We start from the raw sequence: 144179 nt of genomic DNA, 5'->3' as shown, positions 1-144179 counted from the left end.
ATTTACTGATTTAGGGTGTGTTTGGCAAACCTATTTGAGAAGATTAAAGTGTGTTGGAGTTCTTTAAACACTATTTTAATTGATTTGAACTACTTGTATCTTGGTGACAACAATTTAAGACTCAGCTTAAGGTTCTAGATGTTTCCAATAACAATTTGTCAGGAAAGGTTCCAACATTTTCACCTGAAGTCTTGTTCGTTGGAAATGGTAATTCTTTGCTTGATGATCACCTTTCTCAAACAAATGGAACAACTTCAACTACTTCATCTTCACCACCATGGCTCGCATGGCTTGTAGGTACTCTACATTTAAATTTCTACTAAGTTCTTTATATTTATTTTTAAGGGTAAAGTATTATTTTGGTCTTTATCTTTTGGATTAAATTTTAATTTAGTTTCTAACGTTTTGAACGTCACTCCTAAAAACTTTTATACATTTTATTTTAATCACAAAAAAATTTTGAACAAATTTAATATTGTCTTACTATTAAATTTGGTACAAATAATTTATATATTAAAGAGTCATTCAATAACATTCAATTTTAGCATATAAATAAAATTGATTCGCCAATAATCACTAATATAAAAAAAAATTGCTTTTGAAGCGTTAATAATTGACGCTTCTTAATTTTAATATTGGATTTATATATAGTAGTGTTTTTAACAATGTATAAAATTTGGTGTATTTTTTTTATATGGAAATCACAAATTTGACCCTTCAATTTGTAATGTTTAATTTTTTTTAATTTTTAAAATACAAAATCGACTCTTCAGTTTGTGAACTTACACAAATCTCTCCGATTTGTGAATTTTAATTTTCTTTTATTTTTAAAACAAAACTGACCCTCTGAATTGTGAACTTACACAAAATAGACCCTTTAATTTGTGAACTTACACAAATCTAACCTTCCAATTTGGGAACTTTAATTTTTTAAAATTTTTAAAACACAAATAGGATCCTCCTATTGGTGATTACCTCCATACAAAATTAAAATATACCATTTTTTTCATAACTAAGTATAATACAACAATAATTTCTATATAAAAAAATCAGTCTAATAATTGATTGTTATGACTTGGAATTTTGTAAAAAAGAAAATTGAAGAGAAAAAATATTACAAAAAATTTTGGTTATATTTTTCTAACACATGTGATAGTAATACGGCTAGAACTTAAAAAGGGGTTGAATTCAGAAGAGAAATTCCTGTAGCAGTTTTTTGTGGAAGCAAATTATGCAGAAAATTTTTTGCATTTTGTCTCTAACACGAGAACAGAACAAAGAAGGAAAAAAGATAATCAAGCCAGCATGTATCCTGGTTCTTCTTGTGCCATGAAATCTATATCCAGTCTTCACCATAATCATGGTAAAATTTTTACTATAATCAAATTGATTACATACACCAATACCAATAAATTACAACCTAATTCATCTAGTATTAATCACTAAACTTCTATCCAAACCTAGCCATCACCAAGTGTTATCCCAACTGAGGAAGGAAAATTAATCCTAGTTCAACAAAATCAATTACATAAAAACTTTCTTTGATTTTTTTAATGCATCTCTCTTATCTCTTTTCTCTCGTAACTTTTTCATTTTTTTAACTCACTAAAATATGCAGTTTTTCGTTATAAAAAGATAAACATTAGATAGTCATAACACTGAAATTTTAAATAAAGCACAAAGTTAAAAGAAATATTTCAGCTCAAGTGTATGAGATGATGTTAAGTATTACTCTATTTTTCTTGCTTTCAATTGATGTTATGAGGTCGGCTTTATAGTGTAAAGCTTATTTTGCAAATTCCATCGCTATCTCTTTAATTTTCTTGTTAATTTTGCCCTTTGTAGTTGTCATTCTTGACATGCACTTTTTCATTTTTTTTCACTATTTTTGTTGTCCTTGGAGTTACTCCACTGTCTGTGCTGTTGTTGGAGCTGCTGCCTTTTTTGGCATGCATATCCTTTCTATTTTGCGCCATTACAACTACTACCTATAGCTTTGCAATTTTATTTTGCTCTACCCATCTTTGCTAATGATCTTTGGCATTTTGATTTTGTGTTGTTCTTATGTCTTTGTTGTCTCTTTTTTTTTTTTTTTCTAACTTTGCCAACTATTCTATTTTCTTTTTCTTTCTTTTGCAAATGCAGAACCTTCTTTTTCTTTTATCTTGGTTCTAATTCTTGTTCTTTAAATGTAATGGAGCTGATATTCATGACTTTTGGCATTGTGTAAGTTTGCTGAAGCAACATGTATTGGGCTGAGAGATGAAGTGTTGGCCTTGCACCACTAACACTAACACACACATAAAATTAAATTTGGATTTTTAATCTAATAAATATTTGTCATCATATTTATATACCCAAAATCAATTCTGATAATCGTAAGAGGTGTTTTAGTTTACTACAGAAGATGACATGGAAGAAAACAAGCACCTTTCCTGACCACAATGTGGAACATTTCATAAAAAGTTATCGTTCCATGACTCTAAAGCGCTATAGTTATGGCGAACTAAAAGGAATAATAAATTCATTTAATGAGAAATTAAGACAAGAGAGAGAGGAATATGGTATTGTGTATAAAGCAAGATTGGTTGATGATCGTCACGTGATAGTGAAGGTACTAAAAGAATTGAAAGGAAGAGAAGTGAAGTTGTAAATGAAGTTATCACTATTGGTAGAACGACTCGTGTGAATATTGTTTTATTTTTAGAATTTTGTTATGAAACACTCAGTTACAAATTTATGTTTAATGGCTCTTTGGATAAATCCATTTATAAAAAAATATCTTCTGCTGATGTGTGTGATTTGGATTATTGGAGTACATTGTATAGAATCACAATTAGTATTGTTTAAGGATTAAAATATTTACATCGAAAATGTAATACAAGAATTTTACATCTTGATATCAAACTTCAAGATATCTTTTTAGATAAAAAATTTGTTCAAAAAATTATTGACTTTGGACTGGTCAAAATATGTAAAAAAAAAAATGAAAGTGTCATATATATCTATGTTGGGAGCAAAAGAAATTCCAGAATTTATTGCACTAGAAGTATTTAGTAGAAGATATGGTGGAGTTTTTCACAAATTAGATGTATATAATTGTGATATGTTAATTTTAGAAGTAGTTAGTAGAAGAAAAAACTATGATAGTATAAAACATTGCATACTAGTGAAATGTATTTTTCAGATTGGATCTATAAGAACATAGAGCAACGTAATATTCTTGAAAGATGTTTGTCCAGCACAGAGGAAAAAAATGACATGATAATGAAGATTACTTTGGTAAGTTTATAGTGTATTTAAATAGATCCAAAGAATCGACCATCTAAAAATAAAGTAGTAATAGAGATGTTAGAAAGACCACTTGAATAAATACCATCCATATTCTCCAAAACCTATCTTGTATTCTCCTAAAAGGCTTCCCATACGGTTTGAAGATATGTCTAGTAGTTCAGAGGAATCAAATTCACTAGCCGCAAAGAATAATGGTTCCATTAAATAAAACATACTGAGTTCACTTGAGATACAATGCAAAGTGAATGTGATTCTCATGTAAATTATATCTTCTTGTTGAGCAATGAACACTACTTAATTAGAATGTGTTATGTTTTTGTAAATTCTGAGAAAGTATATGCGATAATAGATCTTTAGTATTGTTAGTAACTTTGGATTGAAGAAATTAGCCGTTACCTTAGATATAATTTTATGATCTCTAAGCTAAAAAAAATTGTTACAAAAGAGCTTCCAATTCTGTTTTGCCATGATGCATTCCATTTCATAAAAGTAATAGACCTAAATGCTAAATAACATCTTTTGCAAAAAAATTATTGTATTTAATCCTTGGATTATATAAGAAATTATGAGGGTAAAAACTTATCTAGAATTATGTAGTGAAGAAATAATGCTAAGTTATAGATTGTGATAGTTTCAATAATTGTGATAAGCTGATCTGACAATACACAAATACTGAAATAAAGAAATGAAAATTATGTTTTTTTCTCTCATTTAGAATAATTGAAAATATAAAAAAATTTGTATCTTTGATCATATTCTATCATGAATTATATTATGTATATACAAAAAATTAGACACTAATCAATCATATTAGAATATAAAATATATATTAAAAATATATAAAATAAGACATATAAATATACACAAATACAGAATGTATTTTTTTTTTTTTAAACATATAATAGTTTTGTTCTACCATATATACCTATCTCAAAATCTAAATAAATATATTTCTGTGATTGTATTTGTGTCATATTTCAACTATCAAACACAACTTTATGGACTATAAATGACAATAGGACTTCTAACATAGTAAACTGAGTTTTTCCATATAAGGGACCCAGAGATAATTTTCATACTTGCCATAGATTTAGCTTTCACCATTAATATGAAGTTCTTCTTCTGCATGGTATGAGAAAACATGAGGCTGGTTGGTTTCACTGTAATTTCAACTCCCTTTGGTGACTTGATAGTGGCATTATAGATTGTTGGACCAAGACCTACATTTGTCACTGTTCTTTTGAAAACTCCAATTGTCGTGTCTTTATTTGATTTCAAGATGAGTTGCATGGTGGGGTAGTTGATGGCATCATGGCCAATAGCACCAGGAAGCAAATAAGAAGAGCAATTCACAGGAGAACCAAGTAACACTGATAATGTGGCACCACTGTAACCTTCATGGCACAGGAATTGGATGTAACCAAAGTGATCCATGTCATAGATTAAACCAGGTGTTAGAGCTCTTGTCGGGTTTAGTTGGCCAGAACCATAAGCAAATTCTGCTTCATTGTTCATTTTCTTGCTCATTGGTTTGGCTTTAGACAAAGATTATGAAAATGTTAGTCATGTCAAAAGATATGATGTTATGATTTATGGATTTTAATTTGTGCTAATTTTTCATGTTAAGCAAATGGTTAAAACAACTATGCTAGTGCACACAAGCTTGTTTAGTTTTCTTTTTCCTTATCTAGAAACACTGGAAATGGATACAGAAAGTAAAAATGGAGAACTAAACAAACATTAACGGGGTACGTTTGATTTGTATTTGTATTTTTAGTATTTTTTTTTAGAATTTTACAAAAAAAAATAATAAAATTCTGTTTTCTGTTTTTACATCCTATTTTTCCTTATTTCTTCACAAAATTTTAAAAACAAAGAGCACTAAAAATGAAAACAAAAAATGAAAACTCAAACTAAACTCTCAGTGAATTTTCATTTTCATGTTTCGTATTGTTAAGGATCAAGATCAAGAAGCTACAGAATTTGGTTAATTATGTGTAGCTGAGTCAATAACTAAAATTCTGTTACAAAATTCAGTTACACAATATGTCTCTATGCATCTATAAATAGCAATGTCTTGTACATAAAGAAGTTAGTTCAATACATGATAGTTAATTATGATTTCCTCTCAATTCACTTCTCCTTTCTGCATTCTACAATTTTATTTTCTGCATCATCAACCTTACTACTTATCAGAAATCTTTTCACCTATTGTAAAGATTTTTTGAAGGAAATAATAAAAACAATAGAAAGGAGTGTTCTCATTTTTTGCTTTCACTTCCTTTTTCCACAAAATTCTAAAACTATGAAGCCTAGAAATGAAAACTGAGACAAAAAACCTCACCTGTGGTAATAATGGCAGATCTAATTGCAGCAGGAGTCCAATCTGGATGAAATGACTTCACATATGCTGCTACTCCAGCAACATGAGGACAAGCCATGGAAGTTCCTGACAATAGATTAAATTTTGAAAATTGTGTGTCCCCTTTCAACCCAGTGATTGACCTCCTAAGTGTATAAGATGCCAAGATGTTAATGCCAGGTGCTGCAATATCAGGCTGCACAAATGTATTATAAAAATAAAAAACAAAACAAAAAACTCAGTTAATTAGGTACCAAAGTTAAGGTTAAATTAGATATACAACTAACTGTGTAAGGTTGAAAACTTGCATCCATTTTGTACCTTAAGAATATGTTGAGACCCTGGATTTGGACCTCTAGATGAGAATGAAGCAGCAAATGGAGCTGGCTTTCTAATTTCATGGGTCTTGTATATCACTGCTGATGGTGATCTTAGTTGAACATGAAATTCAGGTCAACTTGAATCTTTTAGATAACTTGGTTGAAAATTTTATAGTGAACTACACTTTCTTTAATATTTGGTAATATAATATACAGCGCATGCACTCTTTGATTTATCATATTTATATTAGCCTCTTCTTTGATTCAGTATTACATTTTACAAAATACGAGGGTGTGAAGAGATTATACTATCATATTTTAGAAGGAGAATTCTCTGGTGCCTAAAATAGGTAAAGAGTGGTTATTAAAAATTTAAACAGGGTTTGTTTTATACCTTGTGGAATGTATATAACTAGTGATAGTATCACCTAAGCTCATATTCACAATGGTAGCAGGAGCCATGAAAACTTGAGCAACATCAAGATATCTTTGTCTTTCAATTATGGCACCAATGCCCCCAATTTCTTTCACAATTGCTTCAGTGCCATATGTTCCTAATTTGCAATAAACAAGCTTTCCCTTCACCTTATTTGGATCTAAGGAACCTCCAAAGCAGTATCTATATCAATGCATTAATTAAAATCTTCTTTGCTATCATATCATTGAACAAACATAATTGATAAGAACAAAAGCAAAAGCTACCTAGCATATTCCTTGGCTTCAGAGTTCAGAGCAGCATCGCCGCCATTGATGAGAGGATATTGTTTCTGTTTTGGATTGAAACTGCTCACTCCTATTCCCTGCATAACCTCCATGATTGGGGTTTCACACATGATGAATTCATGACCAAATCTTCTCAAGATTCAATAACAGAATGCATGTCATATTGTTTATTATTTACCATTTGATCATACAAATTGGTTTGTAAAGTAAAATAGTAATATTCACATAACACATGATTTAGTCTTTCATTTAACTAAACCCTGATCAAATTAGAGGTGAACTTAGGTGAATCATTCTATCATGCTATAAGTTGCATACATGCCACAAGTTATGTGCAGCATCCAAGCCACATTGAAATTTTTAAAAACTAGATAAAAAATTCTAAAATACTGATCAGAAAATAATATATACAATTAATAACCAAAATACTCTTCTTTTTCTTTTTCTTTTTCTTATTTCAAGAATATTTAGAAGGCATAAGAAATAAACTTACAGAAACATTCTTTCCACTCCCCAATATCACAGTGCTCCTAAAAGCCCTGTCAATGCCACTAGCTGCAACTGTAACAATCCACGGTGCAGTATTCGTCACGGTGGCCATATCCGGGCCATCATTTCCAGCGGAGGCCACTGTGAGTATCCCTTTACTAACGGCGAAAAACGAGCCAATGGATATAACATCAACCACATAGCTAGGATCACCTCCACCAATGGAAATTGAAATGATATCCACACCATCATGTATGGCAGCATCAAATGCAGCAAGTATGTCCATGTCTGCACATCCACTGGATGTCCAGCAGACCTTGTAAATGGCCAGCCGGGCCGAGGGGACTGCGCCGCGGGCTGTCCCGTTAGCCAGGCCGAAGAGGCTTGCCTCTGGGACCAGGGTGCCTGCTGCTGTTGATGCAGTGTGAGTGCCATGGCCAAGAACATCTACGGGAGATAGTATGTCTGATGGATCAGAGGTTCCATCCGCTTTGAAGTATTTTGCTCCTATGATCTTGCTTCATGTTTTGCCAACCATGAAAGGAATACAAAAGTTAGAACTTTAACTCCATAACATGGAAAAGAAGGACTCATTTTTTTCTTGTACCAATGCTGCGTTTGTTTACAGGAAGTATAGAGACACAAAATAGTGTTTAATAGATGAGACATGGACAAAAATATTGTATTAAAAAATATTGAATTAATATATTTTGTGTTTATCCTAACAGAAAGGATAAGACATATAATTTTTTTTTTGTCGTTATTCTTGTTAATTTTTTATAATTATATTTTTTATTATTATATTTTTTTTCAAATTTTTTGATAAACAAATAAAAATAAAAATAAATTAAATTTTTATAGTTTGTTCTAATTTATTATTAAACAGAATACAAAAACATAAAATTATGTGTCTCTATCTTTTTGTATTGTGTTCTCAATTTTTTATTTTATTCTGATCTTAGAAACAAACACAACTCTCATGACTCTGACTTTGTGTCCATAAGATGAACTTTTGATTTTTTTTTTCTTTTTTGATAAAACCATAAGTATTTTATTAAAGTGATAACTCACACCAAGATGAATAGAGTTTTATTCATATAAAGATGCAGCCTTAGAGATTGACACCTCTCATGTTAAGGTTTAACTAAAAACCGGTTTATTTCTAAGGAATAATTCAGTTATATAATATATATAAAAAAAAAAACAATTGGTTTGGTTTCATTTAGATAATACATGTGAATTTGCATTTTTATGTAAAAATAATTTTTAACTATCTTCATGTGAGTTTTTACTATTTTTTATTAGATGTAATTTTATTCGAGTATTTAAAATTTTATAGGATGACTCTTAACTCTTTTTTAGTATATATATGAGGAGATGAGATGAGATGATTGCACTTTTATTTAGGCTGAGTTTGGATAACTAATTTAATTAAGTTTCTTTTTGATAAAATAATTTAAACAATAAATGATTCTATTAAAAGTAACTTATAAATAAGTTATTTTGTGTTTGAATTTTTAACTCTAAAAGTGCTTATTTTATAAAAATATGATAAAAAGTAGAAGTATTATGAGAGATGTCATTTTTTTTAACTTCTCTATAAGCTCCTAAATAGCTTCTTAGAAAGTTGCAATTTGATTTTAAAAATTACACCAGACATTAATACTATTACTTTTCATAAGTCAAAAGTTAAAAAAAATTACTTCTAGAGTTTTTCAAAGGGACCCTTAGTCTAGTTCAATGTATAACTTAGAAACTGATATTATTATGGCTTAGTTATGTGTTATAACAAAAGGGCAGGATCCGACTATGATGTATGAAGTATAATGTATACCTATACTTGACAATAGTTGTTTATCACTTGACAATCGTAATACAAATTTGTAGGATAATCCCTTTAGCCCTTTACCCCTTCTTCAAGGAAATAGTTTTCATGTCAATCATCACGTATTAATAACAGTGTCTTGTGTATAGTAGGCAACACATTTATAGTAATAATTATTTGAAACAAATGTTACCCCAATATGAAAAATGTTTTGGTGCACCACATTTATCTATGCCTTACCGTACAACTACACCGGATTACATTTTTAATTGAAAATTAAAAAAATTGTTTAAGGAAAAACAATATGATAATTAGCTGATATGACAAGCTTTAATCTTTTATGAACTTTGCATGTTGTATAACTATTGCTGCATATTATTGTTTTATTCTCTGATTGTATTAATACTCTATGAATTTTATTAGAAAATTAATTTTTTTAGATAATATCAATCAATTTTTTTTAATTTTTTTATTTTAAATTTTAGATCATAAATTTTAAAATTTCAATACTAAATTCTAAATTTTAAATTCTAAATATTAAAATCTATAAAAAAAATTGAGTTTTTCAATTGAAAAAATTACTAATATTGACTAATTAAAAGTTTATTTTCCATAATTATTCATTTGGTTGATGAGAGTGAATAAATTCAATGTAAAAAAATACAATAACACAGAAATGAAATTTACTTATTGCATCCTGAGAAATTAGCAAAAGGGCCACAACTCCCTTTCCATTTTGCTGGTGGAGGACCTAATCCATCATCCTTGAAGCTTTGAGACTCAGGAGTGATCCCTACCTCACCAATATGCAGACACATTATAATTTCCATTTAAATTATAAAGTAGCATTTTACATCAGATAAAATCTCACATTAAGTACATAAAAGAAAAAATGTAAAGAAAATATAAATAGGAAGAGAGCTAGTAGGATGCACCTGTGTCCAAAACACCAACAACAATGTCACTCTCAAATTGCAATCTTCTCTTGGAAGCTATTGGAAAACCAATGAAGTTCCATGATCTTGTTGTGTGTAGCTTGCGGTACTGATTTCGAAATACCAACAAAACTTCATCCATTTCTACATGAAACATTTTATGAAAAAAAGGGGTTAAAATTTCGAAAATTTCGAGTTCGAGCCTCTCCTGATGTACTAAAAGAAAGTAACAGGATACATATTTAATAAACCAAAGAAATTAAAAAGGGATGAGCTAGTGTAAATTGTTCTATACCAGATAACTTCTTGGCTTCATTCTCTGATAGTTTTGCAGCAAATGCATTGAAGCTATTTGTGTAGCTATAAACCATGGATTCTTGGGCTTCAAGATAGCTAAATAAACACAAATCAAAATCACAATGACTATTTACTCAAAGTGAAATAATAAATAAAAAGAAAGAAGTTGGTTTGGGAAGATGGATGCAATAGAGAAATGATTTTTTGAACATTCATATTCTTATACTCTGTTGATATCCATTCTATTATCCTTTGCTTTTAGTATGGCTCTATTTTTGTCACTCAAATTTGGTAAAAATTTTAAAATTATTCCTAAATTTTATTTTATTTTAATTTTGTCTCAAAAGTTTTCAATTTGTATCAAATATACTCCTAGCGGCTAATTTTTCAAAAAGTTTAGGACCAATTCAACGACAATTTCATAAGAATAACCTTCGACACAAGCAAATCAAGCATAATTTTCATATATTTTTGTTGGATTAGTCTTAAGTTTTTTGAAAATTTAGCTGTCGAAAGTATATTTGATGCTAATCGAAAATTTTTGGAATGAAATTTAAACAAAATAAAACATAGGAGTATTTTTTGTGATGATGAGCTTTCAGTATTTTACCTTCCCTTCACAGAAGTTAGAACATTTAAATGTGTCTCAAGTATAATGTCACTATTCAAAGTATGATGAGCTCCCAAGAAAACAATGTAAAAGTCCTGCATACAAGTTCAATGGTGATGATCAAGATTAAACTAACATGTTGTAACCTATGCTCAAACATGAAACTAAAGAAGTATATCTTGCAAACAGTAAGTAGAAATGCAGAAGAAATCCAATGCCTTTCTCTCGACGCCATTCACCGAAGCGCTGCTAAGCAGTATCAGCACCAGTTGAAGCCTCCGGAGAAGATTAAAGGATCCAGTATGTCTCTGTAAAATCATATTTGGAAGTGAAACTAAAATGGCTTGAGAAGGTATAGAGTCTCTAAGCAGAAGCCTATATATAGCATAGAAATTTAGCAAAAGAAAGGTTTGGATCACTCAATAATTAATTAAAAGTTTTATAAGCTTAAGCTTGTGAGAAAAACTATTGCATAATTGCTTCTTCAGGCTGAATTTCTTTTAACGTTTCTCATTTTGTTTTGTGTAAGTTGCTATCCCTATTTCCCTATTTCTTTCTCAATAAAAACTCAATTGATGTTATGATATCTACAGGGGGCTCATGGTGGCTTTGTGGTACATGAAGATTAATTACCCATCATGTTATTTATTGATTTCTGCTATTTTTGCTTTGAAGTTGGAAAATGTCATTAGCTGTTATTGTTAAGAAGGAAATTCATGCAGAAATATCTTAGTTCTCTGTCTTTAGGGCTTGAGAGTTAAGACTAGTGGGAAAAATTGATATTAGTCATTTTGATGCTAATTTCTTATATATTTATTATTGAATTTATCATTTATTTTAGAATAAATGACCATTTCTATCTATAAAAGATGAAAATACTAACATATGTACTCACATTAGATCGAAACTAAACTTGTGCCCACGCAAGATGCCCTCCGTGTGACAAAAGTATCCTACCTAGCACTCCAACCCTCTAAAGATAAGGTACTTTTGAGCATCTTTCGTGGGTACAAATTTAGTTTCAATTTAATGTGAGTACCAGCGTTTTCATCTTTCATTGGTACAAATGGTCATTTATTCTTTATTTTATAAATAAAAAAAAAAACTATTTAGTAACTTTCTCTTTATTAAGATTCATTCACAAAAAAGTTTAATGGGAAAAGCAATTTTTTTTCTTTTTAATTTCAAAGAATAAAATAAATTTTTTTTATAATTCATTTATCAAACGACTAATTTAACGGAAATTAAACTAGTCTGAAAAAATTTAATAAAATTTAATATGAAAAAATCATGCGTTTATATGTCCAAAAATAATCTTTTCAATAAGGCAAAAAGCATTTTTCAGTGAGGATCGAAAAGCACGAGTTAGCAATAATAGGATTAACAAGTTTTTGTTTTTTTTTTTTTTTGGTGTAAGGATTAAAAAGTTTTCCGTTTTCATCGAAATTGATTTTCGCCCCGAACAAATTTTTGCTGCCGTTCATATCTTCGTATAACACCATTTTGATGGGCTTTTTGTAAGACACCATTTTGCATCCATTTAAAAAATTAAAGGCGATCAAATAAATCAAATTAATTAGCATGTGAAAGTTAAAATAAAATAAAAACTACGACCAAATTGATAGTTATTATCTTGAGAAAACAATATTTAAATAGGTTTAATCATTCTATTAATTCTTATAATTTTATTAAATTAAATTTATATTTTTTACTTTTAATTGAATTTTTAAATTAGAGTAAAGTATCATTTTTGTCCTCAACGTTTGGAGTAAGTCCTATTTGTGACCCTAACGTTTAAATCGTCCTATTTGTATCCTTAACGTTTATAAAAGTGATTCAATGTTATTCTACTATCAATTATACTAACAAATCATATTATATTTTTCAATTATTCTCACTTGAATGTATTTATTCACAATTAGGTCTCACTTGGATGTGGTCGATTTTAATATTATACCCACTATTTGTGTTTAGATTCAATTATGTCCCTAAAAAAGTGAATTATGTAAATGTTGTAGGAATTAGTTTCAACATTTGATGAGCTATTTTTCGGAGTAGATCATCGATTCTATCCCAAATATTTGTATTCTAACTTCAAGAATAGATTTTTAAAACTCAAACTAAAGCGCTCATGATGTATTATTGACGGCAGGATAACATTGAATCACTTTTACAAACGTTAGGGATACAAATAGGACAATTTAAATGTTAGGGACACAAATAAGATTTACCCCAAACGTTGGGGACAAAAACGATACTTTACTCTTTTAAATTATTTTAAACTTTTTAATTATGTTTTAATTATAACAAAAATATTTAAGTTAATAAAATATTTTGTTTTTAAATTGAAGATACCATCAATAATTGTTAAATTCTTAAATATGACTCTTTATTTTTTTTAGAATAATAAAATAATTTTTTTGTTTATTTTTCTCTCTCTTTCACACACATTCTACTTCTTACTACACTCTCTTTTTCGATCACCCTTTCAAGTTTCAACACTCTTACACTACTCTATCTATCTTGATTGCGTCATTCCAAAAGACATGGCATATTATGTACTTTGTAAGGAAAAATTTAAAACTATTCATCGTTTCTTTTTTTTCTTGTAAATTGGCATGGCAGATAGGGAGATCAATTTTGAAGCAGTGAAACTTGTAGTAGGTATGACTAGGTCAAGTTGATTATTTATAAATTCGACTCTCTAGATGTAGTTTTTAGCTGTTTAAAATTTTACTATTGCAAGCTCAAGTGAAGATGGTAATCTAATTTTGAATATTCAAAAAATGTTCTTTTTGGTACAAAAGAAATGGATTTTTTTACATTTCAACTGCCAATAGTTTCGATTACAAGAAGGCAATACAGGTAAGATAGTACAAGGATAGTCGAAAGACAGTTACTTCCTTTTCTTAAGCATCAAGGCTAATATTCGACCTTTAGGATGAATAGAGAACATGAGTGCTAATTTAAGGAGTAAGCTAAAGAAAACGTTGAACTTGAAAACCAAAGAAAACGTAGGTGTCAAAACTTGAGAGACATGATTCTTCATGGTTAAGGCAAGGTCATGACTGAGAAAAAGGAAGAAATAAGATTGTAACACCCTACCACATTGAGCTTTACGCTTAAGTCGTAAAACAGAGGTGGTGGTATTACGACCTCTAAAATAAAATATGTACATGTAATAGCAGAAAGATTGTAATATACTAGGAGTCTTGAAGAATATGGGAAATAAAAATCGCGAAATAAAAGCACAACGCTCAAGAAATGAGTTAACTTGCGTGCTAAGAACGCTATAATCATCAAACATAAGATTATAAAAGTACGAATAGAGTGCCAAAGATACAAAATAACAAGCTCCTAACTCAGCCCGCGAAGTCAAGACTGGCCGGAGAATATTTACACATATAATATATATATATATATCCAAAACTCAAATGTACATAAACAAAATCCTGCCTCTCCATAAACCTCTAAGAGGATCAAAAAGAATAATTTATGCGGAGAGAAAGCTAAGTACATATATATACATCACTGCACAACAAAATAACCCAATAACCACTTCGCCTCAGGGGTCCAGACACCTAATGAGATGCCTCTCGACCTGTATCTGAAAAATAACAACATAGTATGAAATGAGAACCAGAGGTTCTCAGTCCACACACATAAGATATAAGGTCCTGGGAATGCCAGAGGCAATCCTAGAACGCCGACACTCAGATTATAGAGCTTAAAGTATTAAACAGAAGCCATAACATGTGGTTTTCTAAGAGTATCTAAGTCTAAATTAACTTAACCTTAAATCTAAGTCACATACTACCATTCCTCCATACCTCCATCCCGTCAGCAGTTCACAGACAGATAAACAGATAAAGGCAAGTACAAGAAGGTTACAAATATAGCAGGTAACAATTATACATTTAGCATGGCAAATACATTTGGGGACACCCAGTTAATGCACAAGCAAGAAATTCAAGTAATATGCATATGATGCATGCCTGTCCTATGGCTAATGAGACTCATTTGTCGGTTATCCAGCCAACCCGACAAGTCCGGAAACCTTAGAGTGTCCCTCGACGTGCATCCCCAAGAGTCTATGCATAGTTTTTTTTTTCTCAAATAATCAATATTGCTCAATGGGGTTAACATTCCCGAAAATTTATAAGTTCCCGGTCACCCTTATGTCGTAGGGTCAACAGAGTATCGAGTTTTCAACCTGGTACACGTGGTGGCAAGCCACGGTACTTTACCCAGGGAATCTCGTATCTCAGATCATTTAATCATTCAAGCCAAGTATCATACATAATTATTCATTTGATTATCAAGTCAAGTATCATACATGATCATCCGTAACATCTCATAGCCATTTCATCACTTTTCAGCTTTACTTCATCTCCAAGTTAACCCAATTTCCTAACTCCATCCGAATATCAGGTTAAATACTATTATCAATGATTAAGGAATGAAAATAGAGGTTTAGAAGTTTGAAATACAGTTTAAAATGTTGAAAATCATGTTCCCTGAAATAGGGGCCACGTGTATCCGTGGCTCACGCATACGCGTGGGATTATACAAATGCAGCTCGCGCGCGTGCGTCCCCTTGTCACGCGTACGCGTAGGTGGGTACCTCATGTCACGCGTACGCGTGGACGTACGTTTTTTCAAAAACAACAGCAGTTCAACCAGAGAGTTGCAAATCACTTATATTTCATCCAAACTTCCGACGTGCATAACTCAGTCATTTTAAATCGTTTTCCTTCCGTTCTTCGAATGGCATAAACTTCATGAACCCAATATTTATTTAAAACAGGTTGAAATCAATTTGGGATTCCGGAAGCTAAGTTATAGCCGGCCTAAGTTCAGCCCAAAATCAAAATTTTGCAAACTCTTTAAACCTTACTCTCATCCAAAGTTTCCATTCCATTCACTATCAACCAGTCAGTACCAGCACAATTTCCAGCAACAACACTCAACCATGATTCTTTCCAAATTAACATAATAATAATCACCATCCACAATCAATCACTAATTATCCAACAAACACCAACCAAATATATTCATCAACAAATTGCTAAACATTAAACATACACCTGCATTTTAACTTATCATATGGTCATCTAGCCTAAGTTTTAACAGAACATTATATATTAAATGCAAGAAACCTAAACCATACCTTAGCCGATTTCCATGTAACGATCAAGGAAATTTAATTAAAATCAAACATAGCCCCAAAACCTCAACTACACAGCTTCCTCCAAGTTCCGGTATTTACAATTTCAAGCTCCAATTATTTATTCACAACCTAATACACATTCATAGCACATACATACCCAATTTAATACTCAAAGCTCAAATTCAATGAAATTAAAATAGAATTATCGTATCCTCACTTTACCCAAGCTTCACATAAGCAAGAGTGAACGTTTTCCTCAAGCTAATTGGATCCTAAAACATCAAAAAGCAAAGAAATTCAATACACGTACCATATTTTCAAGAATTGGGGGAAAGGAGTGGCTGGGAGTGATTAGTGGATTACCAATAAAATTATTCCGGTAGCAACGTAGAGCTCGACGCGATGGTCGCGTGGCCACAAACGGTGCAGCGATCAGAGCTCGAACGGAGAAGTTACGGCGGGTTGAAATTCACCGTAGGGTTCGGCGTTTCTTTCTTTCCTCTCCCCTGTTGTTCTTAAACACTGCCAAAATGGGGAGAAGAAGGACGTGGGCTTACTTAAAGGGCTGGCCTGGTTGGGACCACGGCTCGGTTTGGGCCCGGTTCAACCGGTTTGGCCTGTTCGGTCCAATCTTGGACCAATTTCTTCGAAATTAGTGTCAAAATTCTTGTTTCGATGAGCTCTATCCTAATTAAATATTATAGTCACATTTCTAATATTCCTTATTAAAAACTAATTTATTGACTAATTATTTACTAATTTAATGGGGTTTACACCCTATCACTTAGCAAAGAATTTTGCCCTCAAAATTCAAATTCAGTTACCTGAAAAAAGATGTGGGTAGTCCTTCCGCATATCTGATTCGAGTTTCCAAGTGTGTTCTTTGATACCAGATCGACTCCAAGCTACCATTACCAGTGATACTTCTTTTTTGCATAATCGTTTAGCGCTAGTGTCATCAACTCTCACCGGAATTACTGGGAGTGTTAGATCTTCTCTCACTTGGATTGGTTCCGGTTCCAGAACATGACTCGTGTCATGAGTATACTTCCAAAGTTGTGATACATGAAACACGTCGTGCAAGTTCGAAAGATACGGCGGTAAAGCAATTCTATAGGCTACCGGCCCAATTCTTTTCAAGATTTCAAACAGTCCAATATAACAGGGATTCAGTTTTTTAGTCTTAATAGCTCTTCCCACTCCAGTGGTTGGTGTAACCTTCAAAAAGACATGCTCTCCTTCTTCAAATTCTAAAGGCTTTCGCCTTTGATCAACATAGCTCTTCTGACAGCTTTAGGCTATAAGCATTCAGTTACGAATCTTCTTTATCTGCTCAGTAGTTTCAACTATCATCTCAGGTCCTAATAAACTTCTTTCTCCAGATTTATACCAACATAGCGAAGATTGATATTTCCTGCCATATAAAGCCTCATACGGAGCTATTTCGATACTTGCATGGTAGCTATTATTATAAGCAAACTCCACTAATGGCATATATCGATCCCAGCTCGCCGGCTGGTCCAAAACATAAGCCCTTAGCATATCCTCCAAGGTCTGGATGGTTCTCTCTGACTGACCATCTGTCTGAGGGTGATATGCAGTACTCAAACTCAACTGAGTCCCAAATGTGCACTGAAAGGCTCCTCAGAACCTTGATGTGAAACGAGGATATCTGTCAGATATAATAGTAGAAGGCACGCCGTGCAACCTGACAATTTCTTTGATGTACATTCGAGCCAATTCTTCCATTGTGCAACTTATTCGAATAGGAAAAAAGTGAGCTGATTTTGTCAGTCGATCCACAACTACCCAAATAGCATCACAAGCAGACCGGGTTCTAGGCAAACTTATCACAAAATACATTGCGATACTCTCCCATTTCCATTGTGGAATCTCTAAAGGCTGAAGGGTTCCTGATGGTTTTTAATGCTCAATCTTAACCTTCTGACACATTAAACATTTAGATACATGCAATGCCACATCATTCTTCATCCCTGGCCACCAGAACATCGCTTTCAGATCCTGATACATTTTGATGCTTCCTAGATGAATTGAAAACCCGCTCTTATGAGCTTCCTTCAAGATACTTTGTCGCAGGTCTCCGATATCTGGCACAACGATCCGATTCTTGAACCTCCACAAACCATCCTGACCTTCTGACACTCTCCACTATTTTTCCTGTTCAACTGCTGGTAATACCTTACGTAACGCTTCACCATCTTGATGAGCCTTCAGAAGTTCTGATTTAAAATCACTTGAGATCTACAACTGACTCAAACACAGAATTCCAGATTCTTCTCTAACTCCCAGGTTCAAACCTTGAAATGCCTTTAGTAACCCTTCTTCTCGCAACATCATCCAAGCTGCATATAAAGACTTCTGACTCAAGGCATCCGTCACAACATTTGCTTTTCCAGGATGGTAATTCAATTCGAAATCATAATCTTTTAGAAGCTCCATCCACCTCCTTTGATGCATATTCAACTCTTTCTGCTCAAAAGATACTTTAAACTCTTATGGTATGAGAAAACATGAAACTTAACGCCATAGAGATAGTGCCTCCAGATCTTTAGAGCAAACACAACAACAGCAAGTTCCAAATCATGTGTCGGATAGTTCATCTAATGCGGCCTTAATTGCCGTGAGGCGTATGCTACAACATTCCGGTGCAGCATCAGAACGTACCCTAAACCCTTTAATGATGCATCACAGTATACTTCAAACGGTTCACTTGGTTCAGGCAATACCAACACGGGCGCAGTAGTCAACCTGTGCTTCAATGCTTGAAAGCTCTCTTCGCATCCCGGAGTCCAGACAAAAGGCGTATCCTTCCTAGTCAACTTAGTTAAAGGTAAGGCGAGGTGTGAAAATCCCTTAATGAATCTGCGATAATACCCTGCCAGACCTAGAAAACTCCTGATCTCTATCACTGAAGTTGGTTGCTCCCAATTCATCATTGCTTCCACCTTAGCAGGATCCACAGCTATTCCCTGCTTACTCACCACGTGACCAAGAAACTTCACCTCACTCTTCCAAAACTCGCATTTAGATAACTTAGCATATAACTTTCTGTCCCTCAGAATTTGCAGCACAATTCGCAAGTGATAAGCATGCTCCTTTTCAGTCTTAGAGTAAACAAGAATATCATCAATGAAGACAATAACAAACTTGTCCAGGTACGGCCAGAAGATTCTGTTCATATAATCCATGAATACTGCCAGAGCATTAGTTAACCCGAAAGACATCAGCGTATACTCATAATGACCATAACGTGTCTTGAAAGTAGTTTTCGGAATATCTTCATCTCTAACCCTTATCTGATGATATCCGGATCGCAAATCAATCTTAGAAAACACACCTGCACCCTGTAACTGATCCATTAGGTCGTTGATTCTAGGAAACGGATATTTATTCTTCACAGTGATCTTATTCAATTGACGATAATTGACACACAAGCGCATACTTCCGTCCTTCTTCTTTACCAGTAACACTGGCACTCCCCACGGAGAAACACTTGGTCGAATAAAATGCTTACCTAACAGATCTTCCAGCTGAGCTTTCAGTTCAGCCATCTCTAAAGGTGACATCCTGTAAGGATTAATTGAAATCGGACGGGCTCAAGGAACCAACTCAATTGCAAATTCAATTTCTCGGTTAGGTAGAAATTCATTAATATCATCCGGAAATACATCTGGAAATTCACATACAACCAGAATTTGCTCTAAACTCTTATCATCACCTGATGCTCCCGCAGTTAATAACATAATACCCTAACATTCAGTTCCAAAACAATTTACTATCATAGAGTTCAAATAGTAATTATTCACTACAACCGGCGCTTCTGACCCTTCCGGCATAAACTGTACTAATTTCTTAGAACAATCAAGCAAAACATGATTCTTGGATAACCAATCCAATCCCAAAATGAGATCAAGACCAGTCATCAATAAACAAATCAAATCATGCACAAACTCACGCTGTTGTATTCGAAATGGAACTTGTGGACATCCTAACCTAGTCACTATAGCTTCATGAGCAGCATTATGCACTTTCAAATCATAACCTAAGACCACCATTCTCAATCCTAACTCATTAGCCTTTTCAAATGCAATAAATGAATGAGTTTCTCCTGAGTCAAATAAAGCATTTAAGATTTTACTAGCTATTTCACAATTACCTCTAATCAGTGTCTCAGATTCCTCAGCACCTAATGCAGAAGTGGTGTACACTCTCCTCGGCTACTGTACCCTACCAGTCTCATACTTCTTCTTCTCTAGACAATTATTGGCCATATGCCCGGGCTGTCCACAAAAATAGCATACGCCAAGTCCTAATCTGCACGGAACTCCAGGATGATACTTTTCGCACCTCTGACAGTTCAAATCCTGCTGTGGCTACTTTCCAAACCTTCTTCCCTGATTAACATTTGTATTCGGCCATTTGTAATTACCCTGGTGCTGAGTCTGCTGCGGAACAAAGCCTCTACGCTTGAAATTCCAACCTCTCGGAGCAAAGTTCCTCCCTGAAGGCCTCTGAAAAGGCACCCTCAAACTTCCTTTCTCTACTGCTGCCTTTCTCACACATTCCTCAACCACCCTACTCTTATTCACCAATTCAAAAAATACTCTGATCTCCATTGGGGCAACGAAGCTCAAAATATCGCTCCGAAGACCTCCCTCATATTTAATACACTTCCATTCAACAAAATCTTTAGGCGCACCTTGACAGATACGAGAAAAGCAACATAACTCCTCAAACCTGCTAGTATACGCAGTAACAGTCATCTGTCCCTGCTTTAACTGCATCAATTCAAGTTTCTTGGCATTTATGGCTAAGTTAGGAAAGTATTTCTTATAGAATTCTATCCGAAAAACCTCCCAAGGAATCGTAGTGCCATCTGGCTGCAGGATACATCGTGTTCCCTGCCACCAATACTGAGCCTCACCTTGCAATTAATAATTTTCAAATTCAACCCATTGCTCTTCAGGAACCTGTTGGGCCTGTAATGCCCGTTCCATAGCCTGAATCCAGTTATCTGCATCGATGGGATTTGAGGTTCTCCTAAAGGTCGGAGGGTGAACTTTCAGAAATGTAGCAAGTGTCATAGGACCGTCCTCATCATTATTGTTTCGGTGATTACCCTGGTTTATCTGATTACCCAGTGCCTCGGCTGTCGCCTGCATAGCTGCAGTCATATTTTCCAAGGTAGCTATAAAGTCTACTGGATCATTTCCTGTCGGGTCAGAAGTAACGGTGCCTATCCTACCTCTACCTCGCCCGCGACTGCGTCCGCGAGTCGACATCTGGTCCCTATACACACCAAACAAGTGATATTAAGTTAATCAATCTCAATATCACAGGTCTAATACTTTAAGTTCCAAATGCATGCTCACAAACGTTTATGCCATATATATCAGTCAGATATCCTAATAGCACATAAACACATATACAGAGAATGCACAGAAGCACAATCAGTCCGTCTTTCAGACACTATAGGAACGAACTGCTCTGATACCATAATGTAACACCCTACCACAATGAGCTTTACGCTTAAGTCGTAAAACAGAGGTGGTGTGGTATTAAGACCTCTAAAATAAAATGTGTACATGTAATAGCAGAAAGATTGTAATAGGAGCCTTGAAGAATAGGGAAAATAAAAATTGCGAAATAAAAGTGTAACGCTCAAGAAACGAGTTAACTTGTGTTCATACCTTGGGTCGAGCTATCCGACCTGGGATGATCAACGATAAAGCGACCGACCTCTTCAGGTCAAGCAGACCGACTTCTTCTTAAAGAACTCGGCCGAGTCAACAAGAGAGCCCAATAAAGGGCCCAGGTAGAGGAACACGACTCAAATCCTAAGGCAGCCCAAGCCTATAGAGATAAAGGCGGTTCCGTTGAAGATATGCTGACCTCAACTCAAAAGATAAAGATAAGATAAGATAACTAACTTATCTTATCCAAAAGGTCACACCTCACCATTATAAATACACTGTAGCACCCAGGTATAACTCATACTCTGATTCTACAAAAACCTGCTTAATACTCGTGCTAACTTAAGCATCGGAGTCTCTTGCAGGTACCCCCCACCCTTCGGTGATAGAGGATCAGCAGCACATTCAATCCAAACAAGTCGGACGCACCAGCTCCGGCCGCCATTCACCAGCCAGACACATCGGTTCCGACCAGCACAGAAGATCTCGTCCGAGATCGACCTACAGTTTCAGGTAACCCTCGGAACATTGGCGCCGTTGCCAGGGAACCAGGAAGTCATCCTATCACCATGGCGGACAACCATGACAACGACCATGATTCAGATCTAGAAAATAGAACGCCACACAAAAATGCGGACACCCCACCAAAAGACACCCCGGAATCCAACGGGGACAAAAATTCAGCAAATCCGGGAGCAATAGAAGCACTTCAATATCGCTTGAAGCAACTTGAAAAAGAAACCCAACAACAACGAGAGATCGGAAAGGATCTACAAAGAGAGGTACGGCGACGTCAAGAATTGGAAGAAAAATTACTGCAATTAGAAGCCGATCTCAAATTAAAAACCCCTCAAATCACTCCCGAGGAAAGCTCACGCAAAGAACAGGATCCATTCACCAGGGAGATCATGAAAACCAAGATTCCAAAGGACTTCAAACTACCGGATATGACTTTATATGACGGCACCACAGATCCTAGCCATCATCTCAGCAATTTCAGAAGCAGAATGTACCTTACCACCGCCTCAGATGCCATTCGCTGTAAAGCTTTTCCAACAACCCTCACGAAGACGGCAATCAGATGGTTCGACAACTTACCTCCAAAGTCCATCTCGAACTTCGACGACCTGGCCAAAAAGTTCCTAGCCAGATTCTCCATCCAGAAAGATAAGGCCAAGCACTCCCCCAGTCTACTAGGGATCAAGCAAGGAGATCGGGAGAGCCTCCGCAACTACATGGAAAGATTCAATAAAACATGCATAGACATACAAAGTTTACCCACAGAGGCCGCCATCGTGGGACTCATCAACGGCCTACGAGAAGGACTTTTCAGCCAATCTATATCAAAAAAGTACCCGACCTCCTTGGATGAAGTACAGGAACGAGCAGAAAAATACATCAATATAGAAAAAAACGCCCGGTTGGGAGAAACCTCAAAATCTGGAACCTTCTACCGGGATAAAGACTAAGAATCCAGAAATAAAGAAGATCGACAAGGGGAGAAAATAAAAAAATACCATAATTACACTCCTCTCAGGGTATCCTTGGTCGACGTATACAAAGAAGTCTGCCATACAGAGAAAATTCCCCCGGCGCGACCGCTCAAAGGCAAAAGGGGAGGGGGAAACCGGAAGGAATATTGTGAATACCATCGAGTCCGAGGGCACTCCACCAACGAGTGCTTTGACTTAAAGAATATCATAGAAAAATTGGTGAGAGAAGGAAAATTAGATCGATTTCTGGCCACCCGAGATGATGACCAAAGAAAGAAGCGAAGGGACGAAGATGACGGACGAACTGAACGATCACCTCGGACACCAGAAAGACACGTCCACATGATACACGGTGGGTTCGCAGGAGGTGGGATCTCCAAATCATCTCGCAAAAGATATCTCAAAGAAGTATATCATGTCGAAGAAAAGGAGGAAACACTCGACATCCCAGCGATAACATTCACTAAAGAGGATGCATCCGGCATCATCTCGGGACACGATGATCCCATGGTCATCACTGTCATACTGGCAAACGCCAATCTACATCGCACATTAGTGGACCAAGGGAGTTCTGCCGACATCTTATTCAAAACAGCCTTCGACAAACTCGGCTTAGACGAAAAGGAGCTTAGGGAATACCCGAACAGCCTGTTCGGATTAGGAGATACCCCAGTACAACCACTGGGATACGTATCGCTACACACAACCTTTGGAAAGGGGAACCAATCTCGGACCCTTAAAATAGACTACATTATGGTCGACGTAAGTTTAGCCTACAATGCACTAATAGGTCGGACAACACTCAATCAACTCGGCGCAATAGTCTCAACCCCATATCTATGCATGAAATTCCCAACCACAGAAGGGATAGCCACGATAAAAGCAGATCAAAAGATGGCACGCCGCTGTTATAACGAAAGTCTAAACCTTAGAGGAAGGGGAGAGGAGTTTCATACAATTGAACTAGGCGGAGTCCAGCAACGAGAAGAACTCCGTCCGCAGCCAGAAGGCGAGATAGAGAAGATTCAAATCGGAGACACCTCGGACAAAACAACCAATATTGGCACGACCCTAAGAGGAGACTCAAAAGAATTATTGGTACAATTCTTATGAGATAATGTCGATCTCTTCGCATTGAAAGCCGCAGACATGCCAGGCATAGACCCTAAGCTAATGTGCCACAAGTTGGCGGTCTACCCAGGATCTCGGCCAGTTCAGCAAAGACAAAGGAAACTCGGGCCAGAACGATCCAAAGCTGTGGAAGAACAAGTACAGGCACTACTAGAGGCAGGATTCATAAGAGAAGTCAAGTACCCACTATGGCTAGCCAACGTTGTCTTGGTGAAAAAATCAAATGGGAAGTGGCGAATGTGCACCGATTACACAGATCTCAACAAAGCTTGCCCAAAAGATCCATACCCACTCTCAAGCATCGACGCTCTGGTAGATGCTTCCTCCGGATACAGATACCTCTCGTTTATGGACGCATACTCGGGATACAACCAAATCCCCATGTATCCGCTAGATCAAGAAAAGACCTCGTTCTTAACACCAAAGGCAAACTACTGCTATATCGTGATGCCTTTCGGTCTCAAGAACGCAGGAGCTACTTATCAAAGGCTAATGAATAAAGTCTTCTCAGGTCACATCGGAAAAATTATGGAAGTTTATGTGGACGACATGTTGATAAAGACACAAAGCGAAGATACATTATTATCCGACCTGGCTCAAGTGTTTGACACCATAAGGAAGCACAACATGCGACTCAATCCCGCAAAATGCACCTTCGCAGTAGAAGCAGGCAAATTTTTAGGTTTCATGCTCACACAAAGGGGAATTGAAGTAAATCCAAACAAATGTCAAGCCATACTCAAAATGAAGAGCCCAACCTGCGTCAAAGAAGTACAACAACTCAACGGGAGATTGGCCGCCTTATCCCGATTCTTAGCAGGAGCTGCGATAAGATCTCTCCCCTTCTATGCTACTTTAAGAAAGGAAAAACAGTTCGAATGGATGACAGAATGCGAGCAAGCCTTCCAAGACTTCAAGGAGTTCTTAGGACGGCCACCTATCCTATCTCGACCACGAAAAGGAGAGCCGCTCATACTATATCTCGCAGTAGGGAGCCGGGCAATAGCCTCAACACTAGTCAGAGAAGACAAACATGGGCAACAACCCGTCTACTTCATTAGCAAGGCACTACAGGGATCCGAGCTGAACTACCAGAAAATAGAAAAATTTGCCTATACTCTTATCCTAACATCTCGATGACTCCGCCCGTACTTCCAGGCTCACACCATTAAGGTTCGAACTAATCAGCCCATAAAAGGAATATTGCAAAAAACAGATCTAGCAGGAAAAATTCTACAATGGGCAGTCGAGTTATCAGAGTTCGACCTCCAATATGAAGCTCGGACGGCCATCAAATCACAGTATCTGGCCGACTTTATCGCAGAATTCATAGACGCCTTAGAAACTCCCACAGAATGGAATCTTTGCGTGGACGGTTCTTCAAATAAAACTGGAAGCGGCGCAGGCGTGATAATAGAAAGCAACCAAGGAACCCAAGTTGAGCTCTCCCTCAAGTTCGGGTTCCCGGCCTCAAACAACCAGGCAGAATATGAAGCATTATTAGCTGGTTTGAAGCTGGCTAAAGAGGTCGGAGCTCAAAAACTCAACATTTACAGCGATTCACAAGTGGTCACATCACAAATAACAGGGAGCTACCAAGCCAAAGATCCCACCATGAAAAGGTATTTGGGTAAAACCAAGGAACAGCTCGGACAAATTGGGAAGTACAAGATCTGCCACATACCCCGCGAACAAAATGCCCGAGCTGATGCACTCTCAAAACTAGCCAGCACCAAACCAGGGGGCAACAATAGAAGCCTCATCCAAGAAATGTTGTAGAACCCGTCAATCTCGGAAGAGGAAAAAGTCCTGACTATAACAAGTCAGGACCAAGGATGGATAACCCCCATAATCAACTACCTCAAAACAGGAACGCTCCCCACAGAAGAAAAGGAGGCAAAGAGGTTAAAAAGGGAGGCACAGTACTACACCATCATAAACAACATCCTGTACAAAAGAGGAATCTCAACACCTTTACTAAAATGCGTACCGACCTCCAACATAAGGGAAGTGCTAGAAGAAATACACGGCGGCATTTGTGGGAATCATCTCGGAGCACGAGCTCTCGCCAAAAAGGTACTCCGGGCGGGATTTTATTGGCCAACTCTACAGAAAGAAGCTACAGAATTTGTAAAGACATGTCCACCATGTCAGAAACATGCCAACTTCCACATCGCCCCGCCAGAAGAGCTCATCAGCGTGACCTCGCCTTGGCCATTTGCAAAATGGGGACTTGATCTTCTCGGCCCCTTCCCGCAGGGATCAGGACAAGTTAAATTCCTCATAGTAGGGGTAGATTACTTTACAAAGTGGATCGAGGCAGAGCCCCTAGCCAATGCCACCGCTCAAAGAAGCCAGAAATTCTTATATAGAAACATTGTCACGAGGTTCGGGGTTCCATATTCAATAACAACAGACAATGGCACTCAATTCACAGATACAGGCTTCAGAAAACTAGTAGCCGACTTGAATATAAAGCACCAGTACACCTCCGTTGAACACCCACAAGCCAATGGACAGGCCGAAGCCGCTAACAAAGTTATACTAGCCGGATTAAAACGGAGATTACAAGATGCAAAGGGAGCCTGGGCAGAAGAGCTTCCACAGGTCCTATGGGCATATCGAACAACGCCACATTCCACCACGAAGGAATCTCCCTTCCGATTAGCATACGGAATAGAGGCGATGATCCCAGTAGAGATTGAGGAAGGGTCGCCTAGAGTAATTCACTACAATGAGGAAGCAAACTCCCAACTTCAGAGAGAAGAGCTCGACTTGTTACCCGAAATCCAGGAAAGAGCTCGGATCAGGGAAGAAGCTCTAAAGCGCCGAATGGCTTCTAGATATAATCAAAAGGTAGTGCCGAGAAGTTTTGCAGAGAATGATCTCATCCTAATCCGAAATGATATCGGAACAACTTGACCAGGAGAAGGAAAGCTGGCAGCAAACTGGAAAAGACCCTACCGAGTTGTAGAAGTACTTGGAAAGGGCTACTACAGACTGTCTGAACTCGATGGACGAGAGCTTCCCAGGTCATGGCACGCCTGCAACCTAAGAAGGTACTACAGTTAAAAGAGATAAAAGACCTCATCATTTGATGCACTCTTTTTCCTGAAAAGGTTTTTTAATGAGGCACCAAGTTGAGACTCAGACAATCCCATATGTATATATTTGCACTTTTCCTTTAAATAAAATATATTTTAGATATTCTACAAAGATCTTAAGACGCATTAATCTGAAGCATTCATCGTCTGATTATAAAGCAACAGATCGGCAGAAAGTGAAAAACAATTTCACTGCACGATCATGATAAAGACAACCGTCCGACAAAGGTGAAAACGCGATTCACCCAAAGGACGATCTAGAGATGACAACCACTTTCTACAAATCGGCAAAGATGAACACAGAATAATGTAAGAAGTTATCGAAAGTGATCTAAAAAAGAACCTGACGAGGTCTTACGGATCGCTAAAATAATAACTTAAAGACTGATCGAACATTAAGAAGTCGAACCAAGTCAAACCAAGTTATAAGTAAACCCTGGAAAGAGGTCTGGCCAACCCTATTAAAGAGGATTACTTTAACTTAGAAGGGCCCGACATAACAAAGTCAGCCCAAAACAAAAAGTTATAAAAGTAGTCCCTGAAAGAGATCTGACAAAGATCCAAGAAAGAAGACTACAAAAAATAACTTAAAGGAGACCGACATAACCAAGTCGGACTCCTACCACTAAAAAGTTATAAAAGTAGTCCCTGAAAGAGATCTGACAAAGATCCAAGAAAGAGGACTACAAAAAATAACTTAAAGGAGACCGACATAACCAAGTCGGACTCCTACCACTAAAAAGTTATCAAAGTAGTCCCTGAAAGAGATCTGACAAAGATCCAAGAAAGAGGACTACAAAAAATAACTTAAAGGAGACCGACATAACCAAGTCGGACTCCTACCACTAAAAAGTTATCAAAGTAGTCCCTGAAAGAGATCTGATAAAGATCCAAGAAAGAGGACTACAAAAAATAACTTAAAGGAGACCGACATAACCAAGTCGGACTCCTACCACTAAAAAGTTATCAAAGTAGTCCCTGAAAGAGATCTGACAAAGATCCAAGAAAGAGGACTACAAAAAATAACTTAAAGGAGACTGACATAACCAATTCGGACTCCTACCACTAAAAAGTTATCAAAGTAGTCCCTGAAAGAGATCTGACAAAGATCCAAGAAAGAGGACTACAAAAAATAACTTAAAGGAGACCGACATAACCAAGTCGGACTCCTACCACTAAAAAGTTATCAAAGTAGTCCCTGAAAGAGATCTGACAAAGATCCAAGAAAGAGGACTACAAAAAATAACTTAAAGGAGACCGACATAACCAAGTCGGACTCCTACTACTAAAAGGTTATAAAAGCAATCCCTGAAAGAGACCTGACAAAGGTCCAAGAAAGAGGATTACAAAAATAACCTAGAAAGAGATCGACCTAACGAAGTCGACCTCCTACAAACAAGTTATAAAAATAATTCCCGAAAGAGACCGGACAAAAGTCCAAAAAGGAGGATTACAGAAATAACTTAAAAGGGGACCAGCGCAAAAGAACCACCGAAAAACAAGTTGGACCCATAAGTCACAACCTCAAAGGATCCAAGCTACAAACAATAAAACAATCTGAGGAGGTCGAGATGCAAGATTTCAAACATCAGTAGAAAAAATGCCAAGTCAAAAAGCTACTTCTTTTTACTCTACAAAAAGAAGTTATAAGGCCCGGAAGGCCACCAAAACCTGCCATAAAGAGATAGCGAGCTACCTTTTGTTCGTCAAAATTAAAAGTTGCTAAACAAGCAACTTGAAAATGTCAGCACTTAAATAAAAAGTTTTAAAAGCCCACAAGCCGGGCCAACTACACATCTAGAAAGAGATCAGCAAACATCAGGAGCCTTCTTGGCAGCATCAGGACAAGGAGAAGGAGGACGAGTCTGGATCGGCACAGCGTCCACAGTTTCATCCTCCCGATTCAGAATCTGGCAATCCGAGTCAGGCGCAGTAGGAGGAACTGAAGAGGTCGACACTTTGGCAGAGGACGCAGGGGGAACAACCTCATCATCACCATCCTCATCATCAGAAACAATCTTGCCATCCCTGACAACGTTGTCCAGGCTAAAAGAGATGAGATCGGCCTCGGGAGCAATGACCTGAACTTGCTCCCTCAAGTTCTCATAAGCAGCAGTCACGCTGCCAACGAGATGACTTTGGAGTTCAGAATAATCTTCCCGGACACTGTCAAGCTCCCCCCTCAGGCGTATCACCTCCCGATAAGATGCAACGTAACTCTCCTTATGCATCATGGCTGCGTCCTCAGCCAACCTCAAAGAAGCCGCCAGTGATTGAGAACTTGCCTCCTCGTTCTTCAAGTCCTTCTCCAGCTTGGCTACCTTTGTCTCAAGTTCCTCCTTCAACTCCTTCATCCGATCAAACTCTTGTTTCGCCTCCTCCATAAACGCTTTAGTGGCGTGGAGAGGGAGATTCTGAGCAGTCCGATATATGGCAGCCGCCATATACGCCATCTTCACGTGATTTCGAGCCATAAATTCCAAGTGACGGAGGATGGACACATCGTCCATAGAGAGAGCACCATAGGGACCGATTTGCTTATCCACAAATTCAATGGCATTAAAATCAGGAGCATCGAGGTCAAAGGGCTCAGCAGTCTTTTGTTTTTTATTGGGAGGAGCAACAGAGGGAGCAGCAGAAGTAGGGTGAGGATTCACCAAACGGACTCGGGGTGTAGGGATCACCTTCTTCACCCCGGGAGAACTCGGCACTGATGGCTTCTCGCGCACTTAGGAGGACCCCTCCCCAGCCGCTTTGGCCGCAACATTTCTGGCAGCAGTCGCCCTCTGCGCCCTCTTAAAAGCTTTCATGGATTCACTATTCTTCATTGCCTCTGCAAATAAAATAGAAAATTCAGCTACAAGTCGGAAAGACAGCTACAAGCAACATAAACAAGACAATAAAAGAAACACAAGATACCGAGTTCAGTTTGAAGAAGAGAAGGATTGGTTAGAAATTTCTTTGTATCAAGATGGGGAGATTGACCCCAGCGTTCTTCCAAAATAGTCACAAAGGCTCGCTCAGCCTCATCCAACATTTCCCACGAATACCTGGAGACCCTCACGTCTTTTTGCCATTCCAAGGAAAAAGCAGGTTCGTCATTCTCATCCAGAAAAATGGCCGAGCTCCTTCAACAGCTCGGACCTTGAAAAAGTAGTTTTTAAAATCACGGAATGACTCGTCAAACATGGAAAAAACCTTCTTTCCCTGGGTAGAACGAAAGGAGACCCAAGCTGACTTCTTTTTTATCACACCGGGCTTAGTCAAGACAAACAGATAGAAAAAGAGAGATTGGGAAGCAGGAATACCAAAACCATTGCACAACAATTGGAAAATTTTAATAAAACCCCAGGAATTGGGGTGAAGTTGAGAAGGGGCAACATTACAAGACCATAATAGGTCGGTTTCAAATTGGATAAAAGGAAGGGTGATACCCAGTTGACCAAAGAAAAAATCATAAGCATAAAAGAAGGGGCGACCATCAACAACCCGAGTTGAAAAGCAGACTCTCTCGTCAGAAGAGGGAGGGACAAGTTCATAGTTCTTCTCATCACCAGAATTACTACAAACACTATGAAACTGCCTAAGCTGAGCACAAAATTCAGAATCAACCAGCGAGACACACATGAGAACCATGGAGTCCACCCAATCGGCCATACCCGCGGGAACCTGGGAAGGCATCTCTACAACGTTATTTCGGGAAGACATAAGGTCAACTAAATCCTACAAAAAGAAAAGAAGAATGGATTACTTAAAAACATCTCGGACATTGGGCAAAACATCTCGACGGGCGGATAAATAAAAAAGGGAAAACCCCAAGACTCAAGACAAAAAGTCTTGGGGCATCCCTTGGAGGCAGTAAACAAGCAAGGTCTTTAAGTTATTTCTACAGCCTACATCCCGGCACTCATCAAAATAAAATCCAGAAAGAAAATAAAGGAAGCAAAAATGCAAAAGGTCCACCCCTCTACAGTTTATCAGGAAAAGCATTGCTCCTACAGTTTATCAGCGGAAAGCACTATTTCTACAGTTTATCAGAAATTCCAAAAAGGGCCAAGCGAAAAAACAGCAAAGACGCAACCTTTTTTTAGAATCAAACAAAGTCATCATTTCAAAGCTTCAAATACAAAAGCATTCACAAACATGCAAAGTTCTAAAAATATCAAGCAACAGATGGAGAAACTACAAGACACACAGTGATCAACAAAAAAGACAGAAAGATCCAAACTTTCTCAAAACAGACACAAAAATGGTGTAGAGGAAGGAAGGAAGAAGAGTCAAACCTGCGAAATGAGAGAAAACTGCGAAGAAAAGCAGGGAAGCAGAAGGTAAAAGCCAGAATCACCCCTTCTCCCACGAAAAAGCAAAGTGACAAAGCAACGTCGCTAGGCTAAAACGCGCAACTGCAAACTCCTGGTAGAAGCTTCAGAAAAATAAAAAAAGTTGAAAGCGAGAGAGTGAAAGAAGAAATATGAAGAAGTTACGAAAAGGGTGAAGGAGAGAAACCGTTTCTTGAGTACAAAATTCAAAAATAGAGAAGTTAGGGAAACGGGGCAATTAAATGTCAATTAAATGCGGATATTAAAACCGCTTGCATTCCCAAAAAAGCACTAATACAAAAGCGCGCGCTTGTAGAGGAAAACGTTCTACATTCAAAAGCTGCTACAAAAAGAAGTCGACAAGATGCTTGAGTTCGGCTTCACTACGAGAAGGACCAAGGATTCGACCTCGACAGAGAAGACCGAGCTCAAGCAGGGGCAGTATTCATACCTTGGGTCGAGCTATCCGACCTGGGATGATCAACGATAAAGCGACCGACCTCTTCAGGTCAAGCGGACCGACTTCTTCTTAAAGAACTCGACCGAGTCAACAAGAGAGCCCAATAAAGGGCCCAGGTAGAGGAACACGACTCAAATCCTAAGGCAGCCCAAGCCTATAGAGATAAAGGCGGTTTCGTTGAAGATATGCTGACCTCAACTCAAAAGATAAAGATAAGATAAGATAACTAACTTATCTTATCCAAAAGGTCACACCTCACCATTATAAATACACTGGAGCACCCAGGTATAACTCATACTCTGATTCTACAAAAACCTGCTTAATACCCGTGCTAACTTAAGCATCGGAGTCTCTTGCAGGTACCCCCCACCCTTCGGTGATAGAGGATCAGCAGCACGTTCAATCCAAACAAGTCGGACGCACCAGCTCCGGCCGCCATTCACCAGCCGGATACATCGGTTCCGAACAGCACAGAAGATCTCGTCCGAGATCGACCTACAGTTTCAGGTAACCCTCGGAACAACTTGCGTGCTAAGAATATAAAAGTAGGAATAGAGTGCCAAAGATACAAAATAATAAGCTCCTAACTCAGCACGCGAAGTCAAGACTGGCCAAAGAATATTTACACATATATATATACATATCCAAAACTCAAATGTACATAAACAAAATCCTGCCTTTCCATAAACCTCTAAGAGGATAAAAAAGAATAAGTTATCCGGAGAAAAAGCTAAGTACATATATATACATCACTGCACAACAAAATAACCCAATAACCACTTCGCCTCAGGGGTCCAAATGCCTAACGAGATGCCTCTCGACCTGCATCTGAAAAGTAACAACATAGTATGGAATGAGAACCGGAGGTTCTCAGTATGGTAAAGGTGCCACACACATAAGATATAAGGTCCTGGGAATGTCAGAGGCAATCCTAGAACGCCGACACTCAGATTATAGAGCTTAAAATATTAAACAGAAGCCATAACAGGTGGTTTTCTAAGAGTATCTAAGTCTAACTCAACTTAACCTTAAATCTAAGTCCCATACTATCATTCCTCCATACCTCCATCTCCGTCAGCAGTTCACAGACAGATAAACAGATAAAGGCAAGCACAAGAAGGTTACAAATACAGCAGATAACAATTATACATTTAGCATGGCAAATACACTTAGGCACACCCAGTTAATGCACAAGCAAGCAATTCAAGTAATATGCATATGATGCATGCCTATCCTATAGCTGATGAGACTCATATGTCGATTATCCAGCCAACCCAAAAAGTCTGAAAACCTTAGATTGTCCCTCGACGTGCATCCCCAAGAGTCTATGCATAGCTTTTTTTCTCAAATAATCAATATTGCTCAACGGGGTTAACATTTTCGGAAATTTATAAGTGCCCGGTCACCCTTACGTCGTAGGGTCAACAGAGTATCGAGTTTTCAACCTGGTACATGTGGTGGCAAGCCACGGTACTTTACCCAGGAAATCTCGTATCTCAGATCATTTAATCATTCAAGCCAAGTATCATACATAATCATTCATCTGATTATCAAGTTAAGTATCATACATGATCATCCGTAACATTTCATAGCCATTTCATCACTTTTCAGCTTTACTTCATCTCCAAGTTAACCCCATTTCCTAACTCCATCCGAATATTAGGTTAAATACTGTTATTAATGACTAAAGGAATGAAAATAGAGGTTTAAAAGTTTGAAATACAGTTTAAAACATTGAAAATCATGTTTGCTGAAATAGGGGCCACGCGTACGCGTAGGTGGGTACCTCATGTCATGCGTACGCATAGGGCTACTCGCGTCGCGCAACCAAAATTTTCGTTCCACGCGTACGCGTTTGCCATGTGTACGAGTAGAGGTACGTTTTTTCAAAAACAACAATAGTTCAACCAGAGAGCTGCAACCCATGAAAATTCAGCTGCATAATCACTTATATTTCATCCAAACTTCCAACGGGCATAACTCAGTCGTTTTAAATCGTTTTCCTTCCGTTCTTCGAATGGAATAAACTTCATGAACCGAATTTTCATTTAAAACATGTTGAAATCAATTTGGGATTCCGGAAGCCAATTTATAGCCAGCCGAATTTCAGCCCAAAACCAAAATTTTGCAAACTCTTTAAACCTTACTCTCATCCAAAGTTTCCATTTCATTCACTATCAACCTATCAGTACTAGCACAATTTCCAGCAATAACACTCAACCATGATTCTTTCCAAATTAACATAATAGCAATCACCATCCATAATCAATCACTAATTATCCAACAAACACCAACCAAATATATTCATCAACAAATTGCTAAACATTAAACATACACCTGCATTCTAACTTATCATATGGTCATCTAGCCTAAGTTTTCACAAAACATTATATATTAAATGCAAGAAACCTAAACCATACCGTAGCCGATTTTCACGTAACGATCAAGGTAATTTAATTAAAATCAAACACAGCCCTAAAACCTCAACTACACAGCTTCCTTCAAGTTCCGGTATTCACAATTTCAAGCTCTAATTATTTATTCACAACCTAATACACATTCATAGCACATACATACCCAATTTAATACTCAAAGCTCAAATTCAATGAAATTAAAATAGAATTATCGTATCCTCACCTTACCCAAGCTTCACATAAGCAAGAGTGAACGTTTTTCTTAAGCTAATTGGATCCTAAAACATCAAAAAGCAAAGAAATTCAATACCCGTACCATACTTTCAAGAATTGGGGGAAAGGAGTGGCTGGGAATGATTAGTGGCTTAACAATGAAATTGTTTTAGTAGAAACGTAGAGCTCGACGCGATGGTCGCGTGGCCACAAACGGTGTGGCGATCGGAGCTCGGACGGAGAAGTTACGGCGGGTTGAAATTCACCGTAGGGTTCGGCGTTTCTTTCTTTCCTCTCCCCTGTTGTTCTTCAACGCTGCCAAAATGGGGAGAAGAAGGATGTGGGTTTACTTAAAGGGCTGGCCCGGTTGGGCCCACGACCCGGTTTGGATCCGGTTCAACCGGTTCGGCCTGTTCGGTCTAATTTTGGAACGATTTCTTCGAAATTAGTGTCAAAATTCTCGTTTCGATGAGCTCTATCCTAATTTAATATTATATTTTCATTTCTAATCTTCCTTATTAAAAACTAATTTATTGACTAATTATTTACTAATTTAACGGGGTTTACAAAGATAGTTGACAAACATGCTCCATTTGCATCTATAGTCTATAAATAGTAGAAATTCAGAAGAAATGAGAAACTTCAATTACTAGATCACCACATAAGATCACAAAATTTACGGTAGAAAGGAGTGGCTGGGAGTGATTAGTGGTTTACCAATGAAATTGTTCCGGTAGAAACGTAGAGCTCGACGCGATGGTTGCGTGGCGGCATACGGTGTGGCGATCGGAGCTCGGACGGAGAAGTTACAGCGAGTTGAAATTCACCGTAGGGTTCAGCGTTTCTTTCTTTCCTCTCCCCTGTTGTTCTTCAACACTGCCAAAATGGGGAGAAGAAGGACGTGGGTTTACTTAAAGGGCTGGCCCGGTTTGGACCCGGTTCAACCGGTTCGGCATGTTCGGTCTAATTTTGTACCGATTTCTTCGAAATTAGTGTCAAAATTCTCGTTTCGATGAGCTCTATCCTAATTTAATATTATATTCACATTTTTAATCTTCCTTATTAAAAACTAATTTATTGACTAGTTATTTACTAATTTAACGGGGTTTACAAAGATAGTTGACAAACATGCTCCATTTGCGTCTATGGTCTATAAATAGTAGAAATTCAGAAGAAATGAGAAACTTCAATTACTAGATCACCACATAAGCTCACAAAATTTACGGCAGAAAGGAGTGGCTGGGAGTGATTAGTGGTTTACCAAAGAAATTGTTCCGGTAGAAACGTAGAACTCGACGCGATGGTCGCGTGGCCGCATACGGTGTGGCGATCGGAGCTCGGACGGAGAAGTTACAGCGAGTTGAAATTCACCGTAGGGTTCGGCGTTTCTTTCTTTCCTCTCCCCTGTTGTTCTTCAACGCTGCCAAAATGGGGAGAAGAAGGACGTGGATTTACTTAAAGGGCTAGCCCGGTTGGGCCCACGGTCCGGTTTGGACCCGGTTCAACTGGTTCGGCCCGTTCGGTCTAATTTTGGACCGATTTTTTTGAAATTAGTGCTAAAATTCTCGTTTCGATGAACTCTATCCTAATTTAATATTATATTCGCATTTCTAATTTTCCTTATTAAAAACTAATTTATTGACTAATTATTTATTAATTTAACGGGGTTTACAAAGATAGTTGACAAACATGCTCCATTTGCGTCTATGGTCTATAAATAGTAGAAATTTAGAAGAAATGAGGAACTTGAATTAACAATACTAGATCGCCACATAAGCTCACAAAATTTCTAGTCCCAACGACACAACGAAAAAATGGAGTGTAAGTGCATGTGAGTATTATAAATCAACATTTAATTTGCTTCCTTTTGTTTATTTTTTTTGGTGTCTTTCCTTTTGTTTATTTGATTCATTTTCTTGTATTTTTTTTATTTTGCTTTGATCAATATTTTTACACTTTTATTGTCGTCTTCATTTATTTTTTTCTCTAATGTTTGTTTTCATAAATTTACCACTAGTAATTTTGACGTAAATTGCTTTGACATCATAATTAAGTAATTTTTGGATCGAACTCACTCTTTTTTCAGAGGAGTCGTATTTGCTCCCTGATACTTGAGATCTTGATACAAATTCGATTCGACATACTGTCGAAATATACCAAAAATCGAGTGAAATAGTTCTTATTTGATTGGCTGGTTAAGTTTCATCTGATTTTGTGGGAAGTAAATGTAATTGTTGATAGAAAGCATTAGTGTTTTAGATAACCATGAATATGTAGAATGAGATCACAGAGGTCTTTAGATTATTAGACGATATTTGCTAGCTCTTTGAGCTGTATTTTGTTTTTGGCTTTTACTCTGCAATTATACTAAAATCAATCCAACAAAAAGATTAAAAAAATTCAGATAAAAAATATATATTTTTTTGCGTGTATTTCTTTAGTATTTATAAGACATGATTTTTCAGAGTTAATAAAAATGTTAATTTTACTGAAATCATTGCTTTTTTATATAAATGTTCACAATTTACTGAATTTAGAGGTAATGTGGATCGAAAAAAATAACTTATTATTTAGCATATTTAAATACGTATATAAAGTTATGGTTGATTTTTCTTTTTCTTATTGGACAATTTTTAGATTCTAAGCAATTAAACACCAATTGAAAAATATGGGTTTAATTATTTTTCATGAAGATGATACTTATGGTATATTTATGCATTGCATCCATGCCAAAGACATTTATTGTAGTTATATTGTTAGAATTGGCTAAAAAAAAGGTCATATAATGACTATTTGGAAGAGAAATAAGTTAGACAAAATAATTATTAGAGTATAAATGTATGATTAAGGGTCCTGATTGAAAAAGTGGAACTGCTTGGCGTTGCATATTTAAATTCATTAAAGCTCGATTCGCATCATTATGCTCGATAAAAAGAATGAACGAAGCTCTAATAGAAAAATATTGAAAGGAAAAATACTTCGGAGATGAATTTCTTCCCATGCAATAGTCAGAAATTATTGACAATATTGTGCTAGGACAATTTGTTCCTCCCAAATACTTCAATTCAGTACTAAAGAATTTTTTGTAGCTACCATATAGTATTTAAAAATTATTTTTTTTGAATTTTTGACTTGTGAAAAGTAATAATATTAATATCTGATGTAATTTTTAAAATTAAATCGTAATTTTTTAAAAAACTATTTAAGTATTTACAGAGAAATTAAAAAAAATAATTTCTCTCATAAATTATAATAAAAAAAATTTTTTCACATTTTTTAAAATTAAAAAATTAAATACAAAATAATTTATTTATAAATTATTTTTAATATAAGTATTTATTATTTAAGTTATTTTTTAAAAAAAATTAATTAAACTATTTATTCATTGAATCTAAAAATACCATCTGTTTTTTGTTATTACCGTAAAAAAAATATTAGAATGAAAAAAAAATACAGAATAAGTATAATAATAAATTTAATATTTTATAAATATTTTTTAATATTTATTAATAATAAAGCTCTATTTAAAAAATTAAAATAATTTAAAATTTAATTTAAAAAATTATAAAAATATAATTATAAATTTAATAAAATTATAGGTTAATTAAACCATCCATGAGTCACAAATGTATAATGAAGTTTCTAAAATTCCCATAAACCACACAGGACAGGAGACATCTAAATGCACCTTAAACCCTAATGTCCTTCCTTACACCCTTCCTCGCCCGCCAAAAAAATTTCCCCATTGCCACGCTCCTCACGCGCCACCTCTCTTCCGCCACCACCAGAACCACCACCTCCAAACTCCACGAGCGCTACACATTCACTCCACCACCTTCTCTCTCCCCCGAATCCCAAAACGATGATATTCCAACGAAACCAAACAAGAAAAAACCAAAACCAAGGTACCGTCCGCCTTCGTCTCTGGACCGAAACGGACGCAAACCGGTTCGTTCTGACCTGCCGTTCGATTTCCGGTTCAGCTACACGGAGAGCAGTGCGAAGGTGAGGCCTATCGGGCTTAGGGGGCCCAAGTACTCGCCATTTGGGCCTGGAAGGGTGGACCGGGCCTGGACCGGGGTTTGTGCGCCTGCGGTGGACCCGAAGGTAGAGTTGTTGGAGGCAAAAGAAGAGCCGAAGATGGAGCACCAGAGGAAGAAGAGGAGAGGTTGGGTTCAAGGGGAACCTCTCTCCACTGCTGAGAGGAAAGCGCTGGTTTTGCAGGGTGAAAGGGGAAAAACCAAGAGGCAAATCAATCTAGGTATGAAAAATTAGGGTTTTCTTAGTTGTAGAAAATTGGTTCCCTTTGCCTGTATGTTCTAAGATTATGAAATTAGGATACTTTGTTGGCTTTTTCCTTCCAAAATAAATAATGCTGAGGATGACTTATTTTGATGATATTTTCTATGAAAATTTGTCTAAGTGTTGGATACTTTGAGGACTACCTTTATGTTACATTGAAAATTTATCCTACATTTTGTATCCTCAATTTGAATTTTGAATTTTGAGGCGGTAGCTGAGTTAGTATACAGGTCATATTAACTTATGAAGGATGATGGTATTTATGTGTTGACTGCTTTTGTGGTAATGGTTTAAAACTATATAATTGGGATACTTTGAAGTCTGTCTTACAACTATTACTATATGAGGATGAATTTTTTACTGAGATTTTGGTGAAATCGTATGAGAATTGGAAAATGTAAGGGCTAACTTATGTTATATAGAATAGAGGGAAGGTTAATGTTAAATTGTTGAATGGTTTGTCTGGTGATTATAAAATTTTTAAAGTTTTGCTTAACAAAACAGGATGTCTGGTGGTCCTTCTGTTACTAGCTTCTTTGGAAGTTTTTGGTGGTATTGAGAATTTGATAATTGAATAAGCCCATGGATATAGAGAGCAATTTACTTTCCAATTATTGTGGAAATGTATTACACATATTGCCAAACTAGTAATCTGAGGAGGTAAATTTTTACATCTGCTAACATATATATTATATTGCAAATGTACTAAACTCTGTGAAATGCTTCTTTCTAACATATATTTAAATTGAAACTCTAATCCAGCTTTTGGGATATTTGACCTTGCCTGTGACCTAATGCTCTTAGAGAACTGCTACATAAATTTAGAAAACAATTTTTTTTTTAAATTTACTATATGTTCTTTAATGATTACTCTTTATATATTTATTTTTATTGACCATGAACTCTGTTTTGGTCACAGGTAGGGATGGCTTAACCCACAACATGCTGGATGTTATTCATAAGCATTGGAAATATTCTGAAGTGGTTAGGATCAAATGCATGGGCGTTCCAACTGTTGACATGAAAAATGTTTGCACCCAGCTTGAGGTTCGTACCTTTCTATACCCTTCTGTGTTCATAAAACTACCTAGCCTTCTGAAGTGAATTTTTCTATTATGGTCTGTTTAATATGTGTGGACCTATGCTGGTTGAACCATAGTTGAATACTTGGATTATGTGTCACTCTATGTTTAAAAGCTACTTGGTTATGCAAGCATAAGCAATTCTCTTGCACTTGTCACAGGACAAAACATATGGAAAGGTCATTTCCAGGCATGGGGGTACAATTATATTATACAGAGGCAGGAACTATAATCCCAATCACAGGCCAGTAATTCCTCTCATGCTGTGGAAACCCCAAGAACCTGTCTATCCTAGACTGATTAAGACAACAATTGAGGGTCTTAGTATTGAGGAAACTAAAGAAATGAGGAAGAGAGGACTAGCCGTTCCCGTGTTAACAAAACTTGGTATGCTTGCTATATTTTCTAATTCCAGTTTTATTTATGCTTTCTGCAAAGGTTATTGACTCTGAATTGAATTGCAGCCAAAAATGGTTATTATGCATATTTGGTGCCAATGGTCAGAGATGCTTTCCTCTCAAGTGAATTGGTTCGGATAGACTGCACGGGTCTTGAGAGGAGTGATTACAAGAAAATCGGCTGCAAACTCCGGGTAAAGATGATTTTGTTATTTTATTCTTTCTTTTCTAATTAGATTATTGTTGTAATTAGCTTTACAGTGCTTTATCTGTGTTCTAGTTATTATCATAGGTTGCATAGCTTAAAAGTGGACCCTAACAGATGAACTTAAATGTTCATTGCGTTTGTTTGGGTTTTGAAAAGCAGAACCAACGTTCAAATATGATTGTGTACAGGGATGAATTCGGGATTTGAGTAACACGGGTATTGTATTAATTTAGTAAGATCACACGGGTTGAACTCTTGAAATATTTTTATTTTGTTCAGTTGGTTCAATTCAAAAGGGAAACATGTTCTCTTAGGCCCATGATACTTTTAAGCATTTTTTGTGTGTGGATTAGCCCACATCTTTAAAAGCAATGTAAATATTAAAACACTTCCTCAATTAGACAATATATCTGTGACATAATTTATAACATTTTTCTAAAAATATTATACCATATACATGTATATATCAGTGCTTATAAAAATTCTAGGGGGACCTTGCCCCCCTGGGCCACCCTTTGTATTCGTCTGTGATTTTGTCCCTGTAGTAAAAATTTATTTGTTCCTTAAAATTTATTAATGCAGGACCTGGTCCCTTGTATTCTGGTGACTTTTGATAAAGAACAGATTGTAGTTTGGAGGGGGAAGGATTATAAGCCCCCAGAGGATGGATACTTCTTTAAAGATAAAGAGTCGTTCGATGATTATGATGATCATTTGGATGCTGGTGTAGGGTAACGTGTTGAGCTTCATTACAGCAGCTTAGGAGACTAAACACACCATGGTTGGCTGTGTGATAATGAGGTATAATCTTGCATGGTATAAGTTGCAGCCATGAATCAGAAGTTCCTTTAAGATTGGATTATTTCTTTTTTGTTTTATTGCAGTAAAAGAGAGAGGGACACTTTTAAGAATGATGTACTTACTGCCAAGGTTGATGCTGCTCTTTGGATATGAACAATTCATCCCCAAAAACTGTTCTTTAACCATGTCTCATTTTGTGGCCTTAAAAGTGGAGAAGAAGCATTCTGAAAGATGTAAATCTGTTAAATTATATATACAAGCTAATTCCTGAACTGGAGATGGTGTAGATAGGATTCTCACATTTTTTTTGATATTCAAACTGTACCCTCAGTATTTCTAGAAAAAACCGATTGAATTTTGATGTCTTCAGTGTATCTTTTCACAAAATCAAGTTTCTCCATTAGCATAGCCAAAGCTTGTTACGGTTTCAGAGCTGTCTTTTGTGATGTTCTAAAGAACAAGATCAGCCTCATACAGAGGTCAGGTGGAAACTGACTTTGTAGTCAGAATAGTCCAATACAAAGATTAGTCACCAAATTAGGGATTTGATAAAATATGTTAGCGGTATAGTTTAGATTAAGGTAAAAAATATTGGTGATAGTACACCATGGTTCTCTTATGGATATCTTTTCTTTGTTTATCAGAAGCTATTATGATGTGCTAACATGTGTTCAATCGGTGACCGTTGGCTTGGTGTTACGTATAAATACTATTGGATTGGATATCATGGCTTATGTCATTGAATTATTAATGTAAAGTAGGTTATGTTTATGCATTTCATCTGAAGTTTACCCCTTGAGTCTTGTGAATAGATAATTGAACAGCTATTCTTTTCTAGTTTCTAGAGTAATCTTACTTTAGACAACATGATGCTGTTAGTGACTTCACCGGCAAATGAATGAGATTTCGGGACTTCGTAGTCAAAACTCAAAACGCCCAACACAACTTGAGCCAACAGTTAAACGTGACACATGGTTAGGTTACATTACATGCGTTTTAATTTTTTTATCCTACTATGGTGGGAGATTTGTATGGAAGGCATTGGTCCACATAACCCATATCCTCTCGGAAATCAAGCAATTAAATATTCGATTGAATGTGAAATGTCCCCACTGTCATGCTCTGACTTCGACTGGTCCCAGTTTCAGATTACATTCTCTTATTTTTGTAGTTACTAGTCTATTTATTCCATTTAACTAATTTCATAAGATATATTTTATTTTGTCAAAAGATTTATTAAGAATCAAATTTATAAGTAGTAAAGGAGGATATTTAAAAGTAGTAAAGGAGGATATTTTCATGTTACTTGTAAAGATAATTATCAGCTTAATTACTATTTTGGTTTTTATAATTTGGGTCGAAAATTTTATTTATGAATAAAGCTCGCAAAATATTTTATCAAGTCTAACCAAATTGTTATAACAACTTTCAAATTATCCGCTCCTTTTTTGTTTTCTTTTCCTTCTTCTCTTCATCTTTTTTCTTCTTTTTTTTCCAAATTCGTGCAGGTTTTTCTTCTTCCCTTCTTCTCTTCCTTCTTCTCCTCTTCTTTTTTTTTCTTCTTCCAAATTCGCATACGCAGATTCTTCTTCTTTGTTATCGTCATCACCAATAATATCAATATTTTGGGAACGTCTTTATTAGTTCTGATTTTTTCTGCTGTCATCATTAAAAAATTTTGGTTCATTTCTTAATTTATTTCGGTTCATTTGTATGTTACTTGATGCTGCTAATAAGTATTGACCAAATTTTTTATTCCTTAAGTAATTTTGATGTATTTTTGTTAATGATTGAGTATATTTTTAGCAAAAAAGAATGAAATTATTTATTATCATTTTATTCAATTGTATTAGATTTCATTCTATTCCATTCAATTTGTCTTGAAAGCCATTCCAACAATTGGGACAAATTATTCATCGACAATACACCTGGACTACAAATGAACCGAAAATATTATTAAAGTGAAATCATTGAATAATACCAAATGAACCGAACATTTGTCCATTAAATAAATTCGAATTCAAAAATACCTGCGTCTAGAATGAACCGAAAATATTATCAAAGCGAAACCATTGTATAATACTACATGAACTGAATATTGCCCATTATATAAATTCAAATTCAATTCAAAATATTGGTTTTTGTTAGCAAAATGTTGATGTTATTGGTGATTACAATAACGAAAGAAAAAGAAACAAGAAGAAAAAATTTCTCAAAATTTCTTATCAAGTTCTTTTCTTGTCTTGTTCATCTAATCAAATAAAGAAGAAGAAACACATAATGCTGTAAAATCACTTGATGGATTTGGATGTGTTTTTGTCTGTGCTTGTTTTGAAACGAGTTTACATTTTGAATTTAATTTTCGGTTCATTTTTAATATAATTTCGGTTCATTCCTGTTCTACACAATTCAAAATTCTTCCTCCTCACCTTCTACTGCTTTTTCACTAGGAAGAGAAGGAGAAAAAGAAAAAAAAAATACAGCAGCAACAACAACAAAAGAATAACAATAAGGAGAAAACACGTGAAGAAGAAGGAACGCGAAAAAGAATGAGGAGGAGGAGAAGGAGGAACGCGAAGAAGAAGAAGACGCTCCGTGCATAAACGAGCGTAGAAAAGAAGCGCGTGTAATCACGCTCTTTTAATGAAAGTGGTTGGGCTTATTTGGATGAACTTGGATTAAAAAATACTTAGATGTGTAGCACTCTTGTTTATATATTTCCAACCTTTTTTTGTATTCGAACTCGTCTTTAAAATTCAACTTGATTTTAAAATCATCATTTTTACCTAAATATTAAAAATTTAAAAAAAAATAAGAGAAGCATATTCTGGAAAGAGAGAGAGAAGCACGGTAAAGAGGAAGGTGGCGACGATGCCGGCTAGGGAGATATCGCGCACTGTCATTGCCGTTTTGACTCCTGCACCAGCATATCCATGAGCTTTGTCGTGTTGCGCCTTGCGCTTCTGTTTCTGTTTCCGAGAGCCACGTCGCAGTTTCTGTTTCTCAACAAACTTTGTTGCCCTGCTCCTTGCTCGCTTGCCGTTGCTCATCTCTGCTCGCCGCTGTTCATCACTGTTCACCCCTACTCCTCGCATGTTCGCTGCTGCTATTCCATAGGGTTCCAATGATATTTTTTAAATTTTGTTGATTTTTTTATATTTGAAATACAGATTTGTTGATTCTTTGATATTGGTTTTTACTTCTATTACTTGTTTATTATATCGTGTTTTCTTGCTGCCTTGATACTATGTCTTGTTGCTACTGCTGGTGTTTCTTATTTATTCATTCTGCTTCTGTTTTAAAACTTTTATTACTACTGCTGGTATTTCTTGTTGGATGGAGAAAAAGAAAAAGAAGAAAAGAAACGGAATATTTTGGTGAAAAAAGATTGTTAGAGAATGGTATTCTAGTTCGAGAGACCATTTTAAAACCAAGTTGAATCTTATGTACAAATTTAAATGCAGAAAAAGATTAGGAACGAATAAAAGTTTTCGTCTAAACCATAAGGACCAAAATCATATTTAACCTTAATTATCATAGTATGAAAAAATTGGATTATAATGATAATAATAATAATAATAATAATAATAATAATAATAATAATAATAATAATAATAAATAGAAGGGACACCATTGAGAAACCAAAACAACTACTTTATTAAATAGATAAATCAACCATAATCAAAATTTTCAGAAAAATGGTAACATATTTAGCTAAATATAAAAAATAATTAAATTACTATTTTAAGTTAGTAATTAAATCTTATAACCAAAAGTGATTCTCCTTTTGGAGTCGTGTTAAAGAATTTTATGTGTTTTGTTGAATCATCGAGAACAAAAAAATAATCTTCAAGAAGTTTTTTATTTATTTGACATCATTTTTAGTTTTTTACATATTAGCATGATACACACTACGTATTTGGGAAAAAAAAAATTGTGGTTTTAGTCTTCTACATATTCTTTTGCAAAAATATTTGAAGTCCATTTGTAAAAACAAAATTATTCCACGTGTACACCAAATCTTCAAACCGGTAAGTACTAACAGCGTTACAGTACATATTTGCATATTCCATAAAAAAAAAACAGCTTCTTCTTCTTCTTCCGTCTCCTCAACACACCAAACCTTCAAAGCGTACTCTCATAATGGCGGAAAACGGCATCACCGACCCTCTACTCCCTCCATCTTCCTCCTCTGACCACATAATCCTCAACCTCTCCGAATCCCAACGGCCTAGCGATTCCCCCAACCCCTTTCAGTTCATCGGATGCTCCGAACCCCCAAGCGTTCCTCCTGCTTCAACCGTAGACCCCTTCCGAAACGGCACACAGAACGTGGAGGGAGTGTACGAGTGGGTGAAAATCGTTGCATGCTTGCCTTTGGCGCTGGTTCGAGTGGTTGTGTTCGGAGCGTGCTTGATGGTAGGGTACTTGGCAACGAAGTTTGCGCTTTGGGGGTGGAAGGACAAGGAGAACCCTATGCCCACGTGGCGCTCTAGGGTTATGTGGGTTACCAGAGTCTGCGCTCGCCTCATTCTCTTCTCTTTCGGGTAACACAAACAGTAACAACTCTCTATCTCTCTCTCTCTCTCTCTCTCTCTCTCTTTCTTTTCAATTTCAAGTAGTATTTATAGGACTCTTTGGCTGTACCTGTATGCGTTCTGGTTATATTTTATTTATTTTTCAAATATTATATTTATTTTATTTTTCGTGTTTTTTGTTTTGTTTTGTTTTTATTGTTTTTGGTGGAAATGTCAAACTGCGAAGCTAAGTTCAGATAGAATCCGGTGCAATAGAGATGATATGTTCGCAACTTATTTTTATTTTTGTTTTTTAGTTATCCAATATACTAATATTATATTTTAGTCCTGATATCGACTATCGAGGGTTCGAGGCTGAATTTGGATCCATCTAGATTGAGAAAGTTGGTAAAGTGATAAATCGAGAATCACTGTTGAATTTGTAACTTCCATCGTATACGAGCCCAAAATCTTAATTCAATGGTAATTAAATATTTACTTTCTCACCTTACAAATATCCTCACTTTAGAGGATGTTGAATTGTTAATCCTATTAGTCTAGTGAGCATTGTGGAATTTCGGGGCATTTCATTTCTTTTCTTTTTTTTTTTTAAATTTGTGTGATCTGGTTTTTGTCTCATTTTGTTTGTTTTTTTCTTTTTTTATTTATTTATAATTTTTTATGATTTTGTGAAGATGTTAAACTATATTTTTGCTGGTTCTGAAATCAGAATACAAAATGAGGGGGGAAAAGGAAAGAAAGAAAGAAAAAACTGATAGGCTTTAACTAATTGACCAATATAAATTAAATAATAATGTGTGTGTGTGTGTGTGTGTTTTGGGGTTTCTCTAATTTATAATATTGGATGCCTTTTAAATATGTATTGCTATTGTATCATGTGCATTTCTGGTTATATGTATCTCTTAAGTGAGAGAATTATCAACATGATAAACTTCTGCCATGCTTTTTAGTGTTTGCTTGATTAAGTTAGTTTGTGTTTGAAATAATAACCTGTAATAAAAAAAATTTAAGACATAGCTCTTGAAAATGGTTTTCCCCCCTAAAATTTAAGGTGAAAAAAAAACGTACTTAGGGTGTTCGAACTAAGCTAGTGTATATATGATTGTAGATGATCTCATAATAACTGTTGAACCAATTTGATCATAGTCTCAGTGAAACCACTACTGGAGACCTTGCTTATGCTGTGTTGACTTTTAGTTTAAAGGAGATGGTAATTTATTGGTAGGGTTTGTCCATTTTGGCCTTAAGCTTAATTTGGTGCTGAAGTGGTGGCTTTCTTTGTGTTTGTTGTCTCCTTCGGTTTATTGCAGGTATCAATGGATAAAACGAAGGGGAAAACCTGCTCCAAGGGAAATTGCTCCGATAATTGTATCTAATCATGTATCTTATATTGAACCTATTTTCTACTTCTATGAATTATTTCCCACCATTGTGGCATCTGAGTCTCATGACTCCATACCTTGTGTTGGCACCATTATTAGAGCAATGCAGGTAGTTTGGCTTCTGCTTTACATCTTAATTAGCATGCTCAGTTAAGAAAATAATAAAATACATACATACATTACCATTTTCTTTCTCTTTGACTCATTATTTGGTTAGGTCATATATGTCAACAGATTCTCACCATCATCAAGGAGGGAGGCTGTCAATGAAATTAAGGTAAAAAATGTTTCTGTTAGTTTTCCCATCATTATTTGATTATTTTGTCTTAAGCTGTCTTTGTTCTTTCATTGTTGATATGGTTGTCAAGGAGTTTTGGGTTTACCTACCATTCCATACCCTGTTCCTTCTATGTTTTAGACAATTTTTTTTGCATTATTTTTGTTCAGGTGTTTCACAACATTTGTTGTCATGTGTGTCATGCCCCTAACTTTTCACCAGACCTCTGCAAAAGTTTCTTGAAAAATGTTTGATTTAAGTTTGAGAATCATATGATTTAGCAGGAGACTGATAAGACCTACTTACAGAGATTTATGTAAACATGATCCATGACAGTATACTACAGCATTGAATCCATGTAGCTAACTCCTCCTAACGGGATAATACTTCGTTGTTGTTATTGTAGCAATAAGAGTATAAGACTTACAGATTCATTTTTCTTTTGAGTATTGGCCTCTATTAGGATTGATATAAGCAATATAGTTTAAGTTTTAACATGCAACACAAATAATGCTTGAGAATGTAAATAATATGTGAAAATTGAGCAATAATTGGCCATAACCTTGGAACCTGAGTTTCTTGGAAATCACTCATGATTAAGATTGTGCAACAGAGTAGAAAGATTAAGCTGGCATATCATATGGATGGATAAGACTGAATAGTCGTTATTTGTTGCACTTGCACACGAGTTTTGTTCATGTAATTTATGATGTTATCAATCTATAAGCTATTTGATACAGAAATCTGCTTTCGAGGATCTGAATAACAGAGAAGGGCTTCCTGCAATGGATATCCCCGAGTACTATTATTTCCTGAGGGAACCACGACAAATGGCAGGTGCCTTATTTCCTTCCAGCTTGGTGCTTTTATCCCCGGCTACCCAATTCAGCCTATAATTGTTCGATATCCCCATGTGCACTTCGATCAATCTTGGTAAGCAATTACTTTTTGAAGATGCTGGCATTTCTGTGATTTTGAAAAAATCTCTTCTTCTCTTATATATTGTGACCTGCATATTTACTTTCATAGGGGTAGTATCTCTTTGGGAAAGCTCATGTTCAGGATGTTCACTCAGTTTCACAATTTCTTTGAGGTAACAATCTCCATATGTATTATCTTGACAGGGTTAGTGCCTAGCTTCGTATGGAAACTTATTGTTCCCAGAGTAATTTACAACTTTAGCCTTGAATTGAACAGGTAGAATATCTTCCTGTCGTTTATCCCCGGGACGATAAATTGGAAAGTGCTGCACATTATGCTGAAAGGGTGAGTCTTCTAATTTTTTATTTCTGCTATCGAATATTTTCAGAAGGTTTTCACACTTTTATCATTCTATGTTTTATCTTGATCATCCTAGTAATTGTGACAATTAAGATGTGAATAAATGCAGACTGGCCATGCTATGGCAAGTGCACTGAATGTTGTCAACACCGGACATTCGTATGGAGACCTAATGCTTCATGTGAAAGCTCAAGAAGCAAAACAGGCATGCATTCTTCATTCCTGGTTAAACTTATATCTTCAACCTAAATGCTTACCTGCTTTAAGGATTTTAGAATTTGATGCAGGGATCAAGCATTTGATAGGTCTGCATTTATCTATTATTTTCACTCGGAAATAACATTAATTCTGGTTTAGCATAGCTTGTTATTTTCCCATTTATTACACTTGATTTTTTTTCTTGTCAATAATCAACTCTTCTACAAATATGACTATAGACAGCAAATGAACTAATATCTGAACAATTCGTGACTAAGGAAGAGTGTTCTGCATTCAGTCTTCAATCATACTGTACAATCAATACAACTATACATGATAAAGAAATAATGTCCAAATAAATGAAAAAAAAAAAAATTCAACACCACCACCCAATAATATCCTCATCCACAAGTGTATTTGAAAATGTAATCTCAAGCATTGTTTTTCATCCATTTATCAGAGCAAGATTTGTATAAATTTGTACAGAACTCTCGTTGGCCAACTTCTATTGCTTTTCAACTTCCAATAATATGGGTGCTTCCTACTGAGAATACTTATTTTCGTAACAACTTTAAGGAATGAGAGTTTGAGTACCTAATTATTAATATGGAATACGGTTGTCTTAGATGTCAGTAGTGTGTTAAATATTTACCTCTCATTGGTTGTGTACCTCTGCTGAAATTTTGATGTCACCTTTTAGTGCATTAATATTTTCTTATGCATTTTGCAAGCTGACATTGTGTTGAACTGATGCTTTACTTTACCTGTTATGTATTGTGTTGCGGGGATAAAAGAAGAAATTCATTAAGATGAAGAGAACGAATGACAGAGAGTAAAGAGGATAAAGAATCCTCCTAATCAATAAAGCAAGATTTAAAACAAAAAGATTTTTTTTCCCTAAAAAATAAGACATGTAAAAAAGAACTTTACTTACTGTGCAACTTTGCAGCCTATTCATTGACATTTTAGCATATATATTTTGGCAGGATAACCCCTCAAGTTATATGGTCGAAATGTCAAGAGTAGAGAAAGTAAGTTCCTACAGACAAATTTGTATGAAATATGTATGGAAATATGCACTGTTATTTCAAGGCTGTCTTCCTGTTTTCATATTTTTGGACATGGCCTGTTATTGTCTCCTTTTATTAGGCCCTTGGAAATAGCCCTTTTAGTGAAAATAAAGCTCTTATTTTAAGTATGATTTCTCTTCTAAAAGGTTTATATTACTAACAATATCAATACTGGAAGAAAGAATGAAGAGCATTGTTTTTACTTTCAGTTATTTAAGTTGAGCAGCACGGAAGCCTTGGATTTTCTGAATAGATTCCTTTCTATGAATCCTGATCCCAGGTAATAATGAATCACATTGCTGTAACTTAATGGAAAACCTTTCTTGCTCGGCTACATGGGGAAGCAAAACTATAACTTATTTGATATTTGTAATATGTTAGTAAGCAATTGATGTCTAGTTATTCCAGAATCATATTTATTTCAACTATTATTATGAAAAGAAAAAGAAAAAGAAAAGTGCTATATACCAATGATGATGATCAATGCTAAATTTTTCGTTTTTTTCTCATTTCATTTGTCTTCTCTTACATCTTGCACAAATCTCTTACCCTCTCTGCCAAGAGCATTATGAGGAGGAGGATATCAGGCTAACATTATTGAAGTTCCTATAGTGAAATGAAATAGTTCCTTACTATTTAATGAGGATACATGAGTGAAAGTTTACTTGTGATTTTTACTCATGCCTATGGTTTTTGGTAATATTTCGTTGGAACTAATGGAATTCTCCATATCCTGGTTGGCAGTGGTCGTGTTCAATATCATAACTTCTTGAGAGGTTTAAAACTTAAGGCATGCCCTGTGTCTGAGAAGGTTAGTTCCCACCTCTGTATTATATACTCTTCTTTCTGTTGCCAAAGCCTGGATTCTCAAGTGATCGTTTCCCTTTTTTATGTCACGTTGAATTGATTTAATAATTTATTACAGATATTTGCATTCCCTTTTTTATGTCACGTTGAATTGATTTAATAATTTATTACAGATATTTGCATTCCTTGATGTCGAAACGAGTGGCGCAATTACATTTAGACAGGTTACTCTTTGCATTTATCCTTGTTTCTGTGCTCTACTTAAGATTAGATGTCCAATTACAAAAGTTATGCCCTTGTCAATTCATATTAACCTAAGTTTTATGTTGTGTGCCTCAGTTCTTGTTTGGATCCGCCCATGTCATGAAGCAGCCAGGGTTCCATCATTCCTGCGAATCGGCCTTTTCTAGTTGTGGCGGTGCAGTAAAGGACTACATCATAGAAAAAGAAGTATTATGCTCTTTCATAGTCTTATTTGCTTTTACTTATGGAATTGACCAACTCTACTAACTTGCACCTTTTTCTTTTTTATAAAATCAGTTGCGAGATTTTATCCGACCTGCTATCCCCGGATGGAAAGACGATGAGGTAACTTGTGTAGCAAACCTCTTTACACTCGGTTTGTTTTCTGTCACGATGCTCTTGGTTCGTATGTCGATTAATGTTAACCGGTTTACTTGTAGGTCCATGAGCTGCTTGTGTTATTTGATCATGATAATGATGGCAGAATTGGTAAGGATGATTTTCTTTCATGTCTTAGAAGAAATCCTCTCCTCATAGCATTCTTTAATCCTCACCAACTGCACCACCACACAGACATTGGAGGTAGTGAGAACCTTCAGATATTGTAATGTGTGGTATGTCACATGAAATTAGAGGCTACAACTTATTGTATTCTTTTTTTTTTTTTTTTTGGGGGTACACAAGTTCATGTATACTTACTCTTCCTTTTTAGGTGCTGTACAAAATAAAGCCAACCTATGAGAAAATGAGGATAGAATGCAGACTCTTTAATTTCTTTTTGAGTCGTCTTTAATTTCTTATTGTCAAAACACCTTCCCATGGTTTTGATAATTGGACTGAATTGGAGCCGGTCAGAAATCGGAAAAAAAAAATCGGCTAAAAGATTAGTTAATCGGTCGAAAAAAAAAGATCGGCTAAAAAAATTAGTTAATCAGTTGAAATTGGTGCGAGCGATTTCTGATCGATTAGTCGATTTAAAATAATAAATCACAAAAGAAAGGACTTCTCTTAAAATATATATATATATATATTTATAATATGTTGTTTTTAGTCCTATGGTTAAGTTTATCCATGGCTTTTTTTAGCACGAATGTCTCTGCAAGGTGCCATGACCAAATATTGTGTTATACATTTTTCAATGATGATCCAATCTTATCCCGGATATTAAAAAGCACATAAGAGGTGAGGAGTTTTTCATATTTATAAATACCAGTATATTCTTAAAGCTGGTTTCTTTTCCCGAGGGTCCAGAGTTACTCGATAAAGCAACCTTCAAAGGATAATTTAGTTCCACTTGATACGAGATGCTTAGGATATTCCTAGAATCGCCTAATAAAATAAGAATTTTAAATGTTTTTAGAACACCGATATTTTAATATTTTAATTATTAATTTTAATTATAAAAATTATATAATATATATTAATTGAAATCAATTGTTAAAACACTATTGTTTTAAGAATATTTAAAATTTTTCAAATAATATAAGAGTAACTAGCAAAAGTTATCATGTTTAATATTTTATACTCACAGTTTATAAACTTTAGCGGAGATCTTTTGGGGTAAGATTTTTATATATTTAGAGTCCAAAAATCATCCATCCAAAAGAGCAATTTCAACTTTAAAGGATGAATGGGTAAAGTTTTTATCTTTCAAAAATTGTTTATCAAAACTAGATTTTGAAAGACAGATTTTTAGAGGCTGTGGCACCTAAATCAAATTAAAAATAGTTTTTAATAAGTACAAATAACAATAATTATATTTGATAAAATAGTTTTAAAAATGTAAATAGATCATAATAGATATAATAATAATAATAATAATAATAATAATAATAATAATAATAATAATAATTTTGATAAGCATACTTTATTTTTAAAAATAACCTATTTAGATTCTTTAAAAAAAATTCAACTTTAAAAATTACAAGCTCAAACACATTAATTTATCAAATATAAAATGAAATATTTTTGCTTTTTTAAAAAGAACAAACTCTTCTTCGTAAAACTTTATTAAACCAAGGCTAAGCATGTAATAATATGGATAACAACAATTAAGAAAATGGGTGTTACAGTTACCTGGAAAAAAAAATGAAAATGGGAAATTCAATTAAAAGTACTTGATGATAAATTAATCAAATTGAGAAGTGAGGGTGAATTTAAATTAAGGTTCTGATAAAATTTTTTCCCACAATATCACAATATAAGTGATTTGTAAATTTAGTTTTTATCATGAGTAATATTCAGGGTCAAATTTTTTTAGCTAAGCCCAGTCAACATTTTTAAAATTATTTTGTTTATCTTAAATTTTAAATTCTAAATTATATATCCTTAACTATAAATTTTAAATTTTTCAAAAAAATTAAAAAAATTTCAATAAAAAATATTAGCTCATGTTGACTAACTAAATATTTATTCCATGTATTTTTTCTTTTATCAACATTATTCCCGCGCTTTGTGCAGAATACATATTTCAAGAAAAAGTATAGAGAATCGATTTTTAGTTAGCAAATATTAGCCAACTTTAATGTCTAGGTTATGATTTAGGTTTTAGAATTGAAAATAAACAAAATAATTTTAAAAAAGTTAGTTGATATTAGATAAAAAGAAGTCTGTTATCTAACATTACTCATATTTTAATTAATAATCTTGAATTCAAGTTCTATATATAAAGTAATCAATCCTTAAAAAAATGATTTTACTAACTTATGCCCTAAGGGTATATTTTAAAAGCTCCATAAAAGAAAAATGGTTGACGGAAAATTCATTTTTCTTATATTGTCAATGCATTGAATACAATACACTACAAAAAAAATTACAGAATATCATTTAATTTAGTGTTGGATGTTATTGGCAGATTTATTGACAGATTTAATTTTTTGACGGTAAATCCGATTGTAATATTTGGAGGGAAAAAAATTGGTGCGATCATTATATCTGAGTATCCGCCGGTAAAACTCAATGAATGGAACACTTCGTTTTTGTCACGCGCAATATCTGACGATAAATCTGGCGGTAAAGCTCAATTAATAGAACGTTGCATTTTGGACACATTCAATGTATTATCGTCGAATTTATCCACTGGTAAATTTGTCTTAAATTAGAATCGTGCGTCCTCTCTCTCTCTCTCTCTCTCTCTCTCTCTCTCTCTCTCTCTCTCTCTCTCTCTCTCTCTCTCTCTCTCTCTCTCTCTCCGGTAGCTCCCTTTGTCAGCGCCAGTGCCACCAACAGCCTCCAAAGATTTCATGAACTCCTTATTTTGTGTTGGTCTCTCTGTCGCTGCCGTTTTCATCACTCCTACCGTTGTACCGTTGCTGTCGCCCACGCTACTATCGCTACTCAATGTATCACCGGAGCTCTCTCTTTTCTCTCTCTAGGTAGATTGTCCTCTTCCCTCTCCCTGTCTGTGCTGCCACTACGCCAGAAAAGTCTTTTGTGCCATTACTATCTCCGAGTAACTCACTCACTAGTTAATTTAGAGAAGTTAAACCTTAAACCCTAATTTATGATATATGCCTATGTTTCTGTTTTATTTTGATTTTGTTTTATTTTTATTGGATTTTAAGATTTGTTCTGATGTTATTTTTTTTTTTATTCTAATTTTGATTTTATGATTTATTATGGGTTCATTATTTTATTTTAATTTTAAAATTACTGATTTCTGAATTCATTATTTTTTTATAATTTTTTTTATTTGTTCTTACTTTTTTTTCTGATTTTATTATTTTTGTTTGTTCTTAATTTTTTATTGAAATTTTTTGTTATGTTTTCGTTTTGTAAGTTTGAGTTTAAAAAATAGTACAAAAAAGAGCATCTAAATAACAAATCTGTTGTAGTTGTAGGTGTTTATTTATATGGAATCTTGTTCAATACTTATTTTAAAAAAAAATTGAATTAGTTTTTAAATTACTTTTAACTTATTTAAATTTTAACTTCTTTTGTCATTGCAGCTTCAAAACAATTAGGTTAACAAGATTGGTGGTGACAAATAAAAATTAATTACTTGGTTTTTGCTGTTATTTTCATAATTATTTTTATTGGTCTATTGAAACTTAAAATTCAATATCACACATTTGTTATCTCCCCTTTTACTTTCTCTCTAATTTTTTGCTTATTCTTTGTTTATTTTCTTGATTGATTATGCCTATAAAGTTAATGTTCAATTATTCATATCTTATTTTTAAAAAAAATTAAAATCCCATACAAAATAAAAATTCAGAAAGTATAATGATACCAAATATGGATAGGACAAATATTCTCTGTAAATTTTATATTTTATTTTCAATTCTTTCAAAATCTTAATGCTTGAGAAAAGTAAACAAATTTATATGTTAATTTGGCTGATAATAAATGAAATTTTAATTTGGATTAAGTTTACTAAGTCAACTGCATAGACTATTAAAAGTAATAAGATATGAAATATGAATTATCTTTTATTGTACATAAAAAAATTTTTAATTGGTTTTAATTTTTTTATAAGTGTACAAATAATATTTTAAGACAAATTTTTAGTCATAATATACATATATACTTAATTTTTCTTTTTGTTTATAGAATATGAAAGTTATTATCCTATAATGTAGTTAGTTATTATATTTTTTTTTACTTTAATTTTATCTTTTTTACTTATTTAATTAGTTAGTATTAATTATATACGACACTGTGTTAACACGCTTGCGTGTTGAATTTACTCACAAATATACAAAACACTCCAATTATTAATATTAGACAAATATATCATTATCCTTTTTATATAAAAAATAAATTTCGTACTAATGATTGATTTAAGACATCCAACATATATACAGGTGTTATGCGTGTTATGCATATACGAATTTTTTTATATAATAAGTAAAGTGGTGTAATCCAAATAAATTATAATTTGAGTATATATTACCGAGATATGGGATATTATTTTAGATTTAATAAAATTGTAAGTAACATTTGAAATTAAATCACTAGTAATGATTTTATATATTGTTGCAAAGAATTATCCCATATTACTGTTGAATTCAAGATCAACGGTTAGGAGATAGCTAGCACAAGTCGTTAGTTCTGATTTATAAAAAGAAGACACATTTTTCATGAAACTTTCTCTCTTTGTACTTTTTCATCTCACTTTATGATTCATAATTTTATACTCGTTCATCCATCATCATTATTATTATTTAAAAAAAAGTATTTATGTCCATAAATTATAATTCAAATAAAATGACATATATAGTCTTTTTAGATTTATTTAGAGATTACGAATTCAAATTTTCGTATTTTTGGTATTAAAAAAATATATTTATAAAATTATTGTTGTTGTTAATGTACATTGAAAACAAAAATGCTTACAATAAAAAAGTAAAATGATAACATTAAAATATTATTATCATTATTAATATTAATGATGTTATATGATGGAAACAACCATATACTGTAGAGATATTATTATTATTATTATTATTATTATCACTACAAGGGAACCGGAAAATAGCGGCGGTTCTTGGAGTGATTTGCGGCGGTTTTAAACCGCCGCGAAACGGGATTCCAGCGGTTCGTTAAGCGTCGCTTATTAGGGGGTGGTTATATGATTTTGCGGCGGTTCTCAGGAACCGCTGGCACAACCGCCGCAAAATCCAAGATTAGCGTCGCAATGTTTAGCGGGGGTTTAAAATCGCCGCGATCTGGAAATCTGTAGTCGACACGAAATGTTCGGCGGTTTCAAACCGCCGCCGTTTAATGGCCACGGTTTAAAGACTAATGCATTTACCGGCGGTTTGAAAACGTCGCGGTTTAACGGCCAATCTTTTTTTGAAATGTAATTGGCCCGCTATCTCCTAACCCGAATTTTCAAATTCCTAACGGCTAGTTCGCAACCGCCACTATTTTTCAGTTATATGGCCGCAAAAATACTGTTCTGTACACTGGCAATCACGCTTTTTTTTTATTTCAATGTACATTTTTTTTCGGTTTTTTGTAATTATTCTTAATATTAGTAAGTTAAATTATTTAAAATCCCGAAAAATAAATTGCAGGGTAAACGACAATAGCAAAACCATTAACTTAATTAATATAATTATCCGAATATCAACAAAGTGTACTCCTTACTAAGAATTGCATAATCAACAAAATAAAAGTGTATATCTGAAAGAAGAAAAGGTTCCACAATCCTAAGAACTACTTTCTAATCTGTCCCTCCAACGCACTCATCCATGTGGCGACGTCTGATGGCAGCTCCCTACCTTGCCCTTGAAGTAGACATATCAAAGCACTCTCCATTGCCTGCATCCTGACCTTCCCAGCTGCTACTTCATCCTCCACTGCCTGTCTTTTGGTCTTTTCGGCTGCTACTTCATCCTCCACTGCCTTCCTTTTCAATTTTTCTGCTGCCAACTCTGCTTGCAGTTCAAGCAGCACCCTTTGGGTCTCCTCCCTTTCAAAACTATTGCTCGGCTGATGGGAATTCATACCAAAGACTTGACTAGAAGTCGGTCCCAACCCCATGCCACGCACCCTACCCGGGCGCTCTTTTCCGAGAGCTTGAGCAAGCGAATCATTCTGGGATAACAGTCTAGAAGATTCATCGCCTTGCTCAATAGCCTCAATTCTTTCCTACACACATAGATAAGCAATTAAGAGCATTTATTAGCTAGTCGCTAACCGCACAGACTTCCAATAAAATTTAAAAAACTAAAAACACATTACTTACTCCAATAGCGCGAGCCGCATCATGGATATAGGAGCCATCATCTCTTTTGTGCGTTAAGAGATACAACTCTCCTCTACTAACTCTCCTCCTTTGTCATTCCGACTGTACCAATAATGACGACAAAGTGAATAAGGTAGAGGAACAGATAATTCTAAAACATTCTCAAAATTAGATTACCTCTTCTTCTCCGAGCCTTGCCAAGCTTTTTGATCCGCCGATGTGGGTGTAAAGCTGCTTTGATCGATTCTCGGCATTTTTTTTACACTTCTCCTGTCATGCCATCAAATTAAGAGTTACTAGACACTAGTTCTAACGAACTAAATGTAACATAAATAGACTTTGTCTGATATGAAACTAAAACTATATTACCTGTGTCTCTTCGCTATTGCGATAATCGAGAAACTTTCTCCAATGTTCCGCAGTAATTCCATCTGGGCGGTTTTCAATATTTGCTGCAAGTGAAAGTTCTGCGTCATAGTAGTGATGGTATAATCTGCTTCTCGTTTCCTTCCAAGCCCTTCTCAGCATCTTGAATATTACAGACTTTATAATTCCTCTACTATCTTCTTCAAAATGGAACATTTCCTGAAACATTAGAATTAAGCTGTGAGTAGTGTTCAAAGTATGAGTTTGGAATGGTACGAAGAAATAAAAATAACATTTTACCTTTACTATTTCATTATAGACCTTCTCCCTGGTGCGAACCTTTCTCCAGTCCCTCTCGCCGATTGGGAATTTGGTGTAGTCAGATCCTAGCAGTCCCATAATGCCGCTCAGTAAACCTGCTTCATCCCCAACTGGTTGCAGTGCACTGTTAAACCTGAGTACAACCTTTCTTTCGTTAGGTGGCTTCATAGCTTCCTTCACACTCAGTTTGACCTGTTTGATTGTGCCATCGGATTCTGTAAAAAATATTAATTATTAGTTAGCTACCATTGGAGTCAAGCTGCGAATAAATTATAGAAAAAATGGGACAATAAAAAGTAGAATTAAATAAGTTCTCTTATACCAATTGTCTTAACATCCCAAAATTCTGTGGTCTTGCGTCCCTTGCGCTTCTGAGCATCCTGTGCAGCTAAAAGGTTATCAACATGTTGGTCAAAAGAATCTACCTCATCTGCCTCGGCGTCCGGCCCCGAGTTTTCAACATCATTCATGGAAGCCTGTGGAGCAGGCAGTGGTTCGGTTCGGGGTGGACGAAAGGGGCGTAAAGACGAGGATGTGGGGGCACTACTGCCACTGGGCGGCGGAATTGGGCAGTCCGCTCTCTGCGAAGTTGAAGCCGCATGACCTCCCACTTGAGGCTGCTGACATGCTGTGTCTACATGGGCTTTCTTCGTGAAACGACTTACCCGAGATATCTTTCCCAACTGCATTCGAATTATAACGAAGTAATAACAATTAATGTGTACATAATAATATAAATTAACATGCAAAAAGGACACCGGCATACCCCAGTTACATGAGTACATGAGTACATGAGTTGAGATTAGCATGTTAACAAAGAAATCAAATATGTGGGGCATAAAAAAATTGATATATTCACAATTTATTCAATTATTTATGTTAAATATAATTAATCATGTATCATTTTTATTAACCCGAATATAACAATTAATATGTACATCATAATATAAATTATCAGAGGTCCCAACTGCATTCGAAAAATACGAGAGTACATGAGTTTGTCAATTAAAAGAGTATATTAACAAGGAAATCAAATATGTTAGACATAAAACTAATATTGACGTACTTCCAATTTCTCTATAATGCCTAGAACCATAAGAATGTGGTGTACTATTGGAATAGAATTGCAAAAAAGTCTAACTATTAGATTAGTACACATAAAATTCGGGTTCTTCCAAACGTACTCAAAATAGTACAATAATACTACTCAATTTAAAATAGAAAATAGCACTTCAATGTGGAATTGCAGCAAATTCTTGAAGAAGCTTAATTAATTAATCATATTAAAAGAAAATAAATCTAACTAGACATTGCAACGTATGAATGTAAAAGGGACACTTATTCGCATGGTGCAGGGCGGCTCTTCATTAATGAGAGAAATTATGAAAAACTAATAACGGGGGTGAGAGGGAATCAGAAAGGATATCATTAGCCAAGACGAGAGTAAGATTATGCTGTTTCTTTAATTTTGTTTTTGGTGCCTAAACGTCTCTCATTACTTGACACTTATTAATTAATTAGTAATTAGTAATCCTAATATATAAGCAGAGTATTTGTTAATTAAATATATAATATAATAAATGTACGTCGTAGATAACTATTATTATTAGGATCAGCAATAGCATGCTTAAAACGAAGATAATGACAGATTAAAAAAAGAGAACTTTGAATTGAAGGTGAGTTAGAGCATGGAAGGATGCGGTTGGAGAATGAAATTAGTAGTATGTTAGAGCATAATAATATCCAGGATTAATCGTGCTTACCTCCAGCGGGATGACTGGTTTGAGGGTAAGAGAGGAACCACCGGGGATCGGACAGCGAGGGAAGGGCCTCCAGGACGCTGGCACACCGCAGAGACGGACGTGGAGGAGAGGTACTGGACGAAGCAAGCTCCAATAAGGATTATTGGTATTAGGAAAAAAATAAGGATTTAAGGAGCGGTGGCTTATCTAATTTAAAATTTAAGTTTGTATTTTTCGGTTTTTTGTATCTTTTTTAAAAGTATTAGTAGGTATTGAAGAAAAAATTACAATTAAAAAATAAATACTTAACGATTATATTAGTTTGTTATATATATATTTATAAACAAATATTTATGTTAATTTTATTCTCCGAGCTCGTTAGGTCTATTTTTTTAATTTTATAATAGACGCTAATAGTTTTTGTTTACTCTCTTCAATTCATACATTAATATCAAATGTTGTTTTGTTTACTCTCTTCAATTCATACATTAATATTATCATTTGCATATCGCTACTAATAAAATATTCAGTATATATGACTTATTTGTTTATATATCATACCGATAGATTAATTAATTCCATAAACTGGAATAATATATATGCTTTTTATAAATTTATATTTTATTCTTCATCGTTCCTATTATGAAATTAATTTTTTTTAAAATTTAAATTAATAAAAAAAATAATATAAATAGTTATATTTTTAACACTCATTTTCAAACAAATGCCTTTTTTAGATTTATTTAATTTTTCATAGTTTTTTCGTTTTTTATTTGTTTTATGTTATTTTTTATTTTTAAAATTTATTAAAGATCGAATTCTAAATTTTTTAGATATAAAATTCTAATATCATATCATAATATTATTTCTTTCAAAATTTAAACTAATAAAAAAAACATAAATACTTAACGAACAAATTATTGTGTTCTGTATATATTAATTTTTAAGAAGTATTCGAGACTATTTTGGTTACATATTTGAAGTAATCTATTGTGTTCTTCTTCTCTCTTTTTTTTACTTTTATATTTATTAATCATGAGTAGTGTAAACTTGAGCAGATGATGAAGTAAGTGAATTGATAAGAAAGGCCTATTAGCTATTTCAAGAAGCTATTCAAATCGAGCTTTTTACTTTTGCTGATTATAATATTCTGACTAATAAAACTAAGAAATTGATAAATGTTCCACGTATTGGAGTCAATGATTCTCCAGCTTTCAAGAAAATCATTGATGAATTATATGTGTCTTTGGAATCACCGTTCGTATATAAAAAATGTTTACTATCAAATAATTAAACATTTTTAAATAACTCTATGCTCATTTAATATTTTAATTTCCCCTGCTTCATATATTATTATTATTTCATTTATGTTTATTCAGTGAGATGAAGGAGAAAGGAGGCAGACATATACCGTTGATTATATTGATTCAATCAAAATGTTTATCAAAATTAAATAAAATATTGTTAACAATATAACTATTCTGTTGTCTTTTTCTACAAGTTAAAAATTTTGGAAAAAAAATTTTATGACATGATATCAAAACTCCATATCTAAAAGGTCTAGAATTTGATCACTGGTAAATTTCAAAGTGAAAAACATAAATTAGATAAAAAATAAAATAAGATAAACAATAAAATAAAAAAATAAATTTATGCATGCAAAACTTAAATAAATCTAATGTTAGATATATAGTAATTTAAGATTAATCTATTCCAAATTCATTATCATTTCATCGAATTCAATAGGCAAATGAATAATCACAAATAGTCACTTTGTTCAGTTCAGTCCTAATATTTTGTGAGATAAGGCAGACTAATAATAAAGAGAGCAGTCAGCAAATATCATTTTCCTCTGGAGTTTTATTGAGGTCAAAGGTTACGATGGAAGGTTGGTGTCCTTTAGAGACAACCTCATCAGAACTATCTGGCGCAACGTCATCTTCAAGCATTGAATCTTGAACCACCTCACCAGTCTCTTCCGAAACTTCTAGAGTCTTTTCCCGAGACAAACCTGACGGATACACCAAAAGCAAACAAGTTATTAGAAGTCACAAATTTTACAAAAAACAAAGCACAAAATAGCGCCATGTTATAAACTGCTGGTTTGGCTTACGTTCCCATAGTTTCGTAAGACGTCTTTCTATAAGAGTGAATTCCTCCCGAGACGCCGTTTCAAGTTCAACTTGCAGACTATTCTGATATCGTGCCTGCATAAGAACATGCCAAAATCAGCCAGACCAATCAGAAATATATATCAGTAATGGACATGCTTGACAAATTTGAATTGACATGGTCGTATATATCAGAAATATAGGTCAGAAATATATACCAAGCTGTTCCTCCATTTCTTTCTTTCTTTCTTTAAATAATATCACTGAAAGTCATACTTAGGCGCGTTCAAGGAAAAGACATGGTATAATACTAGAGTGGTGATTTCTTAGTCGTCACATCAAACCAAATGATGAACTAATTAATTAGTCCTTTGAAACTAACTAACAATTTCTAAATTATAAGAGAGGCTCAATCTATGACGTCAAAGTATTTTAACTAAAAACACTAAACAAACAAAATTTTCTTAGCGCGAATAAACAATCACAAAGTAATTGTACCTAACAAGTAACAAACATGTTTAGTAACTCAATCATGAAGTCGTCACAATCAAATGGGAAAATGATGGGAAGGAAGATGGTAAACACCTCCCCCTCAAAAGTAACAAACTGCCTCCTCCATTCTTTAATTGGAAGAAGAAACAACAAACAAAAACAGAAACCTGAATTCAAGGCACACCCATAATCACATAGACAGCATGTTCAAAAGTTTGAGAATTTTTTTCTTAGGAGGAAAATAAATATACTTATCAATATACAAAAATGCATAAAGAATTATTATTGTAATCTTACAAACTATAGGGTTTTAGGATTGAGTTAACTAGATGCACTCAATTAAGAGTTGTTGTTAATAATCAATAATATGATGATGTAACCAGCATCCCCAACAGAGCCACAAGTCTTCATCCCAATTTCATTCACAACCCCATTATTCTTCCTAACTCATCGGACAAAATTATTTTAATTCCACTCACACTCTTTGCTTCTCTTCTCATTCAATTACTCCCTTATTATTATTTTTATTTATTTTCCTTAAATCATACAATCACGTGTTAAAAAGATTAAAAACGGTACCTGCACCTCCTCTAGTATTTGTTGCGAAAGGTGCAGGTTCGTGCTAGTCACGAACCCGAAGCCGAATTTCTTGCGGTACTCTGGTAGGTATTGAAGCAATCCCTGCAATGTCCATTTTTTCAGATATGTTAGCCCCTTTCGAAGGTGCCTTTTAATTAAAGACAATAAACATCTAGATTTGCTATGGCGGGTTGAAATAAAGCCAAGCAGCCTTTAGGCTAGCAGACACATGGCAACTTACCATCCTAATATCCCCACGCGCAAAAGTAATAGCATCTGATAAGTGCCTGTGTGCTGAGAATGTGTCCAGCCATGACTGAATGGGCAACGTGTTGAACCACAGGTTTCTTGCGAATGACCTTGCGTGCTCTAGTGAAGAGAACGGGGAGGCCTCGATCATCGCATTGCAAAACAAGACGCTAGAGGCACAAAGAAAGAGGTCCCTCTCTTCCAATTTCCCTGGAAAAAAAGATCATGTCAGTCAATATATAGTGTCAATTACAATCTAGTAACATCTTACTTGGTTAAATAAATTGAGCAATACATATGTTTAAAAAATCACATTCTCCAGGTAAATTAATTATAAATAAATAGGAATATACATCAGGTGTATCCAAGTTCTAAGAACCTATTACATGCTAGATGCTAATTAATATTTATGCGATCTTATAACCCTCAACAGTGATATACACTATAAAAATAGCGCCCATGTCCAGAATTAGTCTCCGAAGACATCTATATATATGCAGCCTCGTCGCAGTTATCGATGGCATCAGTGGTTGGTTCCTCCAAATCGTCGTCCCGTCTCAATGACAAACCTTCGACGTCAAACTCAGCCAACCCAGTCAGAATCGGTTGGGGAGAAAATTCGAAGTTACACTGTCCTATATCTTCACCCATTTCAAACATGTCCCTTGGGTTTACATGGATTACCACACTCCATTCTTTATCAGCGTCATCCTCGACATAGTACACTAGGCGAGCCTCGGATGCAAGAATATACGGTTCATCATCTTCTCGATCACCGGTATGAATTGGATGAGAGAAGTTAATCAATGTGTGTCCCAAAGAGTCCTTTTTCATACCTCTGCCAGATGTGGTGTTTGCCCAGATACATCTAAACAAGACGACTGTGAATTGACCACTGTAATTTAACTCAATGATGTCCAATAGTTTTCCGTAATACGAGATGCTACCAACGGCAACATTACTATCGCGCTTGCTTGCGTAACTCCTAGTGTCAGAAGTGACATACACCCCACTATTTTGAGTTTTCAACCCTTCCTCTCTCGATAGGGTTCTGAACTTAAATCCATTTACGTTGTAGGATGTATATCGGCTAACTTGAACATTGGGCCCACATGCAAGCCACTGCAATTTGTTTGAAAGCATGCTGCTTCCCAATGTAACCTGGAAGTGAACAAATTGACTATTCATTATCTTGGGATACGAATAACATGACACCATTTATTAATATGTATGTGTATAAATGAAAAAACATTTCACCTTACGCTTGAACCAATCGGAAAATTCTCTGTGCACAACACTGTCTATGTGAGACTCTGACCTTGTCCTACTTCGTAACTTTCTCTTTGTGATCGCCCTAAACTCACTACAAACGTCACAAAAATGTCACGTCAGGTTCTCCAACTGTAGAAAATCATACGAAGTAGATACTTTCAAATGCACTTACTCAAGATATTTTTCCACGGACAGGCAATTGACCAATACGTGACGGTGAGCTTGTAATTTTTCAGCTGGTGTGAGGGTGTAAAAAGAAGCAGCCCCGACCGCCTTTCCAACCTCTGGGAACATGGTTGCACTCTCATCAGGCATGACTTCACGCGGTCGATCATCAACACGGGATGGTCGATTAATCCTACTCTCGACATTATCTAAGTACCTTGAACAGAATACGAGAATTTCCTCGGATAAGTATCCCTCTGCAATTGAGCTCTCTGGTTGTGATTTGTTACGCACGTACTGCTTGAGGCGGCATAGGTACTTTTGGGAATATAACACGTGTCATAAGCACTAATTAATGGCAAAAATTAATAATTTTGTTTGATAATTACCGTTCAATTGGGTACATCCACCGATAATGCACTGGGCCACCGAGACGCACCTCCTCGACCAGATGCACTGTCAAGTGAACCATCACTGTGAAGAAAGAAGGAGGGAAAATCGTCTCCATGCGACACAGAGTATGAACCACGTGACTCTAAAGGAGAGGAAGTTGTTAAGGGTCTATGGATTTGCTGCATAATCGACGAAAAAAGGATGACAAATCCGCCAGGACAGAAGACACCTGGAGAGGCAATACATTCCTTAACGCGATTGGAAGTAGATATTCCATTAGAATGTGACAGTCGTGGCTTTTCAGCCCCGACAACTTACGCTGTCGTAAATCCACGCAGCGGGAAATGTTGCTAGCGTATCCATCTGGAAAGACTATGTTCTTGATAGTCCGTAGAAAGAGCTCCTTCTGTGGATTGGTCATAGTAAAGATGGCAGATGGGTACTTTCCATCTTCCCGTGGCCACAAATCATGCTTGATTCCCATCGACTGGAGGTCTCTTCGAGCTTTAATGTGGTCTTTAGACTTACCTTTCTCGTTCATTATGGTGAATACTATGTTGTCACAGACATTCTTCTCTATGTGCATGACATCAAGGTTGTGACGCAATTCATTGTTCTCCCAATATGGCAGCTCAAAGAATATACTCCTCTTCTTCCAAGGAGTCTCTATTTGCATGGGAGTTTGCTGTCCGCGTGTCCTTTTCCCCGTAACCGATTGCACCTTGCCAAATTGGACATGCACACCCTCTAACTGCCCGAGAATGTCTCTACCAGAGACTCTAATAGGCGGACCTCTATCCTCTAACTTTCCATCAAAGGAGTACCGGTCTTTTCTGTATTTGTGGTCATGATTCAGAAAGCGACGATGACCCATGAAATACCATTTCTGGCTGTGTGTAAGGCGTTTACTTTCAGCATCTAAATTGCACGCAGGACAAGCTCTCCCACCGTACGTGTTCCACCCAGATAAGTTCCCCAAGCCTGGAAAATCACTGATTGTCCACATCAACGCAGCTTGCATCTTGAAGGTGTTTTTCTCGACTGCATCATAAGTTTCAACACCCCTCCATAATTGCTTTAACTCATTGATTAACGGCTCTAGGTACACGTCTATGTCATTTCCAGGCATTTTAGGACCAGCAATAATCATAGAGAGTATGAACGAAGTGGGTTTCATGCAAATCCAAGACGGCATGTTATACGGGATAAGAACCACTGGCCAAATTGAGTACTTCGAGCTCATGTTCCCAAAAGGGTTAAAGCCATCGCTGGCTAATGCTAGGCGAACACTATGCGGATCACGAGAGAAGTCGGGATATCGTACGTCAAATGACTTCCATGCCTCGGCGTCCCTTGGATGCTTATACATACCATCAGAGTTAGGACCTCTCTTATGCCACAGCATGTCAACGGCTGTCTTACTAGACATATATAACCTCTGCAGTCGTGGAATAAGGGGAAAGTAACGAAAAATCTTCGCCGCTTGTGGTTTGCCATTCTTCTTGACAACCATCTTGATCCTCACCCTAGAGTTCTTCTTAGTCTTATGCTTCCATCTCGATGTCCCACACTGCTTGCATTTGGTCAGCTCTTGGTCATTGCCCTGGTATAGCATGCAGTCATTTGGACATGCATCTATCTTCTTGTACTCGAGACCGAGTCTTCTTATGACTTTTTTGGCATCGTGCACAGTGGATGGAATCCGGGCATGCTCAAACGCGTCCGCGAGCAACTCCAATATCATTCCGAAGGCCTTATCGCTCACTCCGCACATGGACTTAATGTGATAGAGCCTCACCAAGAAAGATAACTTAGAGAACTTTGAACATCCTGGGTATAACTCCTGCTCCCCGTCTTCGAGTAGGCACTGAAAGTTGCGGGACTCTCGACTAGGTTCATTGTATAAGTTAGGCAACTCATCCATAGCGCCGCCGCCCGGTTCATTCTCCGAGTCTTCTTCGGGACCGGAAAGTCCTGAGAAGTTGAATGCATCGTGGACCATATCAAGCATCGGGGCATTGAAATGTTGTTCAGATTGATCTTCTTGTCCGTCGGAAGAGGGCTCGACCCCGCGTCTCTCACCGTGATGGATCCAAAATGTATAAGTAGACGGGAAAGGGTTGATCACCAAGTGATCGAACGCATCCTCTCTATTTTGTAAGAGGCGGAAACCACACTTCGGACATGGACAACGTATCATCCCATCAAATGATGCATTGGCAAATGCAAAATCTAGGAATCCGGTCAAACCGTCCCTATATTCTGCACCAACTCGTGACTTTGAAATCCAGCTCTTATCTATATCTAGTTTGATGAAAAAATTGGAACGACGACAAATCGTAAAATAAAGGTAGACCACGAGAAAAAAGTAAGTAATTAACACTTGATATAGAATGGGTGATTGACTGTTAAACCGAATAATAAAACACGCATTTAATAGCATATAGGATAATACACAGGCACGAGAAATGTAGGAGAAATTTGCTTACTCATTGAAAAATGCTGCACTTTCAAAAAAAATTACTGGAAGAAAGAAACTCTGGGTCCGATGGCAAATATTTGAAATGGAAAATAAAATTCCTTCCTTAAAAACAAAAAAAGAAAAAGAGGAATATTATATTAATCTGAGAAATGAAAAATATATACGTATATATAACTTGTAATAAATTAATCTTTGACCTACTGGAGGAGATTAAAAAAAAAAGGGGCTAGTTATTTTTCGTACCCACTATATATCTATGTGTCAATAAGCTAAGATGGGCAGGAAAACTTTTTTTTTTACGTGTAATTTCATCAATCAAGCACCAAAGTACACACCAAAATGCATAGTTTTAGTATCAAATATACTGCTACACTACTATTGTATATATCTACTAGTATACTTGCATTTTTAACCTATTTCTGACACAAATGGATAATGATATTTGGACAAGCTTTTAGGTTTTTCAACTAAACATACCTACTTCCCATGATATTATACTGATGGAGTCTACTTTGCAACATTTGAATAATAATGCAGAAATGAAAATTACAATTTTTCCCTAACTGATGACGCTTATTATGTTAGCTTAGACTATTAATTGTTTAACAGTTCACCCACAGATATACGTTATATATTTTTCACTACAAGTTATAAAAGAATGAGATATTATTATACTATTAAAATATAATGTATGAGTTGGAGAAGTCACTAATATAGAAATGGAAAGGGGTAAATCAAAACGGTAAAAGTGATGACATGGAGGATAGTTTTATGCTTGAAAACACTCAAAATGAAAGTATCAAACTGCTCCATTAATTGTATCACATAAGAACACTATATATAGAATAAAAGAAATGAATAGTATTCAAAAAACTGAATCTACTTGATTTTGGCATTCAATTAACAAAAGAAACAACTCACTCGGATTGCTAGCAGCCAAAAAATATAAAATACATTTCACGTTCAAATCTGATGCAAAATAAAAAAATAAAAGGTGCATTTTTTTTGGGTGGTAGCTACCACATTGATAAAAAATAAGTAAATCAAGGATCAAAGGGTTTACTTTAAGTCTTCTTTAATCACGCGGAAACCAGAGATCAAAAGTAAATTTTTAGTTTGCAATGTCATGCCTACATTTACAAGACCATTTTAATTTGGAAAACACAATCGGTGATTGAGCAAGCAAGAATTCAATTTTTCTTCTTCTTAATAGACTATTTCTGAATCAAGCTCTTCTAAAAAAACCAAGGTTGATAAAATAAAAAAAAAATAAGACTCCAATTACAAATTAAATAATGTGTAAGCTTTTACTTTTCACTTTATCTATCTTCTCAATTTATAAATCTTTCTCCTGCAAATATAAAATGCAAATTCTGCCAATTGCAGTGAAGTAGTTGCGCAATGACTTAAAAATCTAAGGACACATCAACCAGCCAAAATTATAAGATGGAACTGCAAACCATAAGTATCAGATTACAAGAAACAACTACAAATATCTGAAGGAATGGATAGAAACAAAGGAACATCTTACTTTTGAGATACTTTGTGGTATTTGGAAATGTCTTCAATAGCTGAAACATTTTCAGGAAAAAGATAGATAGATAAGAGTCAATGTATTGTACACAGTAGCTAATCTTTCAAAAGTAGTAAACCAATATAAAAAAAGAAGGTATTTTAATAGGCGAACATCCGGTATTTTCTTTTCTTCTACAAAGGATACAGATACCTCTGCATGGCATATAATAAACTCTACAGCCCCAGCACCTAAGTCATATCCGTGTGTCAAAAACAATGGTCATTATAATTAGAGAAAGTATTAGGATGCCACATATATCCATCCTTGAACCTTAAGCCTGATATAGAACCTAAACAACTTGTAACTGATTATCAATATCTGTACAATTGGATGTTCTTTAATGCAGAGTTTCAATTTTTCTGCATGATGTTAAATTTCAAATGTCTTCATTGTTTTGAAAGATAAGTTACCACATTTTATGTGACAGGTTTCGGTGCATGCTTAATAATTACAAAATTTTCAAACACAATGTAGCTTTATTCATAATCAGCAAATTCGCAAAAGAATCTGAGGAGTACAAAATGCGAATACATAATTAAAGGATGAATAGAAACGAGAAATACAACAGGCCTTTCACATTCAACTTGTAACAACTAACAGTAATGGAAGTATGGAACCAAATCTACTATTCACTATAACACTCTCCGAGACAAAATATAGTGTCATTTTACAGATACTAATCACCCATTCAACAAAATCCCGATGCCTAGCCTAAGGGGAAAAAATGCAAAAAAAAAAAAACAAAAATAATACAACATGATCCTCCAATTCAACTAAAAACAAAATATATCAAATAAAAATATAAAGATGAATACTTAATACATTCCCCAAAAGACTTTGTGCAAGACAAATTGATTCTACTCTATTGATAATACCTGTCACAGCTGCAGGTACAGGAATACACCCCAAGTAAATTATTCCAGAGCTCCGATATACCCGCTCGTCAGAGAACCTGATTCAATGCAAACAAATTAAGTTCAGAGAAAGTCAGAATTTAACTCCGAGAATTAGAGGAAACATTGAACAATGGTAACCAAGATATTTATAGGCTGATGAGAGATCGTGAGATTAAAACCATGGAAAATAAACATTCATAACAGATTCTGGAAAAGATGTTACTAAGCTGGTAAATGATCTAGTAAAGAAACAGATTCTTGAAAAAATGTCCCCTGGTTTTTCAGTTTATCATCCAATAAAGCTTGTTAGAGAGCCAGCAAGGCCACTGCCTTGTGGTGGAGAGCTTTCACTTGGAGAGTTGTTGCAGTACAAATCACAAATGGTCTTAGAGTTGTTATGCTCATTTGGGATGACAGAACTTCACATGACAAGTTCCTTATCAAAACTGTAATTGCTCATTCATTCATTAATTCATTTCTGTTCAAGTGCAAGATGGGTTCTAAAGCTGATCTTGTTCATTGCAGGATGGAGTGATGCAAACTCATGATGAGTCTCTTGGTTCAGGTTGTGTGAACCCTCTTTACTCATCATCAGAAGTGTGTGCTTGTTGACTCACAAGGTGCAGGGAATAATAGGAAAATATCTTTGGAACCATGGTTGTTATTCAATCAAACTATTTCATAATCCTACATTTCAAGTTAGTGCTCACTTTGAATCTTTGGAACCCTGGTTTTTATTCAATCAAACTATTTCATAAAACATTTCAACTCTCGAAAATGGTTTTATCTTTAATGTATTAATAAGGTTCTTAAATGTGAAAAAGACTCAGAAATTATTTTAAAAGAATTCATAACCTCTCCAATTTGTTCAAATTTTACAAATATATATACAAATCCATGAAAAATTCTGCCTCGCTTTTTCTTATCCTTATACCAAAGACAGCCTTGACTTTCAGTTTGAGAAGATAACAATGCAATCATGAAGTGACAAAACAATAAATAAAATTAAAATACTTAGTACATACATATATAAACCTGCTCCAAACCAAATATAAAAGTTTGATTATGCAGAAAGAGCAATGAACTCACCAGAAGCCCTCGCCACACAAATTCAACTTTGACCCAGAAAAGCTTGAGTAATATAAATGGAAAAAATTAAAGGATTGTAAAATAAATTCAGATAGACAGTGCATGGGTCTTGATATGAAAGAAAGCAATCACAGGTTCCACGCAAAGCAAGCAGGTTTTTCAGCATTTAACAAGTAAATCAACTAACTCCTAAAAACACATCAAGACTCAGGGGTTCAGATATTGGGGAAAAATTCAATCTGAGTGTTAAATTGAAGAAAAATTTGGCCAAAATTAATCAAAATACGTTGTTCAGACCAAAATTAATAAAGCATAAAGATTAATTTGATGCTCGAATAGTTTTCTCAAGAGCCCCGAAACGTAAATTGGGACGAGGGAGAGGAACTTACCACTGAGAGGGGAGTCTATTGCAATCGGCAACGCGAAGCACCGCCAAAGGGGAGAAGGCTGCCAAGGATGACACAGGGACGGATGGATTGGGATGACGCCGACGACTTCACACGCATGCACAGCAGAAGGAGAAGACTCCGACGACCCCTTCTACTTCACCTTCATGCACGGGAGCTACACGGATGAGGGAGGAGCCTGGTGACCAGAACAACGATGGAGCGGACTCGGTTGGATCTGACAGAGGGAAGGGTAAGGACGGCAGGGAAGGAGCCTTGTTGATTGCTATACCTTGGCTCTGACGAAGGGTTCTCGCGCCAAATACTTGAAGGTTATGGCGAGAAATCAATTTGCTCTGGTTATTTTAGCGAGGCAAAATCCCCTTCCCCCCAATGTCATCTGCAGCGGTGAGGGCCCAATACCGCCTCGGTTCAGTTTATTTGGAGCGGGGGAGTATTCACGCAGCAGGAATCGCAACAAAATAGAGCAATCTGGAGCGGTTGGGGAGAACGGCCGGCAATTTGGGCCGGCAATAAGGTTATTGGATGCGGACCTTCAAACCGCATGACGAACGGCAGCAGCTCCCTCGAACAGCAGCGCTCTGGAAAAGGGGCTGGTGTTTTAGCGCAGGTAACACCCGGTTCTCTTGTAGTGTATTATTATTATTATTATTATAGAATAAGTTATTAGAACTAATTATTAAACTTTTTAGGATCGGATAATCTTTATATTAGTTGTTTTATTATATGTTACTAACATATGGATTAGTTGTTTAATTTTTTTTAAATATTGTAACAATAAAATCCATAGTATTGATTTATTTTTGGCAAAAATTCTCTCATAAAATCGACAGCGTGAATCTCTAACTAAAACATTTGTCTTTGTTGTTAGGTACTAGATAAATGACACAGCAAAATATAAAGATAAAAAATTAGAAATTTGTATAAAATATAAAAATAATTGAATAACTTTCTTTGAGAATTATAACTTCTATCTATCACAAGGAGACTACAATAACACTCTCTCTTGACAAAAAGAGAACACACTTCTCTCTATATATAGAAGAAAACTACTCAAAGAAATATTATGTTATTCTATCTGGATGACTTGATTGAAATGAATTAAAAAAAAATTCAATTTATAAGTGAGTCTCTTCAATATGAACCATCCGTTAATTAGAGGTATATAATTCTTCTCTTTTTCAACCATTAAAATTCTAAGATTATAAACTAAGATTATTTATTACCTTTCATTTTATTTAGTTATTATTTATTTATATATTTTCTAAAATTAGCTTTACTATTTTTTCACATTTGTTTGAATTGTTAGTTCTAATTTTAGATATTTTGTTCATACTTAAAATCGTTAGTGATGATTTTTTATAACAGTAATTTTCATCATATCTAGATATTACTCTAAATTACATAATAAAAAATATTGAGAATTAATATTAATGGTATACAATATATACAATAAATTAAAAAAAAGAGATAAAATTATAATTAAAAATTAGATTATTAATTAATTATTTAATTTTAAATTTTAAAATTTAAAAAATTAGGATTAGTATTTAAACACATTCACACTACGTATAGTTATTTCTAATCATACCGTAACCTTTAATACACGTTCAAAACTCACCGTCATCTTCTCCGATCCTCGCCGGCCATACCGATGCCGCCGCATCCTCCTATCGACACCGTCCTCACCTCTGCCAGTCAGCCCGACGCGCCTCGCCCTCTGACGCTCCACCTAATGTTGCTGCCGCTTTTTCGCGCGCCTCTCTTCCGAACCGGCTTCACTTTCTCCCATTCCTTAAAGCCTCTTCTCACCGATAATACCATTATGTTCTTTTTCTTCTTAGGATCCAAGCATGGTTAGCTTCTTTCAAATTTGAGTCCTATGCTTCACAACAGTGCCGCTTTCGTCATGCCTAGTCCTTCTAAACTATGTTTCACCACAATAGTTGTTTCTTCTGTTTATTCATCTTCTTCTTCTATTTTAATGGTCAATTTAGGATGATCATTTCAGTAGGTATGCAGATGGTTATTTTAATTTTTATATAGATGATTATTTTGATTGGATTGGGTTTAGTTATATATAATTAAAATATGTTAGATGTTCAATTTATTAGATATGCGAATAATTATTTTTATCCTTAAGTAGATGGTTATTTTTACTAAGGGTGAGTGACGTGTGGCAAGTTAAGTAACAACGATTAGTAAAAATTTGAAATAACTAACTCAATTTTTAAAAAATTTAAAATTTAAAATTTGATATGAAATAATTGAATGATAATTTTTAAATTTATTATTTATTTTTATTAGACTAAATAACTAATATATTGTACACATTGTCAAAATTTTTCATTAGCTCCCAACGAAATTCTTACCTAATATACGCTTAATACACAATAATATAATATAAAAAAAATAGCCATACATGTGCTTCTGCAAATGCATGTGGTGTATTTTTGCATTGGTTTTTAACAGTATCAAACACACAATAAATGAAAAATAAAGCAGCAACATATATGATTGAATTGAGCATACGACAACAAAATACATTTATTATAGGTTAGCATTATTATTGTGGTTGAAGGTTGCTCTAATAAAACACAAACGACAATACTACTAGAGTGTTGTGAGTACCAAAAATTGAAAATACATACATAATAAACAAGAAATATAATGAGAACTTGAAGCACATGCTGACAAATCTGTTTTAACTAAAGAAATGTGGGGTTAAAAATTTATTTTTAGACATAAAAAGTATTTTGTAATTATTATTTTTATTTGAGTAAATTACTAAAATTGCAAATAAAAAATAAAAATACTAAAAAATTTAAAAATGACAAAATAATCAATCTTTTAAAATTTCATATTTATTTATGGTTAGAAATATAATTATTTATATATTTTTTATTTATATAATTTTTTTTAAAAAGTGATTACATAATATAATATATCAAAATTTTTATGATCTAAAAATTTATTATGTAAAATAATTTCATTAAAAATGAAAAAGAGACGCGCTTGCGTACATCTGACCTGGATTTATTACTAGATGTTTAATTTTCTGTTTGATTAGATGTTTTTTTCCCCTTATAGGCCACCCGGCCCATTTTTCTTGTTATTATTATTTGATAATTCTAGAAGAATTATAAAATTAGGAGCTAACTCAAATTTCGAATGTATAATTTTTAAACTTTTAAACATGTAAAATTTTTGTTAATCGATTATTCATTGAATTTTATTGTTTTCTTAAGAAAATCGATATTTATTAACAACCGAAGTAAATGTACCTAACCGAAAGAATGTTGTTATTAGTTATCACACCAAAATACTTGGACATTTTTAAATGAAAAATATTAGAAAATTATTAGAATTTATTAAATTAAAATAAATTATTAATATTATAAAAATTATTAGTTTTTGTTATTAATTAATTATTAATATTAATATTTAAAAATATGAAATAAAATATATAATTAAATTATTAAACTAAAAATATTAAATTAAAAAATTAAATTAATAATTAAATAATAATAAATTTTAATGACTCATAATATTTATATTTTCAAATTTCAACCACATAGTGTCGTATTCTCTTGTTTCCATTTTCGATGGTTAAGATGTTTTCATATTTTTAGCCATTTAGGAATCAACAAGTACAGGTTTTTAGGTAAGCTTATCAATAATAAGCAATAACTATAATTAATACTTCATAGTGATAATTAATAATTAATAATAATAATAATAATAACAAGGAGAGGAGTAGGGTACCATTGAAAAAAGAATTTATACAAAATTTATTGAAATATAAAAGGTTATTATGACATGTAGCTGCGTTTTCGAGTTCTTATTGGCTAGTGAGGTACGTGATTGTACGGACGAGGTTGATGTGTTTCTAAAATTGTACTATTCCCTCAATTTTTAACTTAAGTTGCTGTGTCCCACACTTCAACTGCAATCCCACTTTCTCTCTCATCCAATGCTTTCAATTCAATTTTCTTTCTTTTCCTAAAGTAGTGTCCATGATAATCGTATGCATATAATAATAATAATAATAATATTTTATTCAAGTTTCTGTGTCCATTCATTTTTTCCACACCAGTCTTTTCAAAGGCTAGATAAATAAATAAAACAGATATCTTTGTTATGTTCAATTTAAGACTTGAGAGTGTGTACATATATTCATTTTGTCAACTTTATAATTTATAGTTAATATTTAAAAAAATTATTAGAGATATAATTATTTATATTATTTTTTATTAATTTAAATTTTTAAATAAATAATTTTATGAAATGATATCAAAATTTTATATTAAAAAATTTAGAGTTTAATTTTTACAACTTTAAAATAAAAAAAAACATAAGATAAATAAAAAATTATACAAAAGAATAAACAATTTCAAAAGAAATTTTTATTTAAAAAATATTAAAAATATAATTATTTATATTACCTCTTTTTATCGACTTAAATTTTTAAGAGGAGTGATTTTGTAAATTGTAACACTTTTTAATCTTAAATTCAATTGTGACTAATTTTTTTAATAATATAATTTTAATATGCAATATATACTTATTATCATAATAAAAATAAAATATATAATCAAAATTTTCTTGAAACTAATAATAAAATATAAATTAGTACACTATATTTCTTTAGAAGATTAATTGTCACAAAGAAAAATAAAATCCTCTAAAAGTTGAAAGATGAAATACTTTTTTGAAAATGATGATTTTACTAGTATCATTTTGTTTTATCTGTAATTTAAAATAATATTTTCATATATTTCTCATTCATTGAATTCAATATCATTGTATATATACCCAATTTAACAAAGAAAGATTTCTTTATTCGGGTAAGCAATAGACTTGGTTTTTACCAAAACAAGAAAAAGATGAGGTTTCAATTTCTCTATTATCCCAAAAGAAAATCATTTGTTTCTTAAAATGGTGGGGCTGTTGGAACCTTACATGGGAACAGTTGGATCAATAAGGAAACTTTGGTCCCTCTCTCTCTCTCTCTCTCTTCAGTTTTTGCTCTCTTTTGGGTGCTTCCCTTTCTTCTCTTTTTTCCTTTCTTTTATTTATTCTCCAATCTCTTTTCTTTCATCATAACAAGGCTTTATTCTTTTTATCTTCATTAGTAGTGGTCAAAAGGATTTCTGGGATTTTGCCAATTTGGTGTAACAAAATATCACTCCCACCCTCCCCTTTTCTTTTACACAAACACAGAAGCAAAAAAAGAAAAAAAAAAAAAACTTCATCACTTCTTGGCTTATTTGAGCAACTACTCTGCTTATTGGATTATTTCCTGAGGTTGTTTTTTCTACCTGGTAAGAATCAATCTATCATTAGGATAAGGAAGGAAAGAAAAAAAATACTTATCTTTTGGGTGTTTGTGTTTCTTGGTGTTTAGATCCTTCTTTGTGGAACACTATTTTTACTACTGTGCTAAGAATTGTGTTCCTCTCCGTACAAATCTACATATCTGAGGTCTGAACTCTTTCAAGTTTTTATTTTTTATTTTTAAATAATTTTCTTTTCTTCTTCTTCTTCTTTAGAGTTTAGATATTCTTTCATTTCTAACATTTTGTATTATTATTATTATTTTTTTTTGGGTATTAGTTAATGCTAGTAATATATACCCTTTGATAAAACTGTTGAGTGATATATTGATTTTAATGAATCTGTTGGTGATAATTTTTCATGTGAAACAGGCTTTAGATCTTCTTCAACTCCTGCTGCTAGCTACTTTATTTTAAAAATTTCAAGTTTTAATATTTGCTGGGAAAGAGAAAAGAGGGCTGATTTCTATTTTCTACTTGGTGAGTAATTAACTCCTACTACTCTTTCTCTGATGATCCATGTTCTAATTCAACAGAACTTAATTAGCATTTGTGAATTTTATATATTATTAAAATCAATACACATTAAAATCAGTTATTAAAATTAATATTAAAATAAAATACATGTTAAAATGTAAAAATAATACATATATTTATATATAAATATATTTATGGTTAATTTTGGTGTACAAATAGTATTACTGTGAGAGAAGGATTGAATTGCATTGAAGTGGTGAGAAGAAGGAAGATGGTGAGAGGAAAGACTCAGATGAGGCGCATAGAGAACGCAACAAGCAGGCAAGTAACATTCTCAAAGAGGCGTAACGGTCTGCTTAAGAAGGCCTTTGAGCTTTCTGTTCTTTGTGATGCCGAGGTTGCTCTCATCATCTTCTCTCCAAGAGGCAAGCTTTATGAATTTTCTAGCTCCAGGTATATACTTATTTCTTGCCTTCATTTTATTTCATTTTCTCTGTGTTCTTGTTATTGCATATGTTACTCTTCATAGTATGTATTTATGTAATTAATTAAGTATATGTGCTTGTTGTGTGTTGTGTATATAGTAGGTTTTCATCACTATGTATAACATGCTCAATAATGTTGGCTATAGGAGAATTGGTTTTATGAGAAATGGATGGATCACTCATATTCATCATGATTTCATATTCTTGTAAAAAAGATAAAAACGATGTAGTAGGTTGTACTTATATATTAGATTAGAAATTGACATATATCTTTTCACTTTATAAGTGTAGGTTGTACTTATATACATTCTATCTTAAGTTAGTAAGGTGATAAGACAAAGAATAAATAATAGTATATATGTTATCCTATCAATAGTACTACGGATATTGAAGTATTGAACAAGTTATGAGTTCTATTTGATGTTGTGTTTTTTCTTTCATTACTTTTGGAGGCTACAACAGCGGGAGTTGTTGAGTTTAGATTGAAAATTTCTCTATTGTTTGTTTACATTTATGGTTCTATTATGAGTTTAACAACTGACTCAAGGAAACCTTTGAATGATTGTTGACTACTATTACATTATGTTTGAGAACATGTGCAGTAGTGAAATGAAATGACTATGTCACTGTGAAATAAGGAAAATTACTTAAAATCTAATACATGATTATATATCATATTTATTAGGCACATGCATATATATGCCCTTGGCTTTTAATTTGGATTTCAGTAGTATCATTTTGTTTAAAACTTATTATGAACTGTTGCATTTTATTGGTTGACTATGCAAGTGCCTGTAAAGTGAGTGTTTTAGATTTAAGTAATGTTAGAAAATCAATGTTTTTCAGTTAGCATCAGCTCATTTTTTAAAAATTATTTTATTTATTTTAATCTTAAATTCTAAAGTATAAATCTAAACCCTAAAATTTGACTAACTAAAGTTAGTTCCTTATACTTTCTTTCTAGATTTTAGTGGCAGCTCTTTAAATCATAATATAGACAGTATAATAATAAGCTAAGTTATTAAACCCTTTAAGAGGCTGTGCAATAAGCTAAGTAATTAATTAATTTGTCTTGTTTTAATAACTAAACCATAAACATAATAGTATAGAAAAATTTCTAAGTGTACTGCTATACTAATAGTTCAGTAATTTTTAAAAATTATATATAATACATATAATTAAAATCAACAATCAAAATTTACTGAAACACCAATATACCAATATACTTTCAAGCTTTCCAATAGTATAATACCGCCACTTTCTCTACCTAACATTAGAAAAGGGGAAAAATTCTCTGAAAGGAATTGTACTTGTTTCCATAAGTAAATGGCAAAGCTAAGAGAAAGCAATGAGGTATTGGTCAATGTTGTTGTATCATATCATATCATATGTACTAATCATACTGACATCTATAGTTCATGAGAGAGACACAATATATCATAAACCCATCCATGACATAATTAATAACCATGTTATTTCTAAATTGTCATTATTAATAATAATAAACATCTCATCACAAGAATGTTAGACATATTTAAAACAGGAAATTAAAGATACTTAATTGGATGATTTATTTTTTGTGTATTTATTTTGAATGTACTAGTTCTCTTATTATCAAAGGTTATTATGTTTATCTTATAGTGGTAATTAAGTAATGAATTTAAAGTGCATATATAGAAGAGAAGAGTTTTTATTTTATTTTATTTTTGTGCTAAATATCTATTAAATGAGGCATTTCTTGTTATCAAAATGCCTTGTTATTCCTACCTACCATATGTTTTGACCAATAAATATATTATTATTTCTCGGTTCAAGAAATATGTACAAGATTCTATTTATGTCTAAAGTCTAAACAAAGTGAGTAAACTTGTTCAAGTGATACAATTTGCCAAAAGAAAATTAAAAATATGGATATCATGTTCTTTCTGTAGGGAGCTTGTGATGTTCCATGAAATAGTGTGCAATTTTTCAGTGATGTGCTACATTTTTCAATACAACTAATTAAGATGCACACAAACCTTGTCCCAAGATGTTAGTACAATGCCATTAATATTTATTATTATTAATACTATTATTAGTACTTTTGTATCATATATAATGGATGTCCTTACATTAAAAAATTTTCCAATCAACTTGTGTAGTACAGTACATGGGTGTGATTAATATAACCAAGAACATAATTTGAAAACCTTATCTGTCTAAAAGAGATGCATGTGCTTTCTTTTTATTCCTTTCTTTTTTGAGAAATGTTGTGGATCAAGTTGGTACAGATTAAAGGTTATGTTCTCTAGAATTGATGCATATGACAGTATTTGGAGAAAAAAAAAATGGTAAAGTACGATGTATACAGTGAAGACCATGACTTGTTTTTTTTTTTTTCTTAAAGTTTGCTACCTTTTATGAATCAAAATATCAAATATATGTGCTTATTGTTTAGTGCTATTATGAAACTACTTCTTTTAAAAGTCTAAGTTGATAGAAAAAAATAATATGAATATTTATATCTCTATACTCTTTCAAATAAGAGCTTTTTCTGGATTTACTTAAATTCTACATTTTTTTTTATTTTTTTGTTATTCTTTTTCTTTTAGAATTTATCAAGGATGATGAAACTTTAGATTTTTTAACATAAAACTCTAATACCATGCATTACATATATCATTTCTTTCAAAAGTTTAAGCTAATGAGAGAAGACAATGTGAATAGTTATATCTCTAACAAGAGTCTCTTTAAGATTTGCTTATTTTTGCATAGGCTTTCTTTTTCTTTTTTTATTTATCTTATATTATTTTTTTATTTTTGAGAATATAACTATTCATATTGCCCTTTTTCTATCAGTTTAAACGTTTGAAAAAAGTGGTATAATGATAAAACTTTCTTCAAAATTTTGTCATGTATCAGAGATTAATAAACGTTTTCAAATTTTGCAATATATATACACATATTACTTTAATACTTTTAGGAGATTTGTTTTTATTATTATGATTATTACTATTAAGAAAATGAGATATTCTGTTGATATAACTAAAAAGTTTATTATGTCTACATTGCTATGCAGATTTGGTGACAATATACATAGTTTAGGCTTGAGTTTAATTATTCTAGAATATAGAGTAAATGATTCACAACTTTAGTTCAAATTTAGCTAATTAGTTCATATGGAATCAAATAAGTTTACTCAAGTGACAAGAACTTGGTAGTTAACTTAAATTCTGTTATTCAAGAAGTGAAATACTTTGACAAGTATCTTGGGTCTGTTATTTGAGTCATGCATCCGTAGATGTCGATTCTTGCAAATTTTACACTTACATGTGTTTAGTAGTTGAGATCATAAAACTCATGCAGTCACAATCTGACTCTTTTACATACAAGGAAGCATGGTAAACAAAGAAAGAAGAATAAACTACTATTTCTTCTATCAAAGTTAAAATGCTGACGTATCTAATCATAAATGAATGAAATTAGTTTTCTATTCACAAAAAAATAGACTCTATATGACAAATTTACTTAAACATTAATTTTATTCATGGATAAATTTATCAATGTTATAAAAATTTATGGATATAAATAGTAATTTACATATCTTTCATAAATATAAAACTAACTTTGTTCATTCATAAATATATTTATCAGCATTCTAAACTTATGTGAATAAAAATAATAGTTTAGTAGAAAGAATTTAGTTAATAAAATCTCACCTTTCTAACATGATTAAGAGAAAACCAAACTAAAATTATTAGAAGTGAATTGGTTTTTTGGTTTTTGTTGAAAAACAAGAAATGTCATATAGTAAACCTTATATATATAAATAAATAAATAAACAATGTTCAAGAAAAAAATACAGTGGCAAAATAGACATGATTCAACCTCATTTGTATATATGCAATTGCTTTAGTCTCATCTTAATTAGAAGCAAGAGTATGTAAACTATCTTTTAGGACTGAATAGAATATTAAAGAGACTGTCAAAATTATACTCAATATATGAGTAATTATATTATACTGGAAAAAATACAAAAAGATTTTGAACAATAGATTAATAATAATAGCTGCCTACAATCTTATCAGCTAATCTGTTAATCTTATCATTGGTGCATTTAAAAGAGCTAATATCTAGAATAACATTGAGTACTTTTTGAAAGTAATACGTCCAAATATCCTTCTTTATGATTGTTTATTTACTTATTATTGTTTAACAATACAGCATGCAAGAGACAATTGAACGCTATCGCAGACATACACGGAATGCTCAAACAACACCTAGATCAAATGAACAAAATACGCAGGTTTATTATTATTATTATTCTTATTCTTATAGTTAGTTATACAAGGAAGACAATTATTTTTTTTATTAAATAAGAAAGACAATTATGATACTAGTCAAAAGTACTCTTCATTATTTCCTTGCATCCTATTATATAAATCACGGTTATATATAGAACCCTAATTTTGTATTTACCCCTTTTTTCATTCATTAACAAGAAAAATTTTGGTTTGCATGATTTGCATTTGTCTTATTTTTATCTTTATTTGTATTTCTTAATACCGGTAAACAACCTTAAATTGTTGATAATATATTTTTGAGACAGAAATCAGAACTACAAACTATCTGCAAATAATATGAATAGCTGAGCACTGACCATAGTGAGACAGTGGTAAATAATAAACAATTTGATAATAAATACAATGCTATAGATATTTACTTAAATACACAAATTATTTATTACTCTACTAATTATATGTCTGACCTTGTAATCAATATTTTACTTAGTAGAAATAAATATTTATTAAATCTTCTTAAAAATTATTTAATCTATAATTAAATTGTATTTATTAATTCATATCATTGAACTAATACTCTTGTATTATTATTTCAGCTCATTCTATCACTCACTATTTTCCAAAAAAATCATCTTTATTTATAATGTATGGAAATTAATTAGTGTCACATAGTCCACTGGATATATTTTTTTGTTTCTGTTTATAATTATAATGAATAACTAACTATCTCATGATATAAATATTAGTGATAATTGGTTAATTTGAGTTCCATATTATTAAATGGAATTACTGTTTATTTTATGGGTGTACAACAGCATTTGAAGCAAGAAACGGCAAGTTTGATGAAGAAGATTGAGATTCTTGAAGCTTCAAAACGGTTTAAGATCTTGAATTATCTTTATTCAATCTTTTTAACTTCGGACATTTGCATTTCATACTGAATTATGTTCATCATAGCTAAAGAATACAATGTTTTTATATTTTTCTTTCTCTTTCAGAAAATTGGTGGGAGAAGGTTTGGGATCGTGTACCTTAGAAGAGTTGCAGCAAATAGAACAACAATTGGAAAAGAGTGTAATCAGTGTTAGAGCTAGAAAGGTGCTCAAAATACATAAAAAATATTATTGATGATTAAGTTTTTTAATTTAATTTAATTTAATTTCTATATACAGTTAGCTTAAAATTCTTGTTACCTTGATATATCCAATTAAATGTTGCAATGTAGATAAATAACATCATTTGTATTACATAACAATACTGACTGGTTCATCTATCTATACATGAGACTTTTGCATTAGAAATTGAAAGTCCTTTTTAGATTACTCAAATACTAACCAAAATTTTTTATAATTTTTCAGACTCAGGTTTACAAGGAACAAATTGACCAACTAAAGGAAAAGGTAATAAATTTATATGTATTTGCAAGGTTATTGAACTTAAATCCATGCATATATAGTCGGATTTTGTAATACATTAATGTGATAAAAAACTGAACTTCCAAACTAAATTGGTAGCACTTAATTTCTATTTTCCAAACTTTACATACTTTTCTTCAAGAGATTTAAGACCCAAATTAAAATGGTATACATGTATCTCATCATAAAAAATGGTTTAGTTTATTCTCATTCCTTTCTTTAATTTTATTTTATTTTTTATAATTATTTTAAGAAATTACATTGTCTTCCATTATAGTTGTTACATACAAAATTTTTGAAAATTTAAGTTAGGTGTAATATAGGTATGAAAAAGATAATTACATAATATCACTTAATCTCAAAACAAAGTCCATTTATTCATCAAGTTCACATAATTTTCTAGTGTGTAATAAGAATTATTCTATTCTTTAAGATTGTATATGGTATTTACTTCTACGCATTATTACGAGTACATGATACATGTTAAAACAAAAAATGCTACAAGGTTTTAGTTATGATTTCTAAACTTAGATATACAAAAGAAAAGATTTGAATTTTGTCACAGTTTTCTTCGTACCTTTTTAATCTTTATGGATATTTGCTGGATCTTTATTGGATTGACGTATGTTTGTCTTACATAACAAAGAGTGATCTAATGTGTTTGCAATGATAACTCAGGAAAAAGCTCTAATTGCTGAAAATATCAAGCTTTCAGAACAGGTGAAATTACCTATAGTTACTTCTATATCAAGTCATTGTTTATTTTGCATATATTTGCTATAGAATTTTGTTTTAAATTAAAAAAATTAGAAAAGTTAAAAAAAATTACAATTGAATTTATAACTTATATTGTGTATAAGTTTCAATATTAAAAAAAAAATTGAACTTTTTCTGTCTGAAATTGATATGCATGTGCAGTATGGCATTCAAGCACCACAGGCAATTCTAAAGGATCAAAAAGAAAATGAACAATCCTACCCAGAAAGTAGTAGTCCAAGTTCAGATGTGGAGACTGAATTATTCATTGGACTACATAGGTCTAGTTGAGATAAACAAAAATTAACCTTCCATCATCAGTATGACCTATGCAAATGTATAAATAAGAGGAAGTCCTATTATCTTATTTTATGCACGAGTAATCTCATATCAGATATGTTATCAGTATTCCTATAGAGATCAATAATAATACTGGCATCCGAATAGGTTAATTCAGTCAGTAGTAAAACTTAAAATTATGTTTAGGTACTACTAATAGTAGTTTTATGCTTAGAGTTTAATAAAGGCTTTTTCCTGATTCTTTAGTCTTTATTTTATTATTACCAGAAATTTCATATGATGTGTCTGTTCACTTGTAATTAATTTCATATGATGGTTTGGTAAAACTTTTTGAAGAGGTGTTTGTGTTTTTTAAAAGTAGAAGCTCTTCATTTTGTGTTTGGATAAATCAAAAAGATCATGTGCCTGTACTTGTAATTTTTAAAAGATTGCAGTACTTTTAAAAACAATTAAGGTGGAGCATTTTAAAATTAGCTTGTGTTTTTCAAATTTTAAAAGTCTAATATAACTTCATATATTGACTAATTTTCAAATTTAACTTTTAAATTTATGTCTTTTATAATATTTTTAAATTTTAGAAGTTATTTTACCAAACGTAATTGTTGTTGCTTGAATTTATTAAAAGTTATTTTTAATTTAATTTACCAAATATAAATGCTACATTTTTAAAAAACGAGTAATGCTAGGTAGATAAAAAAAACAGTCAGAAGTTGCCTTATTTAGCATTAATTAATTATCGTAACAATTAATGAATACTAAATAAGGTAAGTTATAGCCTTTTTGGCTGATTTTATTTGGTTACCAAATATTTCTGTTAAAAATTTATCTTTTAAAAACTAGTTTTTATAAACTACTTTTAAAAAGTAAAAGTTTTTTCAAATTAAACCTAAGTCTACATTACATTTAAGTATTTAACTCACTTAGTGTCTCCCTTGTTATGGTTATTATTTTATATTGGATAACTATAGTTATACAATAGTATTAAATATATAATCATTATGTTTTTATCTATTAGTTTAAATTTTTGAAATAGATAACTTTATGATATGTTAAAAAAAATAGAAAAAAATAAAAATGTGAGAGTATATAACTATATATATTCTAATTAATGATAATAGATCTAGTGATAAAAAGTAAAATATCTATTTACTGAGTAAAATATATTTATTTTAATAATTAATACTAAACTTAGATTAACAATTCCATTTATGCCGTGACATGTATCTGTTCTTAAATGGGGGATAGCCGGTAGCCACCCTCTTGAAAACAATAATAATAGAAGAAAAAATTGTTTTCTTAAATATCTCCAAAAATATAAATAGGCAAACCCACAAGTTCAAATCAAGATGTGGCTGAGTAGTGAAAAAGGAAGAGAAAAATTTATTGCTATCCTCTAAACTACTAAAAATTTAATACTCATGTTCTTACTTTGCTGGAAAAAGTTTAGAAGAACATGCATGTTATATCCATATTTTTTTCAGAACAAGTCTTAGTTTGGTGGCAAGAATTGAATCTTTGATGATTTTGGGCTGCACATAGTATAGTTTGATAAAAATGATAATAATTAATACAAGTTCTTCTTTAATTTCTATGCTCATTAATTAAAATGGGAGCAGAAGTCTAATGACAGCATCTTTTGTTGGGAGTGAAGGTATGGCCTCTCTCCTTGTCATTGTGACAGCAGCACTTGCATTTGCAAATGCAAGAGCTTCCCTCAACTTTCTCTCATCCTGTAACAAATAATCTTGTTTAGCAGAGGATTAATTCAACATTATTATTCAACTCACATTATATGCCTTCAAATTTTTTTTTTTTTGGTGACTATATGCCTTCAATTTGATAATGAATAAGTTCTATAATTGGAATGACCGAATGAGTATTGTTATGTCAATATGGTATAAACTCTAATAAATAGGTAATCTATCAACTCAAAATACATTATTAATTATATTTAAAAAATATTTCTCAACTATATATAATTTAAATGTTTAATTATTCTGTTGGTCCTTTAAATTTTATCAAATTTTTAATTAAATTTTTATATTTTTTCCTTTTAATTGGGTCTCTATACAGCTTTTAATTTTATAATTAGATCTTTAATAGTGTAAAAAATCTTAGAGTTAACTGAATATTTCTTTGTAAATTGAAGGTATTCATAATTAAAAATCTAATTAGATCTTTGACCGTATATATTTTGGGAGAAATATTCTGTTAATTTTAACGTTTTTGATATGAAAAAGGACTTAATTACAAAATTAAAAGTAGTGTAAGAACTCAGTTGAAAAGAGAAAAAAAAATATAAAGATCTAATTGAAAATTTGGTGAAACTATAGAGACTAACAGAATTATTAAACCTAATTTAAATAGAAAAAAAAAACTTACATATTTGAAAATATTTCAAACATACAAATTTTAAAAGCTTATAAGTCCTAAAATATGAGAAGACTATGTCATTTGAGTTATAGTTTATTGGCGAATAATTCACATATTAAAATAGACATAACATTGTTTGAAATTTAAGGTTAAATAGATGTGGAAAAGTAAATGTTGACCTTATAAATATATTTGCGTGCAGAAAGAATGCTCAATAATCCAGCCAGAAAAGCATCATCTGCGCCATCTGTGTCAACTACTTCCACTTCAAACCCACGAACCCAACCTTTATAGTCCTGCATGTTCATGCACACTTACATTTAATTTGAACATCAATAATTTGACCCTTAATTTTGAAATGCCTTTGAAGGACTAATTCAAAAGTATTTCCGACTATTTTTCAAGAATCAAGAATGGCAATGTTCATTTGCATAAATATATGTAATGAATTGAAGGATCAAAAGTAGAATAATCAAATTTATCTACAATAGTATAATAAAAATCTTTTAAGATGTCAAATTGGTAGCAAATTTTGTGTGTATGCATAATATAATTGATGTAGAATATATGCTAACATATAAAATACATATTAAAAATATACAAAAAAATTTAATATATATATATATATATATATTATTTTATACACTTTAAATATATATTTATATTTTAATATATATTTTTTTTATAGTAACTAATGTTTATAATTAATTTTTAATATACAACATAATTGTGTTACACACACTTATATATAATAATAATAATAATTGAATTGATAACTAATTTTTTATATATACATAATAACTTTAAAAAATATTAGAGGATAATAATTTTTATTAGTATTAGTTAACATCTTATTTATATACTATTAAGATGAGGATTTAGATTTTAAAATATTAAAATTTAGTATTTAAAATTTAAAATATTAATTAAAAAATAAAAATAATAAATTTTATTAATTATGTAACATTGTTTATATTTTTTTTTTTACTAAAGATAGGAGATTCGAACCCATAACCTCTTAATTGAATATAAGGAGACTATGTCATTTGAACTATAACTCATTAGCTAACATTGTTTGTATCTTGAAAAACCTAAATTGATTGGATTCATCAGGAAGACTTAATTAGACAAAAATTTAACTAGTTATTTGGTTATTTCTTTCGGTAAAAATGAATTTCTGGTTGATAATACTTTTTGAAAAAACATATGGATTTCTGATTTTTCAGAAATAATAATTTTGTTAGCCACATGCATAAATTTTGATTCTCTATTTATTGGTGTAATTAATTACCCGAGTGTAGTATCTACAGCCACGTGGTCCTTCAGTGACAAGCAGAAGCTTGAGATGAGGGTGGAAGAGTTTGTTCATAATAACTTGGTCATCGTAAGGGTCATCACCTTCACTCAAGAACCGAACTTCTTCCGAATTTAGCTGTCCTCGCCAAAAATAAAAAACCACGTTAATCTTATGAAAAATATTATTTATATAAAAATATCATTGTTATCAACTAATTGTATATTTAAATTATTTTTTAAATAACAAAATAAAAATTAATGCATGGTTAATTATTAAAAAATACTAATATTAAAGTAATATTTATTATAGTTGCAAGATTGTAATCTTATTAGAAAGATATGCTCTTTCGTTGTTATTGTCTAGAAAAACATGCTCTTCTTTTTATTTCATCATTTTTTTTAATTCGTATAAAATGTAAAGTATTTTATTTTGATTATTGTCCTGGTGATGTAGCTAGCTGAATGGCACAATAAAATGTATCAATATTTAATATAAAGGTAAAATTTAACAGAAAAACTTATTGGAGGAACTATGATCAAATATTTAAATGTTTAAAGTATAATAATAAATTTTTTAATTTTTGACAAAATACATTAAAATAATATTTAATCAAATATCTTTTAGAATATTCTTAAAATATCCTTTAAAATACATATGAAAAAAAAAAACCCTTGTAATAATCCATCAATTATAAGCATTCCAAAGAAAATGATGTAGAGAAAATTGGGATTTTTTTTAATTTAAATTAAATAAATATATAAATTACGAAAATATATATTTTTATGAAATAATTATATAAATACATAACCATACACATTTCAAATGCTGAGAGATAAGATAAAAAATAGCATATCTCAACATCTGAAATTTTATTCTGTGACCAGACGATGCGCGTAACATAAGTGCACTCGAAATATGTTTTACTTAGGAGATTGGGTACTAAATATTCGAAATACATTTTAATTTAGAAGAAAATCTTAATATTCCAAATACGTTAAATTCAGAAACGAGTTACCCAAGATACGTGAACATGTTTAATCTGAACCTTAGCGTTTGAGATATATATGATTAAATATTTACATAATTACTTCATATTTTATGTATTTTTGTAATTTATATATTTATTTAATTTAAATAAAAAATTCAGATTTGTGCATCTTAGCCCGACATAGAGAAAATTCTGTGGGTCCCACCTTAACACTCCGCCAACTTTAATTTATCCAAACTAAAAGAATTATAGTCTTTTTGTGCTTTTGTCTTTGTTTCCGAGTGGGATGACTTTGTGTGTTTTATTGTGCTGAAATTATTCTCTTTTTTATGAGAGTTGCATAAGTTAGAACAGTGGAAAGTTAAATCCCAAATAAATTAAATAAAGTAAAATTATACTTGAATATCATTTTTGACATTAAATTTCTCATCCAGAAGAAAAAAACAATGTGAGGTACGTCAAGAATTAACATTGGAAAGAATATTTTTATATTTTTTCCACGGAGCCAGATGTGTATTATCTGTGTATATATATATGTGTTACATCTTAAGAAGATTACAAGACAAAAGTAAAATCAACATAAAATTAAATTTTAAATTTAAATAGAGAAATAATAAGTTATCAACTAACATTTCCAATTAGTAATATTGCTATGTCATTTTTCTTTGATTATAAGCATAGAATTATAGTTAAAAAATTATCACATAAGTAAAAAATATCAAGAAATAACATAATATTTACCACACTAATACCTGAAAAATATACTATTAGAAATACAATAATTATTATCGAATTTTACCTTTGGATTTGGTTGCAAAATTCGACAGTAACAAATGTATTTCTAGTGGTGTGATCGATGTCTATATAAAAATTATGTTGGAAGATATAAGTTTATCTTAATTAATTTACTTGTTAGTTATAATTAAGCACATAAACATATTATTTACCTTAATAATGTCAGCGAAGTTCCAAATATTGAAGATGCCTTCTCTAGCTGCCTGTGAAGATGGCCATATTGGCAATGTCAAATTTGGGGCATAAGAAAGGAGACAGCCACACATTTTGGCCAAATTCATTGCTGCAAGGTGTGATGACTTTGAAGGCTCCATCACTAAGCTAAATGAACTGTAATGAAATATTGTTGCCTGCATCATTATGCAATAAATATTTCATAAATTCATAAGTTTGGTTCATCTCATATATGATGAAATTTGCTGTCTATACTATTTGATGTAAACACTCATCATAATAAAGTTCATCAAATAGCATTGTACACGTATGTTGATCAAAATAAACAAAGTGAGTTCATTAAGAATTGGCATGATTATTAACTAGTTTATTAATTAATTACCTTCTTAATAAGCCTGACATCAAGTTCTTCAGGTCGAATAAGCATATCAGCACTTGGGTGTCTATAAAACAAGAACTGAGGCTCACCATCACTCTTGAGTGCATAAAATGCCAGCATTGTCCTTGCATATTCATCAAACAGAAGCCCAGAATTGTCAACACCATTTTGCATCAGAATATCACTTAGCATATACCCAAATTCGTCATTTCCGACCTTACATTGCAAATATTATTATTTATTAGACAGATGATATGGACTCAGGTAGAAATTCTCAAGTTTTGTTGGTTGCAACCAATTATCAAAATTAGAAAGAAAGCAATGTCATTATGTGAATTTGAGTGCGTAATGAATTTGTGAAGTCACCTTGCCAATGAAAGCAGAAGAAGCACCGAGTCTGGAAATTGCAATAGCAACATTGGCAGTAGAACCAGCAGGGGATTTCTTATATTCAACAGCATCAGCAAGGGACACTCCACTCTCTGTTGGCACCAAATTTACCATCATCTCTCCAAAGCACACAACCATTGCTGCTTTTTGATGCTGCTGCTGATGCCGGCTACTATCTCTTCTCCCACGTGACCATGATGATGACCTCTCTCTCCCACTACTTCTACTTGATGACGACTCTGCTCAATAATAATCTTTAACATTTTAGATTACTCATCTTCACAGATAACCTTTTTTCATTGTTAATTTCTAACCAAAACTAAAAGACGCACTAGTGAGTTAACCACTTGACCAACTCAAATTCATGGTATCGGTTAGCAGAATTTAATTAAAATAATTTCTAATGCTAACAACTTAAATAACATAAAAGCTGATCGGAACCAATAATAGATGAATAACATAAACCCCATCACTAATTTCATGTATTTCTTAATTTAATAATCAAAACAAGATTCTTTTAATGTCCAAAAAAGAAATTGCTCATAATCAACATTCCAGTTGTATATCTTAACATTTCTTGAGGCATAATTAAATTAATATCTGAACTATTATTTTCGCATAAAAATATTTTCACGCGAATCAAGAGGCATACCAAGAGAGGGATTAGAAACAAGACGGAAGCTTCCGGAGCGACTGCGGGACTTGCCAAAGATAGGAGGGAAGCAGCAGCCTGTCCCTGGAGCAGGAGGCTTCATCTTCTTGTTGAAATCAGCAACCCTCCTCTTTGGAGAGTTACTACCAATTCACCATAGAAATCATGCATAGCATTGTTTTTTGTTTCCTTTTACTATTTTTTTAACCTTTCCTCCGATTTCAATGGAATTTTATCACTTACTTTTCCTATTAATACCCCAATGTTGTTCCTTTTTGCCCAGAATCCAACACATTACACATGCAATCCTAACTAATCATTCCGAAACATTTCATTTTCACTTTATACGGTTGACAATTATTGTAACAAAAATGCCGGTACCCGGTAACGGGAATCATATTTCATTTCTTTTACAATAAGTATTTTTTATATTATTATATATAAATTATTATTTTTAATTATAATAATTCATAATGCACTTTATACTTATTATTATATTATATACATCAAGTATTTATTAAAAATATTCTATAATCATAGAAAGAAAAAAAATACATTATAATTAATAATGAATATTTTTATTTTTTAATTTGTAAATATTTAAATTATTTAAAATTCATTTTAACAATTATATATAATTTTAAAAATATAATTAATTTAAAAAAGAATAAATATGAAAGTAAGATTAAATTAAATAAATATAAAATAATTTAATTGAAGATAGTATAGGCTATGGAATATGTATATTAACCAATGGATTATAGTTCAAATGACATAATCTCTATATTTATCTAAAAAGTTGTGAGTTCGAGTCTTCCTATCTATGGTTAAAAAAAAATAGAATATGTATATTAACTGACATAAAAAGTGATTTAAAAAAAAAAGTAACTTAGTCTAATTACCATTATACCATTCCTCATGCCTAGATACACTCATATTTAAATTCTCTCATTGTAATAATGAGGAGTGCTAGGAAGCAGCAATTTTTGTGTTTTGTAACCATTAATTGGCCATCAATAATATTTTTAATGGTGTGAGATTTCATCCAATAGTAAAAAATCACTCATTTTTCTTTTAATGATTAAGTACTAATCACAAAATATAAAAATTGCTGACCCTTAGATTTTTTCTGTAATAATTCCAAAATCTCCTTGTTTCTTTAGACTCACATATAGCTCATTCGATGAGCCTTTATAAGGCCAATGTGGAAAAAGAATGATAACTTGCGAAAATAGTATAGAGTGGACCACACCAATCTACTGTAGATGCATAAATTTTTTGTACCGGTTTGGGTTTAGTTTTGTTTGTGTCGAGCCGTAATGTTCTTGAACCTAAATTAGACCGGTTTAGAATCAAATTCATTTTTTTCACCATTTTTTTTTGTCGAATTGACCGGTTCGATTCGGGTTTTATAACCCTACCCCTCTCCTCCCCTTTCCTTACTTATTTTCTTAATTAACTTTTTCCATCAAAGTATTATTTTTTTCTATCTAAAATTAAAGTTCACCCCTCCCCCAATAAAATCAAATAAAAATACAATGCGAATTGAAGTACTTAGCTAGGTACAGTATATTGTGCAGCGTGAAGAATGCAACTTGACGGTTAAGAAGAGAGTTAGTTAGTTAGTTCTCAACTAACTGAGATAAGTTTTGACAACGTGCAGAGTTTTATTGTCTAAGATTTTGCTTTTCCAAATTTCTCTTTAAAAAAAAACCAGCTTGTCATATTGTTACGTAGCAGAGCATAGTGTTAATTGCATGGCTTCTTCAAGAATCGTACTTGATTGATTTGCGTGAAGTGCAAGAAACAGTGTACCAAAGAGTTAGTGATCAAGAAAAAGAGAAATGGAGGAAGAAGCAAGGTCTCGGTCGCAACCACCGGCACACCCGTCACGACCACCAACACCACCTTCTTCTGACCACCAAATTCTCCCTGTCTGTCTCTCTCTCTCTCTCCCTCTCCCTCTCTCTCTCCCTCTCCACGTTCCGTTACTTTGTTTTAATCATAGAAGATCATAAATTGAAATCATCTCTGGTATACTGAAAAAATGAATATCATATATGTCACATTTCTGATATAGATAGTTAGATATATAAATTGAAATAAAAATTCTGAGTAAAATGATTGTTTCTTTAAATTTTTATTTTTTATTTTTCTTACAGCATGTTTCTTTTTCTGTTTTGTTTCATGCTTGTTCTGATTTCTTTTTAATTTTGTTTCCAAAAATTGCTTGCAGATTCCTCCCCCTTCCCCATATGCGGTTATTGTAACTTTCGTTAAGGTATTTCTTTTCATTTCTTGGATGCTCTTTAATTTGTGTGTGATAGAACATACAAATTTTCTCTGAATTATTGCTTTATGATGTGGCATAGATTGGAAACAATCATAGCCTGGATGACTTTGCAGGAACAGAAATCAATATCCCATGGTATCTTACGTTTATATGGAGGAAGGATGCTAATCTTCGACAGCTAACTGAAGTAGTATGCACAAAACTCTCTTCCTTATTATTTTTTTATTATTCTGATTTATTTTTTGAATAAACACCCAAATTGATCTCCAAAATATCATAAGTTCCAATAAAGTTTTATTAATTCATAGAGAATTATTCTCATTAGATAAATTAGTCCTTCGATCATTTTTGGTAGACGAATAAATCCTAATAAATTTTATTATAAGACAATTAAGTATAAAAAATATCATCAGTATAAATTATGCACACCACAATAACAATATTGCGGCCACAGCTACGGTTGTTAACCATAAATTGTGAAATCATGGATGGTTATGGAAAAGTTGTTTTAATTTTGTGTCAAGATATATAGTCGGATGATGTCAAAATGTGATGAACTTAATTGTCCATTATGTAGTGTTTCAGGTTATAAAAATGGCAACTTCTCATAAAACAAAAGATTCATTATTTACCATTATCTGTTTGTGTTCTCTGTTATCTGTAATTTCCTTGAGGAGCATATATGATTTTTTCCCCTTTCTTTTCATTAATTGCCCTGTTTTGTAGACGATTTTATCTAGTGGAGTTAACTATTAATTGTTGTTATTATTGCCTTATTGGTTAATTGCATATATTTTAAAGATAAAGGAAGCTTTTCCGTATTTAAGAGAAAATGGTCAAAATACAAGGCTCTACTTTGCTCGAGTGTTTACCAATGAACGTGGAATTCGCGAAATTCGTACGGTAAATTTTCTCTATTCAAATGTTTTTTGTTTCTATTTTATTTTATTTCAACTTTTTTAGGGACTTAGTATATTGCCCGGTTTTCATACTAATTTGCCAATTATTTTATAAATTTATGATCAAATTATCAATTTTTTCAAATTGTTTATCTATATATATTATTTGGGTAAACTATTATTTTGGTCCCCTACGTTTGGGGTGAATTCTATTTTAGTCCCCAACGTTTAAACTGTTCTATTTAAATCCTAAAAAGATTTGATTTGCATCAATCAAGTCCTTCCGTTAAATGGGTGTCAAATTATTGACGCCGTGTCCGACGTGGCAAAGTTGGCAGTTTGCCTGTAGTTAACAGTTGGAATTGAAAGCAGGGAAAAAAAAAAGGAAAATAAAATGCTGCCCAGTCCAATAAGTAAACCCTAATCCCCAAAGTTGAATCAAAATCGTCTGCTGAGAATGAGAATGGCTACCCAGTCGTCCTCCCAAGGTTCGCGTAGCAGCACCAAGAGTCGTGGGAGAAGGAGGACTTGCTTCTGTGGAGAGAGACCGGTATTGCGCACGTCATCTACAGCGGAGAACCCAGGAAGAAGATTCTGGGGCTGCGTCAACTTTCAGGTGAGTCTCATCTTTTCTGTCTCCTGTTTGAAAATAGCATTGGGTGTTAGTGTTTGAAGGATCTGAAGTGTTTGGTGTGTTCGTGCTGGTGTGTTCGTGTTGGTTTGGTTGAGAACAGATAGGAGATGGATGCGATTATTTTGCTTGGGCAGAGCCTGAAGGACAAGATCCACAAATTCAAAGACCGAAGAACAAAGCAAGCTCGTTGAAAGAAGAACTGCAGAAAGCTGAAAGGAAGTTTGCATTGGCACTTGGTGTTGGAATTGTTGGATGGACACTGGCTGGGCTGCTGCTATGTGATCGACTCAATTGAGGTTTAGGGGGTTAGCATTTTGTTTATTTTTGCCATTCTGTTGTTGTCCCCTGGTTTGTAGGGAATGTCAATTGTTTAGGGATTGAAAAAATTGACATACAGTTGGGTGATAACAGTAATGTAAAGAGAATGAAATTTTTTTGTGGCTGTGTCTGTAAAGCCATTTGCTGTAAACATTGTAAGGTTTTTGATTGAAATGAATAGCAATGAGTTCCTGTATTGTGACATACATTATTTGGCTCTGTACAAGTTTATTTCAGTTTTATCTACTAATAAAAACAAGGCTTAATTTGTCAATTCACATAACTTTGCTGCTGAAAATTCATGTAATTCATTAGATAATGGAGAAGTCTTAAAGTAGCTTCTCTTAACCATAACAATATCCAAACAAGCCTTAAATATAACCATGAAAAGGTAACAACACAAAAGAGATCAACATGACAGTAGTAGTCTTAAAGTAGGGTGTCTAAAGTATCATAGGGACATTAGTCCTTGGTCATTGACAGATTCATTACAAAACAGATGGAATCACTAAAATCTACTATGTTCTTCATCCCAATGCCTTCCAGGCCCTAGGTGGTGTTTTTGCCATGAACCTCAGGGACCTCCTTGATGGGCTAGTGACTGTTGCTATTGATGGTTGTGGTTGACTGGCACTGCTGCTGCATCTAGCTCTCTTGGATGATGTCTGTGACTCCTGGCTTCCTCCAACTTGTGTACTGCTCTTCCTCTTTGGCTGAAGTCTTGTTGCTGGCTGTGTTGTTGTCTTGGCAGGGATCTTGTTGGGTTTTGGAGTCCTAGTTGTGCCAGCCCCTTTCTTGGCCCCTTTCTTGGCTTGTGCAGTTGCATTCTGCTATAAACAGTAACAACAAATTGGGTTAATGGGATAGTATAAACATTCACATGTAAGGAATTGAAATCAAATTGACAATAACAACTTTACCTTTTTTGCTGCAGCCTCCATCTTACGTTTTCTAGGGCAAGTTCTTTTGTTGTGACCAAGTGCAAAACAATATGAACATTTTTGTTGTTGTCCAGTCCTTGCTAACTTAGACAGTGGTCCATTGTTGCGTGGCTCATCACCAGTCTTGTTCCTCCTCAGTTTTGGGCGCCCTATTGGTTTCCTAAACACTGGTGGCAGCACATCATCATTCTCAGTCCGGGACCAGAGATTTGGTCCATTCAGTGGGTAGATTACATGTTGGTAGCAGTCCACGTAGGTCTGTTTCCTATAACACTTGTTGACATAGTTCTTAACATCTAGACACATTTTCCTAATGCAGCTCATGGCATGCTCACAAGGGTAACCTGTTAGTTGAAATTTTCTACAGGAGCACTCATGTAAGTTTAAGTCCACAACAAACTTGGCTCTATTACCCTGACTGCTAGACACTTCATATTTGTCCCTACCAGCATATATGGCCAGCCACTCCCCACCCTTATCAAACTTCCTTTCAATTTTCTTGTTTATTTTTGGCAATATTTCTCCGGCATATGTTACTATACTTTGCCTGTTATCAGACCACCTATTCATAAGATAAACCCTAATGTCTTCTAGCATGGAAACAATCGGTTTCTCTCTAGCCTCTACAATAACAGAGTTAAAACACTCACACATGTTGTTAACAAGTGTATCCACTCTAGGAAAATAATTAAACCTGGACTTGCTCCAATACTTGGCAGGGATCTCCATGAGATGATTTTAAGCTCCTTGATCAACCTGCTGAATCTCCTTCATCCTCCTCTCCCATTCCTGGACATATGTTGCCTTTGCAGCCTTCCACATCATAATCTTTAGCTGAACACCTGGGAACCTTTTTCTGAAGTTGCTATATAAGTGCCTGACACAAAAATGGTGGTCTATGCCAGGCAGCAACTCATCAAAAGTTGGGATCAATCCCTTTAAAGCAGAATTTAAAAACATCACCAGTCAATAACAGCAAGACATGAATTAAAGAAAGAATTAATTACACAAGTTTAGGTTGAGAGTTACCTTTTGTTGGTCGCTCATGAATGTACACCATCTGATCTTATCAACTCCCAAATCATCACACAGATTCAACAAAAACCATCTCCACGAATCTTTCGTCTCTGCTTCAACAACAGCATAGGCAATTGGCAGAATCTGATCATTGGGGTCCCATCCAATTGCTGTTAGCAGTTTACCCCCATATGGAGTCTTGATGAAGCATCCATCAAGGCCAATCATGGGTCTGCACACCATGAAACTCCGTTTACAAGCTTCCAAGCAGATATAGATCCTCTGAAATCGTGGTCTCAGGTCCGTACCAGGAGGTGGTGTCTCTAGCTCAAATTCAGGAGGTCTCTCCACTTGTATCTGAACAGTGGACCCTGGATTAGACCTCAGTAACTCTGCAGCATAGTCATGAATCCTCCTATATTGCTCTCCATAGGTACCATTTATTTCATCCAGGGCTTGCTGCTTCACTCTGGCAGCTTTGGTCATTGTGAGATCCACATTCCACTTGCTATGAGCCTTCTTTATCAAACTTCTCAACTTGATTTTCGGGTTTTCACAGATCTTCTTCATAAAAGCCTTACTTAGCCACTGAGAACTCATTATACCAATCTTGGTGGCCTTAGAGCATGTGTGTTTCTTGTAACAGCTTGTCAGTTGCCATGAATCCTCTCGCTTCATCTTATGGCAGTAAGCAAACCACTTGCAACCTTCTTTACAAACAGCTTTGCACCGGTGGCTATCACACTTCGAGAACCATATTCCTCTACCACTGTGCACGGCATAGCTCGTTACACATTCTTTAAAAGCATTCCTATCTACGTACATTGTCCCAACCTCCCATTTATACTCCTTCATATTCTTCAATCCCTTATACACCGGGTACCTCCTGAACAAGGGATCCCCTTCATCATCACTTACAGGGACATCCCACAACCCCTCACTGTCATACCCATCATCCTCATCCCTTAATCCAGCAGCCACCACTTGCTCTTTACCCTTATTAACACTGCCACTTTGCTCTCCTTGTTCTCTCTCAGTTGGAACACTCTGTTTCGGCCTTTGAGGATCTTTTGTAGTTGTGACTTCAACATCATACAAACCCCCATCAGCATTCCAATCATCATCGCTGTCATCAAATGCAACATGCATATCAGTATCTCCAGAGCTATTTTCACTCCATTGTTCATCACTGTCCCCCTCATCATCAATTCCTGGCTGGTAGTCATCATCCTCAGATTCTTCATCACCTGAGAAATCTGACCCCTCTGACCTCTCTTCATCACCATCCTCCAGCACATCATTCTGGGCTTTTGTCACCACATTGGGCTTCTCACCCACCTTGGCCTGAGCAACAGATTGGGCCTTGTGCAACTGGGCCTTGTGCAACACAATTGGACCAGGCCCAATAGTGTCTGCAGTGGGTGCAGCAGCCTCATCACCATCTATCTCTTCAATTTCCTCAATAGTGCAGCCTTTCCTAGTAGTAGCAACAGCATCTTTGTGAACAACAAAAAGCTCCACCATGTTGTCCCTCATTCCAATTCTAGCCATGTCCATGGCATCCTTGTCTGTGTGAAGCATCCTCAACCCTACATCTGTTTCATCGTTCAGAGACTTATACCACATTGCAGCGATATTCTCTACCACATATCCCTGTTCGAGCACTATCTCCATAGCCTCGAACCTGCTCCACCTATCTTTATCACAGTAGTCCACTATCGAAGTCTCACCCCCCACATAGTGTAAAGGTTCACCATCAAACCCGAACTTCCCCCCATGGTGTATCTTGACACTAAAATTGCTCATCTCTCGACCAAACTGTTACACAAACACAATACACTTCATAAAATTCTCACATTGACCAACAACAACAGAAATGCATAAATAAAATCACTAGGGCAAAACAAAGACTTCCAAAACAGAACAAGAAACGAATATGAAACTACAAAACAAAACAATCACACATCAACATACATCATTACATATAAACCCGCATTAAGATGAAAACCAAATGGGTTCATAAGATTTGACAATGGAATACCTGACACAATCTTCTCCCGGAAAGCAAGGGTTTCAAACTCACTGCTGCTGTGGAGCTTAAACGTAACTGAACGACAATGTCACTTCTCTGGCTGCGAATCGCAATCTTTCAGTGACTAGTGGTAGGGTTTCTGGCTTTTCCTTTGCGTTTCGTGCTTCACAAGAAGAAGAAGAAGAGTCAGGGTAAGCAGCATGCGTTATGTCCAAGGGCGGGAAGGCTTACACGTTTACTAACCACTATCAACTCTTCCTTGCCACGTCGGACACGGCGTCAATAATTTGACACCCATTTAACGGAAGGACTTGATTGATGCAAATCAAATCTTTTTAGGATTTAAATAGAACAGTTTAAACGTTGGGGACTAAATTAGAATTCACCCCAAACGTAGGGGACCAAAATAATAGTTTACCCATATTATTTTTACTATGGTGGATTGGTGGCATTTTTTTTTGCTCTGCACAAAATTTGTTAAACTAGAAACGTATTTGACTCAGAATGAAGACGCTAAAACATGCAAGATGCGCTAAATGGTTTTTTTCTTTTAGCAATTTTGTATTTTGCAAGAAAGAAAATTAAAACGCTGTCGTAGGAAAAACAATAACAGGCAAATAGATAATTTGAAAAGTGTGACAGATTAGCAGTTTGTAAAAATTAACATGTTAATATAAAAGCCTTTCAAAGCCAATCAGCCATTTTTTCTTCATTTTTCATTTTTTTGAAATAATACATGCTATATATGGCTTCCCCATAATTTAGTCGCATGTAGATTATGTAATATTTTCGTCACTTTGTATATTTTTTAATGTAGCTTCAATTCTTTCTAATAAATTGTGTGCATATTTGATTGGTTGATGAAGCTGGGAAGGACAATGTGTTTTGCTGAAGAAAGAAGACTAGATGACTTTAAGCTGTTACTATCTGAATTCCAAGCAAGTGACCCCATTTCTCTCTACTTTATTTAACTATATATATGTGCAATTTATTTATTAACATTATTGGTGACTCTGTTGTTATTATTTTTGGCAGATTGGTGATTACTTGGATGTGTCAATTCACTATCCCACCGGCTTAAAGATTCAAGAAAGAAGAGCATTGACTTCGAGCCTATTTCCTCACTACTAAAACATTTCATTGTTATGTTGCACATGCACATGCTTAAGAAGGTTTCAGTTTAGTTTAGTGTTACAACTACAATCAGGGGAAAAAAACATCTTTTTTTTTTAAAAAATTCAACAGTGATAGCTAGTTTGATCTTCTGGCCAATGGGAAAGCAAAAACTAAAGAAAGAAAGTGACTATTAGAGTATGGTGAGTTTTAGCCTGGGCCTCCCTGATTCAGGTGCCATATGCGCCTCGTACGGAGTCAGGTGGTGTCACAAGTTGTTGGTGACGCGTGTTACAATTTCTTTAAAACCTGACAAATAGTACATATTCCCTTAACCAGCTAATTGCTGAAGAAGTTTTTGGTGAAATAGTGATTCATTCCCTACATTTGGGTTCGTATGTAATTATTAAAAATGTGGATATGTGAAGTTAAATATAGAAATAAGTTTTTGTGGATGGACTTTTTAAAACAATTTGATTTGGGCTGGGGCTTAGTCTTATTTGTAGGCTAGTAGTGTTAGCCCATTAGTAGTTGGATAATAATTTTTATTCACCTTTATTCAACTTCTGACCCATTAACACTCTAACCCATGTAGAATTTCAAAAGGAATCCATTTACAAGTGGAAAAAAATGAAGCCTGGAAGAGTGCATGAAGCGTTTTCTCTTCTTTGCCGTTACAAAGGGCCATGTCCCTGGTGTGTACACTAGCTGGGAGGAGGCCAATGAACAAGTTTTAAATTTCATCCATCCAGAATTTCATTGTTTCAATAGCTATGAACAAGCCACATTATGCTTTAAAGCTAGAATATATATGATTTCCTTAGAGAAAGCTGCGACATCTGAACTGAGTGGAAACTCACGCGAAGCATCTAGTCAAAAGCTTCCATTGTTATGTGGTGGAGCACGTAGGCGTCCTGTTGTGACATGTAAGGACTATAATTAAATTTTTTACTAAGGTCCCCGTCCTTCCTCCTTTACTTTAGATGTACAGTTAATTTTTTTTGTTTCACTGGCAGGGCTTCCAGTAATTCCCGGGGAGGAGTTGAACGGTGACTTTGCCATTGTCAGTGACATGGAAGAGTGGCTGTTGAAGGCCTGCTACGAGGCTAAAATTCCTGGTCCCTGTTTCTTCAAACAAGAACGTTTCTTGAGAGATGACGGTCCGTACTTCGGGTTCACTGTGGTTGTTCCCGGCGACCCATTTGAGATTCCACTTTCTGTTAAGAGGCGGTTTTCTTTAAATGAGAAGGCTGCACGAGAGGATGCTGCACTGGAGATGCTAGACCGCGTGGTTGAGTTATCTGGAAAGGAGATCCGCGACTTTAATTACTCAAAGGTGAAACTTCTTCGTGACTCAAACTCTGCACTTCGTGCTAAGGTTGGTCAGTTAGAGGATGCATACGAGAAACTCATGGCTAGCTATGAATCTCTTCTAAACGCCCACATTGAAGGACAATCACCTTGAGACCGTTTCGAAATTTAGTTAGTATTGATAATGTTTTTTGTGTTGTTTAAGAATGATTTGTTATTTCGTAATCTATTGTTGTTTTAGTATGTTAATTTAAGTGGTGTATGTTTAAATTAAATATCCCTGTGTTTTTGGCCTGCCGCGAATTTCATTGGAACTTTAAGTAATGTCTTGTTCCAGTTTACAAGCTTTTAATGCAAATGAACCATTATTATTTTGTCAACTATAAATCTGACTCTTATGTAAAGGTTGTTCTGTAACACTGTGGGGGAAGAGGATTTGTCATTTTGTGTTAGGTGATTTTGCCAGTCATACAGGATAGATTCATTTAATGCCGTTTGAAAGTATGAGAGAAAGTTTAGGTACTTGATAGACATAATAATTGCATTCTTGTTGTTTGTATAGCAGTGGATAACTATAATTTTTTGGTTTTGTCGTTTTCGTCACGTAATAGAAGTTTAATGTAGTGAAGTTAGAATACTTTCTTTTTTGGAGTTTTAGTTAATGCTGGTGCAATTAGTGTTGTTTATTGTTAGTCGCGCTAGACAATAATCCAATGCTAAAAATGAATACGTGTTGAAGAAGATGTAGCAACTAGTAAGTCGAACATTGGAAACAAGAAATTAAAAGTTTAGCCCCTTATCAGAGCCATATAAAGTACCAAAATGCTAATGACCATGATAACAATAGCAGGACGCGGGTTGCATCTCTCTGACTTTGGTGTGCAGTGGTTCACGTCCCGAAGTCCGGCTACTTCCAGCGTGTGTTGGTGATGCTGAGCTTGTTTTTGCATAGACATGGGTACGTCGTGGACCAGTGGTGGGGGTATCAAGGCAGTAGGTACATGATTAGGAGACAGCACCTGTTCGGAGTCATGCTGTAGTACGGCCTCTCCGTGAATGGAGAGGTTGTCAGTGAATATCTGCCATGCCATGAGTGCATCTTGAAAGTTGCTATAGGATTGGTGGAGGTTGCTGAAAATCCATCAACTTGCAATTGGCAAGCAGGCCAGTTGTCGTAAATTCCAGGCACTCTCCCTTTGAAAACAACATAGAATTTCTTTCTTAGAGTCACCATGTCGCAATAGTAAGATCTTGTAGGAGTTTTGAGGTTGATATGAGTTGTGAGACAGCTTCCTGGAGGGGTTTATATAGCTCAATTTGAGGCAATTGTTTGTTAGGTTATTCAATGGAGCAATCAATATTGGTATTTATTTTCCTAACGGTTACTGAGATTTGGAATAAATAAAACTAACGTAGTACTATGGCCCAAGTAAGTAAAGGACAATGGACCCATATTGGCCAAGAGAAAATCATTGCCAAATGGTTAATTTTTTTGAAACTAAATAAAGATAAGTAATCATATGAGTACAATGATACGACTACGTTTATTGGAAATAGATACAATTTAAATTTAAATTTAAATTTAAACTGTATCAATTTAAATTTTAACTTAAAAAAAATATATTTTTTTATATTTTCAATTATTGATTGCATTAGAAAGAACAAATTAAGTAAAAAAGGAGTACTGACAAGTTATAATAAAAATTTTCTAAATTTTACGACATACATTTAAGTTTTTCTTTTATAAATAATGAGTAAGAAGGGTGTTAAAAATATAATTTTGCATAAAAAATGTAAATTAGATAAAAAAAATGGGATGTATAATATACTTTAATATTATAATTTTCGGTATTTTTTAAAACTATGAGAAGTACGTAAATTGGAGGATTCGATTTGTGTTTAAAAAAAATATTGGGTATACAAATCGGACCCTCCCATTTATGTTTAAAAAATAAAAAAAATTGAGGTACATAAATTAGAGGATCCAATTTCAAATTTCTAAATTAAAATCCAGATTTTATTAAATTGTTAGTATTCATTGGTCATATAATTTTTTTAATCAACTTTATGGATGCATATTTTTTATATTTGCCTTTCTATAATTTTTAATTATTATGTAATTTTAGTTATTTATTCCATTAAAAATATCGAATTAAATAAAGAAAAAGAGCATCGATTTGTATGGTATAAATTTTAAAAAAATCAAATAATTTTAGATTGTATTTATTTTATTTAAGTAAAAAATAAAAACCTTTTTATTATTATTTTTACGCGGGAAGCTGTTAAAAAGAAAGACTATAAATGTATCGTTACTCAGTTTTCATTTGCTCATACTCGTTCACATAATATCCATTTCCTTGAGCCTCCCATAATGCACTCATCAAAGCCTTGCTTTGCTGTTGAGACCCATGCTATGAAGGAAGTTGTCACGAATACTAATGGTCTGATACAACAACCGGGTTGGTCTGCTGAGATTTTCTCGCATGACCGTGATGAGCCTGCTAGTCCAAATGTGGTCTGGCCCCGTGACGTCCCTCATGAGGAGCAGTTGAGGGAAGAAGTGGTTGGTCATGAAAGTCCTATATTGGTAGCTCAGGACTCTGACAATGGTGACAATCCCCCAAGGCATGGAAGTGCACCTATTGTGAATCGGAGGAGGCTATTCAACTCACCTGCCTTGCGAGCCTGTTAGAAACAAGAGACTGAGATAATAATCTGAAGAGTGTATTATTCAATCTAATCAAAGGTACAATATACAAGAGGTATTTATAGGTGCTAAATGAATCAGAGTAATAAAGGCATAGAATCCTATAATTAATATACAGATATACTATATAAATATAGACGATACTAATTGATCCTAATTGATACTAATGATTCTCTAACATCCCCCCTCCAACTCAAGTGGGAGCTAAGGATACCAACTTGAGTTTGGATAACAAAGTCCGGAAACAAGTCGGGTGATGAGCTTTCGTGAAGATATCAGCAGTCTGATCTAGTGTTCCAACAGCAATGAGACGAATAGCATCAATAAGGATACGTTGCCGAACAAAGTGACAATCAAGCTCAGTGTGTTTGGTGCGTTCATGAAAGACATCATTATGAGCGATCTGAATAGCACTGCGGTTATCACAAAAAACATCAGTAGAGGACGACTGAGGAGCACCCAAATCTTCGAGAAGCCAACGAACCGAGACAACTTTAGCAGTGGTGTCAGCGAGGGCACGATACTCAGCTTCTGTGCTTGAGCGAGCAGTGAACGTTTGCTTCTTAGCACGCCAAGAAATGAGAGCGTCGCCAAGAAACAAACAGTAACCAGTAGTAGAACGACGATCAGTGGGATCACCAGCCCAATCAGCATCGGAGTAAGCCTGAAGAGACAAAGAGGAATGGGCAGAAAAATAAAGACCATGAAAGAGAGTGCCTTTGATGTAGCGAAGAATGCATAGAACTGCCGCATAGTGAGTAGTACGAGGAGCTGACAAGAACTGGCTAAGTACATGAACCGGATAGGCGATGTCTGGTCGGGTGACAGTCAAGTAGACGAGACCGCTAACTAACTGTCGATAGAGAGTCGGATTATCCAAAACAGTGCCATCCATAGGGGTAAATCGAACATTAGGCTCAAGAGGAGTAGACTCAGTGCGACTATCTGTAATCCCAGCACGAGCAAGAAGATCTGAAGCATACTTAGCCTGAGAGAGATAGATGCCATCATCGATGGAGATGACCTCGAGACCAAAAAAAATAGCTGAGGGAACCAAGATCTTTCATCTCAAAGGTACGGTGAAGTGAGGCCTTGAGATCAGAAATACCATCAACATCATCCCCAGTAATTATCATGTCATCAACATACAAAAGTAGAAGAACAACTCCACGTTTGCTTTTACGAATAAAGAGCGCATTCTCATGAGGGCTAGAAGTAAAACCAAGACTGCATATGGTAGTGCTGAACTTGTCAAACCATTCACGAGGAGCTTGCTTAAGTCCATAAAGTGCCTTGCGAAGGAGACAAACCTTATTAGAAGGACAAGGATATCCCGGAGGTGGTTTCATATAGACTGTCTTTTTCAAATCTCCATTAAGAAATGCATTCTTCACATCCATCTGACTGAGAGACCATTTTTTAACCGCGGCAATGGCAAGAAGAGCTCTAACAGACGTAAGACGAGCGACAAGGGCAAAAGTCTTTTCATAATCAATACCATACTCTTGCGTACAACCTTGAGCAACCAAGCGGGCCTTATAACGGTCAATAGAGCCATCAGAGCGAGTCTTGATCTTGTATACCCATCTACTGCCCACAACTTCCTGATCAGAAGGAGGATCAACCAGATCCCAAGTTTGTGCTTTTTCAAGTGCCTGTAATTCTTCTTGCATTGCTTGTTGCCAATTTGGGTTTGATGAGGCTTCTCTGAATGTCTTAGGTTCATGTTGATGAAGAATAGTAGAAAAGCAATGGTAATCAAGAAGATGAGGAGGTGGATTCCTTACCCTAGAAGAACGAGCGGGAGAAGGAGGCATGACGGTAGGAGCAGGATCATCGTCCGGTCTGGAATCATCGGGAGATGGAGAAGGCGGAGGAATAGGAGGCTGTGGAGGGTCACTCGAGATAGGACCTGTAGAATCATCACTAGGAAAAAAATCAACATTGGGGTTAGTAAACAGAGGTGACTGAGTAGTAGGAATCGACTCAAAGGATGAGAACCGAGAAAACATGTGATGCTCCCAGAAGACAACATGACGAGATATACGAATACGTTTAGAGAGAAGATCCCAACAACGATAACCCTTGTGTTCAGTGCCATAACCAAGAAAACAACACATACGAGCCCGAGGTTCAAGTTTACTATGTTCATGAGGCTGAAGAAGAACAAAACATACACAACCGAAAACTCGAAGAGAACTGTAATCTGGGGGGGTATGATAAAGATGCTCAAAGGGAGTAACATTACCAAGAACAGAAGAAGGGAGTTTATTGATAACATGAACAGCAGTAAGAACAGCTTCACCCCAAGTACGCTCAGGACACGAAGAAGAAAGGAGCATTGCACGGACGGAGTCAAGAATATGACGGTGTTTGCGTTCAGCTCTACCATTTTGTTGAGACGTACCAGGACAAGAAAACTCAAACAGAGTACCCTGTTCTACAAGAAAGGCTAAGAGTTTGGAATCACGGTATTCCATAGCATTATCACGTCAGAAAACCTTAATGACCTTGGAAAACTGAGTTTTAATCATAGTAGCAAAGTTGATATAGATCTGAGGTAACTCATGGCGATTAGTCATCAAATAAACCCAAGTAAAACGGGAATAATCATCAATGAAAACGACAAAGTATCGAGCTCCGCCCATAGAGGCAGTGGGAGCGGGACCCCAAACATCAGAGTGAATGATATCAAAAGGAGAGCAAGCAAAAGATGAATTATTGTGAAAAGATAAAGCAGGTTGTTTGGCAGTTTGGCAAGAAATGCAATCAAAAGATTCATTCGGAACCTGACCTAAAACACCCTGAGACACAAGAGGACACAGTTTTCCTAAGGAGGTGTGGGCAAGACGTTGATGCCATAAGTGAAGGGTAGAGGGAGAAGAAGCAGCACAGAGATTTGGTACAGGAGGAATATGAAGACTTTCGAGTTCAAACAATCTTCCGACCTTACGTCCAGTCCCGATGATTTGTCCCGTTCGAGGATCCTGTACACGACAACCAAAAATAGAAAAGGTGACGTCAAAACCCAAATCAACAAGTTGACCAACAGAAATAAGATTGAAGTTTAATTTGGGAATATAGTAAGTATCAAGAAGATTAAGAGATGACTGGGATATAGAACCCTTGTGTGTTGCATGCAAGAGGGAGCCATTTGCAGTATTGACAGAAGGTCCATTTGTAGTTGTAGACATGGACGAGAAAATATTACGCAACGGAGACATGTGATTAAAGCAACCCGAGTCAAAGTACCATTTAGAATTACTTGGAGGGGTCGATAAAGCAGCAGGGGTATTACCAGAAACAGAGAGAAGACGCTGTAGAAGAGATGCAATATCAGATAGAAAGACAGGAGACGGGTTGAAAAGTGCAGAGGTGGTAGGTTAAGTAGTAGCAGCAACAGCTGAAGCAGGCGCAGGATGTGGTGGACGAGTAGGACAGGTAGTAATCAAATGTCCTGAGAGCTTGTAATAACGGCAGAACAACTGTGAACAATGGTAGCTAACATGCCCTTTCTGGTGGCATGTGCGACATTCAACAGTGGGGCAGACAGAGAAAAGGTGCCCAAAACGGTTGCAGTTTCGACAGAATGTATCCTTTCTTTCTGTGGCAACAGAAACATCCGACTTTTCCATAACAGTAGTCACACAAATCAAAGAGAGGAGAGAAAAGTGCAATTTCGAAGCAGAAAATGAGAAATCGGAATGCAAAATCAGAAAGAGCTCACCAAAAAATCTTAGGGAGGGTCCCACAGGTCAGCCACGTCAGCGCCACGTCAGCGGTGACGTCAGCGCCACGTCAGGGCAACGGAGACAGGTGGCAGCCCGTGAGAGGATGAGAAGGACGAGCTGGCATCGAGGTGGCGGTCCGATCAACGCGCGGGCCGGGTCGGGTCAAGAGCGGTGCGTGGGTCGCAGGGAAGGCTGGTGGCGTGACACGTGGCAGCTTCAGGATTGTTGGATCAACAGCAAGATCCAATGGCTACTGAAGCATCTCGGGGGAGGATCAATGGAGGTGGACAGCGAGCTTCCAGCAACGCGTGGCGGCGCGTCCCGGGGCGTCTAGCGGCGATCTCGGCGGCGGTGGAAAGCTGACGACGAGAGGATCACAATGGTGCCAGAGGTGACGAACCAAAGCGTTGGAAACAGGTCAAAAAAGGCGAGCAAAGAGGCACAGGTGGAAGCTGGAAGGAAGAGCAACCTGGTCGTGGCAGCGTCTTTCGGCGGCGCGTGGAGGCGTGTCTTGCGGCGTATGGTGGCGATTCTGGTTGCGTTGGAATCACGGCGACAAGACGAACAAGATGGTTATGAAGGTGACGAACCAAAGCGTCGAAAAGAGAACGAAAAAAGAGGCCAAAGAACACTGCCGGAAAGGAAAAAATAATGGGGCTATGAACTAATATTCATTGAAAAAAAAAAGACATATGCTCTTGATACCATGTTAGAAACAAGAGACTGAGATAATAATCTGAAGAGTGTATTATTCAATCTAATCAAAGGTACAATATACAAGAGGTATTTATAGGTGCTAAATGAATCAGAGTAATAAAGGCATAGAATCCTATAATTAATATACAGATATACTATATAAATATAGACGATACTAATTGATCCTAATTGATGCTAATGATTCTCTAACAGAGCCAATGAATCTGCTCCAGCTAAGCGGTCTAGAGTGAACTCAACTTCGAAGACAACACGCGTAAGCAATTTTCTTTCTGCCACTAGCGCAGTAGAGTTTAGCAAACTGACGTCTATGTATATTTATGTCACAGAGGTCATCAAAAATCAGATTCAAGCCTACATATGATATGGACTTAAACCGGGCAGACACCCTTCTATTTAATTTCTTATTTTCCGATGGACACCTGCCAAAGTATGCGTCCATGAATTTATCTAATCATTATTTGTTTTTTTCGATTAATTTTCTAACAAGTAGGGCAATGGATCTTAGCTTGTTTGTAAAATAATAGGATGTCATTTTATTTAGTGAAACCATGGTAAGGATGCATCAGTACGGGCTCACATTGCGTGATATCCAATCACTCATACCTGGACGACCTATTGACGGCAAAGTGGTCGAAATGGTGGCTGTTAGAAATGCTTGTTCCATACAGCACCTTAAGCACCCACTTTTCTGGTGCCTTCCACCATCATTTGCAGTAAGTGTCTATGTTTACAAATATTTCGTCCTCAAGTAGTTCACATTGCTTCATGTGATTTTTTTTTTTGGTGACTTATTGCTTCATGTGATTGATTTGTGTATGGTGCACTTATAGGATGATATAATGAAGGATGTTGGCACTCAGGAATTAGCAGACTGTTACGTGCCCTTTTGGATAAAACCAAGTAGATTTATTTCGCATGTGAGTTATTAGGGTTAATATTAGTTGCATTGTTTATATGGTGCTATCATTGGCAGAAGGTACCATTCTTCTTACGGTATTTAGTTTGCAATAGATATTCATTCCCATCGAAGACATATTCATGCATTGGTATTGCATGGTGGTAGACTTTGGGGACATGACTGTCTACCATCTGGACTCTTATCCAGATCCTAATATGGTTCACGATAGGGAGCAACTTATCCGAAAGATTGTAAGTAAACCCAAATAGTTCACGACTTCCATTTTTTTTTTTGAAAATGCATGCTCATTTGAAATGATGGTGACCTTTTTTAGATGGGTAAACTACACGAAATCATGACTTCTGAGACGTATGGACATCTTCGGAGGTATATTCCAGGAGATCTTGCAGATTGGCCTGTTAGAAGAGGCCAGGGAGTTCCAAACTGCAACACTAGGTAGTATATACGGTAATCATGCAATGTTATGGCTTGCAATGTGATACTAACATGCATCAAAAAGTTTATTCATTTCAGTGATAGCCCAAGTTCGTGGGTTATCTCCTGGCTCAACTCGAATGGAAAGTTTAATGCTTCAAACATCAGCGGGGTGGTGAGTGTATACCAATTAAATATAATGTGTTTAACTATTATAACACTGTTGGTTTATATGTAAAATTATCCATTTGATATCAACTTTAACAGCTTGAAGATTCTAACATAAGAGGGTTGACTGCAATCTCTCTTGTTGGAGGCCCTTTCAACACCATGGCCAGCACCGTTAGGATCAGGGCTAGACAATGGCAAAGGCGTTCCGTTGTCTGAAACTGCAACACAGAAAGAGTTCATTGGAGACACATCAGTAGGGATCATGGTGAAGTAGGTCTTAGGTCTCATGATAGCCTATAAGCTCATGAGAGAAATAAGGTTGTCAGGGTCTATACATGTCCTTGTCAGCAGTTATTTTGTTTTGTTCTTGAACATTAAATTCCCTTTGTCTAGATAGTTTATGCCTCTACATGAATTGTCACCTGGTTATGAATTTAATATCTATGTTATCTTATATGTGATTCACTTTATATGTGGGTCATTGTCTGAATTAATACTAATTTTATGGTTTAAATGGCATGTTGACTTAGTAAATTTAACTTGAGAAGTATAAACAAATGCAAATATGACCATTACATTATCTATTAACATTAAGTCAATTTCCTAGCATCTATAAAATATACAAATATAAAATATATAAATGATTTTATCTAAACAAATGCAAACATGACTATTAATTTAATTTTGTATATTTAAATAATAAATATAAGATATATTAATATATAAATTATTTGATCTATTAAGATCAATTATCATGCTTTAAAATTTTTATAATACAAAAAATAAATATATTACGTTATTATAATATAAAAATTTCCTATTCCATAATTTCACAAAAACAAAAAAATAAATATAAAAAATAAAAATAAAAAATTAATACTTTTTATATAATAATATAAAATATTCGTTTTTAATTTTTTTTAGCTATTCACTATTTTATTGATTAGTTATTGATTAGGAATAAAATTATTTTGCTAACAAAAAGGAATAAAGTACTCCACGACTATCTCATAAATTAATTTCAATTAATTCTGTTGTAGCATTAGTTAGTCAGTTTGGTGCAAAGCATATGATTTCTAATAAATTTAAATTGGATTAGTTTTCGGTTTAACATACCAGTAACCCATCAAACATATTATCATGTTAATCTAAAAAATTCAAAAGTCAAACACGCAACCTTTGTACTTCACATGATCGCTGCCAATAGATGCGACAACATTATCGTACCATCTTGTCGACAAGGAGCCAGATTCGAAATGTTGTTGCTGTCATATTTGATATTCCAAGGTGCTCCTCGATATGTGATAAGGTTCAAGTTTAATCTGCCCAGGTTAGTAACGTTGACTGTGTTGGTGTTCTATTTAAAAAGTTACTGGACACCTGCATTTTGCATAATAACGGAATTACGTCAACGATATTTTTTTCCACCTTTGATGGATTCTAATCGTGGTAATGGCAATGGGCATCTGTGTGATGAGACAAGTGATTTTTGGTGAGGCGAGCTCTTGCTTTCCTGGGAACACTTTAAAAGCGCTATTGGAGTCATAGACGATGCACGAAAGCTAAGCCATTCTCCAATTTATAATGTCGTCCTGCCAAGAAAGCGATGATGTAAACATGAAGGACCAAACTCCACAAACCGATGGAGACATGGCCAACGAGGGTTCACTTCCTCCGGAGAAAGAGTTCGGCCCTACGCACCTGATGACAGAAAGTCCCGGTGGAACTACCTTAACAGAACCATCTCAGGTTGTAAGTATGAGTTTGTCTCTTTATGAAAAACTTGGCATGTAACGTTTAAGCATTGCATCCTCGTGTAACCTGTATGGTAATGTATTCTTTGTAGAGCCAAGTAACTTGTATTAGCTCGTCATCCGTCAATGCTTTGACCACTGCAGTAGACCTCCTAGCGTCGAAGGTAGAAGCATGTGAAAGGCGGCAACTTGAGCGCGACTCAGCTATCGACGTTATGTGTTCTATTCTTTTCAGTATCCAAGCTAGCGTCACAAATAAGATTGCAATAGAGAAGGAGTATTCATATGTTACCGAGAATTTGTGTGCAACAACAACACCTAAGAGGAAGGCAGACAGTAAGAGCTACAATAATGTGGAGGACTTCAACAGAACCATTCGAGAACCAATATCCATCCTTGATGATGACGAATCAGCGGCAAAGCCACCGAAGAGGCCAACCAGCAGCCACAATAGAAACCAGAAGAGTGCCGGCCAACAAGGTTCATTCAAGGTACGGTTATGTCTAGGCTATAGTTACGTAATATTTTGGTTTTTGTCTTTTCTGGCCTTTCTTAGTAACGAAAAATTTAATTAATTATATTTTTTCAGATGTTAAGGGATTATTTTTTTCTTTTTATTTTTAATTTTTTTCCAATATTATTAAATACATCATTTGTGCTTGATCTAGATTCAGATCACTTTTACATCTTAGATTCAAAGCCAACTGAATAATAACCTTTTTTGATAATTTTTTGGGTATGGGAAAAGGCAATGATACGTGGTTTTTTTGAAGACCCATTAAGGGTTTGGCTGGGCCACTATCCAAATTAGAATCCAAATTGTAATGCTATTTTGTCTAATAAAAAGTTGTGAGAGAAAATAAATTGCGAACAAAAATAATATTTTATTGAACAACCATGCTCTACATCGGAAACCTAATCCATAATAACTCTGTTACAGACCGCAACAGAGGTTGTGGCACACAAAGAGACGAAACTGATATCCACCCAAGGGAAGCATTTCACCCACTCAGTTGGAGCCTCACAAAACACTCGTGGAAGTTTGTATGGATGCCCAACAATGATACCCAAGAATAACTACGGGCGCACTTCTGCAAATTTGCTAAGAACGGGTTCCATTGGTGGGACCACAAAATTCCCTGGACTAGGACCTGGTGATCCAATACAGGGGTTTCCAGTGAACCCACCTCTAGTAGGTCATCTAAACGGACCACGGCCGCCGCCGTCCACCTCTGTTAGATTGTTTGGCGGTCTGATGAACACAATGTGCTTGGACGCTTTCTTAGGGGTTCCGGCAGACCAGCGATTCCTGAAGCCAACGGACAACAGTCACTGACTTGCAGAAAGCAGTTGCTGCTTATGCATTTAACCCAATGGGAGACCCCATGTAAGTTTCGATCGCGAAACTCTTTGATTATGATTCTTGTTTGTGACCTGTATTTATATGGCCTCTAATTTGTTAAGTTGAGATTCACACACTACCTTGCAGGGAAGAGCTGGTTAGGTTTGGACATTGTGTCTTGCAGCGCCACAACATACTCACCCTCCAGCCCCCTCATATGCCAGACGATAACATTTTTGAAATGTTTGCCTTACGGGTAAGTTTAGCCACTCGCGGAAATGATGGGGTAGAATTCTGGACCTTGCCTCCTGGATTCGCGGTAAGTCGGCCAATGACACAGTAAAATACGTGATATAATTTTCTTTATCGATGATTAGCTCCAAAATGTACAGATTGATTTTCGAGAGGGAAGGTCTGTTGAAGAACTGGCCAGTCGTTACAAGGAGAGATGGATGAGGCCCTCTAATAGCCTCAATTATGTAAGTTGTTGCCGCAGTTATCGTTATTGGCAAATACTTGAATCAATTCATGCCTCACAATTGTTGGTATTCTTTTAGATTTATATTCCCGTAAAGGATGCATGTGGACACTGGTATCTGGCGGTTGTGGCATTCCGAGAGCGGACCTTGTATCATTTGGATGCTAGTATGGATGAAGAGGGAAGCGTTAGTAGGAAACTATTCGTCAGAAACCTAGGGGAGGCCCTTTCCCGATTGGTTGCTATTGGGGAGTATTCATCCCCATTAGCTAAGAAGGCCGCAGAGATTACCTGCTTCAGCATTGCTAGCGCAGATGGCCTACCTATGGGACAGCCCAAGGTAAACTATTTATGTTTATGCAAAATGTTTCCATCCTATTTGCTAGTTATTGATTGGCTTAGTTACTTAACCTTTTATGTCCATTAGGGAAGCATGTGCAATTTGGGTACTCAATTGGATGGCTATGGCTGGTGCTTTCCAACATAATATGCTACCTTGTATGGACGATAAAGTGGTGAGACTGCACACAGCATTAGGCCTGTTGATGTCACCTGCCAACGAGGCCGCTGAATGGATCACTACTTGTGTCCCTGGACCTTGAGTACCATGTACATGGCCGACCACTTACCTTTTGAACTTTAGTTCTGAACTCAGATGTTGGTTATTTTGTTGTTCACGTAATAGCTTGGGACACTTTTTGGGAACTATGTAGTGTGTTATGTTAAGGTATTCTATGGTTATGCTTCTATTGAGAATATTTACCTTGTATTAAGACTTTTAAGGTCGGTTATTAAGATTCTATAATGTTTTATTTAATTTCTAAAATTTAGATAGAATTTGATATTTTATTATCTGAGGATGATTCAATTATTTAGTAGTAATTTTTCATATAACTTTCCAAATTAATGTTAAATGAATTAGATATTCCAAATTCTATATAATATACAACAGTAATTATGTAACTTTTATATTAATAATTGCCTAATTTTTTTAAAGGACAAATTTAGTGAGTTTTGTTGACATCTATTTATATTAAGTGTATAATGTATACTTAAATATTTTATTGGCAAGCTAATAACATAATTACCGTTATTGATTATTCTTATTAATACAAGTACATTCATTTAAAATTACTACAAGTATATTAATTTTTTTAATTTAAATTTATTGATTTTAAATGGTAATTTTTTTTAAAACTAAATAAACATAACTAATCATATGAGTACAATAATACGACTACGTGTATATTTTAGAAAGACCAACTTAAGTTAAAAAAGAGTACTCACAGATTATAATAAAAAAAAGTTCTAAATTTTCACACATAAATTTAAAATTTTCTAAATACAAATGCTATGGCATTCCCCTCTTCCATCAAATACTCCGTAGTCCCTAATTTGCCGTAATGGGAAGCAAAACCCAATGCCAAGTGAACATCAACATCCAGGTTATTCCTTTATGGAATCTTCACAATTTATCAGACTTATTATACAGAAACTTTAAATAAGTAAATCATCTATAGGAAACCAAATTTAAGCAATTCACTTTCTCACTAATCATGGTAAGAAAAGTTGGCTGCTTTCAACACTGAAAAATCATTAATCGACGGATTTAGGATAAAAAAAGTGAGTAAAATAAATATTAGAGTCACCTGCAACAATATTCTTGCACCAGTTATATACTAAAATGGACATACACATGAACTAAAGTAACAACATAATTATAAGTGAAAGCTCACAGCAACAACCATAACGTTAAAAACACCAACACTAAAGTGAAATGGGAATCATCGGCAGGCTGCTTTAGGGTTGCGAACTGTAATATGGGTCTGAGACAGGGATCTCCATGTCAAAGTTGTCACTGCCACCATCACCATCCCAAAAGAAACTAGTGTATTCCACATCCGTCCAATCCGGCCTATAACAATCGTCTTGGGGGCTCTGAAAAACCATAATTAATCAATGTTTTATAGCAAAAAATATTTAGATATATAAGAGTAAAGTAACTGTACTTTTGTCTAATTATTTTTATTAGTAATATATGCTTAATGAAGTACAATCTAAACAAATGCTATAAGTCGAATTGCTTAACAAACCTCAACATGATGAATGTTCTCCTCCAACGCATTACTATAACGACGATGCCCATGTCTGCATCTCTGGCTGTTTAAAGCACATGACACCCGGTTATGCCCGACGCGGCGACAAACACCACACCGCTTAACACCTCGCAGCGATGAGTGACTCATCGAACCCCTTCTTTGGCGCTTGCTGTGACGCACCATCAGGGGGTTCCTAATGCAGCCCTCAAGGGTGGTTGACTCTGCATGTGGCTCGGTCCTTTCCCTGTCAGCTTGCATACATTTTTTTTGTTCCTTAAGAAGTACTATCTCATTCTGAAATTTATCCCTTAGTTCGGAGAATTCAGCATCGCCAGCAGAACCAAGAAGGCATAACTCCCTGCAAAGATCGCTTAGCATCCAGTTACAGCAAGTGACCATTGAATCCCAGCAAAAGGGGCCATTATCCATGAATGCATGAACCCTTGAACGTGCATTTTTGGACCACCTATCAAGAATGAGACTCTTGGGTAACTTAGTAGCATCAAGATGAACAAGGACGGCAACAACATGATCACATGGTATTCCAAGCGATTCCATCCTCATGCAACTACACTTGTATATTTCTTCATTCGGATAGTGAGATAGCGCCACTCTTTATGCAAACTTCCAGAACGTGAAAGCATATAAATCTCAAAAGTTGGTGTGTACGTGCACGAACGAATCTTCAAAGTGCAAGCTCTCGAAAGCATTGGACGAAATAACAAAAATATCTATCTGGTGAGCATGTTTGCTGCCGACCTCTCCAAATCATGCAAGGGACTTTGTAGTACTAGGTCTCCAACAATTGACTGTAAATCAGACTGTGCTTCTCTGGATCTCATTTGGAAAATACACCGGAAGAACTGTTCAACAAAATCTCTCAGGTTATGCCTCGAATGAACAAATTTCCCAAGCATAGAATGCAATCCCTCGCATTTAGAGGTTGTGCGAAAGCCTCCAAAAAAATGTCCTCTCATGTGAGCGGTTGCCCACATCTTGCGCCTAGCATAAAGATCACAAACCCATTCATTGTCATGAAGACCCAAGCTAGACACCAAGTTCTCCCATTTCTCTTCAAACTTTGACACCTCATAATCAAAAAGCATACATTTCTTAAACTCGGACGTAAATGTTGGGTTGCTGAGATTTGATGTTGCATTCCTTATCAGGTGCCAAGCACATAGGCGGTGATAAGCATCGGCAAACACAGTCTCAATGGCCTTTTTCATTGCTCCATGTCCATCGGTAATCACACACCGAGGCTTCTTTCCCTTCATGGCATCTAGAAGCTGTTCAAGTAACCACGTATACGTTGCCTCGTTCTCATTTGCAACAAGTGCAGATGCAAACACAATGGTTTGGTTATGATGATTGACACCGGAAAACATAACTAAAGGGCACATATACTTATTCTTTCGATAAGTCGCATCAAATGCTACCACATCCCCAAACAAATGGTAGTCCAATTGGCTACAATTGTCTGACCAGAAAAGGTGGACCAACCGATCCTCATCATCCGCCAGATATCGCACGAACATTCCTGGGCTCTCTGCTGCCGTTGATTCTAAATACTTAAGGCAAGCCTTGGCATCACCGCCTATGAGCCTCTGTTGCTTGTCTATCTGATTATACATATCTCTTTTCAAAAAGGGCACATTATGAAATCCGCCTACAGTGTGTACAAATGATGAATAAATTTGAGGAGTTTTAATACCAACTTTCAGCATCATGTTCATCTGATCAATTGCAGCAGAATTCATTTTCCTATGCCCAGGAAGCATAAAAGTTAACATATCATCAAGCATCTCATGGTTGTGTTTTTCTTGAAAGTATCTTACAATCCATCTGCCTGTCTCCTCATGTATATGCACACGCATCTCTGCCCCACATCCACATCTAGTTGTAGGCTTTGGTTCCCGTTTGCATCGAGCGGCGTCATTATCAGAGCACAAATCTCTAAAACCTTGTCTAAAGCACACAAATGCTTGTTGTGTCACATCATTGTTCACATTGCGTCGTATCCGACTCTTCCTTGCAGAAAAACCATTCATTTTGGCATACAAGTTGTAGAATGAAAAGGCAACCGATCGATCTGGAAAATGAAGCCTTCGAATCTGATCTGCAGTTAGCTCTTTAAACTTCACGGTTTGGAGGTCCGCAATCCCGTTAATTGCTCTGTTGTCCCAATCATCATAGAAATTGTCACCAAAATATTCATCGGAATCGGAAACACAATCAGACACATCTTCGAGTGTCCTTTCCTGGGGATCTAAATCATGCAACACGTTCATTCCTTCACTGTACAGCGGTGCTTCTTGCTCTGCACAAAAATCTTCTAACCCGGCCTGAAACCATATCGGCAAAGACACAAATCAAACTTTAACAAAATTTCATCAACAACATTGAGCTGCAAAAATATTATTTCGAGAAAGGAATATAGTATCCTTACCATGAAAACTGATAGGACACGACAATGAAATCACAGGGGGGCTACAGTCCACAACAAAAATAGAGCATTGATACCGTAATTAACACACTCCAACTAAGAAGCCACTCTAGGGTTTCGATGAGGAAATTCAGGGGATCACCAGCCCATTCCCCAAACCCGACCCGGCATTCAAACTTGCGTATCCCTCTCCTCTTGCGTGGAGTTGTGATCAACAATGGCTTCACTTACAGTCGCCCCTCAACGGTCTGCGATCGTCTTTCTTTTATCACGTTTGCAACACCCGTTCGTCCTCATCCTCCTCCGCAGCACTCCAATGAAGACGAACATAACTGGTTTCAACGACGGCGATGCAACCCCATGACAAGGACGTCCAGTGAAGACGAATGACTTGTTGGGGGACGACAGTGGCTCTTCCGGAAAAAGGAATTAGCCTCGCAGCGCGGAATCAACAGGACACGATGAATTAGTCTCGACAGTGGCCTACTTCTTTTCTTACTTTATTTTTTCTTTGGCCCTATCTTCTTTTTTTTTTATTTTATCCTATCACAATGTGATCACTTTTTTTACCTAACGGTCCACACCCATTAAGTGATTTGAGGCCCATATTGCTTCTGTGGTTATGTTTATTGAATTGTCTTTAAATTTGAGGTAACCTTGTAATATAAATAACTCTAATGGTCAAAACAAAAATACTAGTGAAACAGGACACGAATGCAGAAACTTGTATCAGACTGTACGAAGCACATACGGCACCTGAATCAGGGAGGCCCAGGCTAAAACTCACCTTAGAGTATTAGTTGTATCTTTGTTCGGATGGGGACAAAAGAGCAAAGTTGTATCTTTCTTATGGACAAGTATGCTATTATGATTGATATTGTTGATGTATGTCATTTAATTCTGTGTCCAATCTTGGTTTATTTATTTTTCAAATGTCAAGTAGCTAAACCACCTTCCAAAAAGTAAAAACAAAAAATTGACCTAGCTAAACCCAAAAAACATGTTATTGATAAAGTAAATTATTATTTTATATTTGTTAATAGTTGTTAATTCACTTATGAATAAATAAAATTTAAAAGCAGCTATAAACCAAATCTTCAAGCAAATCTAATAAGAAATCCCTAAAATCGACTAACGAGTAATGAGTACTTTAAAACTTTTATTGAGATTATAAAATCTTTTAAAAATTATTTCGTTCTATAAATGTAATGTTGCTACTTGCTACAAATATTCTTAAGTATTTTTAAGAAACAAGTTTGTATAATTTTATTTGTATTGATTTTTTTTTCAGTTAGGTATCTAATGATATCTTTTAAAAATTTTGTTTTGGCTTTTTGCACCTTTTTTTTAGACATGAATTCTCTATGTATACAAACAATTCTAACCCTTTTTTATTATTTTTTATGTAAAATATTCTTTTACTTTTTATTATGGTGAAATTCTTCAAAGTATGCTTAAACTGTTCAAGTGATTCAAACCCCATGTTTAGCTAAAATTAGACCTTCCCAAATTCTGCATTTAAATTAAACTGAGGCCAATCAAACCTATTTCTTCTATCATCACTGAATCTTTCAGAATAAAAAATTGTTCAAACTCATACTCAAACTCAATATCTGATTCAGGTAATAACTCCACACCAAATTCTTCATCAAGTGTAACAGGTTTTCTGGACTTTGATACAGTCTCATTGGCACTAGCAGGTGTAGCATTATTTTTGTTATCATTAGAAGGCCATTAACAACCTTTTCTATTCCAACAGATTCATAATCACGTTTATTGGGCTTGGTAGGCCCACTATAAATTTTTTTTTAAACAGATGGTCCAGTTACTTCCTCTCTTCCAATGCCTATTGTTTTGACTTGCCATTGTCCTTGCCAACTAGCCCATTAATAGATTTACTAACTTTTGATTTTTTATGTAAAATCTTGATTGGAGATTTCTTCTTTCCATTATTCTTTCCTTTTTTACCACCTCCGACTTTCTCTTCATCTTTACTTGAATCCGAAAAATCATATCCAGAAGGTAGGAGATTGTACAATGCATCTTCTGTAGACTCATACCCTTCATCATTATCAGAACTTTCAATATCTGCATCATTGTCAACACCATCATCCTCAGCATTATACCCTATTGCACATCCACCTCCTCAACACTAGCATCATTGTCATCATCAATGAACTCCATATCTTTCATGATTGGATGGTCAAAATAGATGTAGAATTCGTCAGTATCCTCATTTAGCATCTTGTTCTTTTGCATATCTCTGATCTCTTTGTCTCTGTAAATTGAGTGAAGAACAGATTTCAAGTTAACTGAAGTAGAATCATACCAATACATTGCCTTGTAGTCATGGTAATCCAAATCCAAAAAAAAATTCTTCAGGTCAAAGAAACATATCAAGTCAATATCCATTGAAAAAAATTTGTTGACTTCTCCATTGATGTACACAAATACCCACTGTTGTCTCTAACAAAACTTCCACCATGGTGAAATACAAGTACCACATCTTCAATTATCTAAATATCAGAAAATAAAAATCTATCACAATTTAAACAAGTAACAAATAAATTACAACAACATTAAAATAGAATTCAATTTTTTAACACTGACATTGTTAACGTTATTATGAAACGGCACAACCTAAATCATTTTACAACTCTGACTTAACCTACACTAACAACATACTATCTTTGATCTACTCTACACATTACATGCATGTTAGTCATACTTCAATCTTCACCTCCAGTTTAATTAGGAAAAAAAAAATAGTAAACTTACCTCCAACAATGGCGATATGCATACACACTACCGCCACCAACCAGTCTTCAGTCAACGTTAATAGGATTGAAGAAGATGAATGGTTACCTTATAAAATTTGGGTGAAAGTTTGGGGCTTCAGATAATTTTACAGAGACAAAGGGAGAGGATCTATGTTTTTATAGTAAGTCCTCATTCAGAACGTTGTTGTTTTATAATACTTCTAAGAAAAAGATTGGGGACTAATCTGTCCCGGTCAAAACGGCGTCGTTTGAAGAAGTACTTAAACGACATCGTTTTAGCCACGTATGCAGAGACCATGTGTCTTGAAAGTGACACATAACGTTAAACCTGACATGTTACACTGATAACTTTCACGTAGGAGAGAGAGTATTCAGTTTTACCGACTAAACTTAGACTAAGAACGTATATGATATATATCTAACATTTTTGAGGACTGAAAATTTAGTTAATTTTTTTTGGAAGACAAATATGTCAGACGCTAAATTCTTACTGACCTATTTGAGATATTACTCTTTTTTTTTTTTTGTCGAATTGAGCAGTTCGATTTGGGTTTTATAACCCTGCCCCTCTCCTCCCCTTTCCTTACTTATTTTCTTAATTAACTTTTTCCATCAAATTATTATTTTTTCTATCTAAAATTAAAGTTCCTCTCTCCCCCAATAAAATAAAATAAAAATACGATGAGAATTGAAGTAATTCGCTAGATAGAGTATAGTGTGTGCAGCGAGAATTTTTTTTATAACAAAAGAATGCAAGCTGACGGTTAAGAAGAGAGTTAGTTAGTTATTAGTTAGTTCGTCAACTAACTGATATAAGTTTTGACAAGGTGCAAAGTTTTATTGTCTAAGATTTTGCTTTTCCAAATTTCTCTTTAAAAGAAAAACCAGCTTCTCATAGTGTTAAGTAGTTGCATGGTTTCTTCAAGAATCGTACTTGATTGATTTGCGTGAAGTGCAAGAAACTGTGTACCAAAGAGTTAGTGATCAAGAAAAAGAAAAGAAATGGGGGAAGAAGCAAGGTATCCGTGGCAACCACCGGCACTCCCGTCGCCGCCACCCACACCACCTTCTTCTGACGACTCTGACGCTGAACCTCCTCCTCTACTTTTCTATGTCTGTCTGTCTCTCTCTCTCTCCACATGCCGTTACTTTGTTTTAATCATAGAAGATCATAAATTGAAATCATCTCTGGTATACTGAAATAATGAATATCATATATGTCACATTTCTGATAGATAGTTAGATATATAAATTGAAACAAAAATTCAGAGTAAAATGATTGTTTCTATAACTTTTTATTTTTTTTTACAGCATGTTTCTTTTTCTGTTTCGTTTCACGCTTGTTCTGATTTCTTTGTAATTTTGTTTCCAAAAATTGCTTGCAGTTTATGCCCCCACCAGAATTAGCGATTAGAACTTTCTTTAAGGTATTTCTTTTCATTTCTTGGATGCTCTTAAATTTGTGTGTGACAGAACATACAAATTCTCTTTGAATATACTTCATTTAATTAAAGATAATTAATATACGGAGATATCGTAATAATGAATTATTGCTTTATATTGTGGCATAGTTTGGAAGACATCATAGCCATGCAGAGTTTGCAGGAACAGTGATCTATCTCCCATGGTATTTTACGCATATACGGATGGATGATGCCACTCTTCGAGACCTAACTGAAATAGTATGCACAAAACTCTTTTCTTTATTATTTTTTTATTATTCTGATTTATTTTTTTATTAAACACCCAAATTGATCTCTAAAAAATTTAAGTTACCAATAAAATTTTATTATAAGACAATTAAACATAAAAAATATCATCCGTATAAATAAATTAGTCATTTTTAAATTGACAAATAGATCATTATTCTGTGCAACAGAAATAATTATTAAGAATTTTTAGATAATAAAAATATACAATTTAAAATTGGTTGAAAATCAATTTGGATATTTTTTTAAATGTTGTCCATGGTTTTAAATTGCTAATATAGAGAAAAAAATATGTGCACACCACAATAACAATATTGCGGCCACAGCGTTAACCATAAATTGTGAAATCATGGATAGTTATGGAAAAGTTGTTTTAATTTTGTTTCAAGATATATAGTCGGATGATGTCAAAATGTGATGAACTTAATTGTCCATTATGTAGTGTTCAGGTTATAAAAATGGCAACTTCTCATAAAACAAAAGATTCATTATTTACCATTATGTGTTTGTGTTCTCTGTTATCTATAATTTCCTTGAGGAGCATATATGATTTTTTCCCCTTTCTTTTCATTAATTGCCCTGTTTTGTAGACGATTTTATCTAGTGGAGCTAACTATTAATTATTGTTATTATTGTTTAATTACATATATTTTAAAGACAAAAGAAGCTTTTCCGAATTTAAGAGAAAATACAAAGTTCTCCTTTGCTCGAGTGTTCACCGATGAACGTGGAATTCGCGGAATTCGTAGGGTAAATTTTCTCTATTCAAATGTTTTTTCTTTTTATTTTATTTTATTCTAATCTTTTTAGGGACTTGGTATATTGCTATATATTCAAAGCGCGGTTTTCATACTAATTTGCCAATTATTTTATAAATTTATTTTCAAATTATCAATTTTTTTTAAATTATTTATCTATATATTATTAATTTTACTATTGTGGCATTTTTTTTTTTGCTCTGCACAAAATTTGCTAAACTAAAAAACATATTTGACTCAGAAGACCCTAAAACAAGATGCGCTAAATGGTTCAATATTTTCTAAGTCGAATGTGTTTTTTATCTTTTAGCAATTTTGTATTTTGCAAGAAAAAACAATTAAAACGCTGTCGTAGGAAGAACAATAATAGATAAGTATATGTAAAAATAAACATATTAATATAAAAGCCTTTCAAAGTCAATCAGCCATTTTTTCTTCCTTTTTCATTTTTTTTAAAAATAATACATGCTATGGCTTCCCCATAATTTAGTCGCATGTAGATTATGTAATATTTTCGTCACTTTGTATATTTTTTAATGTAGCTTCAATTCTTTCTAATAAATTGTGTGCATATTTGATTGGTTGATGAAGCTGGGAAGGACAATGTGTTATGCTGAAGAAAGAATACTAGATGACCATAAGAGCTTAGAACAAAGTGGATTCCAAGCAAGTGACACCATTTCACTCTACTTTATTTAACTATATATATGTTCAATTTATTTATTTATTTATTAACATTATTGGTGACTCTGTTGTTATTATTTTTGGCAGATTGGTGATTACTTGGATGTGTCAATTCGTTATCCCCGCCGCTTAATGATTGAAGAAACAGGAGCATTCACTAAAAGTTTTTTTTAAATTGGATGTGTCTATTTCCTCACTAAAAGATTTCATAGTTACGTTGCACAATGCACATGCACATGCTTAAGAAGGTTTTACTTTAGTTTGTGTTACAACTACAATCAGGGGGAAAAAACAACATTTTAAAAAAAAAAAAAAAATCTAAAGTGATTATTAGTTGTATCTTTGTTCGGATGGAGACAAAAGAGCAAAGTGAAAAATGTTCAGTGCAGTGCATGCACACCCCTAATGATTGATATTGTTGATGTATGTCATTTAATTTTGTGTCCAATCTTGGTTGATTTATTTTTCAAATGTCAAGTAACAGGCCTAGCTACTGTTAGCTAAACCACCTTCCAAAAAAAAAATTGACCAAGCTAAACCCAAAAAACATGTTGTTGATAAAGTCAAATTATTATTTTATATTTGTTAATATTTGTTAATTCACTTATCAATAAATAAAATTTAAAAGCACCTATAAATCAAATCTTCAAGCAAATCTAATAAAAAATTACTAAAATCGACTAATGAGTAATGAGTACTTTAAAACTTTTATTGAGATTATAAATTTTTATTAAAAATATTATATAATCATAGAAAGAAAAAAAAAACATTACGATTAATAATGAACATTTTTATTTTTTAATTTGTAAATATTTAAATTATTTAAAATTCATTTTAACAATTATATATAATTTTAAAAATATGATTAATTTAAAAAAGAATAAATACTAAAGTAAAATTAAATTAAATAAATATAAAATAATTTAATTAAAGATGGTATAGAATATGTATATTAATTAACGTAAAAAGTGATTAAAAAAAGGAAAAATATAGATAGATAATAAAAATATTAAATAATATGAATAATGGATATATCGATCGGATGTTCAATTCACGAAGTGTACGAATGACTATTCTAATATTAAGATTTAGGTGAATAATATGTTTTACTTTTGATCAAAATCAAATTTGCAAAATCAATTTTATGCAAACTCTCATTTGCAAACTGTAATCCAAACACACACTTTGTAAGGCCGATGTGGAAAAAGAATGATAACTTGCGAAAATAATGTAGAGTGGATCACATTCATCGCCAATCTACCGTGGATGCATAAAGTTTTTTGTACCGGTTTGGGTTCGGTTTTGTTTGTGTCGAGCCGTAATGTTCTTAAACCTAAATTAGAGTCAAATTCATTTTCTCACAATTAGAGTCAAATTTATTTTCTCACCATTTATTTTGTCGAATTGACCGGTTCGATTCCGGTTTTATAACCCTGCCGCTCTCCTCCGCTTTCCTTACTTATTTTCTTAATTAACTTTTTCCATCAAATTATTATTTTTTCTATCTAAAATTAAAGTTCCCCCCTCCCCCAGTAAAATAAAATAAAAATACAATGCGAATTGAATTGTACTTAGCTAGATACAGTATAGTGTGCAGCGTGAAGAATGCAACCTGACGGTTAAGAAGAGAGTTAGTTAGTTAGTTCCTCAACTAACTGGAATAAGTTTTGACAACGTGCAGAGTTTTATTGTCTAAGATTTTGCTTTTCCAAATTTCTCTTTAAAACAAAAACCAGCTTGTCATATTGTTGCGTAGCAGAGCATAGTGTTAATTAGTTGCATGGTTTCTTCAAGAATCGTACTTGATTGATTTGCGTGAACTGCAAGAAATGGTGTATCAAAGAGTTAGTGATCAAGAAGAAGAAGAGAAATGGGGGAAGAAGCAAAGGTCTCCGTGGCAACCACCGGCACACCCGCGCCGCCACCGACACCATCTTATTCTCACGACTCTGACTCTGAACCTTCTTCTAACGACTCTGACTATAAACCTCCTCCTGTACTTCTCTCTCTCTCTCTCCACGTTCCGTTACTTTGTTTTCATCATAGAAGATCATAAATTGAAATCATCTCCGATATACTGAAATAATGAAGATCATATATGTCACGTTTCTGATAGATAGATATATAAATTGAAACGAAAATTCAGAGTAAAATGATTGTTTCTTTAACTTTATTTTTAATTTTTTTACGACATGTTTCTTTTTCGGTTTTGTTTTATGCTTATTCTGATTTCTTTTTAATTTTGTTTCCAAAAATTGCTTGCAGATTCCCGTAGCGATTATAATTTTCTTTAAGATATTTCTTTTCATTTCTTGGATGCTCTTTAATTTGTGTGTGACAGAACATACAAATTCTCTTTGAATATACTTTATTTAATTAAAGATTATTAATATACGGAGATAGTAATAATGAGTTGCTTTGTACTGTGGCATAGTTTGGAAGACATCATAGCCAGCCAGACTTTGCAGGAACAGGAATCAATCCCCCACGCTTTCGTCTCTCGACATCTATGGATGCTGATCTTCCAGAGCTAACTGAAGCAGTACGCACAAAACTCTTCCTTGTTATTTTATTATTATTATTCTGATTTATTTTTTGAGTAAACACCCAAATTAATCTCCAAAAAATTATAAGTTCCCAATAAAGTTTTATTAATTCGTGAAAAAATTTTCACATTGAATAGATTAGTGTTCTATTGTTTTTGGTGGTCAAATAAATTCTAATAAATTATTACAAGACAAATAAATAGAAGTGATAAAATAGTTTTTGAAAATAGGAGAAGTCACATTTTTTAACTTTTTTAAAAATTCTTAAATAATTTTATTGAAAAATAAAAAATTTATCTAAAAAATTGTACCAAACACTATTAATATAACTTTTTATAAATCAAAAGTAAAAAAAATAGCTTTTGAACTTTTCCAAACAGACCTTAAATGTCAAAAATATTATTAGTATAAAATAAATTAGTTATTTTTAAACTAATAGTGGATAGAAGCAATTGTTAAGAATTTTTAGATAATAAAAATTTATTATGATCAAAATATACAATTTAAAATGATAAATTCTATCCAATCCTCTTTATTTTAAAGAGTAACTTACCCTTTTAAATAAAAAAATTAGATAAAATTCACCGTTTAAAATTGATTGAAAATCAATTTGAATATATTTTTTTTAATGTTGTCCATCGGTTTAAATTGCTAATATAGAAAAGGGGAATATATGCACACCACAATAACAATATTGCGGCCACAGCTACGGTTGTTAACCATAAATTGTGAAATTATGGATGGTTGCGGAAAAGTTGTTTTAATTTTGTTTAAAGATATATACTTATTTGGCACTAGATCCCAAAATGTTAATAAAATATTTTTTTTAAGTTTTTCAATAATTGTTAAATAGTTTATTTTTAATTTTAATTACAAATTAACTCCATATATTTTATTTAATTATAAATTTTTTTATTTAATAAATTATTATTTTATCATTTATCTATTATATTTACTAAAAATAAAAAACAAAAACAATAACAAATTAGATCTTCCATTGATCGTAATAACTTTTTGGTAATTTCAATCGATTAAAAGTTTATCTTTGATCCATTACATGCGTCGAGAATTTTAAAATCGTATTTTTTAGAAAATCAATCGATTGGATTATGAAAATCAATCGATTGGATTAACAAAACAATCGATTGAATTTCAAATTTTCCATAACTTAAAATCGTATTTTTTAGAAATTCAATCGATTGTTTTGTTAATCCAATCAATTAATTTTCTAAAAAATACGATTTTAAAATTCCCGAAAGATGTAATGGATCAAAGATAAACTTTTAATCGATTGGGATTGACAAAAAGTTATTACAATCAATGGAAGATCTAATTCGTTATTATTTTTGTTTTTGATTATTAATAAACATAATAGATGAATGATAAATAATAATTTATAAAATAAAAAATAGTTTTTATGATTAAATAAAATATATAGGGTTAATTTATAATTAAAATTAGAAACGAACTATTTAACAGTTATTAAAAAACTTAAAAAATATATTTTATTATGAGACTATTTAATGATCCAAACGTGATGTGACTATAGAATTCTGTGTACTTACTGCATCAAAATGTGACTAACTTAATTTCCTTGAGGAGCATCTATGACTCTTTTTTTTTCTCCTTTCTTTTCATTAATTACCCTATTTTGTAAACGATTCTATTTAGTGGAGTTAACTATTAATTATTGTTATTATTGTTTAATTGCATATATTTTAAAGATAAACGAATTTATTCCGTATTTAAGAGAAAATACAATGCTCTCCTTTGCTCTTTGCTCGAGTGTTCATTGATGAACGTAAAATTCGCAGAATTCGTAGGGTAAATTTTCTCTATTCAAATATTTTTTGTTTTTATTTTATTTTATTTTAACTTTTTTAAGAACTTGGTATATTGTTATATATTCAAAGTCCGGTTTTCATTCATACCAATTTGCCAATTATTGTATAAATTTATTATCAAATTATCAATTTTTTCAAATTATTTATCTATCTATATATTAATATTTTTACTGTGGTGGCATTTTTTTTGCTCCGCACAAAATTTGTTAAACTAAAAAACGTATTTGATTCAGAAGCCGCTAAAAAATTGTGTGCTTCAATTCTTTCTAATAAATTGTGTGCATATTTGATTGGTTGATGAAGCTGGGAAGGACAATGTGTTTTGAAGAAAGAAGAATAGATGACCTTATGCAGTTACAGCCTTCTGAATTCCAAGCAAGTGAAACCATTTCACTCTACTTTATTTAAGTATATATATGTTCAATTTATTTATTTATTTATTAACATTATTGGTGACTCTGTTGTTATTATTTTTGATAAATTGGTGTCTATTCCAGTCGCTTAGTGTGTGTTTGGATTTACATTGGTTTGAAATTTGAATGAGAGTGATTTTATAGAATTGATTTTAGATAAAAATGAGTTTGTGCCAACATAATTTATGTTTGACAATTTTTACTAAAATTAATTTTGATAAAATAAATATTATTTGTATAATATTAGTTAAAATCATTTTTAGATAAATAATTAATTAATTACTAAAAAAATATAATATTAAATTATAATATTATTTTTTTAAATATATTTCATCTTTTTTTATATTTTTTTAGTATTTTTACATAGTATTTGTTTATAGTACTCTATTTTAATATATTATAATTTTTTATTATTATATTAAAAATTAATATTTATTTATGAAATTAAAAATAACATATAAAAGTTAACAACTTTTTAAGTATTTTTTATAGTAAAAATTAATATTTATTTATTAAATTAAAAATAATATATAAAATAACATATTTTAGTACTCTTTTTAAGTACTCTTAATAATCTTATTTTTATTATTATTTTAGGTTCTAATTTTTTACTAGTTATATTTTTATTATTATTTATAATTAATTTTTTATTTAATTTATCATTTTTAATAGGAACAATAATACACATTATAAGCCAATGAGTAATAGCTTAAATTGTAACACCCTCACTATCAGAAGTCACGCTTCCGGCTGCACTACTCTGATGGCAAGAAGTATTACGACTACTTTACATATTAAATATTAAAATAGGAGCCTGTGACTCGACACTCTATCGCTGATTTCTTTGAAAACCGGAAATAAATACTTTGTCTTAAGAAAAATACAAGCAGGCATAGATTCATATACAAGACTCCTTACATAATAACTCATAATATATACATATAAAACATACAACTCTTATCCCTCTTACAAACTTGTAATAACAAAGACGAAGGAAGAAAATAATCTAATTAATACAACAACATATATAAATCAAACGCAGTATAACTTTCCATAATGCTTCCTCATCTGGTTCCTGAAAAGGTAAAGCTGTAGAGGGGGGAGAACCTAACCACATGGTCTCACCACGGAGTTTTAAAGTTGTCATAAGAAGATATTTAACGAGAAAATTATTTTCAAGCTCAGTGATTATCAATGCCTTATGAATTCTTTAAAAACCAGTAAGTAATCGATCAAAACCTTTTAAAAGAAACAATATTTAATCTTTCCGAAATCCGAAAGCCTTCCTTTCTTATAAGAAAATCTCAATCAGAAATCAACCACGCAATCAAACAACACAATCATTAATTCAGCACCAAAGTTCATTCTCAAATGTAACATGCCAGGACAAACACAGGCAAGACAGACAAGGAAAGCACAAGTAGGTAGCAGTTACAGCACATAGTTCAAGTAGCAGTTAAGAACAGTTTAGCAATTAGGCAAACCAAAACAAGTTCAAACCCAAGCAAAGCATACAAATGCATATGATGCATGCCTGTCCTATGGCTGATGAGGCTTATCTGTCGGTTATCCAGCCAACCCGACAAGTCTAAATTGTCCTTAGACTGTCCCCCGACGTGCATCCCCAAGAGTCTATGCATAGTTTTTTTCTCAAATAATCAATATTGCTCAATGGGGGTAACATTCCCAAAAATTTATATAGTGCCCGGTCACACTTACGTCGTAGGGTCAACAAAGTATCGAGTTTTCAACCTGGTACACGTGGTGGCAAGCCACGACACTTAATCCAGGGAATCTCGTATCTCAGATATTTCAAATTCATAAGCCATATGAATAATTCAAAGATCATATCTCAACATTCTCAACATCATAATCATTCATCAATCCAAATCTCATTTTCAAATTCATTCAAAAACCATATTTCAAAGAAAATTCTCAATCACCCTTCTTTCCATTCCGTTCACTAACAATTCCCAATATCCAAAACATAACTCTTCCTTTGATAATTGAGGTAGTTTTAAATCATATAATACTAACCTTTTTTTAAAATAACTACTTTCAATGAAGCTTCTAATTTTAAAAATTTCGGCAGCATCTCCTCTAAAACTCGGATACTGCCACCCTTTTCGGGTCCCATCCAAACATTTCTCAAACCATTTCTAAATCTCAATCACTTCCCAAGATTCAACCAATTCCAGTATCAAATTATTTTCAAACCAGACCAATTCCAATAATAAAACTCTTTTTAAAGTCAAACCAGCTCAAGCATTAAATCATTTATAAAATCAGACCGACTCAAAATCAAACCGCTTTAACTTCAAACCAAGAAAAACCACTTTTCCTAATAATCAAGCAAATAACTTTTCAAATCCACTTCTTATCAACGATCGTACTTCACTCAAGCAATCAAGTACCCAATAATCCAGTCCAACAAACCATCACAACCACAAGACAAATATAATCACAGAAATATATCTTTTTGCTCAATATCTATTTATCACAACACTGTAATGTAAAATAGATTTTAAGAAAAACCCCTACCTCAATTATTCGCAATCCGCATAATTAAATGCATTGAATCCCTTTTTTCCTCATTCCGAAATTGAATGGCATTGACTCCGATTATTTCTCGCAGCCGTATAGCCCAAAAAGCACTATTTACAATAGAACTTGACCCTGAGACATTAAAGTTACGTAAAACTCAAAAATATATAATTGAATACTAACGCAAGGGTTTCGGAACAGAACACTTACTGTACTAAGAGAATGAAACAACAGCAGTGGCATTAGCTACACTAAAAACTCTCTGCAACAATACCATCAAACATGGCTCTATAGTTACAATGGTTCAACCCTGAAACGTGAATACCTAAAACCCTCAACAAGCATATAACAACGATAACAATAAGGATTTTAGTTAGGAATTCACTACAGTTATAGAAAAACAGAATGATGGAGCGACAAAGGAGAATCAGGGACTTGTGCATCCGTTCTAGTGGCAATAACACCATTCTGATCGGTAAGACAGCAAAGATACCAGCAAAATCAGAATAGCGGAGCAAAATAAAAATGGAACAAATTCAAAAAAGGAGGGAGTGGTTACCAATAAATCTGGCCCGATTCATATAACGGCGTACAGTCGAGTAACTAGCAACAATCAAAACCCAAGAAGACAGAGGCCTCATCTGCATTCTCCAGCGGCCAGTACAGCGACGTGAAGCTCCGGCGACGCAGCAGCAACATGGGTGCATCGACGGCGAGCCCAGTAGCTTCGGTGACGGCGGAGGAAAGGCGGCGACGACGCTGGGCGTGACCCTCCTCTCACCGCGTCTCTCTCTCTCTCTCTCTCTCTCTCTCTCTCTCTCTCTCTTTGGCTTCAATGGTGATGACGGCGGCTCCAAGGCGGACCAGCAGCGATGGCGACGGCTCGGGCTGGACGGACGAACGGCAGTGGCGACGTGCTTCCTAACGAGGACGACGGCTGCGATAGGGACCCGCGAAGACGACGACGAACGCGAGGCAGTGGTGGCTTCTCCTCTGCATGCGTCTCTACTCCGACGACGCCAAGGCGACCCGACGGCGTGGCCTAGCCGCCTCGGCGCCCTTCCACCGGCGCTCTCTCACCCTCGGATCTCCCTCTCTTCCTCCCCCTTTTCTTCTTTCTCAGATCTCCCTTTCCTTTTTTTTTCTTCTTTCCTTCCTTCCTATTCCTGTTTCCCTATTTTTTTTTTCTTTCTCTACTTTTGTTTCCCTTGCAATTAGGTTTAGGTTTGGGAAAGGGGTGGGTGACGGTGGGGTAGAGAGTTAGGATTAGGGTAGTTTAGGTAATTTTAATAAAATTAGCAGTATAGAGTATTAATTAAAAATCTAATTTAAATATAGAAAATTATTTAATAATTATAATATTAAGTAAAATTTTTAATTTAATTGTCAAAATTTGATTTAATTATTTTTAATAAAATAATTTCTAAAAATAAAGTCTTTAATGAATAAACAAATTGAAATTAACTCATGATAATATTTTTTTGAAAATTATGGGTCTTACATCCTACCAACCTTATAAAAATTTTCGTCCTTGAAAATTGATATAAATTAAAAGAGATTTCATATAATTTCACTCTTGAACTCATTTAAAGAAAAGGCAAAAAGTCCTCAGTATATATTTATATATATATATATATAGTTTCAAATACCACGATTTTTATATGGCATAAAAATATAAAGGGTATAAGTGTGATGTGAAACAGGAATTACAAGATAGGCTTAATGTACAAGATGATATGTTTCAAACATGTGATGGTAAAGTAAGGTGGCAAAATGTTATGAAACAAGCTGCGGTTAAAACAATGTGCTTAACGTCCGTATACTGATGTTATACCAACTTCAGAGATTCAACTATTCGAAACTACAAGTAAACAAGGATATATATAAGCAATGAAGAGTGTTAGGAAAGAAATCATTTTGGTAACCTTAAGAATAATATCCGAATAAAAGAAGTCTGATAGGAACGATAAAAGAAAATGTAGTGCGGTAGCTTGAACAAAATTAGGTTGAGTCAAAGAAGTATAATATTTACAAAAGGAGAATGCCTAAAACCGAAAACGAAACTTACAAGACTCAAGAGTAGGATTAAAATATTTTCGAATGCATTGCTCATGAAGAGTATAAAACTTTTCAAGAACTATTTTATGTTCTTAAAGAAAAGGTGCGCAACAAACACGTTGTAAAAGAATAACAAAAGTATAAATATGGCATTACTTTAATACAATTTCATGTTGAAACAGGTTATTTAGAATTTTTAAAACAAAGTAAACACCAGTTGGACTAAGAGCAAAAATATTTTCTCAATTATTTTAGGAAGATAGTTAGGTACACAACTTAACCAAAGGTAATCATAAAACTTGGGAGAAAGTCAAATGCTTGTTCAAAAATTTTCGAAGTTCATATTCAAACAAACGTGTATAAAAGTTATACCACAGATAAAAGTCAAACTCTATTTTAGAACAGAGAAATCTGAGGTAAAAATTTTCGTAAACACACTTTATCTTATATGAAAACTTCTCAACTTTCGTTCCTTTTGAATTCTCATCTTTATCCACGTTCAATTATTATCTTAGACTTCCAACAAACTCAATCAATATTTTAAACTCATTCATTATTAAGCGGCAATGTAAATAATCGATCTTAGTTCGAAAACTTAGCAACCTGACACGTGCTCAAACACATCAGTGCAAAATCAAACGCCATAACCCGTAACATTTTCAAACTCACCAAATTCATCTCCTGCGTTAACAAGCTGTGTACTAACAAACTAACATATTGTTACCCATGTCTAGGAGTCATTGGAAAACTCGAGTTTACTTAGAGGAATACAAAATCTAGGAAGAGCAAATCAAATGACAAGGACAACGTTTGCATGAAGTCAAAAGGATAATTAGAATCGTAATTTAACAAAAATACGCAATAACAATGAAATGTTCTAGAAGGAGAGTCAATTTATATTTTTCCTAGGAGGTCTGAATCAAAGAACTTCAATGGAGACAATGAGAGAAAAATTTTACATCTATCAGAATTAAAGTCAAGCTGAATCAAAGTATAAGATTTACAAGAGAAAAATGATCAAAGTTAATGGCTTCGTTTACCAAATTCAAGAGTGTAAACCCCGGTTAAATTAGTAGATAATTAGTTAATAAATTAATTTTTAATAAGGAGGATTAGAAATGTGAATATTATATTAAATTAGGATAGAGCTCATCGAAACGAGAATTTTGACACCAATTTCGAAGAAATCGGTCCAAGATTGGACCGAACGGGCCGAACTGGTTGAACCGGGTCCAAACCGGGCCCATGGGCCCAACCGAACCAGCAACTAAAAAGAGAGCCACGAGCTCTTCCTTCTCCCCACTTTCATAACGACGCAGGAAGCTTTCCAGGGGAGGAAAGGAGAGAAACCATATGTTGACGGTAAAATCAATTTGTCGTAACTTCTCCGTCCGAGCTCCAATCGCCGCACCGTTTGCGGCCACGCGTTCACCGCGTTGAGCTATACATTTCTACCGGAACAATTTCATAGGTAACTTGCTATTTCACTTCAGCCTTTCATTTTTCCCAATTTTCGAGTTTGTTGAATTTCTTTTATTTTTGATGTTTTAGGATCCAATTAGCTTGAGAGAAACGTTCACTCTTGCTTATGTGAAGCTTGGGTAAGGTGAGGATACGATAATTCTATTTTATTTTCATTGAATTTGAGCTTTGAGTATTAAATTGGATGTATATGTGTTATGAATGTGTATTAGGTTGTGAATAAATAATTGGAGCTTGAAATTGTGAATACTGGAACTTGGAGGAAGCGGATTAGTTGAGGTTTTGAGGGCTATGTTCTTTTAGGAAAATTTTCTTGGAATAATACTTGGGAATCGGCTAAGGTATGGTTTAGGTTTCTTGCATTTAATATATAATGTTCTGTGAAAACTTAGGCTAGATGACCATAGGATAAGTTGGAATGCAGGTGTATATTTAATATTTAGTAATTTGTCGATGAATATAATTGGTTGAAGTTTATTGGATAATTAGTTATTAATTTTGGATGTTGAATGTTATTGTTGATGAACATGGTTGGTCTGGTGCTTGTTGATTAATTAATGATTCGATGAATTATTGATTTGACGTATTTTGTGTTAAAAGCCTAGGATTTTTGAACTATGACTCTTAGTTGAATTTTGGTTGTTGGATTTGAATATTGTATGAGTTTAATTGTTGATCTGAGGTAGATTTTTTGTGGAGATTGTTATGATAATGAGGAAGGAAATGTTGAATTGAAAAGAATGCAGGTTTGGACCCGAACAGGGTGGCAAAGTTCGAGTTTTAGAGGAGATGCTGCCGAAATTTTATAAAAATTAGAGATTAGAGATTTTGTTTATATGATTATTTAAAAAGATTTAGATTCAAAGGTTATATGGTTTGATTTAGAGTTATTAAGAAAATGAGCATGTTTTAAGTTTGATTCATTTAGAAAAGAATGAATTATGTTTTGAATTGGAACTATTGATGGACGGAATGGGAAGTGTGATAATGAAGGATAAGGATTGTATATGATTGATGTATGATGATGAATGATATGCGATTGAGAATGATGTTGATGTTGATGAATTATAATTGAATTATTTATATGGCTTATGAATTTGAATAATCTGAGATACGAGATTCCCTGGATTAAGTGACGTGGCTTGCCACCATGTGTACCAGGTTGAAAACTCGATACTTTGTTGACCCTACGACGTAAGTGTGTGACCGGGCACTATATAAATTCCCGGGAATGTTACCCCCATTGAGTATTATTGATTATTTGAGAAAAAACCATGCATAGACTCTTGGGGATGCACGTCGGGGGACAGTCTAAGTACAATTCAGACTTGTCGGGTTGGCTGGATAACTGACAGATGGGCGTCATCAACCATAGGACAGGCATGCATCATATGCATATTACTTGAATTACTTGCTTGTGCTCTAATTGGGTGTGCCTATCTGTATTTGCCATGCTAAATGTGTATTTGTTACCTGCAGTAGTTGTAACCTTCTTGTGTTTGCCTTTATCTGTCTATCTGTCTGTGAAATGCATGATGGAGTTGGAGGTATGGAGGAATGGCAAAAATGGGATTTAGATTTAAGGTTAAGTTAAGTTAGGTCTAAATATCCTTAGTAAACCACCTTTTATGGCTTCTATTTAATACTTTAAGCTCTATAATCTGAGTGTCGGCGTTCTAGGATTGCCTCTGGCATTCCTATGACCTTATATATTATGTGTGTGGCACCTTTACCATACTGAGAACCTCCGGTTCTCATTCCATACTATGTTGTTGTTTTTCAGATGCAGGTCGAGAGGCATCTCGTTAGGCGTCTGGACTCTTGAAGCGGAGTGGTTACTGGGATATTTTGTTATGCTATGATGTATATATATGTACTTAGCTTTCTCTCCGCATGACTTATTCTTTTTGATCCTCTTAGAGGTTTATGGAGAGGCAGGATTGTGTATATGTACTTTTGGGTTTTGGATATGTATGTATATATGTGTAAATATTCTCCGGCCAGTCTTGACTTCGCAGGCTGAGTCAGGAGCTTGTTATTTTGTATCTTTGGCACTCTATTTCTACTTCTGTTATCTTATGTTTGATAGTTATGGTTTTCTTAGCACGCAAGTTAACTCGTTCCTTGAGCGTTGCGCTTTTATTTCGCGATTTTTATTTTCCCTATTCTTCAAGGCTCCTAGCATATTATAATTCTTCTGCTATTATATGTACTCATTCTATTTTAGAGGTCGTACTACCACACCACCTCTGTTTTACGGCTTAAGCGTAAAGCTTAGTGTGATAGGGTGTTACAAAGAGAATGTTTAAGAACATAATCGAATAACATGTCCACAGAGAAACGGAAAAACATAAGGAGGAATTATTTTACCTTTGAAAAAGAAAAGATATGAATTAATCATTTTTTTAGAAGAACCAAGAAGAATATAAATGTGTGTTACATCAAAACATATTCAAGTTGAAATATGTTATGTGGGGATTGTAAAATGAATGGTTATTTGGAACAAGAACAAAAATCTTCCTTCAAGAGTCTTGGAAGATATTTAGGTATATAACTAACAAAGATACACATAACAACGGCAACAAAATTAGTAAGAATCAAATTACATTTAAGTAAAGAATCAAAAGTGAAATCTTCTATAAATCAGTAAAAGAGTAAACGTATATTGCAAATATGTAGGTTTAAACCATATAAAGAAATTTTGAGATTCATGTAGAGAAGTGCATGTAAAAGTAAGAACGATTCTCATAAAAAATTTAAAAATTGGTTGTGAATAAAATCAGGCAAAGGACGTATCAATCAACTTCTTCAGAAAGATCCAAACAGAATCTCAAAAGAATGCCATAAAGTATGATGTAACAAAACGAGTTCGAAGCTTATCGAAGAATTATGTTTTCCATGTATAGAAACGCAAAATTAGAAGCCGTGATATCAAGAATCTACAAGATAGCTAATGAATATGGTTAGAGTAGAATACACATAAAATGTAAAATATGAAACTAAAGATTCAAATCATATCTTAAGAAAGAATCTAATTCATGAAATTTTGATAGAAAGAATAAAAGAAAAGATAATATATTGATCGAAACAAGTTCCAACTGAAATAGAATACAAAGTCCATAAATAAAGACAGCTCAGGTCAATGACAATATTATTAAAAATTTTGAGATCACTCTTTATCTGAAACAAATTCAAGCTTGAATCAAAGGGTATAAAATTCATAAAGAGAAATAAGTGGTGCGTTACAAACAGACAAATCTAAATAAGGAAGCTTTTCAAAACTTCATTTAAAATAGCCCATGCCAACTTTAAAATAACTTTGTCAAATAAAAATCAACAGAAAAGAGGCAAAAATCTTTCTTTTGAAGAATACTTAAATACATAATCAAATAAAGATATTCGTAAAAACTGTAATAAAGTTATTAGAGAATCAAAATGTATTTAAAGTAAATATATTTCCATAAATCAGTGAATGAACAAGCGAGGTATTGGAAACAATTAGTTTTAAACTGTATAAGAAATTTCAAGTTTATATAGAGAAGTATATATATCAAATCAAAAGCGGTTTTGTTAAGATTTGAAGAATGGCTGTAATTATCGTCAAATACGAGGAAAACTAAATCACAATTTGTTTACAAGGGGCTCAGAATAAGAACTTAAAAAGGTGTACTGCATCAAAACAGATTCAAATGTATATCAAAGAGTATATGATTCAAGAGGAAGTGCCTAAATAAAGAAGGTAAATACGCCAAGGGTTTTAAACAGGCATATACAGTCAGGATCAAACAAGAGCGTACGTGAACAAGAGAGTAGGATTGAAAGATAATCTGATCACTTTCCAAGAAAAGTATCGCAGATAAGAACCTTAGAGCATACAAAGCAGGAATAAGATACGTGATATTCACAGAGTTCAAGACACCTAATCGAGTAACCTCAAGAATTAACTCCTAACGTTTCCAAAACCCGCGATTCGCATTTTCTATAACTCGCATAATGTCTATGATATCCCATTGGTGCTTCCATATACATAATTTACTAGTGTTAAGCCGGCCAAACTTAATACCAGAAATTATGCAATGCAAGACTAATGGCATTAATCAATAGACCGTCATGTGCTTAAAGCTCTAATTCTCGTTATTTAAACAAGACCTACTACATGACAGACTCTCAGAGTATGCAATTGAAGTATAATCAGTCCATTCCCAAGGCTCTACAGGAAAGACCGCTCTGATATCATAATGTAACACCCTCACTATCAGAAGTCATGCTTCCGGCTACGCTACTCTGATAGCAAGAAGTATTACGACTACTTTACATACTAAATATTAAAATAGGAGCCTGTGACTCGACACTGTATCGCTGATTTCTTTGAAAACTGGAAATAAATACTTTGTCTTAAGAAAAATACAAGCAGGCATAGATTCATATACAAGACTCCTTACATAATAACTCATAATATATACATATAAAACATACAACTCCTATCCCTCTTACAAACTTGTAATAACAAAGACGAAGGAAGAAAATAATCTAATTAATACAACAACATATATAAATCAAACGCAGTATAACTTTCCATAATGCTTCCTCATCTGGTTCCTGAAAAGGTAAAGCTGTAGGGGGGGTGAGAACCTAACCACATGGTCTCACCACGGAGTTTTAAAGTTGTCATAAGAAGATATTTAACGAGAAAATTGTTTTTCAAGCTCAGTGATTATCAATGCCTTATGAATTCTTTAAAAACCAGTAAGTAATCGATCAAAACCTTTTCAAAGAAATAATGTTTAATCTTTCCGAAATCCGAAACCTTTCCTTTCTTATAAGAAAATCTCAATCAGAAACCAACCACACAATTAAACAACACAATCATTAATTCAGCACCAAAGTTCATTCTCAAATGTAACACGCCAGGACAAACACAGGCAAGACAGATAAGGAAAGCACAAGTAGGTAGCAGTTACAGCACATAGTTCAAGTAGCAGTTAAGAACAGTTTAGCAATTAGGCAAACCAAAACAAGTTCAAACCCAAGCAAAGCATACAAATGCATATGATGCATGCCTGTCCTATGGCTGATGAGGCTCATCTGTCGGTTATCCAGCCAACCCGACAAGTCTGAATTGTCCTTAGACTGTCCCCTGACGTGCATCCCCAAGAGTCTATGCATAGTTTTTTCTCAAATAATCAATATTGCTCAATGGGGGTAACATTCCCGGAAATTTATATAGTGCCCGGTCACACTTACGTCGTAGGGTCAACAAAGTATCGAGTTTTCAACCTGGTACACGTGGTGGCAAGCCACGGCACTTAATCCAGGGAACCTCGTATCTCAGATATTTCAAATTCATAAGCCATATGAATAATTCAAAGATCATATCTCAACATTCTCAACATCATAATCATTCATCAATCCAAATCTCATTTTCAAATTCATTCAAAAACCATATTTCAGAGAAAATTCTCAATCATCCTTCTTTCCATTCCGTCCACTAACAATTCCCAATATCCAAAACATAACTCTTCCTTTGATAAATGAGGTAGTTTTAAATCATATAATACTAACCTTTTTTTTTTAAATAACTACTTTCAATGAAGCTTCTAATTTTAAAAATTTCGGCAGCATCTCCTCTAAAACTCGGATACTGCTACCCTTTTCGGGTCCCATCCAAACATTTCTCAAACCATTTCTAAATCTCAATCACTTCCCAAGATTCAACCAATTCCAGTATCAAATTATTTTCAAACCAGACCAATTCCAATAATAAAACTCTTTTTAAAGTCAAACCAGCTCAAGCATTAAATCATTTATAAAATAAGACCGACTCAAAATCAAACCGCTTTAACTTCAAACCAAGAAAAACCACTTTTCCTAATAATCAAGCAAATAACTTTTCAAATCCACTTCTTATCAACAATCGTACTTCACTCAAGCAATCAAGCACCCAATAATCCAGTCCAACAAACCATCACAACCACAAGACAAATATAATCACAGAAATATATCTTTTGGCTCAATATCTATTTATCACAACTCTGTAATGTAAAATCGATTTTAAGAAAAACTCCTACCTCAATTATTCGCAATCCGCATAATTAAATGCATTGAATCCCTTTTTTCCTCATTCCGAAATTGAATGGCATTGACTCCGATTATTTCCCGCAGCCGTATAGCCCAAAAAGCACTATTTACAATAGAACTCGACCCTGAGACATTAAAGTTACGTAAAACTCAAAAACATATAATTGAATACCAACGCGAGGGTTTCGGAACAGAACACTTACTGTACTAAGAGAATGAAACAACAGCAGTGGCATTAGCTACACTGAAAACTCTCCGCAACAACACCATCAAACACGGCTCTATAGTTACAATGGTTCAACCTTGAAACGTGAATACCCAAAACCCTCACCAAGCATATAACAACGATAACAATAAGGATTTCAGTTAGGAATTCACTACAGTTATAGAAAAACAGAATGATGGAGCGACAAAGGAGAATCAGGGACCTGTGCATCCGTTCTAGTGGCAATAACACCATTCTGATCGGTAAAACAGCAAAGATACCAGCAAAATCAGAATAGCGGAGCAAAATAAAAATGGAACAAATTCAAGAAAGGAGGGAGTGGTTACCGATAAATCTGGCCCGATTCCGACAACGGCGTACAGTCGAGTAACTAGCAACAATCAAAACCCAAGAAGACAGAGGCCTCATCTGCGTTCTTCGGCGGCCAGTACAGCGGCGTGAAGCTCCAGCGACGCAGCAGCAACATGGGTGCATCGACGGCAAGCCCAGTAGCTTCGGTGACGGCGGAGGAAAGGCGGCGACGACGCTGGGCGTGACCCTCCTCTCACCGCGTCTCTCTCTCTTCGGCTTCAATGGTGATGACGGCGGCTCCAAGGCGGACCAGCAACGACGGCGACGGCTCGAGCTGGACGGATGAACGGCAGTGGCGACGTGCTTCCTAACGAGGACGACGGCTGCGACAGGGACCCGCGAAGACGACGACGAACGCGAGGCAGTGGCGGCTTCTCCTCTGCATGCGTCTCTGCTCCGACGACGCCAAGGCGACCCGACGGCGTGGCCTAGCCGCTCCGGCGCCCTTCCACCGGCGCTCTCTCACCCTCGAATCTCCCTCTCTTCCTCCCCCTTTCCTTCTTTCTCAGATCTCCCTTTCCTTTTTTTTTTCTTCTTTCCTTCCTTCCTATTCCTGTTTTCCTATTTTTTTCTTTCTCTGCTTTTGTTTCCCTTGCAATTAGGTTTAGGTTTGGGAAAGGGGTAGGTGACGGTGGGATAGAGAGTTAGGATTAGGGTAGTTTAGGCAATTTTAATAAAATTAGGAGTATAGAGTATTAATTAAAAATCTAATTTAAATATAGAAAATTATTTAATAATTATAATATTAAATAAAATTTCTAATTTAATTGTCAAAATTTGATTTAATTATTTTTAATAAAATAATTTCTAAAAATAAAGTTTTTAATGAATAAACAAATTGAAATTAACTCATGATAATATTTTTTTGAAAATTATGGGTTTTACACAAATGACATAGTCTCCCCATACTCAATTAAGAGGTTGCGGGTTCGAGTCTCATATCTTTGGTAAAAAAAATACATATTATAAAAAATTAAAA

The 144179-nt window shown here is 34.1% G+C and overlaps 12 protein-coding genes and 3 long non-coding RNA genes across 18 annotated transcripts; 7 read left to right on the top strand and 8 right to left on the bottom strand.

The window, feature by feature from the left end:
- Positions 1-4151: 4151 nt before the first annotated feature.
- Positions 4152-11203, bottom strand: LOC112743974 (subtilisin-like protease SBT4.14). The gene is made up of 11 exons (XM_025793423.2): positions 11074-11203; positions 10856-10950; positions 10244-10341; positions 9949-10092; positions 9701-9806; positions 7193-7706; positions 6679-6776; positions 6371-6595; positions 5978-6086; positions 5639-5852; positions 4152-4829 (listed from the first exon to the last, which is right to left on the bottom strand). Exons 1-11 carry the CDS (start codon positions 11173-11175, stop codon positions 4291-4293), a joined length of 2244 nt encoding a protein of 747 aa, XP_025649208.1. The 5' UTR covers positions 11176-11203; the 3' UTR covers positions 4152-4290.
- Positions 11204-38441: 27238 nt separating this feature from the next.
- Positions 38442-42439, top strand: LOC112743973 (CRS2-associated factor 1, mitochondrial). 2 transcript variants are annotated; one of them, XR_003172535.2, is made up of 6 exons: positions 38442-39134; positions 40095-40222; positions 40419-40644; positions 40722-40849; positions 41446-41664; positions 41748-42439. XR_003172535.2 is itself a non-coding variant. In XM_025793421.3 (5 exons), exons 1-5 carry the CDS (start codon positions 38573-38575, stop codon positions 41596-41598), a joined length of 1197 nt encoding a protein of 398 aa, XP_025649206.1. In that variant the 5' UTR covers positions 38442-38572; the 3' UTR covers positions 41599-42439. The 2 variants fall into 2 exon arrangements, 1 of the variants encoding a protein (XP_025649206.1); XM_025793421.3 differs by having other exon boundaries at positions 41446-42439.
- Positions 42440-45453: 3014 nt separating this feature from the next.
- Positions 45454-52235, top strand: LOC112743972 (lysophospholipid acyltransferase LPEAT2). The gene is made up of 14 exons (XM_025793420.3): positions 45454-46211; positions 47513-47693; positions 47802-47861; positions 48631-48794; positions 48891-48954; positions 49059-49127; positions 49252-49347; positions 50327-50371; positions 50620-50690; positions 51155-51221; positions 51391-51441; positions 51557-51667; positions 51758-51805; positions 51901-52235. The coding sequence occupies exons 1-14, from the start codon at positions 45808-45810 to the stop codon at positions 52066-52068; spliced, it is 1599 nt and encodes a 532-aa protein (XP_025649205.1). The 5' UTR covers positions 45454-45807; the 3' UTR covers positions 52069-52235.
- A 5261-nt stretch (positions 52236-57496) lies between these two features.
- On the bottom strand, positions 57497-58258 carry LOC140178886 (uncharacterized). Its single transcript, XR_011871870.1, has 2 exons — positions 58155-58258; positions 57497-58057 (listed from the first exon to the last, which is right to left on the bottom strand). It is a non-coding gene; the product is annotated as an uncharacterized lncRNA (long non-coding RNA).
- Positions 58259-58307: 49 nt separating this feature from the next.
- On the bottom strand, positions 58308-59530 carry LOC112743120 (uncharacterized). The gene is made up of 4 exons (XM_025792338.3): positions 59164-59530; positions 58821-59056; positions 58524-58739; positions 58308-58424 (listed from the first exon to the last, which is right to left on the bottom strand). Exons 1-4 carry the CDS (start codon positions 59528-59530, stop codon positions 58323-58325), a joined length of 921 nt encoding a protein of 306 aa, XP_025648123.2. The 3' UTR covers positions 58308-58322.
- A 2718-nt stretch (positions 59531-62248) lies between these two features.
- On the bottom strand, positions 62249-72925 carry LOC112743971 (uric acid degradation bifunctional protein TTL-like). Of its 2 annotated transcripts, XM_025793417.2 has the most exons (8): positions 72277-72925; positions 70778-70854; positions 69858-69897; positions 68334-68428; positions 64007-64224; positions 63766-63867; positions 62697-62790; positions 62249-62594 (listed from the first exon to the last, which is right to left on the bottom strand). In XM_025793417.2, the coding sequence occupies exons 4-8, from the start codon at positions 68335-68337 to the stop codon at positions 62416-62418; spliced, it is 597 nt and encodes a 198-aa protein (XP_025649202.1). In that variant the 5' UTR covers positions 68338-68428; positions 69858-69897; positions 70778-70854; positions 72277-72925; the 3' UTR covers positions 62249-62415. The 2 variants fall into 2 exon arrangements, with proteins under 2 accessions (XP_025649202.1, XP_025649204.1); XM_025793419.2 differs by lacking the exon at positions 68334-68428.
- LOC112743970 (uncharacterized) lies at positions 64232-68323 on the bottom strand. The gene is made up of 3 exons (XM_072214822.1): positions 65459-68323; positions 65272-65377; positions 64232-65175 (listed from the first exon to the last, which is right to left on the bottom strand). Exon 1 carries the CDS (start codon positions 68285-68287, stop codon positions 66005-66007), a length of 2283 nt encoding a protein of 760 aa, XP_072070923.1. The 5' UTR covers positions 68288-68323; the 3' UTR covers positions 64232-65175; positions 65272-65377; positions 65459-66004.
- Positions 72926-77137: 4212 nt separating the features above from the next.
- Positions 77138-85581, top strand: LOC112743969 (MADS-box protein SOC1). 2 transcript variants are annotated; one of them, XM_025793412.3, is made up of 10 exons: positions 77258-77618; positions 77702-77778; positions 78003-78110; positions 78327-78560; positions 82796-82877; positions 83688-83749; positions 83871-83970; positions 84231-84272; positions 84966-85007; positions 85206-85581. In XM_025793412.3, the coding sequence occupies exons 4-10, from the start codon at positions 78379-78381 to the stop codon at positions 85332-85334; spliced, it is 639 nt and encodes a 212-aa protein (XP_025649197.1). In that variant the 5' UTR covers positions 77258-77618; positions 77702-77778; positions 78003-78110; positions 78327-78378; the 3' UTR covers positions 85335-85581. The 2 variants fall into 2 exon arrangements, with proteins under 2 accessions (XP_025649196.1, XP_025649197.1); XM_025793411.3 differs by lacking the exon at positions 77702-77778 and having other exon boundaries at positions 77138-77618.
- A 1255-nt stretch (positions 85582-86836) lies between these two features.
- On the bottom strand, positions 86837-92705 carry LOC112743968 (probable fructokinase-7). Its single transcript, XM_025793410.3, has 7 exons — positions 92392-92705; positions 91716-91978; positions 91353-91565; positions 90949-91146; positions 89008-89148; positions 87896-88012; positions 86837-87073 (listed from the first exon to the last, which is right to left on the bottom strand). Exons 1-7 carry the CDS (start codon positions 92492-92494, stop codon positions 86945-86947), a joined length of 1164 nt encoding a protein of 387 aa, XP_025649195.1. The 5' UTR covers positions 92495-92705; the 3' UTR covers positions 86837-86944.
- A 3259-nt stretch (positions 92706-95964) lies between these two features.
- On the top strand, positions 95965-96741 carry LOC112740589 (uncharacterized). The gene is made up of 2 exons (XR_011871869.1): positions 95965-96199; positions 96318-96741. It is a non-coding gene; the product is annotated as an uncharacterized lncRNA (long non-coding RNA).
- Positions 96742-96909: 168 nt separating this feature from the next.
- On the bottom strand, positions 96910-98130 carry LOC112743966 (uncharacterized). Its single transcript, XM_029291895.2, has 2 exons — positions 97456-98130; positions 96910-97365 (listed from the first exon to the last, which is right to left on the bottom strand). The coding sequence occupies exons 1-2, from the start codon at positions 98128-98130 to the stop codon at positions 97063-97065; spliced, it is 978 nt and encodes a 325-aa protein (XP_029147728.2). The 3' UTR covers positions 96910-97062.
- Positions 98131-102322: 4192 nt separating this feature from the next.
- LOC112740588 (uncharacterized) lies at positions 102323-103273 on the top strand. The gene is made up of 2 exons (XM_025789234.2): positions 102323-102564; positions 102655-103273. The coding sequence occupies exons 1-2, from the start codon at positions 102450-102452 to the stop codon at positions 103101-103103; spliced, it is 564 nt and encodes a 187-aa protein (XP_025645019.2). The 5' UTR covers positions 102323-102449; the 3' UTR covers positions 103104-103273.
- Positions 103274-114230: 10957 nt separating this feature from the next.
- On the top strand, positions 114231-115999 carry LOC112740587 (uncharacterized). The gene is made up of 5 exons (XM_025789233.2): positions 114231-114749; positions 114852-115023; positions 115097-115183; positions 115262-115522; positions 115610-115999. The coding sequence occupies exons 1-5, from the start codon at positions 114736-114738 to the stop codon at positions 115667-115669; spliced, it is 594 nt and encodes a 197-aa protein (XP_025645018.1). The 5' UTR covers positions 114231-114735; the 3' UTR covers positions 115670-115999.
- A 791-nt stretch (positions 116000-116790) lies between these two features.
- LOC112743965 (protein FAR1-RELATED SEQUENCE 5) lies at positions 116791-120240 on the bottom strand. The gene is made up of 3 exons (XM_025793407.3): positions 119731-120240; positions 117276-119626; positions 116791-117120 (listed from the first exon to the last, which is right to left on the bottom strand). The coding sequence occupies exons 1-2, from the start codon at positions 119731-119733 to the stop codon at positions 118013-118015; spliced, it is 1617 nt and encodes a 538-aa protein (XP_025649192.1). The 5' UTR covers positions 119734-120240; the 3' UTR covers positions 116791-117120; positions 117276-118012.
- Positions 120241-136358: 16118 nt separating this feature from the next.
- Positions 136359-138604, top strand: LOC140178343 (uncharacterized). Its single transcript, XR_011871231.1, has 4 exons — positions 136359-136534; positions 136615-136669; positions 136758-136886; positions 138329-138604. It is a non-coding gene; the product is annotated as an uncharacterized lncRNA (long non-coding RNA).
- The last annotated feature ends 5575 nt before the right edge of the window (positions 138605-144179 follow it).

The sequence above is a fragment of the Arachis hypogaea genome, chromosome 14 (genome assembly GCF_003086295.3).
Source record: "Arachis hypogaea cultivar Tifrunner chromosome 14, arahy.Tifrunner.gnm2.J5K5, whole genome shotgun sequence".
NCBI lineage: Eukaryota > Viridiplantae > Streptophyta > Magnoliopsida > Fabales > Fabaceae > Arachis > Arachis hypogaea.
The sequence above is the reverse complement of the archived record's forward strand: the minus strand, read 5'-3'. Positions and strand labels throughout refer to the sequence as shown.

Bases quoted from the DNA above. Each gene is read 5' to 3' on its own strand.
- LOC112743973 (XM_025793421.3), top strand. From the start codon at position 38,573: ATGTCCTTCCTTACACCCTTCCTCGCCCGCCAAAAAAATTTCCCCATT. The intron at 39,135-40,094 runs GTATGAAAAATT...TTTTGGTCACAG, and splicing joins CAAGAGGCAAATCAATCTAG to GTAGGGATGGCTTAACCCAC. The intron at 40,223-40,418 runs GTTCGTACCTTT...CACTTGTCACAG, and splicing joins ATGTTTGCACCCAGCTTGAG to GACAAAACATATGGAAAGGT.
- LOC112743970 (XM_072214822.1), bottom strand. From the start codon at position 68,287: ATGCTATTAAATGCGTGTTTTATTATTCGGTTTAACAGTCAATCACCC.
- LOC112743974 (XM_025793423.2), bottom strand. From the start codon at position 11,175: ATGATTTTACAGAGACATACTGGATCCTTTAATCTTCTCCGGAGGCTT. The intron at 10,093-10,243 runs GTATAGAACAAT...TGTTTCATGTAG, and splicing joins TGAAGCCAAGAAGTTATCTG to AAATGGATGAAGTTTTGTTG. The intron at 6,777-7,192 runs GTAAGTTTATTT...GAGGTTATGCAG, and splicing joins GGAGTGGAAAGAATGTTTCT to GGAATAGGAGTGAGCAGTTT.
- LOC112743968 (XM_025793410.3), bottom strand. From the start codon at position 92,494: ATGAAGCCTCCTGCTCCAGGGACAGGCTGCTGCTTCCCTCCTATCTTT. The intron at 91,147-91,352 runs GTAATTAATTAA...ATAATGATGCAG, and splicing joins ATGTCAGGCTTATTAAGAAG to GCAACAATATTTCATTACAG. The intron at 88,013-89,007 runs GTAATTAATTAC...ATGAACATGCAG, and splicing joins GCTGTAGATACTACACTCGG to GACTATAAAGGTTGGGTTCG.
- LOC112743966 (XM_029291895.2), bottom strand. From the start codon at position 98,130: ATGTGTGAGTGTTTTAACTCTGTTATTGTAGAGGCTAGAGAGAAACCG. The intron at 97,366-97,455 runs GTAAAGTTGTTA...TACTGTTTATAG, and splicing joins TGGAGGCTGCAGCAAAAAAG to CAGAATGCAACTGCACAAGC.
- LOC112743972 (XM_025793420.3), top strand. From the start codon at position 45,808: ATGGCGGAAAACGGCATCACCGACCCTCTACTCCCTCCATCTTCCTCC. The intron at 47,862-48,630 runs GTAAAAAATGTT...TCTGAATAACAG, and splicing joins AGGCTGTCAATGAAATTAAG to AGAAGGGCTTCCTGCAATGG. The intron at 50,691-51,154 runs GTAATAATGAAT...CCTGGTTGGCAG, and splicing joins TCTATGAATCCTGATCCCAG to TGGTCGTGTTCAATATCATA.
- LOC112743120 (XM_025792338.3), bottom strand. From the start codon at position 59,530: ATGCAGTTGGGAAAGATATCTCGGGTAAGTCGTTTCACGAAGAAAGCC. The intron at 59,057-59,163 runs GTATAAGAGAAC...TATTTTTTACAG, and splicing joins TTGGGATGTTAAGACAATTG to AATCCGATGGCACAATCAAA. The intron at 58,425-58,523 runs GTAATATAGTTT...ATGGCATGACAG, and splicing joins GCAATAGCGAAGAGACACAG to GAGAAGTGTAAAAAAAATGC.
- LOC112740588 (XM_025789234.2), top strand. From the start codon at position 102,450: ATGATTTCCTTAGAGAAAGCTGCGACATCTGAACTGAGTGGAAACTCA. The intron at 102,565-102,654 runs GTAAGGACTATA...TTTCACTGGCAG, and splicing joins TAGGCGTCCTGTTGTGACAT to GGCTTCCAGTAATTCCCGGG.
- LOC112740587 (XM_025789233.2), top strand. The intron at 115,024-115,096 runs GTAAGTCGGCCA...CAAAATGTACAG, and splicing joins CCTTGCCTCCTGGATTCGCG to ATTGATTTTCGAGAGGGAAG. The intron at 115,523-115,609 runs GTAAACTATTTA...TATGTCCATTAG, and splicing joins TACCTATGGGACAGCCCAAG to GGAAGCATGTGCAATTTGGG.
- LOC112743969 (XM_025793411.3), top strand. From the start codon at position 78,379: ATGGTGAGAGGAAAGACTCAGATGAGGCGCATAGAGAACGCAACAAGC. The intron at 83,971-84,230 runs GTGCTCAAAATA...ATAATTTTTCAG, and splicing joins TCAGTGTTAGAGCTAGAAAG to ACTCAGGTTTACAAGGAACA. The intron at 85,008-85,205 runs GTGAAATTACCT...ATGCATGTGCAG, and splicing joins ATATCAAGCTTTCAGAACAG to TATGGCATTCAAGCACCACA.
- LOC112743971 (XM_025793417.2), bottom strand. The intron at 62,791-63,765 runs GTACCGTTTTTA...GTTCTTATGCAG, and splicing joins AAATACTAGAGGAGGTGCAG to GCACGATATCAGAATAGTCT. The intron at 62,595-62,696 runs GTAAGCCAAACC...TGTATCCGTCAG, and splicing joins TCTTACGAAACTATGGGAAC to GTTTGTCTCGGGAAAAGACT.